The sequence below is a fragment of the Ambystoma mexicanum genome, chromosome 11 (genome assembly GCF_040938575.1).
Source record: "Ambystoma mexicanum isolate Mex_15411 chromosome 11, UKY_AmexF1_1, whole genome shotgun sequence".
NCBI lineage: Eukaryota > Metazoa > Chordata > Amphibia > Caudata > Ambystomatidae > Ambystoma > Ambystoma mexicanum.
In genome coordinates, this window is record NC_090934.1 from 628,832,305 (window position 1) to 628,976,483 (window position 144,179).

Sequence of the window (144,179 nt, forward strand, 5' to 3'; positions counted from 1 at the left end):
TGAGGCAGCAGGAGGAGGAGAGGCAGTGGGCATGTGATGCAGCAATAGCCAGGTCCAGGGCTGAGGTGGAATAGAGGTTGGTGCGAGCGTGTCTGCCATCCCGGGGGAATCTTGCAGGGCAGCAGAGGAGGTAGAATCTCAGATGAGGGATGCCCTGTAAGTCTTCCAGGAAACAATGTATGCCCACGACAGTGGTGGAGGGGAAAATCGGCCTTGATGGAGGCATTGTCAGAGATCACAATGGACTAGCCTGCTTTCTCATATACATAGTTCATTAGTTGTAGGTTTACTTTTTTATAATTTATTTTTTTCCAGGACAATTATTCCATATGCACCTTTTTTTTGGCCATGTTCTCCGATTGAGTATGTCCTATGGCTGTCACTCCCTAAGCATACCACTAATATTCATGACTATATTCTGGAAGGAGACTTGGCCTTACTGTGCCTTACAGTGTCATAGCTAAATGAAGCTAGTGGCCCACTGATTGAACTGGTCATCCCAGATGGCTACATCATCTTCTGTCAGAATCGCCTTTCTGGGTTGGGGGTAGCTATTAAAGCAAAAAATCACCTTAATCTCTTTCAATCACCTTGATCCTTCAAGGATTGTGAGGTTTTGCATCTCAAACTGACACCGTCAACAAATAGTTGCATTAACTTTGTCCTGATTTATATACCTCCAGCTGAAACACCTAATTTTGATAAATATTTTTTGCACCTTCTCAATAAACTACAAGGATCCAACTGTTCCACCTTGCTAGTTGAGATTTCAACCGTTGGCGTAATGATGTCAGCGACCAGCAAGCAACCATCCTAGAAAAGGTGTTAAATTACCTCAACTTCCATGTCCTTAATAGTGTGCCCACTCATATTAGGGGTCACACCCTTCACTTGGTTGTAGTAATTAATCTTGAAGTTAAGATGATAGACACTCTCCCTTGCATCTGGTCCGACCATTATTCTGTCTCCTTTACAATTCTTACTGCTGGCCCATCTCCTAAACCACTGACCCCTCAGAAAATTGTTATAAACCAGAACATTAAGAATATTACACAGCTGGACCTGAAAGAATGCCTTGACAGCATCATGTCGGCCACATCAGATCTGAACACTCCTTCTATTCTTACTGACACCTTTAATAACCTTATGCTCTCCATGCTGAATCATGTTGTGCTGGTTAGGAGCAAACTGGTTAGACATTATCCATCTCACCAGAAATGGTTCACACAGTATCTGTGCAAATGAAAATTCAGAAACATCAGGCAGAGACCAAATGACATAAATGCCATTCAGTAGACAACAAGGCCCAGTGGAAGATCTTAGACAAAGACTACAGGATAGCTATTAATAAAGCTTTTTATAACATACAAATAGAGGAAACAAACAACAGTTCTGAAAAATCTTTTCAAATTGTGAAGTCTTTAGAGAAGCCAAGTACTCTTTCCTTTAGAATAGATCTAAAAGACCAAGTCTGTGCTGATATACAGACTGCCTTCCAAGCCAAGGTGGACAAGGCATGGGACAAAATCAGAGCTTAACTTTCGGCTGATAAACATCTCCCTTTCTGTCCTCCTTCTGTTCCTTTCATCAATAAATCAGAGCATATCTTTAGCTTCGCTCCTCTTTCTCTTGCTGACATGATGGTCACCCTCTCGACTATGCGCCCCTCCCAGTGTTCAGATATTACACTGTTACCCCTAATTTTTTCTTGGACTACAAGGATATTTTTGCACCCTTTTTGATAAGATTTGTCAACTCCTCATTTTCCAATAATCAAGTCCCCGATTCCATAAGGAAAGCCATCTTCAACTGTCTGGTTAAAAACAGGACTGGACCTAAGTGACCCTGGTAATCTGCGCCCCATCTCCAACTGTCATTATCTCCTCAAGGTGCTTGATCAATGTGCTACTAACCAACTGCAAGCCTTTGTGAAGAAGTCTAACATCCTGCATCCCAGACAGTATGGCTTTAGGATCCTCTGCGGTACCGAGACTGCTCTTTTAGATCTGCAGATGCACATGATGAGAATGTTGGATGGGGGTCGCTCTGGCATGCTGGTACTGATATGATATGGCATTTATAATGCACCTACACACAAGTGTTTCTTCTGGATTTGTCAGCAGCTTTTGACCATGACCAACTTCTGTTCGCCTTAGAGAAACATGGTCACTGCACTCCTGACTCAATTCTATGGGTGAGATCATTTCTCCAGAATCGTACCTCTGGAGTTTGTTGGGGTGAGGCCACTTCTCCGTCTTCACCAATCTCCTGAGGGGTTCCTCAGGGAGCATGTATGTACCCCCCTACTTTTCAACCTTTATATTCAAGCTTTTTGTTACCTGTTGGATGAGTTTGGAGTATACTTCTTGAACTATGCTGATGACACCCAGTTAGTTCTTGAGTTATCAGGAGATTATGCCAAGGACACTGTCCTTCTTCAGACCATCTATCTGTAACGCTCACCTGATTCCCGTAGAGGCGCCGGTCTTGACTGGGCGTATACAGTATCTTCAAAGGTGATGTGTAACACACGGCTGGCTCTTTGGGCTGGACCTCTGTGCACTGTATGTTTGACTCGAAGGGTAAGATGTCTGCAGATAGAAAATATGGGATTAATGAACTGGGTTATTGAATGTCTCTCTCTTCTTCCCTTTCTCTTCTCCTGTAGAACCCCGAAGGTTAACGCTCTCACATTAGGTAAGTGAATGCCGTGCTCTCCATCTGCCTCGGGGCAGGGTGCTGTAACCAGTTTCTTCACTGGATAAGGGGAGCAGGCCTCTTGACTTCAGAGGACTGCTGTCCGTCGTTTACTGCACGAACGGTAAGTTTCGAGTAATTCTAATGTCTTTAAAGTCTTTAGTAATGATGTCTCTTGTTTTGCAGGGTTCCGGCGATGGTGGATGACGGGCTGAAGTGAGTTGAAGATGGAGCCCGTGTGATGAATAGAAGCGCCTGGAAGCACGTAAGTAAGCGCTTGTTGCCTGCTTCACGATGCGCTCTAACTGTCTTTATTTTGCAGGTACAAGTTCGGAGCGGCTGCAGGGTGCCGGAATACCCACTGGGTTAGATGTGGAAAGGAGTAATGGCACGTGAGTATTAAAGTTCCCCAATGTCTTTAAATGCACCTTGTTTTGTCTTTCAGATGCGGGATGCAGCGCCGAAGGCCTCCGGAGCGTGCAAAGAGTTGGTAAGCTTTTGTCTTTCAGATGCCGGAATGCAGAGTGAAGACCTCCGGAGCGCACGAAGAGTAGGTAAGCCTTTGTCTTTCAGAATGCAGCGCGAGGCGTTGGTGACAGCTGATGGCCCAGGTAAGTGAAGAGCTGTCACTGAAGACCGTAATGCTAACCTGTTCTTTCTTGTCTTTATAGGTGTTGCTGAAGACTGGATTCAGGATGGTAAGCCTTTTTCCTTAGGCCGAGGATCAGATGCAGAAGACACGATGAGCGTTCTGCTGCAGAGGATGCAGAATAACGCAAAGCAAGATTCATCCATCGGGTGTGGTTTAAATAGCCTCATGTAGTGCTTAGGTGTCTCCTTCCACAGCCACGCCTAGGTAAGAAAAGAGTTCCTGCTTTCCAGAAGAGTTCCAGTGTTCTGAACCTAGGGAGTGGCTCCTGCCCCACCCAACAGGAAAAGTAGTTCCAAACAGAAGAGGATCAGAGGCTCAACTGGCAGGCAAGTAAGCAGCATGGTCTGCTGCAGGTAAGTCCACCCAAGCATTATGAGCCCGGCGCTTCCAGCGCTGGGACTGGGCATATTTATGAGCCTGGTGCCACTGGCGCCAGGACTGGGTCCAAAAGGTCCCAATTGGGACTGGTTGGCACTCGGAACCTGGGTTATGAATCTGCTTCCAAGGGAGTTGGGAAAACCCTGACCTTTTGGAAGCAGAGATCATGACAGTACCCCCCTCAAGGCCCCTCCCAAACCGGGCTTCTCCGGGGGTTTTGGCTTGTCAGGAAATGTTCGGTGAAATCTTTTGATTAGGCGAGGAGCGTGGACATATTCAGCAGGTTCCCAGGATCTCTCTTGGGGGCCGTAGCCTTTCCAGTCAATTAGGTAAAATAGTTTAGATTTGGAGATCTTGGAGTCCAGAATGCTTTTGACTTCAAACTCGAGTTCCCCATCAACTAGGATAGGTTTTGGAGATTTATTTAGTCGGGTTTGAGGTTGCACGGGTTTTAATAGAGAGACGTGGAAGACCGGATGTATCTTCATGTGCGGGGGCAAGTCCAACTTGACCGCTACTGGGTTTACTATGGTAGTTATGGAATAGGGACCAAGGTATCTTGGGTTGAATGTGCGTGGCCCTTTTAGAGGTAGATATTTGGTGGATAACCAGACTTGATCCCCTACTCGATATTGAGGGGCTTCCTTCCGATGTTGATCTGCTCCTCTCTTGTATTGTTCTTTAGCCCTTTGAAGGTGAGAAACAGCTTCCTTAAAGGCTTGGGTGATTGTAGAATGCAGGTAGTCTACTGCTGGTGTTTCAAGATCTTGGAGGGGATCCAACTCCGAGGTTCGAGGGTGACTGCCGTACAAAAGAAAAAACGAGGTTTTCCCAGTTCCCGAATGGACAGAGTTATTGTAGGCATATTCGGCTATCCAAAGGATGTCTTTCCAAGTTTTTTCAGTTTGTTGCAGCATGCAGCGTAAATACTGTTCCAGATTTTGATTGGTCCTCTCGGTTTGTCCGTCGGTCTGAGGGTGGTGACTGGTCGATAGTCTCACATCAATTTGAGCCGACCGACAGCAACTTCGCCAAAAATGAGAAATAAATTGACTACCTCGATCCGAAATTAGAACCGAAGGAAAACCGTGCAGTCGGACGATGTTTTCGAGAAATTCTCGGGCCAGAGTTGCTGCTGTTGGCAAGCCTTTGAGCGGAATGAAATGCGCCATCTTGGAGAATAAGTCCACGATTATTAGAATCGTATTGGATCCGGAGCATGGAGGTAGATTGGTGATGAAGTCCATAGAAAGCGTATGCCAAGGGTGAGGTGGGGTGTCAATAGGGCGTAAGAGGCCTGCTGGTCTTTCCTTTTGACTCTTGTTTTGGGCGCATACTCCACAGGACATTATAAAGTCTCTGATATATTTTTTCCAAGACAGCCACCAGAAGTAGCGCTTGATCTTTTCTGAGGTCTTGGCTATACCGGGATGTCCTTCCATTAAAGAATCGTGATAACAAGAGATTACTTCTTTCTGTAAATCTGTGCTGGGTAGGTATAATCGTTCTTGGAAATACAATAAGTTGTCCTTTACTGCAAAGTCCTTTCCTTGCAGATGCCAATTCTGTATGTCTGCTGGAGTTACAAGTTGCCTGGCTTTATCCTTAACTTCCTCTATGGATTGTGTGGCGATTACACCCAGAATTCTTTGTTCGGGAATGATTGGTACAGGTTTAGGGTTGATCAAGTGTTCTTCCACTCCCATCCGAGAAAGGGCATAAGCTTTACCATTTTTTGTACCAAGTCGATAGGTAATTATGAAGTCAAACTCGGCAAAGAATAATGCCCAACGGAGTTATCTAGAGGATTGGGCTTTTGCGGTTTTCAAATATTGCAGGTTTCGGTGATCCGTAATCACAGTAACGGTGTGTCGGGCCCCCAGCAGATAATGCCGCCAAGCCTTGAAGGCAGACTTGATAGCCAGAAGTTCCTTGTCAGTAATCGTGTAATTGATTTCAGGAGGCGAGAATTTGCGGGCCCAAAATGCCACGGGATGCAACTGATTGGTTACCGGGTCCTTTTGTGATAAAACTGCCCCCATGGCAAGGCTTGAAGCATCAGTTTCCACGATGTAGGGGAGTTCGGGGCGAGGGTGTTTTAAGATTGGTGCAGAGATAAATTTAGTCTTCAAATCCTGGAAAGCTTGTTCCGCCTCGGTAGACCATTCAAAACGTTTGTTTTTCTTTAACAAGGCAGTGATGGGCTGGACTATTCGAGAGAATTTGGGCATAATTTTACAAAGGTAGCGGGCGCCCCTCTCTCGCAAGAACAGACATGATAACCTGTTCAGTGGTTATTAACCACTTGAGAGTTCGCAGCCACTGCTTTTACTCACTGTGCCTTTCACAGATGGGTAATATCCATTTGCATATCAGTCTTTGTCCTGCCCAGGGGCAGTCCAGCACCGAAATACAATGGCAATTCCAATCTGAACGAGAGTACCACCAGCAACCCCATACACGTGTTTCACCCTTGTTGGGGATCATCAGTGAGGTGAAGCTGATGCCTCTCTAAGCACAGTGAGAGGGAGACCACGTCTGGTTGCCCCCAGGAGACCTAGGGTTACCAATCCCAGGTTCCTTAAAAAATAGTTTTACAAAGGTAGCGGGCGCCCCTCTCTCGCAAGAACAGACATGATAACCTGTTCAGTGGTTATTAACCACTTGAGAGTTCGCAGCCACTGCTTTTACTCACTGTGCCTTTCACAGATGGGTAATATCCATTTGCATATCAGTCTTTGTCCTGCCCAGGGGCAGTCCAGCACCGAAATACAATGGCAATTCCAATCTGAACGAGAGTACCACCAGCAACCCCATACACGTGTTTCACCCTTGTTGGGGATCATCAGTGAGGTGAAGCTGATGCCTCTCTAAGCACAGTGAGAGGGAGACCACGTCTGGTTGCCCCCAGGAGACCTAGGGTTACCAATCCCAGGTTCCTTAAAAAATAGTTTTACAAAGGTAGCGGGCGCCCCTCTCTCGCAAGAACAGACATGATAACCTGTTCAGTGGTTATTAACCACTTGAGAGTTCGCAGCCACTGCTTTTACTCACTGTGCCTTTCACAGATGGGTAATATCCATTTGCATATCAGTCTTTGTCCTGCCCAGGAGCAGTCCAGCACCGAAATACAATGGCAATTCCAATCTGAACGAGAGTACCACCAGCAACCCCATACACGTGTTTCACCCTTGTTGGGGATCATCAGTGAGGTGAAGCTGATGCCTCTCTAAGCACAGTGAGAGGGAGACCACGTCTGGTTGCCCCCAGGAGACCTAGGGTTACCAATCCCAGGTTCCTTAAAAAATAGTTTTACAAAGGTAGCGGGCGCCCCTCTCTCGCAAGAACAGACATGATAACCTGTTCAGTGGTTATTAACCACTTGAGAGTTCGCAGCCACTGCTTTTACTCACTGTGCCTTTCACAGATGGGTAATATCCATTTGCATATCAGTCTTTTTCCTGCCCAGGGGCAGTCCAGCACCGAAATACAATGGCAATTCCAATCTGAACGAGAGTACCACCAGCAACCCCATACACGTGTTTCACCCTTGTTGGGGATCATCAGTGAGGTGAAGCTGATGCCTCTCTAAGCACAGTGAGAGGGAGACCACGTCTGGTTGCCCCCAGGAGACCTAGGGTTACCAATCCCAGGTTCCTTAAAAAATAGTTTTACAAAGGTAGCGGGCGCCCCTCTCTCGCAAGAACAGACATGATAACCTGTTTAGTGGTTATTAACCACTTGAGAGTTCGCAGCCACTGCTTTTACTCACTGTGCCTTTCACAGATGGGTAATATCCATTTGCATATCAGTCTTTGTCCTGCCCAGGGGCAGTCCAGCACCGAAATACAATGGCAATTCCAATCTGAACGAGAGTACCACCAGCAACCCCATACACGTGTTTCACCCTTGTTGGGGATCATCAGTGAGGTGAAGCTGATGCCTCTCTAAGCACAGTGAGAGGGAGACCACGTCTGGTTGCCCCCAGGAGACCTAGGGTTACCAATCCCAGGTTCCTTAAAAAATAGTTTTACAAAGGTAGCGGGCGCCCCTCTCTCGCAAGAACAGACATGATAACCTGTTCAGTGGTTATTAACCACTTGAGAGTTCGCAGCCACTGCTTTTACTCACTGTGCCTTTCACAGATGGGTAATATCCATTTGCATATCAGTCTTTGTCCTGCCCAGGGGCAGTCCAGCACCGAAATACAATGGCAATTCCAATCTGAACGAGAGTACCACCAGCAACCCCATACACGTGTTTCACCCTTGTTGGGGATCATCAGTGAGGTGAAGCTGATGCCTCTCTAAGCACAGTGAGAGGGAGACCACGTCTGGTTGCCCCCAGGAGACCTAGGGTTACCAATCCCAGGTTCCTTAAAAAATAGTTTTACAAAGGTAGCGGGCGCCCCTCTCTCGCAAGAACAGACATGATAACCTGTTCAGTGGTTATTAACCACTTGAGAGTTCGCAGCCACTGCTTTTACTCACTGTGCCTTTCACAGATGGGTAATATCCATTTGCATATCAGTCTTTGTCCTGCCCAGGGGCAGTCCAGCACCGAAATACAATGGCAATTCCAATCTGAACGAGAGTACCACCAGCAACCCCATACACGTGTTTCACCCTTGTTGGGGATCATCAGTGAGGTGAAGCTGATGCCTCTCTAAGCACAGTGAGAGGGAGACCACGTCTGGTTGCCCCCAGGAGACCTAGGGTTACCAATCCCAGGTTCCTTAAAAAATAGTTTTACAAAGGTAGCGGGCGCCCCTCTCTCGCAAGAACAGACATGATAACCTGTTCAGTGGTTATTAACCACTTGAGAGTTCGCAGCCACTGCTTTTACTCACTACCTTTGTAAACCAAATTTCAAGGAACCTGGGATTGGTAACCCTAGGCCCCCTGGGGCAACCAGACGTGGTCTCCCTCTCACTGTGCTTAGAGAGGCATCAGCTTCACCTCACTGATGATCCCCAACAAGGGTGAAACACGTGTATGGGGTTGCTGGTGGTACTCTCGTTCAGGTTGGAATTGCCATTGCATTTCGGTGCTGGACTGCCCCTGGGCAGGACAAAGACTGATATGCAAATGGATATTTCCCATCTGTGAAAGGCACAGTGAGAAAAAGCAGTGGCTGCGAACTCTCAAGTGGTTAATAACCACTGAACAGGTTATCACGCCTTGTTCTATCGAGAGAGGGGCGCCCGCTACCTTTGTAAACCAAATTAAAAGGAACCTGGGATTGGTAACCCTAGGTCTCCTGGGGGCAACCAGACGTGGTCTCCCTCTCACTGTGCTTAGAGAGGCATCAGCTTCACCTCACTGATGATCCCCAACAAGGGTGAAACACGTGTATGGGGTTGCTGGTGGTACTCTCGTTCAGGTTGGAATTGCCATTGCATTTCTGTGCTGGACTGCCCCTGGGCAGGACAAAGACTGATATGCAAATGGATATTTCCCATCTGTGAAAAGCACAGTGAGAAAAAGCAGTGGCTGCGAACTCTCAAGTGGTTAATAACCACTGAACAGGTTATCACGCCTTGTTCTATCGAGAGAGGGGCGCCCGCTACCTTTGTAAACTAAACAGAATTTGGGGATAAACCTGCGGTAAAAGTGAGCGAAGCCTAACATGCTTTGCACACCTTTTACGGAGGATGGTGATGGCCATTTGAGAACTGCATCGACCTTCTTTGAATCCATACGCACTCCGCCAGGTGATAATATGAATCCCAAGAATTCAACTTCAGTCACGTTGAAAACACATTTTTCTAACTTAGCGAAAAGTTTGTGTTGACGCAATCTTTCAAGGACCATTTTCACGTGTTTCCGATGTTCAGATTCCGATGAAGAATAAACGAGGATGTCGTCAATGTAAACAACAACACACACATCTATGAGCTCTCTGAGGACATCGTTCATAAAATATTGAAAGGCGGCCGGGGCATTACAAAGTCCGAAGGGCATGACCTGATATTCAAATAGCCCATACTTGGTGCGGAAGGCCGTCTTCCATTCATCGCCCTCTTTTACTCGTACCAAGTGGTAAGCTCCTCTAAGATCCAGCTTTGTATATATGCATGCTTTTCTGACTTGGTCCAGGAGTTCAGGGATCAAAGGTAACGGATATCTATTCTTAACGGTGATCTGGTTCAGGGAGCGATAATCTATACAAGTTCTAAGGTCTCCATCCTTTTTTGGAACGAAGAACAAAGCTGAAGAAGCAGGGGACTTGGAAGGACGAATAAACCCATTTGCCAGGTATTGATCCAGGTATTGTCGAAGGTGAAGGTTCTCAGGCTCGGTGAGGGCATAAATTCTACTACAAGGAGGAGTAGATCCAGGTATCAGGTCTATCTGGCAGTCATAAGACCTATGAGGAGGTAGAGAGTTAGCCTGATCCTTCCGGAAAACATCTTGGTATTCTAGGTATTCGGGAGGTAACTGGGGAGTCTCTGAAGATATTGCTGCCAGTGCAACACCAGGTGGAGGGTGACAAGTAGAGACACATTCTGGAAACTGGACCGTTCTTGCTCGCCAATCGATCAGAGGATTGTGTTTCTCTAACCAAGGTATTCCTAGAATAATCTGAAACTGAGGGGCCTTGATCACATCGAACACGATCTTCTCATGGTGTCCATCTTGACTTATTAGCGTCACTTCTTGAGTGGTATGCGTTACTGGCCCGGAGGCTATCTCCGTACCATCCACCGTAGTAATGACGTCCTTTACAGCCTTGGGACAAAGAGTAAGATTCATCCTCAAAACCATTTCATGATCCACATAATTGCCGATGGCACCGCTGTCGACGTAAGCTTCAATTGCATGTAATCGATCCGGATTATCAGGGCTAATGAGGACCATAGGTATCACGAAATGCGAGGTCACGGAACTGGTTTTCACGCTCGGCAAGAGGACCTCTATTCTTGTCGGGCGAGGTCGTTTCCCTGCTCAGAGTTTGTAACTTTGGTAACTGCAGCTCCTACTGCCTTCTTAGCAGGTTTCACCGGACAGTCTCGAAGAAAGTGCCCTGAGTTTCCGCAATAGAGGCATAATTGCAACTGTTTTCTCCTTTCCCGCTCCTTTTGTGTTAGAGGACCTTTCAGACCCCCTATTTGCATGGGTTCCCCGGAGTCTACTCCTTTGGAAGGAGTTGGCGGTTTGGAAAATACTCGAGCATCAAACTTGGAACGATCGGCCTTCCTGTTCTGCAGTCTGTGATCTATTTGAACGACTAAGTCTATATAGTCCGAACAATCTTGTGGGGGATTCACTACTTGGGCTAACACATCTTTGAGCTCTCCACGTAGACCTCTATAAAACAGCGTAATCCTTTTGTCCTCAGGCCATTGAGTTTCCACTATCAGTCTGTTGAAAGACGCAATATAAGCCAAAAGGTCTTGATTACCTTGTCGCAACGAAAGAAGCTCATTGTCCAAGGCCTGCCCCTGTGAATGTCTTGCGAACAGTTTTTCCATACTGAGCTGAAAAGCTTGAAAATCATGGAGGACCGGATCATCTTGATTTACTAGAGGGATCGACCAGTCTGCCGCATTGCCACTAAGGTACGAAAGCACGAAAGCTACTTTAGCTTGATCAGTTGGAAAGGCTGCTGGCCGGCATAAGAAATGCAACCGGCACTGATTGATAAATACTGCAAACCTCTTTGGGTCACCAGAAAATCGTTCGGGCGGAGCCAGAGGTACATTCCCAAGTAGGTTGATCTGCACTGGATTCATAGAGGATGTAGACGGAAGATTTCCCCCAGATGCGGGTAACGGGGTCTGTCCGGCTTGTGACTGTAGCAATTGTCTAGCGAGATCATCTGTTCGCTCCTTGGAAATAATCAGTTCCCTTCTTAGAGCGTTCGTTTCCTGACGGGCTGCATGCACTTCTGCCCTTAGTTCCCCAAGTAACTGGGCTAGTTGGTCGGTATCCGAGGTTTCCATAGCGCCTGGACGGGAGTTTTGTGGTAGGCTTTGCATTCTGTAACGCTCACCTGATTCCCGTAGAGGCGCCGGTCTTGACTGGGCGTATACAGTATCCTCAAAGGTGATGTGTAACACACGGCTGGCTCTTTGGGCTGGACCTCTGTGCACTGTATGTTTGACTCGAAGGGTAAGATGTCTGCAGATAGAAAATATGGGATTAATGAACTGGGTTATTGAATGTCTCTCTCTTCTTCCCTTTCTCTTCTCCTGTAGAACCCCGAAGGTTAACGCTCTCACCTTAGGTAAGTGAACGCCGTGCTCTCCATCTGCCTCGGGGCAGGGTGCTGTAACCAGTTTCTTCACTGGATAAGGGGAGCAGGCCTCTTGACTTCAGAGGACTGCTGTCCGTCGTTTACTGCACGAACGGTAAGTTTCGAGTAATTCTAATGTCTTTAAAGTCTTTAGTAATGATGTCTCTTGTTTTGCAGGGTTCCGGCGATGGTGGATGACGGGCTGAAGTGAGTTGAAGATGGAGCCCGTGTGATGAATAGAAGCGCCTGGAAGCACGTAAGTAAGCGCTTGTTGCCTGCTTCACGATGCGCTCTAACAGTCTTTTTATTTTGCAGGTACAAGTTCGGAGCGGCTGCCGGAATACCCACTGGGTTAGATGTGGAAAGGAGTAATGGCACGTGAGTATTAAAGTTCCCCAATGTCTTTAAATGCACCTTGTTTTGTCTTTCAGATGCGGGATGCAGCGCCGAAGGCTCCGGAGCGTGCAAAGAGTTGGTAAGCTTTTGTCTTTCAGATGCCGGAATGCAGAGTGAAGACCTCCGGAGCGCACGAAAAGTAGGTAAGCCTTTGTCTTTCAGAATGCAGCGCGAGGCGTTGGTGACAGCCGATGGCCCAGGTAAGTGAAGAGCTGTCACTGAAGACCGTTATGCTAACCTGTTCTTTCTTGTCTTTATAGGTGTTGCTGAAGACTGGATTCAGGATGGTAAGCCTTTTTCCTTAGGCCCAGGATCAGATGCAGAAGACACGATGAGCGTTCTGCTGCAGAGGATGCAGAATAACGCAAAGCAAGATTCATCCATCGGGTGTGGTTTAAATAGCCTCATGTAGTGCTTAGGTGTCTCCTTCCACAGCCACGCCTAGGTAAGAAAAGAGTTCCTGCTTTCCAGAAGAGTTCCAGTGTTCTGAACCTAGGGAGTGGCTCCTGCCCCACCCAACAGGAAAAGTAGTTCCAAACAGAAGAGGATCAGAGGCTCAACTGGCAGGCAAGTAAGCAGCATGGTCTGCTGCAGGTAAGTCCACCCAAGCATTATGAGCCCGGCGCTTCCAGCGCTGGGACTGGGCATATTTATGAGCCTGGTGCCACTGGCGCCAGGACTGGGTCCAAAAGGTCCCAATTGGGACTGGTTGGCACTCGGAACCTGGGTTATGAATCTGCTTCCAAGGGAGTTGGGAAAACCCTGACCTTTTGGAAGCAGAGATCATGACACTATCTTCACGTTGAGACCTGGATGAGTAACAACTGGATGTGTTCGAATGGCAATAAGACTGAGCTGATAGTTTTTGGCACTAGGCATGCGTGAGCTAAACTAGACCCCAGCTACTGATCATTCTCCATTCACAGATGTCCGATTCCAGCCTCACAGCGTGTTAAAACTCGGGGCTTCTATCTTGATCCTCTGCTTATTGCAGATACTCACATCAACCAGACAGTAAAGGATGGTTCTTACTACCTTAGGCTGCTGAGAAAACTGTGTCCCTTTCTGTCAGCATCTAGTTGCTCCTCAGTGGCCAGTGCGGTTGTGATGTCCAGATTGGACTATGGCAATGCATTTTTGATTGGGGCCAATAAGAGAAACATCCTTGCCCTCCAGACTCTTCAAAATGATGCAGGACTAGGACGAGTGCAGAGTTGTGGGAGCCACCTTGGGTTCATGACTTGAGGGACAGGTAGGCGGGGGGGATTGGGTTGAGGGCAGGCAACTGGGTGCCAACTTGGGTTTAGAGGTAGGGGCACAGGTCTGTGTTTGGACAGGGACAACAGCAGACTTGTGGGTGATCCTTTCAGTTAGGGGGCAATGGCACAGTTTAGTGTTGGCATGCAGATACTGCTTTCAGTTAGGGGGCCAGTGTGCAGTTTAGTGGGGGTATGCGGATGCTGCCTTAAGTTAGGGGACTGAGGTGCGGTTTAATGCGATACTGAGCTGCTGCCTTTAAGTTAGGGTGGCCGCTGTAAGTGGGTAATGATGATTACTGGTGAGCAATCCTTGATTACTGTTTTCTGTTGGTCCAACGCAAATGTTGTGCAACATCACTTTGTTCTGTCTGTAAATGGGGGCTTGTTGGGGGCATTTCGGGTGCCACTCGTAATACTTTGCACTGCAGGTTTCTGCGCATATTTAATTCCATGTATATGCTCCCAGCGCTATTCTTTTCTTCTGTGCAATGTTCGTTCTCGCGCTAACTACTTTAAGTGGACTCCGCGATTTCTTTGTAAAATAGGCGCATGCATGGCCCTCATTACGAGGGCATACCGGCAACCTCGTTTTACCATTTCCACCGCCCAATATCCCGGTAATTCCGGGATATTAGGGGCGGCGACTGAACGGTAAGTTCCCATTCCCGTGGAGTCCAGTAAGACCCCACGAGAATGGGATCACTGAAGCACCAGCAACGTTGTTATTGGTGCTGGTGCTTCGGTGATTTAGCTGCTGGTATGGTCCTGGACTACGGGCAGGTCAGGCCTGCCGGGAGTTCACAGCCCGTACCAGCAGACTCGGAGTGAGCCTCTCTGGAAAAGGTGCTGGTAACGTGACATGCTCCTCCTGTAGCTTCACCAATCTTTGTGGCAGGGTTGACAAGTGTTCCACTCTGGTGCTCAACCCTGTATGGATTTGATCATGTCTTGAAATTTCGTTTTCTGCGTATAATTAGAGCTGCTTACTTTTTTTTACGAGTTTGCACTAATTTATTTAACACATTTCAGTGTAAAAAAACCGATAATGTATTATGCTTACATCAAAGACACAATATGATTTGGTTTTGTTTTTTATTGTGGAAAGGGAGATAACAAAGCAGTTGTATTTTAGCTGGCATGGTTACCTGAGCAATTGTATTTTTACCACACACAGAACCTTCACATATGCCATTTACTTAACAACTTATATCTAAGTGTTTGGGTAAGCAAAACCTTATCTTGACATTTAAAAGTGTTTTTTGATTTATCCGATGTCAAACAGCAAGCAAAAAGCTATATCTTATCACGGTGCGGGCAGGGTGACCTCTTGCCATTTCCGAGTTGCTATAGTTTTCTACCTACAAAGAAATAAACTGCCATATCTCTTTGGGAAACATATCTGTATGTCACATTTACAGGGGATTCATTATTTTCGGTGGCTGGGTTAAAGCGTGTGATGAGATGTGATGTTTGACTTCAAACACTGGTGCTGTGGCTCCTTCGTACTGGTACTGTACACCGAGCGCATACTCTGCAATCACTGTAGACGCTATTTTACACTGGCGCCCTATAATGCAGCCCTGAGAGGTTATTTCTTTGCGCCGTATTTATTGTCTTTGTCCTTTTACATATCGCGGGCCTAGCTTCAGCCTGCAGCTATTATTCAGTCTCATGTTAGAGTTTTCCATTAGAATGCATATTTTTGTGAAATGGGTTTCACTTTTCTTTGCCTCGCTGTACACAACATATTTGTGAAGAATAAACCGTCCTGAAAAACTCTGGTAACAACACGTAGGAGATTTGATTGATTCTGCGACCAGGCCTACATTTGAATATTTCATGGTATGCCAAAAGACATTCCTTCTTTTGAATACAAATGTACGTTACGGTTTTAGACATGGCAAGGTGTTTTTCTACAAAATCTATTCCATTTCCTGTCAGTAATCTGCACAGAAGCTTGTAATGTGATAGAAAGATTTAAATATAATCTTTTCCTGAGCTGCAATTTAATTTTTTTCAGACAAGAGAATGTGAAGTAAGCACGTGGGTGCAGAAGGCAAAATACAAAGCCCTCTCTGACTGGCAGGGTCGGAAAGGCACATACAATGCTTATAAACTAAACCGCCACACCTTTTTCACATTCATCGTTCAACTGATAATATATTTCTCGTAAAAAGTCAGCGTTAAAATATTTAGCAGGGTTGGCCACGGGGCTCTTCTGATCCACCTCGTGTTTATGTGTTGCTTTCATGCTGGTGTTAAACATTCTTTTACATAAGATTTTTCCTAAGTATTAGGATTGGGCATAATACACATTTTGTGCTTGGAGGTTGCAATCAGTGCTGGTAGCCTGGAATATCTCGAAAGTAACAATTCTGAATAATATACACATTTGCATTATCTCACTTGATTTTATGCATTCCTGTATTATGGAATCGGAGCAAGTGGAAATTGCTGTGCTGGCAACAGTATGATCTATTATAGTTACTGATGGGCATCAGTAGCATTCTGCTAGAGGAGTGTTCAGTTGTAATTTCGATTTAGTCAGTAGACCTTCAGTTTATGTAGTTACCTGAGTTTATGTAGTTACCTGAATTTAACATTCATAGTTGTAGACATGCTAGAGGCAAGTCAGTGGGGTTATGGCAATTATGGATATGTTATGTAATTTGGCATTTGTATAGCGCCTACTGCCATTGGTATGGACCGAATCACTCTGAGGATGAACGCCCCTTCGAAGATCGTAGTTTGAGTTGAGGAGTAGAGAGAGGAGTGGTAAAATGCATGAGTGCATTTATAGCGTGATCTAAGGGAGGTAGGTAATGGCCAGGTAACTAACAACAGCCCATATTATAAGGTGTTGGTCTAGTGATGTGTCGAATTGTCTAGAGAATCGAGAGAGTCATATGTGAACAACTGGATCGAATTTTGTGTGGGACTTGGCTGTATTCTATTATTGGTGGGACTTGGGCCGAGGGTGATAAACGTTTATGATAGGGTGTAGTGAAACAGTGTGAATGTCTAATGTGTGCGGCTAAGTGAACAGCTGGAAAGACCGACTGTGGTACTCAATTGTCCTCCGTGGGGTGCAGTGTGCAAATGTCAGCAGAATACAGCAGTCAGGAGATCCACAGTGGCAAATCTAACTTTGGATTTATTCTGTGAAAAAACACAAGTGTGGCAAAAATATGAATGGTGGCGAGATTTAAGTAGCAATCTAATTAGGGGCACAAGTCAGGCAAGATGCCAGTGTGGCACATGCAAACAATGGCAAGATTAAAGCATCAATCTAAAATGGGAAACATGGTACTTCAAACGCAATTGTGGCAAAATACAAACAGTGGCTAGATTACAGCAGCAATCTAAAATGTGAAACCTAGTCCCGCAAAATGCGAGTGTGGCAAAATACAAACAGTGGCTAGATTAAAGCTGTAATCTAAAATAGGAAACCTAGTACTGCAAAAGCAAGAGTGGATAAATACCATTCGTACCCGTCGAGGGTCAATCAGAATGTAACAAACAACATTATCCGACACAGAATCCCTCACCTTCATATCCCCGGCAGGGAGCTGTGGCAGCCCCTCAGCCAATGAGGAGGCTCAGAACAAGGTAATCCCTGCTCTGAGCCACTACATGGCTGGAGGCTGCCATCCTACCCCGCAGGGGATTCAGGCAAGTGTTTTCTCCCCTGACCACCCACCCCCCAAACAATCCCCTCCTACCCCTCCCAACCCCACTTACCTTCCTTTTGCTCCATTTTCAAGAGCGAATGCGCTGGGAACACTTCTGTCCCCAGTGCGCCCACTCCTGATGGCCGCCATGGATAGGGAAAATTGAGGTTTTTTTTGGGCCTGTAACTATGGGCCCTGAGGCATTACCTGGCTCCGTAATGCCCCCTGGCTCTGGAGCTTATTGCTTAAATAGTGGCTAGATTAAAGCAGCAATCCAAATAGCAAAATATAATAGTGGCAAGATTCAATGAAGATGTTCTTTAACTCAAAGAGGCGTTAGATGAATAGTTGGCATTGGGCTGGAAACTGAAAACAGGGATTGTAGGCAGCCACAGGAAGACATCTCTTGCCTGTGCCCTTCACCGGCTGCATGGGCAAGGCTGCCCTAAGCATTCCTCCCAAGAGGCCAAGGTTTCTGGGTCATATGACCCTGGCGAAACATCAATCAGGTGTTAGGGGCCGGCAAGGGGCAGACTAGATGCAGGCTGGAGAGTAAATGGAGATTGGGCTTGGCGTGCCCAACGCTCAGAGGTGGATGGGGGCATCAAGAGTGTGGAAAATGGAAAAAGGGCTTAAGGCCTGGGTGGAAGTGCTTTAAGCCGGGTTACTCTTCCTAGGTCACGTGACCCTAAGGAAACACCAATCTGGTGTTTGGGGCAGGCAGAGGGTGGACTAGAGGAGAGCTGGAGAACAAATGGAGGTTGGGCCTTGCGTGCCCAATGCAGATGCGCTCAGAGATGGATGGGGGCATGGAGAGAGTGGAAAATGGAAAAACAGCCACGTCCCGGGTGCAAGTACCCAACTAACTCTTTAAAATGGATGATGGACGATTAAGCAATCTCCTTCACGCAGGGAGCTCCGTGAGAGTTTTCCCTGTCTTTCAGCTGGGTTATTCTTCCTGGGTCATGTGACCCTAGCGAAACACTAATCCACTTTTAGTGGAAGGCACGAGGAGGACTAGAGGATGGCCAGAGGGTAATGGAGGTTGGGCCTGGTGTGCCCAACGTGCATGCGCTCGGAGGTGGATGGAGGCAGGGAGAGGGTAGAAAATGGAAAAAGGGCATAAGGCCTGGGTGCAAGTAAGCAACTTACTCTGTAAATGGAAATGAACGATTAAGGGAACTCCTTTGTCGAGGATGCTGAGAGAGAGGATTCCCTGACTTGCGGCCGGGTTACTCTTCAGGGTCACTTGACCCTAGGGAAACACAAATCTGGTGTTAGGGGCAAGCAGGGGTTGGACTAGAGGAGAGCCGGTGGGGAAATGGAGTTTGGGAATGGCGTGAAAAAGAAAAAAGGACCTAAAACTCGGGTGCAAGTGCACACCTTACTCAGTCAACAGACAATGAGGGGTCCTCCTTCGTGCAGGGAACTACAAGAGAGGCATTCCCTGAGGTGCGGCCGGGTGACTCTTCCTGGGTCATGTGACCCTGGGGAAACACCAATCTGTTGTTCGGGATGGGAAGTGGGAGGACTAGAAGAGGGGCGCAGCGGAAATGACGGTTGGACCTGGCGTGCCCAATGCAGATGCACTGGGATGTGGATGGGGGCACAGAGACAGTGGAAAATGGAAAACTGACCTAAGGCCTAGGTGCAAGTACACAACTTACTCTGTCAATAGATGATTAGGCGACCTCCTTCGTGCAGGGAGCTGCAAGAACTAATATTCTGCACTAACCACTGGATGGCGACCTATGCTAGGCATGTGAAGCTATGGGGCCAGATCTAAACTGAAGTAAGAAATGGTATGCAGCATCAATGTGGGGAACTGGAAGCCTGGCACCTTGGCTAATACCGTTAACCCACTGCTTCAAGGTCGCAAAGACATCAAAAATGGACTGTGCACAACAGAACAAGACTGCAAACCTACCTTCCTATGGAATGTGCTGTAGCAGATTTGACGATCTAACAAAGGATCAATCACACCACGTGGAGAACAGTGGCATTTGATGCTCTTACGATAAGAAAGCTTGTGGCATACTATTCCAAAAAGTCCATCTTTTGTGGTTCCCATTCCCTAATAGAACCATTGAACCATTACAAATTGGTTCTATCCAAAATAAGCAACAATATCTGCACATTTCTATAAAGGACACTGACTGCAGAGACAGGGATTCCCAAGATTGCGGCCAGGTTCATCTTCCTGAGTCATATGACCCTGGGGAAACACAAATCAGATGTTAGGGACAGGCAGGGGAGGTCTAGAGGAGCGCCAAGGGGGAAATGGTGTTTGGGCCTGGCGTGCCCATTGCAGATGCACTCAGAGGTGAATGCGGCATGAGAGTGTGGAAAATTGATACAGGGCCTAAGGCCCGGGTGCATGTGCCCACCTTACTTTGTAAATGGATGATGAAGCAACCTACTTTGTGCAGGGAGCTGCAAGAGAGGGATTCCCCAGCTTGAGGCTGGGTAACTCTTCCTGGCTCATGTGACCCTAGGACAACAGCAATCCGGTGTTAGGGGTGGGCAGTAAGATGATTAAAAGAGGGCCACAGGGGAATTGGAGGTTGGGCCTGGCATGCCCAATATGTATGCACCCGTAGGTGGATTCGGGCACAACGAGGGTGGAAAATAGAAAATGGCCTAAAATCCAGGTGTAAGTACACAACTTACTCTGTGAACAAATGATGAGGTGACCTCTTTCACGCAAGGAGCTGTGAGAGCTAATATTGTCCACCAAAGACTAAATGGCAACCTATGCTAGGCATGTGGACCTATGGAGACAGAACTATATAAACTGAAGTAAGAAATGGTGTGCTGCATTAATATGGGGAACTGGGATCTGGCAGCTTGCCTAGTAGTGTTAATCCCCTGCTTCCAGGTCACAAATACAGAAAAAAAGACTTTGCCAAGCTGAAAAAGACTGCCAATTTAATTTCCTGTGGAATGTGCTGTAGCAGATTTTACAATCTAACGAAGGATCAATCACACCGCCTGGAGAATAATAGAATTGGATGCTCCTAAGACAAGAATGCTTGTGGAATCCTCTTCCAAAAAGTCCATCTTTTGTAGTTTCCATTCCCTAACAATACCACTGAACCACTGCAAATTGCTTCTTACCCAAAATAAAGCAATAGCTGCAATTTTTTATTAAGAACACTGACCACAGAACCCCAAAAATTGAATTCTGTCCTAACAGTCATTTTATGAGACCCTACTCTATTTGCACCTCCCCCTTATTTTTGAGGGTTTCATTTACTTTGGTGGTCAGAGGGACTTCTGCTTAAGTGCCACTGCCACATCCTTTTTTCTATACTTAAGTTATATCATATTGGGTAACCCATAATATGCCCTGTCCCATGAGTTCCCCTCAAGCACCCTATTCCTGCCTTAGGGTGATTTACTCAAGCTATATTTGTTTTAGGGTGTAGGCTGGTGGCAGCTACTATTTATTTTTAGCTTCTCCAGGGGTGTAAGCATATTTGCTGCATTTGTAACGCACTGTGCCTATATGGTAGCCAGTGGGGTACTAATGGGTCTTTAAATCCTCTTGCCATTTTGTTTTCGGGCATTTTTTGTTTAGGGAAATCACGAGGAAGGCCTTAAAAGATTGCTATTCTGGTAATATGGACTCTCTGTGATCCCAAGAGGGCACTCCCCATGGTGGTTTGGACTGGTTTAGACGATTGACTGTTAGTGTGCAGGCCCCGGCATGCTTCCTGTGGGGGTGGGCGTGAGCATTTGGTGGTTTAAGACCAACATGATTGGCTGGCCACCTAAACCTTAGTTTTAAATCCCTTAATGGGATTGGTGTGCTGGCAGAAGCCAGCCCCTGTGGCTTACTAAATAATCGTGGAAAACCTATTCCAGAGCTCAGTGCTGCAGGATATTTGGAGGATACAATACACATGCACAGCAACTGAACTGTAAATATTGTGATTCCCCATGTGCAAACAACATTTGTGCATGTGCAAAGCTTCCATCATACTGCCCCTGCAGAGAATGATGAACTACTCATTTTGGGTGGAAAGCACCTTAAATTCATTGCCAATGAGCAGAAAGAACATTCGAGTTCCTACATTTATATTATGGGATTATGTAGCAGAGATTGATCTAGGTTAACTGGTATGATTGCAAAACAGTTAATTGGCATAAGTCTTGTAATGTTTTTTGTACTTTGAAAGTAGCATTAATATGATGGTAGCAAAAAGGAAAACAGACATATGGTTTTGGTGGATGAAGCATCTTTGTAAGATCTTGTCAATATTCTTCAGGACGGCAAAAGGTAATACTGAAAATCTGGTGAAAATTCAAAACAATTTCAATGATCCCCCTAGAAATCTATTCTGAATCTGATGCAAGTGGGTCGATGAAGGTCTATGTAAAAAACAGTGCTGCTTTTTCTCTTGTTTCAGCACTTTTAGCTTTTAGAGTGTTACATGTTGGGTAAAAGTACACATTACTGTTGGAAGGCGACACCAGATTAGATCAAGTTTGCACCAGTACTAAAATGAGAGCAAATACATTCACCACCACACTTAATGATTGGTTGGGAGGTAAAGGAGCAAATATGTTACATAAAGATTTTTTGGCAAGCATGGAGGCTGTGCTTACTTTTGCAATAATACAACAATAATGCAACAAAATGATTCACAAATCTTTTCAGGCTACTGTACCCTCGCATACAGAGGATCGTGCTTTTGATACTATCTCATGATACTGCTTTACAGATTCTAAGAGAAAGTCTACATTTTCATGGAATGCTCAAGGTTTGTGCTCTTTTACCGGTAGTATGAGGGGTCAAGATTACTTAATCGAAAGTGACATTTGTACGCTACAAGGAACCTCGATGACTGAGACATAATATCTTGATGGATATCTTGATGGATATCAGATCTTCCAGAGACTTGCAAAAAAATAAAGTTGTGTGGCCATCTGGTCAATTGACAATGTAATTGCTGTTATGAACTTGGATATAAATCCAAATTTGGTAACAAATATTGTTAATTAACATATATAAGCCTCCTGGTAATACTCAAACTATAGTGATTGCAGCAGGGGTGGAGGTGCTAATTGACAAATGGCTTATTGCTAACCCTTTCAGGACATTTTATAATTATGGGAGATCTCAATTATCATTGTTTACCCGATTATGAGGAGCCTTTTGTCTTTGAGCAGTACACTCTAAACAATAATCGACATAACATTTATAGCCATGATGTCATCAGAAGAAGAATTGTAATGTGGAAGATCAGACTCAATTTATAGTTGCCCATGATCTTATCTAACCAATTAAACAGTGCTATGCTGAAGAGACTATGCCCTTTACTTGGTTTAACAGTAATTCCCAATCTTGGATCGACTATGTATCGACTATGTATTAATCCATAATGGTATGTTTGAGTACATGTCCCAATTCAGACAGACAGCTTTTGAAATGAGTGATTATGTAATAATTCAGTTCTCCTTAGAATGTATTAATATCTCTGTTTTCACTAATCTTGCCTTCAAAAATTACTCAAACATTGATAGGCTACATGCTGATAACATTAAGGCCTATGATGAAACTTTAAACATTGTTTTTGAATATGTAACAGCAATGTAGAGGAAACTCAGCTATTTCAAAACCAACACATATAGGGTCAATGAGGCTCTCATTGCTACAAAGAAAAAAACAATTGGATATACAGATTAAAGAAATAAAATACCTTCTTGTTTATCTACTGAAATAAAACATGTGATTATGCTAATTTAGACTAGATATAAAAACTGGATTAGTGTCCATAAAGGAACACTAGCTACTGTGCAATGGCATACTGTGTTTAATGTCGTGTGCTCCACCAGCTTTAGAACATTCTGTTATATTATAAAAAAATCATTCCATTTCCATTCTTGCATATAGAGGAATTGTATCAGGTTCACTTGTCTGATTCTGCCATGGGTATTAAATATGAAAATATATTGAAATTCACGGTTGAGGATGTCGAGTGTGCCGTAATAAAACTTAAGTCTTCTATAGCCCTCCGGACTGATGGTTTTGCTAACATCTTAATTAGGGACCCACACCCAGAAATGGGCCTTAATATTGTATAAAATGTTCAAATCTATCATGGAGCCTGGAGTTAACCCTTCTAGCTGGAGGAAGTTGATCTTAATCCCATTTTTAGAAAAGCCTGTGACGGTATGTACATTATCAACTTCTAGGAAAGCTAGACTCCACTGCTAAGATTTTCTTGACATGGTAAACAAGTGGATAGAGAAAGATAGGATCCTTGGTTGCCAACAGACTGGTTTCCTAAAAGGCTCTGGTACATTGGCCAATGTGTGGGTTTTAAGTTACTTATGAGAGACACATTGATAACTAAGGGCATGACATTATATGTATGCTTTGTAGATTATTCTGGAGCATTCAACACCATCAACCGTGACATTCTCTGGATTGGGGTTTGAATCCGCTAATACCTAAATTTATTAAACTGTTATATACTGATATGTTGGTCCAAATGAGGTTAAATCGGGACGGGACACTTAGTAAGGCTATTGAGACCAATCATGGCTTAAAGCAAGGCTGCACACTAGCCCCCACTCTTTCTAACTTATTTGTTGCTGTTCTTAAAGTTGCATTAAGTAAATGTAGAAATGTCCCTCCATCTGTGTGTTATTTTCCAACCAAATGGCTGCCTTACCTGATGACACCATTATCATGGAACAAAACAGCAATTTTTCTTCTTCAGCACAGCCTATATGCTTTACAACAAAACATTTATTGGAATCATGATGTCATTAACTAGTAGAAAAGTAAATTCATGATAGAGCTGGTAAAACTAAGTGTAGCAAGTTTGCATGGAAGCTGAATAATGAAGTCATAGAAGTGGTTACAAAATACCTGTTTCTGGGAGTGACCATCTCAGATAAATTTCCTGCTGGTTCTCTAACAAGCGATGTAAGTAACAAGGTTTGCATGAAATTCAATGTTATTAAAAATGTTGTTTCCCACTGTGGCAGCTATTCTTTGGAAGGGCTTGTGCACATTTATATAGCAAAAATTCTGCCTTGTGCACATTAGGACATGGAGATATTTACTAACAAGGAAACACTTTGTTAGCCAAGCTGGAGGCCATGTTATGGCGTTCAACACTGTGGGCCTCATTACGAGGTGGGTGGTAAGGGATTACCGGCACCAGTAAGGGCACCGGAGCTGGTAATCCCTTACCGCCATACTACGAGGTCCCTTAGCGGGTCCCTTCGTTAACGCCTGGTTTTACCAGGCATTATGGAAGGGACCCGTTAAGGGACTTTAGAGCTAATAATGGTACCGCAATTTGCGGTACCGTTATTAGCACCTTCCCATTGAGTCCTATGGGGGCTGAAATGGGAATGGGGAATGGCTTTTTCAATGGGGACTTACCGGTCCTCCAAAGGTTGGAGTAGACCGGTAAGTCCCTATTGAACGGGACCGGACATGGTACCGGTATTGGAGGTAGTCATGGTGCTAATAGCGCCATGACTACCCCCAACCTCGTAATGATGCCCTGTGCCTCTCTAAATCCATGCCTATAGAAGCAGTTAATTGCAAATTACACCTAACATCTCCCTTTAACCTGAAAGAAAATAGCCAGTTGTAATATATTAACACAAAAACTCTCTGAAAAGGACAATGCCTCATCTACATGCGCTCATTATTTAGATAAGATGAGTTTGGAGCATCCACATACATCTTTAAAGGTTTGGATGCTTGAGGTAAAAACTTTCTTGGCAGATATTGGTTATTCTATGGTGGACCCATTGACTTTGGCCCTTGCTTTAAAAAAACGATTAAAAAGAAAGTTCTTACCTGGGATCAGAACATATTTTAATCTTTTTTTGAAGACTACCTTCTTTAACTATGTGAAACAAGGTTTTCTTATTAATGCCCCTTTTTGTTACATCAAAATGATTCATAATGCTAAAGTGAGGTGGTTTATTTTACAACTCTGATTAGCACAATTGCCTACTTTTGACGACTTAGGAGCTTGGTCAGGTACACAATGGCATGAGTGTGTGTGCCATATCTGCAATACAGAAGTTGAGACAACCCGACATCTCCTAACTAACTGTGAAAAGCTAAGTGAATTGTATGAGAAGGGTTACAAGGGTTTCTTGAATATTAAGTACCTTTTTAGTGATCAGGCTTGGTCTTACATATATTCTGGTGAAAATGTAAAGCAGAATTTTAATATGTTTTATATATGGAAACATTTGCTAAAGATAATTCATGATAATGTATGCAATTTGCTATTGCCTATGTTATGTGTGTGTGTGAGTGTGTGTGTTTTTAAATCTAGGACAAGTTGATCCTTTCTATTTACATTTTGGCACAGTTCAATATATTCTATCAAAGGAGTTCTATGTGTGTTGGACATATTGTATTTGTAAAATGAGTGAACTTTTTGATGTATTTATATATATGCTGTTCAGATTGTATTTTGTCAGTGTTATAAGGTTATATCTTTTTTAACCACTAACACTTTAATAAAAATAAAAATAAATTAGTCAAGGTATTATTTCTGCAGTGAAGGTACCGCTGTTCCACTTCATCAGAACAATGGAACGTGGGAGGTACCATAAAAACAGCTCCATTCAACCGCTCCCCAAGAATAACACTCTTCAAACTATCTCTGTCATAATTTTCAATTTTAAGTAGTAGTTATCTTCATATACTATTTTGTCAATGTCTAACAACAGTACTTGAACCTTGTATCCCTGAATCAGCCCTCACACCCTACATAAGGCCAGGTGCACTAAATACTGTACCACCCCTGGTAATAGTTCTTGTGGTAAAAACAATTTGGGAATGACTGTTGCATGGGGGAATCAATGAACAAACAAAACAAGGTCCACTCAATTGCTCTCTTTACACTGTCCTCATGTGGTGGTACCACAAGTTGTCATCTGCATGATGATGTACATCCTTAGATCTACCTAAAATAACACTTGGGTTAGACATTTCCATCCTAATTCTAATCAGAGAGACACTACTATTCACTGGTACATTTGCAATGTTAATCTAATTAATGGACCCACCCCTAGAAAGAAACCATATGAATTTGACCACCAAGAAAGATACAGACTTAAGACAGAAGAGAAGAATAATATAAGTCATGTAGTTCAAAGTATTTCCACTAGTCTTTGGAGGCTGTGCAGAAGCTTTAACCCTTTAAGTGCCATGGGTATTCCCCCCCCAGTGCCAGGGCCTTTTTTGGTGATTTCGGCATGTGGGCAATCAATGGCTTGTAACACTTTTGTTACATGAGATATCTCGTCCAAATTCAGCTCCTTTTTTTCCCACATGTAGGCAGTCGTAACGCCATCCAGGAATCCTATGTTGCTGTAGGGTGTGAGAGAAAATAAGTAAAAAGGGCGAAAATGTTGTTTTTTTTCTTCAAAAAATGCCAATAAAATGATGTACAAAGAAGCCTGTGGTTTTTTCCTTGTAAGAGCTAGGAACAAATGGTTTGCTGTGCTGAATTCCCCAATTTCCTGGCTTTCAAGAACAGGTTGAGTGGAAACGAAAACAAATATTTTGATGTGGTTATCAACTGTTTTGTGAGAGGTAGGCGATTTTGGCCATTTTTGCCAATTGGACATGCATGGACATGCATGGACAGAATGGAAGAAAAGGGTAGGAAAGCAGAATTGGAGGACAGAAGGCATATATTTCTGAGTTACAAGTTTAGGAAGGCGTGATTTGCGTAGGTCAGGCAACAACTAGGTAGGGGAAAATGCCATAGATTGGGGGGAAAAGCGGGAAAATGATAAAAAAAAAGGTAGGTGTTGGACATGGTTGGCTTGGTAAAGCAATGGCTTCTATGAATTTTGAGAAAAGCAATGCTCTGCTACATTCCCACGACTCTTGCAGTTAGGAAAGCACACATTTTTGGTAGTGTTTTACAAAACAAGCAATACCACAAGCCAAACACTGAGCCATGGTACTCAGGAGTTTTATGCTCACGGCCTGAACAGACGCACTTAGCATGTGTACATCGGAAAAACCAATGTGGTGAGGAATGGCAAGCATCCATTTTTTGAAAGAGCACAGGCAGACCTTTTCAAGGGTAGGTGACTTGTGCAAGTTACAAAAGTGTATAGTGCCTAAAGCAGCGACTAAATGTAGGTCACATTTGGGAAAGGAAAGGGTTGTGTGACAAAGGGCACAAGCAAATGGGTAAAACGTTATGAAAACCACGCAAACACAACAAATGTTATACCTTCCTGCATTCCCACAGGTGTTCCGATGAAAATGGTACTTCATATGTGTGGGTGCACCTACCTGGGCACCAAGGGGAAAGCCTAAAACACAAGTAACCCCAAGTCTGTTTTCACACCTGAATTTCAGACTTTCTCCAGACAAGCGCAACATACAGATATGGGCCTCGGGTGTCCAAGCCACCAAGGAAAGCAGGGAACCCTATGCATTTCCAAAAACAAGACATCAGTGGGATCCGCAGAGGTATGATTCGCGCAAATCGGCCCAGAATTTATTACCCAGACACTCCTGCAAAGTCCGAAATGTGGAAAAAAAAACGCATTTTCCGCACATTTCACTCGGCGCACCCATCGAAACACGCCGCCAACAACAAATGACCTACCGTCCTGTATTCCCACAGGTGTCCTGATGAAAACGGTACATTACATGTGTGGGTGCACCTACCTGGGCGCCAAGGGGAAAGCCTAAAACACAGGTAACCCCAAGTCTGTTTCGACACCTGAATTTGACACATTCTCCAGACAAGCACAACATACAGATATGGGCCTCGGGTGTCCAAGCCACCAAGGAAAACAGGGAACCCCATGCATTTCTGAAAAGAGAACACCCGTGGGAATCCGCAGAGGTATGATTTGCGCTAATCGGCCCAGAATTTATTACCCAGACACTCCTGCAAAGTCCAAAATGTAGGAAAAAAAATGCATTTTTCGCACATTTCACTTGGCGCACCCATCGAAACACACCGCCAACAACACATGGCCTACCGTCCCACGTTCCCACAGGTGTCCCGATGAAAACGGTACCTCACATGTGTGGGTGCACCTACCTGGGCGCCAAGGGGAAAGCCTAAAACAAAGGTAACCCCTAGTCTGTTTCGACACCTGAATTTGACACTTTCTCCAGACAAGCACAACATACAGATTTGGGCCTAGGGTGTCGAAGCCAGCAAGGAAAACAGGGAACCCCATGCATTTCCCAAAAGAGAACACCCGTGGGAATCCACACATGGCCAAATTAGAGGGGCGGCCCATCTCATGTAGCCCTCCCCAGGGGCAGATAAGGGGGGATGTCCGGCACTCCTCCCTGGGCTCAGCCGTACGTTCCTAGGAGCAGATATCTGGTCTCAGGGAGGGCTGCATGACATGGCACCCACTCCATTGCTGCTGGGGGGGGTCAACGCCCCATCCCATTAGAACATTCCCAGACCCTAAAAAGTGATCCACCATTTTTTCCTTTGGTAACCCAACTCCCCTTGGTGCAGAGAGGCACATTGATGTACACCCCCCTCCATTTGGTTTGGGGGGGAGAGGGCCCCCAAAAATGGTGGGCCAGGCCCCCCAGTAGGTGGGGCAGTAAGGTTTGGGCACCCCGGCACCAGATATGCACACCAATGTGCCCCTCTGCGCCAAAGCAACTTTTGTAAACAAAGAAAAAAATGGAATAGGTACACTACACTTTAGGGCTGGCTGAGGGGTGCCCTAAACCACCAGGAAATTTTCTAAAGTACTGGGGGGTGACCCTCTACCCCCCACACCAAATGCAGGGGGGGCATCTCATTCAGCCCTCCCTGGGGGCAGATGCCCTTTCCTAGGAGCAGATATATGCCCCCAGGCAGGGCTACAAGGGGTGCCCCCATATCCCCTTTGGGTGAGGGGGAGAGGGCCACCCCCCTTTCTGTGAAATATATCCCTGGTGGCTATTGGCCCTCCCAATCCCACCCAAAATTCCCTTTAGTAATTATTATTTATTTATTTATTTGTTTTTTTGCCCCCTTCCCTGGGGGCAGATAATCAGCCATCTGCCCCCAGGGAGGCCCTAACCTGCAGGCCCCATCCCCTTTCCAACGACACCTCCCACGATCTCCGGCTTGAAATACAGCCGGAGATCGAGGGGGAGAAAGGTGAACACTCACCTTCTATTTTCACCGCAGCAGCCCGAAATGGCTGCTGTGGTGAAAATTACTTTCAGTTTCACGCCGACGTGCATTACGCATGCTGATGTGAAACTGAAGGTAATCCAGCCCCCTGGCAGTGAGGGGGGATCTCCCCCTCACATAGCCTGGGGTTTGGATTACTGTTTTGTGTGAACCCTGCCCCGGAGGGATCACACAAAACAAGGTGCCAAAAAGGACGAGCTATCTCATCCTTGGCACTGTGCATGCACTTCCAAGGACGAGATATCTCATCCTTGGCACTTAAGGGGTTACTATCCAACCAACCATATGGACATATTGTGTTTAAAAAGGTTAAAGTAATGTAATTCTTCTTATTATTCTCCCTCCTAGTTCCTCCTGCGGTTGGGGAGGGTGGGCTGATGTGTATCCATGGCTTCTTGCCAATTTTTTATTTTACATTTACATTTATAAAGTGCTCACACAGCCCGCAGGCATCGGGGCGCTGTTACAGGAATTGTTTGTTTTTCTAAGTCGTGTAATTGTGTTTTGTTTTTTTCTTAGTTAAGTATTTATAACGCGCTTAAACACCCAGAGGTTTCTAAGCGCGGACCCGGGGATCGAACCTGTTGTTGCATTGTGTCGTCTTGCTTCCAAGACACGCACGCTGCCGCTGAGTTATCCTCCTGGGACAATGACTTTTACAGCATACGGTCCTATGTGGTCCTGTGCTCTATCCACTTGTGCACAACGTTCTGTAATGAAACATGATAGCCTGGGAAGGGCTGTGGTGGCTGTAGCTGTGATGACTCTTGTTGATGCAGAAATGTGCTGGTCATGGGCAGAGCATTCTTTCATTAGTGCTGTCCAGTCTGGTGAGGTATAAACCTGACAGACTTGTTTAGTACCCTAAAATACCCCCCAATTCATCACCTAAAAGTTCTGCAAAATTATGTGCACCAGAGGCTGTGCACGCCAGTGTGAGGGGTGTATGCAGCGTCCTACCAGTGAAAATCTCATGTGGTGTAAGCTGATGATAAGAACCAGACTGATTTCTTAGTGCGAACAAGGGCAGTGGCAGATTGTGTATCTATCTCCTGTGCAAAGTATCACATCATTTGGCAAATCTTAGTTTCAATAATCCATTTAGGCACTCCACTAACCTATTGGCATGGAGTTGTAAATTGATCACTGGTTGTGCTTTATGCCCAATAAATAGGAGATCTCTTTAACTATCTAATTAAAGAAGAAAGCCCTATTGTCTGATCTCAGGACATCACACATTCCCCATGTGGGTGAATACTTCACATGCTATAAATGTGATAGCCGACTTGGTATTTTGGTGAACACACGGACCTACTTCAAGCTATCGGCAGAATGGGCACACAACAACAATCAGATAATGAAAGTTACTTCACTGATTGTCAATTTAGTCGATGTGCAAGTGCCAAAAAAGACCGAGACAGGCAGGTCAATGTGGCTTTCTGGGTCCTGAGTGTGTAACCCATTGTGTACATTTTGCATGTGATGCAATTGTATTTGAAAGCCTCCACATGTTCTTGAAGGTAAGGAATGAACCACTCTTCCTGTAAATCCACCGCATTGTACTGCTTGGTTGTGTGTGCAGGGAAGTGCAACTGCTCAAGGGCAACTGTAACCAATGCTTGGATCATAACTGGTTTCCCTAACAGGTTCTGTCTCCATGTTAGATATGTGGGGGAGAATGAACACCCTACTCTCTCTTTTTCCATAACCCTTTCTTTGTGTCAAAGGGATTGCAGAGTAAGAACTGTGAGTTCTACTTGCTGTAATATTACCTCAGGTGATACTGTGGCATTGCTATTGTCTGGGTATGCACATTCTTTTGATGCTGTGTCTGCTGCACTTTTCCCTTAAGCAATTGGGTCTGTATTGTTTGTGTGGGATGTGCACCTAACAACTGCCATTGCTGTAGGGAGTGGTAATGCATCAATTAACCTGGAGAATAGACCTGCACGCTGCACAGGCATGCTATCTGATTTTATTAAACCTCTCCTACCTATGCAATCTGGATAGACCTCAATGTGCTGTAAAGGTGACATATGATGAGTTTGAGTAAATGGCTGTAGGACACACCTGGGATAGTTCTAATTCACTTATTAGTTATACAAGCTCTGCTTCCTGTGCTGAGTAGAGTGCATGCAGTCAATCTTTTGCAAACACATGGTAGTCTCCTGATTCAAGACTCACTACTGGTGCCCACGGTGCCTTTGTCCCCTGTTCTGATCAATCCTTGACAAAACCATCAATGAAGAATATTTTCCCTTCTGTGAGTGAATCTTCTCTAACGTGGATAGTGCCATATGTAATATGTTGCACAATCATGCACTATATTGTCTAGCTTTACAGGTTCTGCAATGAATGTTGCTGGATTGACAGTGTAGCACTTGACAATGTGAATGGAGGGGTTGGGTAAAATGACCTCATACCATGAAGCTCGGTGTGTGGTGAGAGTAGACTTTGGTTTCTCTAATATTGCAAACACTGCATGCTCTACATGGAGAGTGACGGGCATCCCATAGAGATGGTGGATGGTTTCTGTTTTGTGAAAGCAGTGGCTGCTAGAGCCTGCTCACATGCGAAGTGTCCCTGCATGACTTGGTCAAGGAGCCCACTGTAATAAGCCAAAGGGTGTATGTCCCATGGATGTTTATTGGGTGAGGACAGCCATCATCACTTTTCTATTTGAATGTGAGCACATGAAGAATTATTTTTTGTAATTTGATGTTGCTAAAACTAGTGCATTGCTGATCTCATTTTTGAGCTCCTGAAATTATTGGATCATCTCATCTGTCCAGACAATGGGCCCCTTCACTTTCTCTGCTTCCTTCAACCCTTGCAATAAGGGTTTGGTATAAGTAGAATAGTCAAATATCGATGCTCGACAATAGTTAGATAACCCTCGGAACTGTCACATCTGTTTCACTGTGGTTGGCTGTGGTGTGTGGTGTACAGCTGCTGCCCTTTCTGGTGTTATTATTTTCCCTGCCAATGATATGATCTGTCCTAGTTACACAACCTCTTGGTGGCAATACTGCAGTTTTTCTTTGTGTACCTTGCAACGCTTTCCTGCTAATAAGGTCAGTAGTTTTATTAAGTCCCTTGTCCATTGTTCTTCTGATGGGCTGCCGACAAGAAGTTCATCTGCATACTGAATGACTGTGCTCTGTACTTGTTTCCTGAGTCCATTTGCAATACTAGGGGGTTCACAGTACTATTGTGGCAACCAAGTATGTTGGAATCTCTAGCACCCAAAAGTAAATGCTTTGACGTGCTGGGAGTCAGGGCGTGATGGGATGGATACAAATGCATTCTTGAGATCTACTACAGTCAAGTGAGTGGCTTCTTATTTTATTTATTGTGTTTGACCTACACAAGTAAGCTTTTCACAAATAAAAATACAAAATCAAATTCAACATACAAAGGTCATAAAACAGTAATATAACATTTCATCATTAGTAGAGTGCCATTATATCCAACTCACAATGAACAACTTTTTTTTTCTTTATGTGACTTCTTCCCTTGAAGGTCCAAGGTCTCTTCATTAGATTATCCTCCAGAAAACAGATAAAAAAGCATACAGTGTCAAAATCAGTTTGAGTGGCTTCCGTGGGGATGTTACAAGGGATAGTAACTGGTTTGGGGACCACTGGGAATTATACCTCTGCAATGTTAATTAATGGGCTGAGGTCCAGAACCATCCTCCAAGATTACCATTTCACTTTTTTGACAGAGTACATAGCTGTGTTACATGGTGATTCTGATGGCTGGATTATGCACAGCTGCCATAAAGCTACAATAGTGTCATTAATCCCCTCATCTGCCTCTTTTGGCATGGGATACTGCTTTACCCGGGGCAGCACTGCACATGATTTCAATTTGATGCAAACCCCCCCTATGCCCTTCAACAGCGCTACATTGTGGGTGCTGCTTGTCCATAAATCACTGGCACCTTCTCTAAATCTCTGTGCATGTGTGATGGTAATGTATTGGCAAGGAGTATGGTGTGGTGTACTTTGGAGTGCTCTACAATTATCTGGCAAGGTGTAGACATTTCTAATATCATTTCTCCCTCATCCTCTGTGCTTTCAAACAGCCACTCATCGGACACATCCCTCAATTGCTGCATTGCGTCAAAGCATAGAACTGTGTGGCATTCAAAATCTTCGTAAAAACCGCACAAGATTACAATGTCTGTCTTGGTGGTCAATGCTTTCAAATATATCTTGATTATCATTCCTGGTACCCTTTCCTGGGGCCAGTTGATCTCAATAGAAACCTGGCAGGTATGAGCCAAACTGTGTCCTTAATCATTGGCACCCCGCCTAACACAATTGTTACCACACAAAGGAACACGTCTAGATGTATGTGCTGTGTGGTGTTGTGACTGCAGAGTGCTTGTATTAGTGCTACAACCCTAGCATGGTATGTGCCTGCGGTGAAACACACTATACCCTCTTTTGTGAATGAGATGGTCATGTTCAGCTTGCCCATGATGTCCCTGCCTAGGAAGTTGACTGGGGTGTATTGTGAATACAATAAAGTTGCTGACACTTCCTGTGTACCTATAGTAATGGGTAAGTCTTTGGTGAATGGAACCAATACAATAGCCCCAGAAATTACTTGCATGTTCATTATTTTGTCCAACAAAAGGAAACCTCCCTTCCCTAATACAGGACTTGGTAGTCCCTGTGTCAACCAGAAAGGAACATTTTTGATCTCCTATCTTCACTCCCACTCAGGGTTCCTCATCCGGGTCGGAAGTTACTGATTGTACTGGGCACGACAGAGGTCCATGTGGGCTGTCCTATTGTGGTTGACCGTATGCACCTGGGAGCAGGAAGAGATTGGTCCCAAACATTTGTGCTCCTGTGTAGTGAGTTATTGTCCCATGTGGCAAAGGGTTCTTATCCCACAGCTGAGCAGGCAACAGCTGCATATATGACTGAATGAGATTTGGTGTTGGGTATTTTACTGGCTGTGGGTGAATGGGGTTGGGGGCATATGGGGGAAACTGGTGCTGCAGGAATTAGGATTGTTGGTAAAAGGTGGTGTTATACCCTAGGACTTTAGGGTGGTGGGGCGTGGTCGGTCTACTTCTGCCTTACCATTCAAAATGGCCTGTCCTTCCACAGGACAAACACTGCCTCTCACATCTGGATCTCATTCCCCCCTCAGCCTCTCTGAAACTCCGTCTTTCCTCCTGGAAACCTCACATTTCCCCTCTACTGTCTATCATCCCTTCTGGATTTCCCTGTATGGGGCTCTGTTCAGGTTGCCCTTTCATGGTGTTAGCCAGTTTTTCTGCACTAGCTTTGCTTCTGCCATTTGTGTTTGTTCTGTCCTATCCTTCTCCTTCTCTTTCTCCTGTTTCTGCCTGCAATAATATATTAAGTATGCCTGTATCTCAGGCCATCCCTTTGCTTCGATCCTGACCACCTTATTCACATCTGCTTGTACCTCTTGCATAATTTGTGATAGAAAATGGCAATATTTTAACCCAACATTTCTTGTTTCTGCTGGATATAGAGTACAGGTCCTCCTCTACCTTCATCGTGCGAGTCAAGATAGAATTTTTATCAGGTCTGTCGAGGTACCTGGCTCTCAAAACATTCCTTATTTGTGCTTGACAGTTGTTAAACAGGGCACCATTGTGGGTTGTATTGTTCAATGGCAATCCCCAAAACCCTTCACTTTTCTATATCTCATCAGCCTGCTATCCTAACAGGGACGCACACAAACTCTTTATATCTCCTACATCTAACGTACTTCCTGCAGTGTATTTCTCTAGGCCATAAATCCACTTGCCAGCTCCCGTGATGAGGGAGGGCAAGGTGCACATTAAGTTGTCCCTGTGCATGTGGGGCCAAGGTACATAATGAGATCTTCCCGGTCCATTCTGCAGCAACAAGAAATGTGTTTCTCAATTTTTATATTGCAATACTTTCCCTCACTTCTTACCCTTGCCTAAGGCCATTCCACCAAGCCATGGTCTAAGCCTGTCAACCCATGGTGTTATTTATTGTTATGTTATTTTACCATCATTTGTAACATGCATAGTCGCCCAAGGGCATCATGGTACAACGGACACAGGCAGCAGAGAAGTTAAGGACCTAAACCAGTAACGCTTTCAGAGATGATGGAATTGAAGATGGTTCTCCACCTGCCTAAGAGCAACAGGAAGATTATTCCAAATTCTGGCCACTGCTACTGAAAACGCACGCCCACCTATTCTGGTCTGACAAAACTGGGGAATGGTTACTAGAAGTGCAGTTGCAGAGCAGAGGGCTCGAGAGGGCACGTAGGGCTGTAATATGTCCTGAAGATATTCCATGCCTATTTGACGGGGACTTAATAGCGATCCTTTTAGTCAACGGTAACCAGTGTAGGTAGCGAAGCACCGGGCTGCTATGTGACCCATAAGGGGTAGAAAAGGCTACATTAGCAGCTCGATTTTGAAGGGGCTGCAGCAGGTGGATAAGGCCAAGAGGCTGGGCCAAATACAGTTCATTGCAGTAGTCATTATGACTCACTACAATGACGACTATGACCCGAGGGCTAAGATGAATAGGTAGGTATGGAAGTACTCCGCAAAGTACCCAGAGTTGAAAGTGCCCTAATTCACATACAGCATTCACCTGGGTGGACATGGAGAGTGAGGCTGAAATGTACAACCCAAGGTCTTGACTACTGCCACTGGAGAAGGACAAACACAGAAAGCAGTGGGCCATAAAGAGTAAGACCAGGAAACCGAGTCAGAAGAGGAGCCCACCACAAGTATCTCAGTCTTGTCCCCATTTATTTTCAGTCAATTGTTCATCCAGCCCTTCATGGCTAGTAGGCACCCACATAGCCGAGAGGACACACACCAGCCTGGTCAAGATCTAAACGGACCAGAATCTGGGTGTCATTGGCATATGCATAGCATCGAAAACTGTGCGAGCGAATGAGACAAATCAATGGCTGAACATGGATGTACAATAGTATAGGGGACAGAGCCGAGCCCTGAGGGACTCCACAGAAAAGAGAAGAAAAATAGTAGCAGAATGGAGGTAAAGAAAGAAATTAGCCCCTCTCATACAGGAATGATGAGAACCATGCCAGGACTGGATCGCTGAGGCCTGCTGCCCCCATGCGGGACAAGATTCTCTTTCATTTTCTGCAAAAAACTAGTTTCACTTTTTTTCTTTTCACATTGATAATTTAAGTAGAACACAATTTGTTAGTTGATGTGTGATTTTTAAATATCAGGCTTGAACACTTTTGTTTTTTTTCTGATATGTTTTATTTAATGATGCTACAAAATATATTATAGTCTTGATGTGTTTTTATGAATTGGTGTAGTAAAGAATTTTTCATTAATGTAACATTGTGTGAGTTTATAATGTTAATACTAACTAGAAAATAACTGTTGAATTTGTAAATTGAATAATTCGATAGGGGGTTCGCATTCTCAAGTGCACCTGTTTAGGGGCCAACCACCTTGGAACTTTGACTCTTTAGAGTGTAGTGTAGAGGTGACAGGACTCCATAGTTTAAATTGTTGCCCCCATGCGGGATACCGGGGGGTGATCGACAGTGTCGAAGGCCGCCAATAGATCAAGTAATATCACGGTCCCCCATCCAACCCGGTCAAACAGCATGGTAAGATTGTCAACCACAAACACCAGTACACTCTCAGTTCAACGTCCTGGATGGAAAACTGATTGAAAGGAGTCAAAAAGAGAACAAGATTTTCAGGAAAGAGAACAGTAATGGTGAGATCAGAGATTCCAGTGGTTTCATAAAGAAGGGAGTGAGATGGGACAATAGTTAGCCAAAACAGAAGCGTCCAGTGAGGGCTTTTTCAACAGGGGATAACCATTGTTCCGGGACCTCTGTCTCCCACCAACCGTCATTGTCCTCTAATTCTCGGTAAGTATATACTGAGTCATAGCCTACAATGTGGTTGTGCTCGTTCACATCTTGTGGACCCCCGTAGCCTCCCTTAAAATTGTTGTTTTGTCTTTTGCTGTTATCTGAGGATCTTCGATAGCTTTACTATCAATCTTAAAAAGAGTCTGTTTCACCCTTTATTTTATTTATTTATTTAATTGTTTTTTTATAAAGTGCCTAATACCATAGCCAAATTTGGTTTCTAAGCGTGGATCCAGGATTGGAACCTTTGTTGCTCTGCGTGGTCTTGTTTCCAAGACATGTTGCCCCTGTACTATCCTCCGTTCACCCTCCATTTGTCCGTGCCTATTGACACACACCTCCCCTCCCCTTGCCCTACACAGGCTGCTCTGCATTTGCCAGCTCATCCTTTGCCTTCTGTAATGCTTCTTCTAATTGTCGGTGAACCTTATTTTCAATTTCTAAAATCGCTGGGTCTCTGGATTTCCCTAACATTTCCTTTTTGTCTTCGGTTGGCAGTGAGGACCAGGGATTAGTGTATCCTACATCAGGCTGTAGGGGGTAGGTACCATACGATGGTGGGGCGGTGCCCTCGTTGTTCACATAATTGGATCCCTCTTTACCATTCCCGCAGACATTCCTCTGCAAACATTTTCGATATATTAAGTATGCTCTGCCTATTTTTCAATTGCTTACCTTTATATGTTGACAACACATATGTGTCCATATGTTCTAATACATTTTTATCGTACATACCCTCTTTGGGCCATGGTTCAAACAGTTTACATACTGTCCCCTGAAACCATTCTTTGTGATACTTTAAAACCTTTTCCTTAAAGTGTGGAAATGCTTTACACATATGCTGCAATGTAGTATCAATAATAACACAAGGTTCCAACCTCACTAATAAAAAAAATCCACAGACTCTGGAAAAACAGTGTCTTATTTCCAAAACTCACAACACACTAATAAACAGTCACAATGCACCAAAACCCTAGAACACCTTCACTTATGCAATTGTCAAAAACATGCTAACCTAAAAACACCTCTATGCGCACAACTTGCTAACAATACTCAAACCAAATACCTCTACTGGTACAACTATTAATAGTACCTGCAATAAAAACCCATTTGTGATGTAGATCCTTCCTCTGCCTCCTTTCCTCAAGCTGAGGGTACTCAAACCTCCTCAAATTCCCTAGACTTCTAGAAATGAGGGATAACCTATCATTACTTCACAGAACCAATCCTTTATATATAGCGCTGCGATTCCCCATTTTAAGAGGAGTTTCCCACCATTAATTCATTAATTTTCATCACTTTATGACTTCATCTTTCCCCACTTCAGGGGAAATTCACCTAAACACTTGATTAATACTCATGCAATATTGTATAACGTTGTCTTTCCTCATCTAGAGGAACTTTCCCCTGCTATTCAATCAACTCATAAACAATAGCAATTCACACACAATAATAAAACAAAAAACTAAAATGTCAAAAACACTGTTTCACACAAAATGTGCACTCACTGTGTGTCCTCTAAGTCCCCCTGATGCTGCGCGCCCTTTAACTCGCTGCACAGCCTGGCCTAGCATCTCGAATCACAAGATCAGACAGACATTTAGAGAACACGCATCTGGTCACCTACTCTGTTTGTGTGCAGACAAACTGCTCCCCAAAAGGACATGTGGTGGGGGCCCTGGTGCCGCGGGGGGCACTGGAGATCACATTGGCAGGTCACCAGCAGTGTGACTCCAAATAAATCCAGGAAACAATAATGAGGTGCACAAATTGCAGAAAGACTGTTCTTTAAAGTATGCAATTATTGGCCAGGAGATCAATCAGTTTCAACTGACCAAAAGGCTGAGGACTCTCGACCTGCATACATTGGACCACCATTTTTTTTAGACAAAACACACACAATTACTATATATTCTAGACATTAAGTTAATGCAAATCCCTGTTCTCCTAATGGCTCTTGCCATTTACAAACCTAAGATCGACATACATTACCCAACTCTATTGATTAGTACAGTACACACGACATTCCAAATATATTCTTCTGCAACAACCTAATAGGGAAATTAGTTAAAGTGAAATCAGCACCTCGTGGCAACATTATTAGATACACTAATATCCTTTCCAATGACACCAGACACTTTGGCACCCTAGACCATTCCCAGATCTTGCAGGTTCATCACTGTGAAACATATTTTTGCAACTTCCACATTGGTACATGATGCTGCCCCATCACACAGATAGGCCACGGATAGAAACTGTTGATTTGCAGAACGTTCATCTTGCTTGGCAGAGGGAGATGCTTATAGAAAAAGCATGTCACAGAGGTCCCACTTTTGAGAAGTAATTTCTTGTATTATGTGTACTACCATGCCACTCTGCTCCACACTCAGCAGTCCCTGGACTTCTCTAGAGGTCAGTAGATCCAAATCCAACTTCAGTATTTTGACAGTACCTCAAACCGAGGCCTAGTTAATGCCAGAACATGTCCTTTGCAACTTATTGATATGATATGACATGATATGATGTCATTTATAATGCGCCTGTACACAAGTGTTTCCATCTGACTAATTCTAAAGACGTACATCGTTATTCTGTTCAATTTCCTTGCGAAACACTTCATGAGAAAGGATAACATAAGCTTAATCTCTAAATCAAAGGCTAATATGATTAATGTTTGCACTTCCTTGTGATCCAGCTGCATACTTGGCAAGTTAAATTGTTCTTTTGGATGCAGCATAAATGAGGCCTAATCAAAAATGGCGGCAACATTAAAACTACATGGCAACAATACCAACACTAAAATGGCACAAATGTTCACATTTTTAGTATTCCCGCAGCCTATATTTCCCTTTACGTTTAGGACATTGCATTTGTATATTAACACAGGTGTTACTCAATTATGCCTGCACCCTCATCTTGCAATATATGAAAAGACCTTTCTATAATGATCTCACGTTAAAAAGACCAATTTTATTTTACCTTTTTTCCTTTGGTCGAACATCCGCCATTGAAACCTGCCTTTCTTTTTTATGCCCTTTTTTTACAATTTGGGGTGTTTCAACCCCCAATCGACTATTGCTCTGCCCCCACCCACCACTCTCTCCTATGCTATCAACTTATAATTGGGTGTTTTGGCCCCAGAACCTCCTTCCATTAGCCCCCCGGCCCATCCCTCCACACTCAAAAGTCCCTAAACCAAAACACATACATACACAAAACAGAAACACCAACACACACACACTTACCTGTTCTCCTCTGCCTCAGTTTCCGGTACGCGTTGAGCCTGTAAACCCCTGCGCACACTTGTGTGTGGCAGAGGCGTGACAGTTCCTTTTAGAAAGACCGCTTTTTGCGGTTATGGGCGGTCTTCCTAAATCATTTTTTTATGACAATTTCTTCTCTTAGTACCCTTGCAACGTCTCTGAAATGTGGGCAGATTTGTTATTGGTCAAAGTCTATTTTTAAAATATTGATAAACCAGATGCAATCACTTATTACAGAAGAAGCAACTATACTCCTGGTCTGTGGCAGGAGATTGAATTGGGTATGTCCTGATTTGAGTGACGCAGAGACTTTACTTGATATTTGGTTTGTAGGAGAATTGTCTCCATACACAACGAGTATGCTCACCTTTTATGCTACTGGCTATAGTGTTGGCAAAATATATACATATCTGGGGTTATTGAAGCTAAATAGGACAAAGCATTGGGAAATACTAGGCACATGAGTCTGTTCTCTTCAAAACATATTGTATCTTTGCATCGCCTCATATATATTCAAATTACATCCACTTTGATGAAAGTCGAAACGAAGAAAGTGTCCATTGCTGCATGCTTTAAATATTTTACCAATTCAGCGAGCGCTATGTGCAAGCTGTTGACTTGGAATTGCTTTCTGCCAATTTTTATGTAAAAGGGTATCTTGGAATAGTTCAAATATTTTGTAGCGGAACATATGTTTGTGAGGTTGTCTACAATCGTACAATGTTTCTTTCTTAGCATGTGTTTCACTCCCGTCTTTTTCAACACTATAAAGACATGGGTTTCAACATGTCTTCATGAAAATATGTGTCCTGTTTTCTTATTGGTTAGACAACAACACCCACATTGTTTCAATCCATTAATTTGTGAAAAGGTAAGACAAGTACACAAAGCACTGAATACATGAATATTAAGAGTTCAGTCTTGAAATAAATACTGTCAAGAAATGAGAAGGATTAAGTAGAGATACAAAAATGGTCTTCAAGGCCACAAAGCAAATTTGCTGAATACCAGAAGATGCTGAGTCTACTCTTTGAGAAAAAATATATCACATCCGTGGAGTTTGCTAAATCGTGTTAGGAAGATTAATGTTATTGCCTTGTCTAACCCTATGTGTACATCTATCTGTGTAAAACATGTTACTGACTTACATACAACTCTGCTCACTTGTCTTTTTCTCCGGGAGCTACATGGACAGGCATATGCAAACGGCTTACTCTTCAAATTTTAGACTGGTGTTTGCAATAATATATGTACATTCTTGAATGGCTGGATGTTTAACATTTTGTAATGTCATGCAGAGAAATAGGGGGGAGTTATTGCATTTTCAGCCTGCCTTAATTATTCTTCTTTTTTTAAATTAAGTTGATCGGTGTAGGTGTAGAAGTTGGCCTATTTGGTAAAAACAGGTGGTTTGCTCATGGACATCATTTTGGTTTCGCCAGTTGTCAAGGGTGTGACCCCTGATGACACCCTTGGCCTTATACTACTGCTTATATCAGCTCCCCACTCTATTCCTTAACCATACCCTTAATTCTAACCTAAAGCATTAGCCTAACACTGATGGCAAAACTAATCCTATCTCTTAGTTTGGTTCTAACACTGAAAAAAGTATGTACTGTACCTTGATCATTACCCTAGCCATGCTTGTGACTATAACACTAATCTTAGACCCAACCCATCCCCACTTATTCTGAAATGTACCTTGTCTTTACAGAGGGACCACTCCTGTAGCCCGCTTCTTTTCTTACCATTATTATTCCTGATACCTCAACACACATAACCCTTTCATTAACTCTAAGCATGAACTAAAGAAGAAGTACATGTCTCAAGAAGTGAATGTAGAAATAGCGAGTGTAGAAGAAGTTGCTTGGTTGATGTAAAGTGTGGATACCCAGCTGAGGTGATGTTGGGATTCAAATTGATTTAAATATCATCCTAGACGGATAAACGTACAGTGTTCATTCCTCTGATTTCTAAAAAGCCGAGTTGTGGGTCTTGCACTATGTTGTTGGACTTAGCATAGATAGATTTCAAGGATTGTAGCTGGGCATAGTTTGCTATTGTTGAGAATTTGTTTAATATAGGCATTCCCCAAAGGTTTCTGAACAGTTTGGATTTCCAATTACAAGTTCATAAGTGGATGGTAGAAATGAGCTGAAGTGTCCCCACTAAGGAGATGCTTGCATATATCCTGAAGGGATCTAAGGCCAGCCTGTTTTCTTGATTGGCTTTGCACTTGCTCTTGAGGTAGATGAGCCTTGCTGTTGATCGGGGTTTCTTTGTGCATATTTGTGTTGCTGTAGCATTGAGAAGCTTCTAGGACTTGGTGAATGTCATATTACATTTTTCTGAAGAGAATTGAGATGTCTTTCCATAGTTTCTCAGAAGGCTGTGATGAATCAGGGGTATTCATCCCTTCTCCCCAGGGAGCCACCCCCGTTGAGGCTAGGGATGGGAGACCACTCTGCAAGACCCTCACTAGAGGTATGGGTAAGTGGGACCTCACTGTGAATGACTCCCCCTTATGGGACAAGGTCTCTAATTTCAGAAGGAACTCTTTAGACCACCCACCATATCTGCATTATGGGACTGCCTTCCATAAAGAATATCTCTTTAAGAAGAGATCTGTCAATAACTGGGATGAGTGCATCACAAGTCAAAGAGGGTATGGTGCACAGGGTAAGCCTCCTGGTGGAATCAAGCCTTGAAGAGGAGGTCCAGAAGGAAGCAGCGGAACCTGTGACTGTTCTAAAAGTGAACAACGTCAGCTTAAGATGCTGGAACCCAGCAAAGCAAATAACAGGGAAGCCATTGTGAGGATATGGTGAGAAAACCTGTCCAATGTGATGGCGTGAAACCATCATCCCACGGAGGGGATGATGGTTTCAACACAACACCAACACCAAGACCATTGCATCAAGGAGTGATGACAGCTGCCACCCACCACCATTCCTCAACTGCAGAAGCTGACAGAGACCTGATGAACCAAATATTGGAGAAACATCAAGCAGGTTACTTGAGTGGGTACCAAGCCCTGTAAAGTCACTCTGTACAAACAGAGGTACAGCGGTGAACAGGAGAGGAAGGAGGCCACCTGGGCAATCTATTGTAAAGAGAGGATTATGAAAGGCCTGAAGGTGACACTCAAACAGTAAAAACAAATAAGTTGATATATGAGGAACAAATAAAGCGCTTGACAACCAAGACTCTGTGGGAAACAGAGGAAAGGTGGAAATGAACACCCTGGGAAGAGGGGAAACAACCACAGGAGCCCAGCATTGAATGGTGGGGAAGTCACTCCATATACAAGCGTAGGACGAATTATGATTTGAATAAAAAGAGAAATAAATGAGTAGAGAAAACCCTAGAGAGGGGGATTCATAACACAGATACAATCTTACAAAACCCAAGAAGGGTAGAATGTCAAGAGCATGAGAAACCCGAAAGAAAAGTAAATACTGTGATAAAGTATTTTCAGGAGAATCATTATAGGCATAACACTAAAAAGAGTAAAAGACTGATGAACAGTTCAGATGAGCTACACGTGTTCATGAAGGAATCTCCAAGAGAGTGTCAGCTTAGATGATCAGTATAATGAACATATTTCTAAAACAGTGAAATGTTGTTTATTGATAAAATAAGGACCAAGATAAATACCCTGAGTGAAAACCACACCCAAGAAGGCACACAGGCAAGAGATGAGAGACATTCTGTTGGCCAATTATATGTGTTAATATTAGTGGCAGGGTCAGGTAAAGTTAGGTTCTGGATGGAGTACATTTACTTTGGACTTCCTGATGACAGACCAGCACCTTTAGCTACTTTAGTAAGGCAGGGTAACCCCTCTACCAACTGGAAGAGATAGGCCTTTTCTTCATAATTTCATGTTCAACTCCTTCTGCCACATATTGTCAGGGGTGGAATGTGAAAGTCATGATAGAGTCAGACCTATGAAAAAAATGTTATGGCAACACTCTTTGATAAGCTCCAACTCTTAGGACATTGGGGTATAAAACTATAACTGTGAGGGTACACAAAATCTAATAGTCCAGAATGTAAAGCATTCACTTCCAAACTCCCTAAGTACTCCGATGAGGAGGAAGAAGTGGGGAGCATCACTTCATAAATCTCCTCTTCCTTGACAAACCCAGATTTAAAAATGAGTATGCATCCCTTCTAGAGCGAATCATAGATCACCATATCCAGGCTGATGAATGTCTTCAAGAACACTTCCATCAACTAAGTGCAGGTCCCACTCACAGAATAGTTCCCGGGGTGTACTCCAATCATATCATGAGGTGGAAGATTTGGTGGCATTCTTTAAAAAATTCCAACCAAATAGCTGCCTGATTTAAAAAGGGTAACAGTTAAAAAATGTGTTGTATTGCACCATTGCTAAAGGGAGAAATATAAGGATCATACTCAAATGTTAATCCCCATTGGAATAACCCCTTTTCCAAAATAAAAGCCCTTTTAGAATGGGTGGGACAGACCAAAACTTTTCATAGGTTAACATTTCAGGTCCTTCAATTAATTAATGAAAGACCCCTTGAATTAGCAAACCGTCACAAAAGAAATCCTATCCAATTGCTGGCAAGAAAAACCCTGCGAGAGGTTTTGGAAGCACTGGCCTTAGAGCAGTTCATAAGTGCCCTACCCTCATCCATCCAGTAAATTATACTACAACAACCTAAAACCTCCCTGGAGACAGCCATCCAAACTGCTCAGGCCCATTCAGAGGCCTCAAAATATCTTAAAAATACAAGTAAACTGGTAAAGCCAAAAATAGCATTTATAACATGCCCAAGGTTCCTACGCCACGAGAAAACCCTTAGACTCGACAGAATGAGTTTGTGTGAAGTTCCCACCAAGGAAAAAAAAACTATAAGAACCCCGTCTGTGCCCGTAACCAAATACTGACAGCCCACAAGAACAGAAACAGCTAATAAAAACCACCCTTTTTGGTTCCTCCCATCTTTTTCTCTCATGGAAAAAAACAGTTTTCCCGGTTCTGTCATAAAAACATTGTTGACAAACCTATGGAAATGGACAGGATAGTGGCAAAACAGTGCAACAGGGAACATGGGGAAGTATAGGAAGACCCAAATTAGGCTGAAGTCTGCTATTGTGCCTCACAGCCTTTCAGACACATGAAACTGTCCAAATAAATGAAATGTGGGACAATGCCCTTAATGATTCAGAAAGCTGTCAAACAGCCATATGGGCTGCCCTAATGTATCCTGAAGAACTCCAGAGGGACCAAGCCACCCAGATAAAGTGTGTCCACGGGCACGCTGAAATCTAATCCAAAGTTTGAGGACAATCTATAACTATGAGAAAAGCTGTGGTACCTGGGCTTCCCAAGGAAGTAATCACTGATACTGTCTTCCTGACTTTTCGGGATTTTTAAGTTCTCCTTCAATCCAGAGTAATTGAGAGATGTATTCTCCTCTGGTATTTTAGGAAACCTGGATTGACCTTCGAGACAGACACATCTGGAAATGTGGAAAGACTCTCTCCAACTGAGAACAATTCTCTGAGAACCACTTTTTCAAATCTCTGGAAGAAGACCACTCAACCAAACATAGACAATGGGAGAATGTATCCTCAACCCAGAGATGGGGAAGCTAAATGCTTAAGGGGAAGGATATGTGGCAAATCAAAGATATTCACCCCTTCTCCCCATGGGAGAGCTACCCCTTTGAGGCTTGGGAGGGGAGCCCACTCCGCAAGACCCTGTCAGATTGATATACAGACCTGGCCTTTGAGAACCATGAAGTAAGCACACCAGTGTAGGGAAAGGAAGGAAGTCCCAACTTAAATGTATAAGACCCCATCCCTATCTCACCTAGGTGTATAAGTGAATCCAGAATTTAGGTGGATTCAGGTGGCAGTTCTTTTAAACTGAAGATATACAGGAATGGGTGTGAAAATAAATTAGAAGGTGAGCATTTGAGTTCCATTGTTCCCTGCTCTTGAACTCCCCTGGGAAGAATCTGATTACCTGTTATCCCTCCTTGAATGGAAGACTGCACAGCACTGTTTCAGCAGCACAGTGCTCACCCCTTTCATAGAAGAAAGGAGAAGGGGATCATAATAGTGCACTCACTCAAAGTTGGATGGCTGCAAGGAATCCAATGTTATGTTATATCTGCAATTGCAGGAATGGTTCTTGGACCTAATTACACGGTTTCTCTAGAACTGTGTGATGACACAGAATACAAGTCCAGAAGGTTACAGCACAGAAAACACATTACACCTCAAGCGCACACGTTCTGTGTCTAGAACATTAATAAACGTACCATCAAAGGCTAAATACCTAGAAGTTTGCTGTATCTGATATTATCTGAGGCCTGCGTTGAATTCTGTGCTGCAATCAAATGAAAGCAGACCTCCCGTTCCTGGACGGTGATTGCAGCGGTTCTCTGCGGTGATCTGACATGGAGGTTTGAAAGACAAGAATGTTCCAATGCGCTGATGCTAAAATTGGCATCAGGGTATCACTTCCGGGATGCACTCTGCAGTGAGTAAGGTTAGGAAATCAGAGCGCCATTATTGAGAGGGGGTTGTGCTCATCGCGGGCCGTATCTTCGGGTACCATGAGGTTGCCAGAGCCTCCATGGTAATGGATAGGGTCTGGAAGTAGTAACCTCAGGGACAGGTATGGAATGACTGGTAGACCCTCCGTAGGGGTGGGAGTGACTCCCTCACTGGGAACTCCCACACTGGGAACGACTCCCCCTTAGGGGCCAAGGACTCTCATTCCCATGAGGAACTCTCTAGACTACCCACCAAATCAGCCTACATGGCACTAAAGAATATCTCTTAAAGAAGAGATCTGTATATAACTGGGACAAGTTAATCACAAGAGAAAGAGTATGGTGTGCAGGGGAAGCCCCCTGAAATAATTATGCCTTGGGGATGTGGACCATGAGGAAGCTGCTGAGCTCATGACAGTTCAAAAAGCGAAGTATGCCAATTTAAGGTGCCGGAGGCCCAACAAAGCAGTCAGCGTGGAAGCCGTTGTGAGGCCAGGGTGAGAAAAACTGTCCAACATGGTAGCGTGACAAGGATCGGCTGTATTTGTGAGAGTTTTCGGCACTAGTACTGCCATACATGCACTTGTGATATGGCTGTAATTACGCTTTGAGTTGTTAGTGCTACTAGCGCCGGCTGTAGTAGTGCCGGCTGTAATAGCACCGGTATGTTTTGTGACCGGTGGTATTTGCGCTGACTCATAATCTGGCAGAGCAGCATTGGCAGAGCTAAATCTGTTACTGCCAAATTTAAAGGCTAAAGCCCAACCCCTGATGATTCCCAATCTAGGGTACCGAGATAAAAACCATGAGAGAAAGCCGCAGCCAAGAAGGCACAAAGGGAAACAACAAGGTTATGAGAGACATTCTTTTCACTGACTTTAGTTGTTTGTATTAGTGGCAGGGTCAGGTAGAGCTGGGTTTAGGACTGAGGACATTTACTTTGGCCTTCCCGATGACAGACAGACACCTATAGTTACTTTAGTAAGGCAGTGAAATCTCTCTAGCAATAGAGAGGAATAGGCCTTTTCTTTATAATTTAATTAAAGGAAATTCAACATGTGTGTTTCCAACTCCTTCATCCGACCTGCGACAGGGCGTACAGTTTCTCTCTGAAGATGCAGTGCTTCTCAATTCCTTGATGATTGTGAACATTTAGTTGTGTGGGATTCTTACTGGACTGTTGCATTCAGTGTAATGCAGATTCTTGGTCTCTAGGATTGCTGCTTTGTAGTGCTAGGTTTTTTGCCGGTTTGTTGTTTTGGTGCCAAGGGGTCAGTGTTACCTCCATGGATGTTCTAGAGTCCAGTATGTTTTCCTCAAGCTTTGCAGATGTGGGCTAAAAACACGTTGTTGCTTCTTTATTTCACATAACTACTAAACTCATTAAGTATAGCAAGTGCTCTTTTTCCACCACAGGGTTGTTTACTGAGTTCAAAAGCCTTGTGATGAAAGAGGGAATGCATGTGTAGGAGTGTACATAAACAGGAATGTTAGGTTGGTCTGATGGTTTATTTATAGGTTAATATTGAGTGATTATTTTTGTCTCTGATGTCTGTAGGTGGGGGTGGTGAGATCCAGAGATGCTAAGTGTGCCATGGCTATTGCTAGCACTCTCATTCATTCTTGGTTTGCATCTAGAAATATAAAAGTGGATGTGATAGCATTATGTGCTTGTAATAATCTGCTAGCCAAGTTTCCATAAGGAAACCATATGTTGGTTCATCCTGCATTGCAAATGTTGAACATGTCACAAGATACTTTGTTGTACACTGTGGAGTCTGATTTAAATGGGGTTTGTCATTGTGCACTACATTTACTATCTGAGTTTCTCTTACTATCTGTTTTTCGTTTGATTGTTTGAGCTTGTGTCTGCGGGATCCTCCTTCAATGTCATGGATTCCTAATTGAATATTGAATGTTTGGTTTGGGTTCATAAGAGGGATCCTGTTTTAATGATGCATTTGGTTGCCAATCCTTAGGGACAATGGGTATTTTCTGTTTTGGAGGTCATCTTTGTGTCCTGAGGTCCATGTTAGTTATGCTGTGTGTCACTTCCAGCTGATGCACAGTGAGAATTACATTTGAAGTTCTTCCATGCCCTGATCTTGACCTGGTTGGTGAGTGAGTCTTTCATCACTTTTAGTTCTTTTTGGTTAAAACGTCGTTTTCTGATCAGTGATCACTTGGTATCCTTTGCAATGTAAGTTGGGCATGTCTGTAAATTGAGAGGTTGTGCAAGATGTAAAACATATTTCGTCATCCTGCTGGTAGCAACCTCACATCTCTGTGTGGGTCTCGGGTTAGGTTCTTGGTTGTGTAACTCTGGACATCTGTGGCAAATGTTGTTTACTGCTGTATCGGGTGTTCGATAATTCCCTCCCATTTCAGTTTCCTTGATGAGGCATTTTAGAAAAGATCATACTTAGTGCGACAAATCTTAAATAGTAACAAGTTGGGTTACACATAGTTAATACTGCTGAGGGTCTTTGCTTAGTTCACCTTTGTGAAGGTTGCAGTGTCACTCTACAGTCCCGAAGCTGTGTGAAAATCTCAGTTATTAAGTCCATGCCATAGGAATATTCACTGGTTAATCTGGCAAGTTTGGAATAAGGTACTAAGTGAGGCAAGCCATTGATGTGGGACAGAATCAGAAGCAAACTACCACGAGCAGTGTATAGTTGGGCAGAATTAAGTACAGTGCTGCAATGATTGGACTAAGGCAAGCAGAGAACGAGAGACCATGGGGAAATAAGACAGATCTAGGAATAAGAGAGGTGTACATAGATGCCCAAACATTGGAACTGTGCAGCAAACCATTAAACTAGGGCAGCCCTACATCAAACGACAGTGAACAAACAATTGCTAGAGTGAGCTACCAATTATTTTAGGTCAACCAATGAGCAAATTACAGTAACACCATAATCCTAGCATAAACACTGACTTATGTAATGCAGGCATACAGTGCATACATTGAAAAAAAACTATTGAAGAAGGGCAAATGTGTGCAAAATACCTTGTGCTGACACTTAATACAGACATTTTGATTGGAGCTCTCAATTAATAAAATGTGCAGCGTAATAGAGCTAAGGCAGTCAGAAGCAACATACATTCAGAAACCAGCAGGTTCAACAATGGAGTACATTATTGTCTAAATCTAAATATCAAACATTTAAATTAAATCAGCCAAGGTGCAGGGGGTTACAATTAACACAAAGGGAAACAACGTATCTAGGATTGTCAGCGAACATTATAGTGTGGGCTAAACAATTAGCAATATATAGTTTGGCCAGAATTTGATCTTGGCCTTCGTAGGAGGAAAGCACATTGAGGCAGCAGTTAGTCTAACGTGTAAATAATTAATATATTGCAACCAAGGAGGCTTTTTACAGTGGTTTGGCAACTGTTACACTAGCCAGCAATCAATATATGGCTGTCAAAGCAGTATACACTGGGGCCTACTAATCCCCCACTGATAACCCCTAATACTAATAATGTGATATGATATGATGTGGCATTTATAACGCACCGGTACACAACATATGGCATGTGATTGAATTTAGTGTCACAATGGAGCAAAAAGCAGTATTACAACTATTGATTAATGGCAACCAAGGATCAAGTAAATCGAGTGTTATTTGTTCAAGTGGGTAAACAAGTTAATTTCATTTTAGGAAAAATGGGTACAAAATGTGTTGTTGTTTAAACTCAATACAGCATACAAACAATAGTATTAGGTAAATCAAGGATCAAAAAACAGTGGAACACATATTCTAGGGCAACTAAATGCATATGTGCCATAGGCAATTCATACAATGCGATAAACAGTCTGGTGAGGACCAGCTTCAAAGCCTTGTGGAAGGAAACATTAATACTGTGATTAATACTGTGTGCAAATTGGTCATATAGGTAAGGTCATTGCAGCATTGCTGCTTTCTGCTCTGAACAGCAACCCCCCACTCCTCTGCACTTCTATTACTGCACTTGCATGAGATGAATGACACAAGGGGCCTCATTACGAGTTTGGAGGCAGCCATGCCCTTAATAAGGGCATGGCTGCCTCCAAACTCGGGTCCGGGTCCCCTGAATGGGGAAATAACGGGCCATTCCGACCTTGGAGGGCCCGGTATTTCCCTTTTCTGGGAACCCGGATCTTCCCAATTCCCATTCGAGCCCTCATAGGGCTCAATGGGAATAGGAAGGGAGATAACAACGGGCCCATTATTAATGGGCCCGTTGTTAGCTCCCTGGTCCCCTCGCGGGACCCGCTATGGACGTCTGGTTAAACCAGACGTCCACAGCGGGTCCTGCAGGGGAACCTCGTAATAGGGTGGAATGGGTTAAACCCATTCCACCAGCCGCGTTATGAGGCACAAGGTCTCGTAGGACCGTTTTTGATTTTCTTCTTCCCTGCCCCCCACATGTTGTCTTGTTGCACCTTGAAACAGCATTTGCTTCGTAGGCGCATCATAAATACCCAATAAATAAAATAAAATGAGTCTGCAGCCTACTGCCCCCCAAATGTTTTGGACTTAACCTCCTAATACTCTTCGTAATTGACTATTATGTATAGAGTTAAAGGAACATGCAGTCCAAAACGTCTGGAGAGTCAAAGGATGTATGCCCTTGATTTAGGTCATCAAAATCATAGGGTTTATGGATTAAACTAGGACGACAGGGACCTCAATATTGTGCTACCGACAATGCAGTTAGGGCAGCCAATGGGCAAGCCACAGAGCAGTGACATTGAATACAGTAGGTGACATGTATTAAATGGCACCTAGAGAGAAAAATACAGTGATCTAAATGAGTAATACTATGGGAGACACAAATGAATCTAGGGCAAACATGTAGCAAATCATATGGGCACACATTTACACAAGTCTGAAAACGAGAAAGTACTGTAAGGTGAAATTGAGCAAGCAGATAATTGATTGGGTAAATCAGGGAGCAAGCACAGTAGGGCAGTTAATGGAGGGACCGAGCGGCCTAAATACAGTGGTGCTGAGACGAGTTCAGTGTGAGAACAAATAATCTCCAGCATCCAAATACAATAGGGAATCACTTAATACAGTGATATTGAGTTAAACTTGAGCATCTAGGGAACAATATGCAGTGGGGCAAACAAATGTATCTTATGAGAAAAAAAAAAACATTGATCAAAGTCAATTACATAGGAAAATATAGTGCAGTGAACATTTGAAAAGAGTAGACACATAATTAGTTACAGTCAGAAAAGGAGCACATCATAGTGGGACAATTAATCTAGGGCAGCTAGGGATATAAATACAATGGTGTTGACACTTAGTACATTTGGGATTCAATTACTCTAGTGTAACACATTGCAAGATGCAAGAAACATTGGGGAAACTATTAATACAGTGGGTAACAGCTCATCTAGTTGAGACAAAGAGCAACGTAGAGTGAGCCAAACGATTATTATGGGATAAGAAAGAAACAAAATGTCAGCGGGTATTCATTGTCCCTTATCTGACTGAGGCTCCTGCTACTGTTTCAGTATGTTGACAGGAGCAGGGCTTGAAATACATGGCAAACAAGCAAACAGGCATGCTTTCTTTCGCTCTGTGGGCAATATTTTCCTGGAAACCTCAGGTTAGTGTGGAGCTCCATGTCACGTGACCCACAGGAGAGACTATTAGTGAGCACAAAAGTTGAAAAGAGAGGTAAGGGTGTAAAGGGCGAGAATAAGGCTTGAAACGACACAGAGCTTGCAGGAAATATTTTTGACTCAGTGGAAGAGAACATAATATTTGCAAGACAGTATTTCTCCTATTTATGTGAAGCAGAAATTGAGCTTTATTACAGGCAATGCTATTTACTCATTAGCAGGGATTAAAGATACTTACTGCAGGACTCTTCTTCCACTTAGCTGAAATGGAAATACACGACACTATTGCAGTTTGGGATTCTGAGGTAGGTTGGTTCCTGGTAAGGTCATATGACCCGACAGGTGATCCATCAGTGCATGGAAGATGCCAGAACAAAGGCAGAGAGGGAATGAGGGCAGGGGAACGAGATGATGAGGCCTAACAAATCAAAGACTTTTCAGATTTCTTGGTAGGTAGATAATGGGCTGGTATTAGGTGTAGGAATGGGGCATTTTAAGAGTAAATATTTTAATATGGTTGCATTTCTTACGTTTCTACTTTTTAATCATTTTTTAAATGTTTCGAGTCCTGGCACATGACGTTGCACCACATTTGGCCTGATTTACAAAAGCCTTTTTCAATGGGAACATCCCATTAAAAAAGACTTTGTAAATCAGGCCCTTTGTCTCCACAACATGTCTTTCTAAAATAGTATAACTTGGATAGAAGTGCAAACATATGTTTTATTTTCTGTGGCACTCATATATATAAATCACATTTGAGCAGTGGGTTAAATATTGACGCTTCCCTGTAGAAATGGTATACTCATTTTTGGCACCAAGATGTTCTCATTGACGTTTTCTAAATAGGAGGTAAAGGAACGACTCTAATTAATATAATTTTGCCTGCACCCTGCCACAGTGTTTATGCTTGGCTGCAGCTAAATAGAAATGTGCAGTTTGAACAAATACCTGGCTTGTAAAAAGAGTTGACATTTAAGTTGCTGACAAAAGAGAGGACACTGTGATATAATGTTGGTATGATCCAAAATCCGGGATGTATGAATCATTGTTAGTTGCTGCACAAGCTAAACTAGGGGTTACTCATTTGAAAGCGAGGGGTATTGCAACTTTATAATTAACACACATTTAAAAGCAGTGTCATTAAATGTAATTATTATGAATATAAGGTAATCGTGGCTCACAAGTGGGTGTGCTGTGAGTGTGAGAACAGACAATTCAGCCTGCAGTACGAACTGCATAAATGGTCGTTTTAAATGGTTGGGTTGGTAAAAAAAGAAAGTTTTACAGCTCAGCGTATGCCACAAATGGCATCCTGACCCCATATTTGGGGAAACAAAGTAGTCCATTCACACTGACCCGAATCACTGGTAGGTGATTGTAGCAGTGGTTCTAGGCGGTAAAGTGATTTAGCCAGGGTCAAATAATGTGGTCAAGCAGAGAAGCAGACACTCGAGGTGTGGCCCAACATATAACGTGTTTGTATAGTGCACACCTAAGAGATGGAACAATCATTCTGACCTAGAACCAGGTCATAAGCGAAGTCCACCTGACAATATATTAGTCTTATTTTGTTAAACGTGTTACGGAGAAAACTCTCAACAACAGACAATGCATATCTGCCAAAATATTAGAAGGTATTACTTAGATTAAAACAAAATACATATTATGATGGTTTCCATGGTACCATGTCAAATGCAAAGAATGGGAAACATTTAAAGCAGTCAGTCAGAAGATGGTTATTTCGGACCATGTATATGAAACATATAAAACAATACAACCTACATTGCACAGTTGTAATAAATTAGATAGAATTACATTGAATCCATACAGCAAAATAAATATTTGTAACAGCATCGTCTCGATTAATGATTAGTATCATAAAAACATAGAAAAACCTAAGGCAGCAACTGGTCATACTCCAAAGTGCATAGTGCATTGCAAACCATATATCTAGGTAATTTGTACAAGAGCAATAACTGCCCCATTTCGAACAGATAGACATTAACATGCTAACCCTATTTACGCATTGGTTGAAGGTACTTGAAACTCTGCTAATGCGCAACGTTCTTCATTACCAATTGCCAACGTGCCCAGGCTCTGTGTAAATATGTCACAACAGAGAAAACCTTCACTTCTATGCCAGATCTGTAAGGGTGCATCATAGCTTCAGTGGTGTTCCTTTCAAGTTCAGGGAATATAGGTTTAAGGAAACGTTTCCTTATATTCTCATAGGAAGGTCAAAGGAGCAGGAATAGGACGTGCAGGTCTCTCTTGGTTTTATGATCCCATTTATGCACCCGTTTCATCAGTGGGAGAGTACTCAGTCTAGATTTGATGTACAGAGCTCTTTGGAATTTCGGCCTCAGTACATCTAAGTATCATTCGAAATATCATTCGAAGCCAAACATCAAAATGCCTCAGTACGTGGTTAATGTCAAGGAGTTATGCATCTTGTTCACGGGTGTATTCTCAGCAGCAGATTGGTATTTGAGTGCTAGATAACGAATCCATCTGCTCTAGATTGTTCCCAAAAGCCTCCAAGCCAATCTGGATAAGTTGTTTTCTGATATACTGGTACCACACTATTGTACTACCTGGATCCTGTGATAGGAGATCCCATAGGCTGCACTACATTTTTTAAGATGAGGGGAGCTCCATATCTATGCCCAGTGAAGTAGGGGGTTCTCTTTAATCAGATAATCGCTGCTTTTCAGATTTGTTTCAATGAAAAGGGCAGTATTTGGAAGCTATGGTCCAGACCAAGGATCTTTTTTTAGGAATCCATTCTCTAACATAGATAAGTCTTTGCAGTTGGTCTGACCCCATAATTCTGAACCATACACAGCAGCCTGCTGGGCCTAGCCCATTTATGCCTCTAGAGCTGCGGTCTTCAAACCTGGAGCTGGCCCCTCAACATGGCCAAAGATGTATGGGGAGGCAGACTCTTTCAAAAGGGAATACTATGACTGTTTTCTATATAAATAAGGATTAAGGTGACCGCTTTAATAGAAAATGTAATCTGTAGAACATCTGCTTATGTTTTAAAGAGCCTTGGGCCTGCTGGACATAATTTTGGCCACACGGGGGTGGGAGGGCAAGAAATAATATTTTTACTCAAGGAAGGGCTTGGTAGAACATATTGAAGACCACTGCTCTAGAGATAGCTCCATTGCCATATGCCTCAGCAAAGGCAGCTATTTCCACTGTATCTGCCAAGTGTAATCCCAGCCATCTCTATTTGCTGTTTCCAGAGACCATTTTCACATACCTTCATACCCTCATGCTTCAGTAATCATAGGAATGAACTTTGCCTGTTTTTGCTCCTCATAGAGTATGGAGATTTTTGGTCACTTCTTTCTGGCCACTGAAAAAGCCGTATTCTTGGTCTTAGTTCCATTTATTTTCAGGCCATTTTCTATACACAAAGTGTGAAACAGACTAAATTGTTTTACAGCCCAGTTTCAATGAGGGACATAAGCACAGCATCATCATTGCAAATAAGAGCATGGGGTACCTATCGTTGCCCAGCATTGGGGCATCTGTGGGAGTGGTAAGCATGAGGTCAATGATTCCATGTATACATTTATAAATATACAGAAAGGTTTAGGGGCTAGGACACATCCTTGCCAGACTCCTTTTTCAATGTTGAAGGGTCGTTTTACTCCCCTCTTATTTTCCATCTAACTGTAGCTTCATTTCTTTCATGCAGAAATGTAATTGCCGAAAGCAAGGAATGAGGAATGTTTAGTCTAACTAATTTCTCCCACGTCTTCCTTCTTGGAACACTATCAAAAGCTTTCTCGAAATCAACAAAAATGCAGAAGAGCTTCATTTTTCTGAGTACAACATATTTCTCTAGTAGTACATATAGCCTCAGGCACTGGTCCACCATACTTATTCCAGGTTGAAACCCTGCTTGCAAGTGATTGATGGCATCTATTTCACCCACCCAATTCTCCAAGTGACCAAGGACTACTCTTACAAAGAACTTACCTCCTGCGTCTAAAAAGGAGATTGTAGTTAGAGGGGTCTTCTTGCCCCCCTTTTTGAATATGGGATATCACGGCCATTGTCAGCCCCTGGAAGATCCTGTTTTTGCAAATAGACTCTTGTTTCACAGTGGAGATCCTTACAAAATTCACCTTGACATACCAGAGCCAATAATTTGCCAAAATCTGGCACTAACTTTATTTTTGATAGCTTCTAGCATAGCCTCGCAGCAGGATAATGCATAATCCCCCGTTCTCCTTTTTAACAGGTCATTGTATGCAGCTCTTACTGCATAGAGTGGGGCTCTTTCTGTGTTTTTTTACATTCTTAGCACAGTGAATGACTTGTTGCTTGGCCACTCTACATTCTGTATTGTACCATGGAGATTTTTCCCCCATTGTTTTATTTAACTCCTTTGATGCATGTGTGAAAAAGGGGCAAATAGTTTCCATTGTTGTGTTTCAAGAATTCACAATTGCTTTGTATGAGGTAACAGGGTTCGTAAACTCGCCCCCAAGCGATGGTAGGAGTGTGGAACATACTTTAGGGCACCGGTGCCAGCACAACCTGTAGATTTACACATGCGTGAGACACATAATAATAACCTGTTCTCTTCCCTCTTCTTTTGTTCCTTTTGTGGCTTCCTCCTCGCGCTCATAACCTTCTATGCACGGACCTGCTTTGGCACGTTTACAGTGCATTAGACGATCTCTCTACTATCAAGCTGGCTAACACATATCGTAATCGCCGGTTGCCGCTCTCGACTCCCGTTCCCCCGTAGCCTGTTTGGGACTTCTATCCAGGTAAGACCAAGGTGGTCACTACATTTGATATCCTGTTCCCACACTATTATTTTATTTCACTACATGCTGCTTGCGATTTCTTACCTTACAGCATGAAGTTCACACATGTTTGAAGTCGTCCTCCATTTTGGAATTCTTTTGACAACGGCTTGGAGCATCGCACTCCTTCCTACATTTTACTGACTCTGGTCTGGCAGTCAACGTGAAACTTTGCACACTGTGATCCAGTCTTGAAGAAAGAGGACCACAGCCACACATGTTAAGTTGTCTACCATGGGTGTTTCTGATGTTTGCCATGACTTAGCTGATACTTATATGCATACCCTTTCCAGAGATTTTCATCTCTTGATGCTAGAAAACACAGGCAGCCCTAAAATTGCAGGCAAAACACTGCACCCATCGGGGCAATATATGTGGTCCTCCTGTGGGACCAACCTTGTAACCAACAGACATTTCTCCCTTTTTCCTGTATTTGTCCGCCTGTGTCACCTTGGCAGACCATCCTGTTATAAACCTCCAAGACTGTAAAACAAGGAAGTGTACTGTTCATATTTAATCATTTGCTTCGTCCAAAATGTACAGAATAATAATTACACCAATGTGTTTGATTATGGTTTAGGTAATTCCTCCATGGACCACTATTGAAGTAGGGTTATTCAGGCTATCTACAGATAGCATTCATTGACCCCTTGTTTAGTAATTTGAGTTCCAAAGACAGCGTGGAACAGCAGTTTTTTTTTTTTAAATATGGTCCATTTGAATTCCATGTATGTCTATTGATCATAATGTATTCTCCATTTCCATATTGCAGATTTAATGCTTGAAATGTGCAGCAAAATATTTATCGTTTATGTATATACTCATATGTGATATTTTCTTCCTTAGCACTTCTCTAACAACCAGTTTTGATCTTGCAGAATTCCTTTTCAGCACTGGGACTCTTGCTCCTTTCACAATTGATCTGTCCATTCCTTCTCCCTTCGTGGGTGACTACAGTATACCTTAACACTGTATACCCATACCTATGACACAAGGTGTAATATTATTTAGCATTGACGTTTACTATTTAGGCTTATATATTTCGTAATGTTTATGAAACATCTTTACTCAATGCATAGAAACTTTCAGCAAAAGCACATTTTACTTTTCTTGAATACCTACCACTGGTCTGTGTGTTTTTTCTGGCATCAAAACAATTTAGTTTGATTAAATCAATGCTTAAATTACTGGTTGATACAGAAAGGTTTTGAATCATTAACTAGTTTGGTATTAACTTGCAGCAGCAGTCTCCCTTTTAATTTTAAGTACCAGTAATGCCCATTCTGCTGCTTGTCCACTCGGGCACCCAAACTTTCCTTGTTTTGACTCCACATAAATTGGTCTGTGGAGATCTGTCGGACTATAACATTTTAGGAGAGATAATAAGTATTTCTCTATCCTTAAGAACTATAATTACTATAGGATAAAGGAAATAATCTCAAATGAAGACCATAATGGTCCCCAGCAACACTGCCCATAAGGAGCTACATGCTGCAATAGTAAAAAAAAAATGTTATGGAGGAAAAATAGAATCCATAGGACAGGTAGAAATCAAAGAATATAGTTCCAAAAGACAGAGTCGATAAGAATGAATGAGTGGAAAAAGGCTCCACTCATTCAGGATTAAGGAAAAAGGTCCAGAAGTCCAGCCAAAAAGCGCTGGCAGTCTCATTAAGAGATGGGATAAAGCATAACATTGATAAATCTCCCTAAAACATGCCTGTACACATGTGTTTCCAGGCGCCACAAGACAAGGAAGGAGAAAAGGGAAGAGAGGACAACAATCCTACTAGGCCTTGTGTCATTCGGATCTTTCAAGTGTGACACAAAAATGCAATGGGGAAAGGGAGAGGGGGAATTACGAGGGAGAGGGAAGGGGAAAAAGCAGTCAAGGCACCAAGTTCTGAGTAAGTGCAGCCACGGCAGAGCAGCTCTGGGCATGTGCATGGAAGGCAGGGGACTTTAGGAGTAACAGTTACAGCACCTATGTGCCAAGTAGGTCCATAAGCAGTGCAGGAAGACTGGTCATGGAGGTGCCTGGTACCCTTTGAGACTCTGTGGGTACCAGGCAACCAGACAGGGTAGGCGGACTGGAAGGTTAGCAAGGAAGAGGGAGAGAGAAGGCAGAAGAGAAAAACAAGGCCGTGTGCAGCTTCCGGAACTTCAGGTGGTCAGGCTGAAGTTTGAGAGTTTGCAGGGAGGCCGGACACTTGCAGAAGAAAGAGACTTACCCCCCACTCTCAGCCCAGAGAAATGTCTGACCCTAAGAGAGTTTGAGGTAGCTGAACAGAGGGTTCTAGAATGAAGGCAGAGAGAGTTGGATATAGTGTAGGCCCCGGCCCCAGAAAGGTTTGTGGATGATGTAGAGGGTCTTGAACTTGATCCTTGCAGCCACCGGGAGCCAGTGGAGAGATTTCAGGGTTGGAGAGATAAGGTCCCTTGTCTTGAGGCCAATGATAAGTCTTGCAGTCCTGTTCCGGATTAGTTGAAGGGGGCAAAGAGTAGAGTTAGGCCGATTGAGAAATAGGTTGTTGCAATAGTTCAGCCTGGAGTGAACCAGAGCTCTGGAGACAGTGAGCGTCTGGGGGAGTTGAGAAAAGTTAGAATACCTCTGAGGAGGTGCAGCTGTAAGTGAGCTTTCATGGCAAGGTCCATGATGTGAGGAGAGAAGGAGAGAGTGAAGTTGAAGATGCCTTTGAGGAGGGTGAGGGTAGAAGGCCCAAGGAGGGCAGCCATGGTGCGAGAGCAAAAGCAGAGCAGGGGACCCAATGAGCCGAATTTCAGTCTTACTGTCATTGGAGGCACACCATTTCTGAATCACAGATAAACAGTTAGGAATGAGTGAGGAAGGAGAGGAGGATGAGGGAATCTTGAAAGAGAGCTGTGTGTCATCCTCATAACACTGGAAGTTAGAAGAGAATGTGGAAATCAGGTGGGCCAAAGGGTGAGAGGATAGAGCTCCGGGAGAGACCACAAGTGGAGTGAGAGGTGGTGGAGAGAACGGACCCAAGTTGGAGCTGGGAGAGTCGGTCCTAGTGGAAGGAGGTCAGCCACGTCCCAGCCTGATCCGTGATGCACAGGTTCTCACAGAGTTGATTAATCAGGATGGGGTGATTGACCATATCAAAGAAAGAGGAAAGGTCAAGGAGGATGACGACAACCCGGAGAGATGGTGTCAAGGTTAGAGAGCAGATCTTCAATTGTGTTCAGAAGAGCAGTTTCTGTGCCTCTGGCTGCTCAGAAGCCAGACTGATGGTCATGTAGACAACCAACATATTCAATTTGGAGGGTTAGCTGGGAGATGACCACCTTTTCCAGGAGCTGGCCCAGGAAAGGGGTAATGGAGATCGGGCGATAGTTTGCCTGACTGGATGGATTGGCAGAAGGCCTTTTTCGAAGGGGGTCCACACGGAAATGCTTGAGGAGAGAGGGTAAAGATCCAGTGGTGAAAGAAGGATTACAGAAATCGGCCAAGGGTGGAACGAGGGTAGCAATGTGGTCCTGGAAGAGCAGGGGAGCACCTTTTGGAAGACACTTTCATAGATTGGACTTGTCTAGAAACATCTTCAGGTGTTATCAGAGAGAGGGAGGACAGAAGAAAACAACATCAGGTGTTATCAGAGAGAGGGCGGACAGAAGAAGCAGAGGGGGGGGCAAAGGGGTCCTGAGAGAGGAAGAGGGAGAGTAAGAGGAAGAGGAATGTGAGGACAGGAGAAGCCGAGCAGAGGGCCTGAAAGTGAACAGGAGAGGAGGAGGCCAGCTCCTTGCAGATTTTAAAGAGCTTGGCCATGTGGACACTCGCTTCATAGGCCGAATGACTGAGAATGAAGGAGGCAGTGCTGTGGTGGGATTTTCCTGGGGGACAGGAAGCTACAATTGGTCAGTCCAAGAGAGAGGACTAGTGAGATAGTTAGAGAGGGGGATGTCTGAGGAGATGAGGAGATGAGAACATCCAAGGTGTACCCCTCAAAGTGTGTCGGACCAGAGGGTAGAATGGAAAGGGAGAGAGTTGCAAAGGTTGCGGAAGAGCCAAGAAGAAGAGTCAGAGGCATCCAGGTTGATGCGGCGACCCAGGTCTCCTGGAAACAAATTCTATCTGAGGATATAATTAATTGTGTTCCACTGACTTATCTAAGAAAACAAACTGAGAATTAAAAAAAAAAATACCCTGGTCCTAATGTACAAAACCATTTTTTGTGGCATGGTGCCATTGTAAAACACGTTTGTAAATCAGGTCATATACTTCAACACACTCAGTGAGCTGCTGACATTTTCTATTAGCAAAATAATTCCCAATTAGCCACAGAGTCTGTTCTTAGGTTAAATGGCATAAACACCTTTTTCTTGGAAATCTTAAATAAGTATTATATTTTCACATTTACTGGTGACATGTGGAAGAACAGCAAAGGTCAGCTGGGGTGAGTTTCTGTTCACTGCCTTTCACATTCATGTTTACATTAGTTACCAAATGTGTCAAATGTTTTGACGCTCCAGGTACTCATGTAGTACAATATTTGTGAAGTATCAACATTTGGGTCTGGATTCCACCTGATCCCAATTTTAACAAGTATTCAATGCCAAAGAAAACTACCACAACACAATTTGCAAATGATAGAAAATTATTCTTGTTCTGCATTCAAGCAGCAATGAACATAAAATATGAGAGCAGAGAACATAATGCAATTCACACATGAAAAACCAAACCAGACAACTCAATCCGTTCCAGTTTGCAAACAAAAAATATTTTGTTGAAAAAAAAAGGAACTCCCCTATGTCATGTTATTAAAAGCTAGAACGTCCTCGATAAAGTGAGAAGACCACACTCGAGCACAAGGGGTTGTGGCTTAAAGAGCAGAGAGAAACCCAGTGTGGAAATAGTGTGGGTGACTCTAAAAGTGGTCACATAGGGTATAGAACAGAATGGAGGACAGATTGTATCAAACTTGCTCTGTCAGGCATGCGTAATCAAAGCAAAACCATGGAACCGTGATAGGTACACAAATGTGTTGTTAACATTTTTCATACTCGAAACAGAGGGTTGCACTCATTCATTTTGCTATTCAAAATTAGAGAAAATGAAGTAAAGGATGAACGGGTAAAAACTTGTATAACCCTTATTTCAACAAACAAATTGCTTGCAATCCAAACAAAGCAAATCAGTTAGAGATTTGTTGCTGCAAATGTATCCTACTAACATTATTTATGCACAAGAGTTGTGCTTTGCATTTTTAAACATTCATGGTTGGAACCAATTTTTCACACATTTTTCAGTCTGTTATTTCTGATTCATGTAAAAAGTCAATGCCAATTCTGTTTTTGGAGGGGAAAACCCCCATTGGGTCTGCCTACACGGGCAGGGGAGAAAAAGGAGTGCACATGTGGACTGTGATGAAGCCTAGTGGCCTATCCCAAACCAGTAGTTTCACAAAATGCACCCTGGCTGAAAACGCGTTTCAGTGGCTGGTTCAATCCAGTATGGCCTCTTTCATCAAGGCAGAGTTGAAAGAACCTATGAGAAAAAAGAGGGATTAAGTAATTGTTAGTGTGGGCTTTGTGTTAATGGTAGCACATGAATACAAAAGAAATTCACTAAGAGACAATAGCATTCCAATTCTGGTTACGGGCAAATACTAAAAGACCCCACTTAGGCATAACATAATTCTTACAGTGAGGGGAGGAATCTTAGAACCTAAAGGTTTTTTGCATGCTCGCACCCACGGAACTGCCCGGGCTGCAGTGGCGCACTCAGTATATCCACCGTCGTGGAGAACCATCTATTGTGACAGCTTTTTAAATATAAGTGTGTTCATGAACCTGCACCCCCATCCACATAAAGGGTAAAAAATAAACACAGACATGTGTGATTAATGTTTGTGAACTCTCTTGTTGTTTCTAGAGTCAGACAAACAGAGGGGTTAAAAAATCCTGTTTGGTGTCATAACCGAAGTGGGGAGAAATGAAATGTCCTGGCAGCTTTGGGGTGTCCCCAGGGTGCGTGGGTGATCTGGGTCCAGTTATACATCATTCATCATGGCACTATGGTCAAAAACACTCTCTGTGGGGATTACAAGCAGACAAAAGGCCACAATTAGGCTCATTGTCATTTAAAAGCAGATGCTCCTGTTAGCTCACATAGGAGAGTGCACAATAGAGCATATTCCCATTCATCCGTGCAAAATATTTTACACGTTCCCCTTTTCCATTAGTTACCAGACTTAAGGTGCAGAGACAGAGGGAGATATCACAGGGACCAACCATTGTGGCGCCGTCTTTTACCAGCATTGCCACTCATTAACTCAGCCTCTATCTATTACAGTTACAGAGCTAGAAGAAGCAAAGATTAGTGCTTGTTGCAAGCATAAGTTTAACATTAGCAGATAGATTTGCAAATTCTCCCAAGGAAAGAGAGTAACTGTAGATCAGTCTAATTGAGTATTCGATTCCCCTCCAGGGAGCACCTAAAACCGTACAATATATAGGGACTTGGTATTCACTAACAAAAAAAGAAGGATGAACAGTCAGAGGTTAGGGGACCCTTAACCTCTTTAGAGTAATTTGAAAAAATATTAAGCAAACCGTTATGCCTCAGGTACAGGGCATCACCTGTAAAGAATGCCTTCTGGTTAGGTGTAGTCCATTCCAAAGTCCTCTGCTGTGTGGTGGAGGCAGCAGGCTTTCAAGACAGAGGAGATCTCTGTCCCCTAAGCATCCTTAGGAAACAGTTGGGGTGACTGATGCTGGACTACGACCTCTCTCAACTGGCTGCACTCGAACCAGCCTTCTGTTCATTGGAGTTGAAGGATCCCGTGTAGGTGCCCACCACACTCAAATCAGAGGGAGTGCAGAACAGAAAAGGCTCATCCAGTCCCTGGAGACTCAGGATTGGTCTCTCAGCAACACAAAAGTCAAGAAACATCTTTGGACTCTGGTGCCTACATTGTAACCACCTGTGAGCTACACTGACCTGTAATTCGCCTGCCTGTCCAAAGGTTCTTCATTTCATGTGTCATTGCTGCTTGGTGCACACTACCTATTGGAGCCAGTCGACCAACTCACCAACTGGATGCTAAATCACTGCCCCAGAAAGCTCCTAGAAAGCTGGATCGATGCAGTTGAACCCCGAAAGACAAGAATAGGTTACTCTGATGAGACCCTGTCCCACTGGTCCACCTATGTTATATGTTATGTTATATGAATGTATACAGCGCTCATCCACCTAAGTGCATCTTGGCGCTAGTATACTCAAAACAAAGCTGAAGTCACTATTCTAACCACTAAAACAGAAATGTTTTCATTGCTTGTCTAAATTCATAGTGATTCTGGGTATACCTAAGAGAAAGGGCACCGCATTCTATAGTTTGACTGCAGCAATAGAGAATGCTTGACCACTCACCTTGCATAGCTGGTATTTAGGGACTATAATTGGGCAAGCATTACTACAGTGGAAAGGGCACCCTAGAAGATAGGGAACAAACATATATTGTAGATATCAGCCCATGGGTGATAGTAAGCCCGATAAACCAAGCAGAGGGACTTAAACTCAATCCTCTTGGCCACCGACAACCAGTGAAAAGTTTAAAGCACTGGTGTAATGTGAAATACATAGGGGATGTTAGTGGTAATACGAACAGACAGATTTTGCAATAGCTGCAGCCGGTGCATAAGGTAAATAGTCTGAGCTAGAAACAATGTGTTGCAATAATCAATATGACTCATAACTAGTGCAGCAACTACCTGCGGCTGCAAGGGACTAAGCAAACAAGGTAACACCTTGAAGAGAATCTTTAAATGAAAGTGGCCGACATACACACAGCACTGACCTGAGTGGCCATGGAGAGTGATGCAGATAAGTAGACACCCACATTCCTAACCACTGTCACTGGAATAGGAGAGTCACTCAGCACAGGTGACCAAGGAGAAGAAGTCTAGAAAGAAGAAATAGAAGGTTACTCAACCACCAGAACATCTGTCTTGTCCCCATTAAGCTTAAGCCAATTGATGTCCATCCACCCATTCACGGCTGCCAAGCAATAACATAGGCACAACCACATTTCAGCTTGGTTAAGATCTAAACATACCACAATCTGAGTGTCGTTGGCATAGGAATAGCAACAGAGGCCGTAGCAGCTGATGAGACAGACAAGAGGCTGTATATAGATGTTGAATAGCATAGGGGAGAAGGTGGACACTTGAGGAACAACACAAGAAAAGCATGCAAGAAGAAGAAAATGGAGTTAGAGAAAAGGATTGGACCCTGTCAGCCAAAAAGGATTCAACCACAACAGTACTGGACAAGAGAGACCGACCAAGGCCTGGCGGGAAAGCAGGATGGAGTGGTCCATGGTTTCAAAAGCAGCTGATAGATCTAATAGTATCAAGGCTCCCACTCCACCCTGGTCAACCAGCCTGGGCAGGATGTCAACTACTGAGACCAGGACACTCTCAGTGCCACATCCAGGTCAGAACCCAGACTGAAATGGGTCCAAGAAGCAAGAAGATTTAATAAAGGAGCAAAGAAGAGGAGATACTAGAGACTCCCATAATTTAATGAGGAAAGGAAGAAGAGAGATAGGATGAAAATAAGCCAAGATAGAGGAATCCAGTGTTGGCTTTTTTTTAAGAAGGGGAATAAGAATGGCCTGTTTCAGTTTGGCTGGGATAAAGCCAGATGATTGGCAGGAGAAATTGACTACATGCCCCACCTAGGTGACTATATTAGGCATAATGTCTTTAAGTACACCCTGAGGAATGGGGTCTGTGGGCGCAGCAGACTTCAATTATCTGACTAGCCAGATGAATGTTGTTGCATATATTTGCAATTTTGGAAACAAACATATTGTAAAGGGACTTGCAGAGTGTTTGAGGATGGAGCAACTCTGGGAGAGATTTGAGCACGTAGAGAGAGCAATTTGATGACTGCAAATAGTTCTCGGGCTAATTTAAAGCAGTCTCAACTTTATTTGTAAAGAAGGCCTGCTTAGCATCACGTCTAGCTATATGATATTGCTTGGAAGATGACGAAATGTCAGCTAATCATTAGATCCATACGATAGATGCTGTGTATGTTCTGTGTGTCGCGTGAGAGAGCTTTTAGATCCTCATGGAATCATGGCTCAGAGGACCAGTTAGGAGGTCTAACAGGTTTAAGCAGTGCAGCAGAGTCAGCTATAAAGTTAAACGTCTGAGAAAGAAATTATAAGTCTGCAGTTGGAACGCTACTACATCCGTTGTTAGTCAGACATACAAAGGAATTGACCTCTACTGAGCACCAATTGCACCACCATTACAGCTTGGATATGTGATTTAGTTTGAGGGTACAGGAGCCGCATCAGAAAGAGAACTATGCAGTGATCAGACCAAAGAACTTGCATCACAGGGGAGACAAATATAAATGAGTCAGCTGAGAAGATGTAATCTTTGATATTGCCTAATACATGAGTGGGCTCCTGAACAGCCCGAATTAAACCTATATCCAGCACAGACTCGAACAACTGAGCTGATGCAGGGGGTTGGAGTAAATTAAAATGAGTATTAAAATCACCTAACACTACTAAATTAGAGAATCTAGCTTGCAGTGTTGCCACAAGTTCTAAAAAAGAATTAAAAAACATGAGCCTGAGCTCGGAGGATGATAAACAATAAGAACATGTGTGGAGAAAGAGGCAGACATCACAAAACACACCAAAAAAGCTCAATTTTAATATTGAAAGTCAGAGGATTTATTGCTAAAGAGAGGTGAGATTTGAAAATAATATCTACCCTCCCTGGGTGATCAGAGACCCGATCTAGATGGATAATGTCATACTTTTCGGGGGGAGCCTGCACCAGACAAGGACCGGATGAGTCTCCAAGCCATGTTTTGGTTGGACACAAAACATCAGGATTACGTTCATCAATGAACTCATGAATTAACCAAGCATGAGCACCCAGATAGTGAACATTAATTCAGAATGTTCTATATGAGAACATTCCACTATTCTCCTTAATTAAACTAGCTGAATTAGCAGGTACTAGAGTGTCAGGAAGAATTCCACCTGGAGGTGCAAGATTTAAAATATCTATCCATGAAAACTGGTGTGCAGCAGAGAGTATAAATCAATACTGGCCGTCCTTAGCCCAGACAAGCTCAGACGCTCGTAACTATGGCACAACTTCGTTGAAATGCACTAATTTCCACTGCGCTCGTCCAATGTGCTGCTGGGACATCATCTCACTGAAAAGGCACATATTATTCCAATAGCCAATCAGGTCAAGCTGCCAATAGGCATTGAGGAAAGATTGACCAAAGTCAGTGGATGTCGGCAAGAAATAAAAATAAGCAATAACTGAACTCAAGCCTCAGTTAGTTATGAGGCCAAGCATCCTGAGCCAGTGAATTCTGGTGATACAAGAAACAAATAAATAAAAGAATAACTAACATAAATAATTTAAAAATAAAATCCAAACTCAGCACGAATGCATGTATGCAGCGCCCAGTCACTCGCTACGGCACAGAAGAAAGCCCGGATCCAAAAACGAATGTAAGGCGTGATGTAAATAAAAATGAAAGGAAGAAGTAAAAACAAAATAACTATTGGGGGCCAACTGCCGTACCTGGTATCTGGTATATCGCACTTATGCGATGATAGTGACTTTATGGTGCCATTTGTGAACATTGACATGGTACCCATTATGTTCCTGAACACCTATGCTCATCTACCCACAAAGCCGTTCTTCAAAGGTCTTCATTGTTCTGTGTTTCCTTTACAAGCCTGGTTTTTGCTAGTGTTCAAAATAGCTGATAGCATGTTATTGTTGGAGTAAACAATCAGTCAGCACCAGCGCTTCTAAGCCGGTTTGTGCCTGGAGGCAATTTAAACAGAAACACTTGCATCAATCGAGGTTAGAACGCTATTTTACATTTCATTTTACTAAAACTTTTCTTCTTGATATTTCGTTTTACTTGCTGCTGCTTTTTAATGAAATGCTGCTACATTTTAATCTTCTTACCAGCGTACTTGTGTTAGATACTTCTGTTTTAAAAAAAAAACATATTTGCTTTTTTAATTCTATTTTAGGAGCTTACCATCCTAATCTCATTAATTGCACCTCTTATGAATTGATTTAGAATCCATTATTCATTGTGTGTGAAGTAGGCAAACTACATTTCCCAGAATATTTGTAATCCCTTCACCCCTTCTTAGACATTATCCGGTGCGTCTAAGCCGGTTTGTGCAGGTTTATGTACGGTGTGGGTGCAGTTTACAGATATTCCTTAGGATCTTAAAAACCCTAACCATGCCAGATAATAGTATGTCTCACAGTGCTTTAATCATGAAAATTCAGCATAATCGTTAGGCCAGGCTGGAAGCCTTGGAACAAGATAGTGTACACGAGGTCCCATTGCTGACACCCCACTACAGATGAACATAAACAATGACAAACCATTAACAAACACAGAGGGAATTCCTAACATAGAGAACCAATGAGAGAGCATTGTCCTTAAGACAATGCTGTTAAATACTTGATCAATGATATGTCTTGCTGCAAAAGTGTCTGACTATACTAAGGTTGCTAAATTGGACCTTGCTATAATGAGGGAAACTTGGTTAGAGGAAGCCAATCTGCACTCTGTTCAATTAGCCAAACCCCTAGGACATAAGGCTCTGCATATAGACCAAATGGGGCAGAGGGTAGGGCTGAGGCTATAACCTTCAGGGAATGTCTTAACATCTTTCTTTCTAGCTCCCCCGTATTTGATGCCTGTGAGGCCATGTTGGTGAAACTCACCCTGAATTCCACATTTATACTTAGCATCCTCATTCTTTACCGTCCTCCTATTGCCACTCCTCTCTTTGAAGCGAAACTACTGGCATTTTTTGGATCCCACACTAAGACTCAAGCTCCGTTATTAGCCCTTGGAGACTTTAACTTATGAGCATCTGACCCTGAGGATCGGAAAGCTAATACTTTGTCAAAAATTCTTAACAGTATCAGATTAAAACAATAGGTAAATGTGCTAACTCACTAAGGGGGTAACATCTTAGATTGGATACTATCTAGAAACCAAGCTATCCCCCCACTGGATGTTCAAACTTACTGTTGGTCTGATCATTACACCATACAGTTTGATATTGGGACAACACATTAAGCACAAGGGTACATGCAATTCCTAAACCAACCCTCCTGAGAAGTACCCGTAATGTACCCTTAACGCCAAACCAATTATAAACCAATGGTTTACTCAGGAAGTTAGAGCAGCCAGAAATCTTAAGTGCATGTCAGAGAGAAGTTGGAGGAAAATCCCTCAGAATTATCCCTTAAAATATAAAAGGAGGCAGCCAAAAGCTATCAAAGAACCATTCTTAAAGCCAAAAAAGATAAATTAAAGGAACGGATCATGGGCGCAAAACCTAGCTCCAGAGAGTTGTGCCAATTCTGAATGAACTGAAGGGCATAGGTTCTGACTCCTCTGTGACTATTGATGATGCTTGGTGTCAGAAAATTCATGATGGGTTCACTAAGAAAATCAGCCAACACCAGACAGGTATCTTAGGCGACACACACAATACACTAGTCTTAGCAAGCAAGTTAAAACCGGTCAACATCAAGGGAGATGTTACTGTTGACATGTTCACCTTTCACTCAGTAACAGTTGGCGAAGTCTCAGAAATCGCGGCCAAAATGAAACCCACGCCTTGCAAAGGAGACATTCTCCTGACCTCATATTTTAAAGAATACTTCTCCACTATAGGCCCATCGGTCGTAACATTCATCAATCGATCCTTCCAGGAAGGATCCATTCTGGACTGCATCAAAGAGGGATGGATCTCCCCTCTGCTAAAAAAAGGAGAATCTAATTCGAAATGACCCAGCCAATTACAGGCCTACCATACTTGTTGAAGGTCATAGATAAATTGCATGCATTCAGTATGCCACCTTTGTAGAATTGAGGGTAATCCTAGCCACAGGCCAATCAGGTATTAGGAAAAAGCATGGAACTGAAAGAGCACTGGTGGATGTTGAGTAAAACATAGCCAACATTATAGATAAAGGTGGGATGGCCATGCTGTTACTGCTAGACCTATCTGCTGTCTTTGTCCTGGTGAACCATGACATAATGACAGATAGGCTAGGTAACTTAGGCAACTGTTCAGAACTTGCTGTGACCTGGTTTAAGTCCTTTCTGACCAAGTCCAACTCAGTTGTGGCTTTTCACAGGGTTCCTGTTTGTAGACACTGCTGTAAAACATTTATTCTAAACCGCTGTTTGATCTTCTGGACAGCTTAGGAATTAAGTTCACAAGTTATGCAGACAACAACCAGATAATTCTGGAGTTAACTGGAACCAATGAGGAAGACTTATCAACCGTCATGGAGGTCTTTGTTGCCATAAAAAAATGGATGATGGAGAACTCACTCGCACTGAACAACAGCAAGACCAAAGTCCTGATTCTGGGCACAGATGCGAAGCAGAAAAAGTTGGATGCCCAATACAAAGCATTCATTGTTGGAGGCATTATGATACCAGTCTCCAACCACATGAAAACCCTGCGGACCATTTTTTACCCAAATATTAACATTAATATAAGCACCTAAGCTCCACATGTGCCTCTGGCAGATATGTTCACACTTGTTAGGAGGAAATAGAGGATTAATTGAAGCAGCCACTATCAACACTAGGCGTGACTATTGTAAAGGGCTGTTGGTCGGAACTTCACAAAATAATATAAATAGACTTCAGAGCATCAGAATGGTGCAGTCTAAGCCATATGCGGCATGAAGCGCCGAGGCCATATTACTCCCACATGCAGGGAGCTGCATTGGCTCCCTGTGCGCGAGAAAATTAATTTCAAAGCATTGACACTGGTTTATAAATGCTTGGCTTGTGATGCCCCTTCTGACCTTAGTTCACTGATCAGGAGTCTGCCTTTTCGACACACTATGCGATGCAATAAAGAGGCATTACTGATACAGCCACGTTTCCCCTTGGAAATGTTTGGAGGCTCCAGCTTCAACTCATGGGCTCAGAAGGTCTGCAATGCCTTACCACAGCCACTCGGGCAACTTCCATCAGTGGCATAATTTAAGAAAGCACTGTTTGATGGGGGAGGAGACTAGGAAGATTGAAGTAACCATATCCTCTTGTGCTATCTTTGTGTTCCATGTTTGTATGTTTTGTGAGTGCCCTGAGGCCTGCGGGCATGTTGGTGGTATACAAAAACCCAATAGAATAGAAAATAACCTATTTTTATAGACCCTTGATTGGACATTCTTTTATTTTTAAACCATTGTTCTTAAATTGTTTGGGTTTCTGCTGTCATCATATCACATCACTTGTGAAGATATAAACTGCCCTTGGCCTCCGAAATAAACTAATTTGAAGGGTGTATATCTTTCAGGCTGTGCCAGTTTCACTTTTCTGATTGGAATCATGGGTGGTTTAGTAGTAGTGTGTAGCTGAGTAGACTGTTTAGTCACTACATATCCCTGTACTCCTGATGAGCAGCAATAATTTCATCACATCACCTGAACAGCTTATTCTCTTAATTGAATTGTTTGTTCCACAATACTAGATCATCCGAAAGAAGAAGAACTGATATTGAATATAAGCAAGCACCTTCCTGGTGTAGCAAAAACAAAATGATGCGTGGGAAGAGCTATTAGAATCATCAACTTCCAATGAGCAAATAATAATTTGGAATTAAGTTCCGCACAGTATTAAAAACAGAATACCTCTTTGTTGGTAATAATTGTGCAGTATCATGGACGTATGTTTGTTAATATTATAATTATTATTATTTTGTTTGTATTGTGCATTTAGTTAAGTTTCAAAACCTGAAGCACATATGTTTATCACATTTAAAACAAAAATAGAAAAATATGATTACAAAATGTCTCCTTTAAAAACATACATGCTAAGAATATGAAAACAGCATAGAAATAACTATTCCATTTCATGAATAAACAAGCAATGGGATTTTCTTAATTATCTCATAAAAATACTTTTGTAAAATGGATTATGGGGTGTCTTTGTTAGCCAAAGGAAATTTGTCTTTCACGATCTTCCATATTGAAAAAGCAGCCGCAGTAATGACGACTGATTGAGCCCCATAAAATGTAGACCAGAATTGGTCACTTTGTATGCTTTCAATTTCTGTAACAAAGCCCCTGTATCCCTTAGAGTAGCACTGGGACAGTACAGGGAAATCCATAAGAATATGTTGACTTGTTTCAACATTAGTTGAACAAAGGCTACATAACTGTTTTGTCTGAAATAGAATAATAATAATTGTAATTATTATTATTATTTGTATTGTTATATGGTTGTTTAAAAAGTTAACCTTACACAATAACAAACTACTTTAAAATCCATAGTATGATCATTACCATAACATAGCAAATCACTTTCAAAACTGAATAATACATCTAAGCAATTTTTTTAAATAAATCAAACATTATAAATCCTAATATCCTACTAGTTGTAATTGATTTCAATATCAAAGGTTAAGAACAGCCTAAAGTGAATAAGAAAACCTACAATTCACACCAATATAAAAGCTCAAAGATAATTCTTGTGAAATTATTGCAATTCCTCATTCCTTTTTCACACATTATATATGATCACAAGTTAATATTCAATCACCGTCTAATCACAGATAGTCCAATGTGATTAAGACATTTCAGCATTGCCATAGTTAAAAAAGTGTCATGACCACCTGTTAGCCTTTCATAGAATTCTTACGAGGTTAATTATAATGTATTATTGCATACTCTCCCAAATAGCAAAAGCCTAATGTTTTGTAATGCTGGGCAGTGAATCACTACCTGTTCCATTGATTAGATACTTTGCTTAATATTACAAAAGACACAAACCATTGACATGCTATTGACTTTTGAGTGTAATGTCTGAAATGTATCCGTTGGGAGCAAATTCAGTCTAAAACATAGGAATTGGTTTCTACAATAGGAGTTGGGATTTTTTAGATAAAATGAAAGAGTTCCCAATGGTTTCTCACAGTTGGACAAACTATTTTATAATTTATGAGACTGCATTTCCCCAATAGTCTTAATCCAGTCTCCCCCAAACAATGTTTTTTTTGTTCGGTCAGGATTTGAAACCAGCACATATGAGGATTGGTTACTATCCTTAAGGATTGATTCAGAAAAGTTATTAAAATATGTCACCATGCCTGAAGAACCAGCATCCATAATTAGTTTCAAATCTGCATATAAACTCTCAGTCAGGGGAGCTAGTGCATTTCTATGAATTTAGAGAACCTTCTATTTATTCCAACTCCCCAGAGAAACCAATCCCAGCTCATATCTTAAAACAGATACTGGTAAGCAGTTTTGCAATCTTAATGCTTTGTTCCAAACTTTAGTTTCTATCCTATCCCAGTCTTTCCACCTACACAAATCACTGATCTCTTGTCCATATGATAAAATTGAAACAACGTTCATCTTGTAAAATTCAAAAAGGGACACTATTGAAAACATGCAATATTGAATCCTTATCTTCCACATTTGCTTAGCCAGCTGTATCACCATGTTTAATAATCATATTATTATATGGCTTCTGTTTGGAACGGCATCCAGGTCAAACCAAAGTAGGTAACATGTACTACTGGCATTAATTCAAACTTGTCAATCTTCCAGGTATATCAATATTTTTTCCAATTCCTTAAAAAGCAGATGATATTATTTTTACTTTCATTAAAATCCAACTCATTCAGACTAGCAAACATTTAATAGCATTCAAAAGACGTTTGAGGCCAACTTGCTTATGGTCCATAAGAACCACGTCCTCTGCATATGTTAGAAAACATTTAAGGTGGAGATTCTTGGAGGGCAAAAGAGGAATGAACTAAATAAGCCTCCAAATCTTACAGGTAAAAATAAACAAGCAGGGAGCGATGACGCAGCCCTGTCTTAGACCTCTATAAATGGGGAATTGTTCGGTTAGGGAACAACACATGTTCAACCTTACCAGTAGAAAGTTGTCCTGATACAAGTATCTTAGCATAACCAATTGGGAATCGGGCAATGTCCAATCTTTTAACCTCAACCACAGTAAGGCTCTATTAATTGTATGAAAGGTCTGTGAAAAATCCACTGATGTGACATATAAAAGCAATTAGTTATCGCCCCTTGCTTTCTCTTGGAGACAGCACATTACAAACCCATTGAGAATGATACCTGAATGTTTTCCTGAAACCTGCCTGAAATTGCTGTAGGTGCCAAAGACACAGAGCCCAGGTCTCCAATTCATTTAAAAGAATGGAGGCAAACATGTTGATTTCAACATCTGAAAGAGTGATTGGTCGATAATGTTTAGGTATAGCCTGGTCTCCTTTCCTATAAATAGGTTTAAAAATAGACTGTTTCCAGGATGGTGGACAGGATATAGAGGCCTTCAGTTTTGAGAAAAGCAGGCACAACATATTTGCTCATAGAGCAACATCATTCTTCAGAATGTAATTACTAAGGCCATTGGGGGTCTGGGTGCATAAGAGTTGTAAGACATCTTTAGAAGGTATTCAATGCCTATAATATCAAAGCTGAAGCCCCATTTACAATCAAGGTTCTGCAAGACAATGTTCTGCTCTGATTTCCTATACAGATTTCAAAAGTGTAATTCCCAAAGGCCTTCAGTAACGGGATTACATTGTAGTGATTGTTGGCTATGAAATAACTTATTGATAAGGGCCCAAAAGTTGTGTGAGATTTTTACAACAACTCCACGCTACCTCTGTTCAACCTCATTCTGTAATTGTACATCCCGATAGTCCTTCACCCAATTTGTATATGATTGTTTTAGTTGTTTTAACATTTTGGGGATAGTCACCAACCATCCCTCTAGATTTAGCCAACATTCTAAGGTCTTGTCAACGGGTGTGATTCCTGTTTTCCAAAACAGGAACAAAATAAAGCCTAACTAGTTTCAGAGCTTTATTTATTGAGCTATGGAATGTATCATTATCCAGCAAGAAACAGGAGAAGTTATTTGGATTAACATTATGCATTTTTGCATCTAGAGTTGTATCTAAAAAGGAAGATTTAACTTGGTTGTTGATTGTTTCACACTCTTAATCTTCCTTTCTAATCTGTGACCTTTGTGATGAACAATCACCTCATGGTGACCAAAACAGGAGCATCCACTAATGAATAGTGCCATTAGACTCGACAACATTAAACTGATTACACATATCAAAGAAAAGAGAGCCAGGTAGTCAACACACAAAGTTGTATAACTACTTTTCCAAGTATTCTGGCAATACATCCACCTCAATACTCTCATTTTCTAATTCAAAATTCAAAATTTCAAAGATGTCATGCCATTTCATACCATATTTATTGCTGTTCTTTTTTATCCGTAACTTCTTTGAATTCTAACAGAAAAACCCAACCTTATTCTGTATGCACTGTGCATTAAGGTCACCCGTGACCATGATGTTGCACCCGGCATCTTCACTCCTAAAAGCCTCAACACACGTCAACCAGATCCAAATGGGAAGAAGAGGAGTTCCAATACAAATTCAATATCAAAATAGAAAAAGGAAAAATCATCTTTTTCAAAATATATTTTACGACCAGCAATCCATAAATAGTATCTGATACAACTTCACACATTTCTAGAGCTGTATTTTATATTGCAGCACATAATCCACTAGACGGATGGCCCCTTGCCACAGAAGTGGCGAGTTGCTAAATTATCTTATACCCATCCGTGGCAATGCAGGTGGTCAACCATACCTCTTGCAACAAAATAATAGTATTATTCAAAAAGATTTTTTGAATATTGTTGCTGGCCAAAAAAACCATTGCTGCCCCTCCTGCTCTGACTCACTAGGGCAATACTATCAGTTCTCAATACTCTGTTAAAGACCCATCCCTCTCTTAACCAACATTCTAAAGTCAGAAAGAAGGCTTTTTGGTAGCCATAAACAGTCATCCTGGAGATTTTTTGGGTGTCAAGAACAGCCGCCCGAAGACCCTTTGGTTTATGCAGGGTTAATACCCACGTTTACAGCATTCCTTCACTTCTACCAACATGTTGTCTCAAAGATACTTGCAGCATTCTATTTCTCAAGATGCTCTGAATACCAGCATTTCTGTTTCCGGTCTCTGCTCTTCATGTGATTGCAACATAGACTGATTCCTCGCATCCCAATGCACGCTCTCCCAGGAATGTGTTCTTTGTGTAATCCCTCTCTTCTGCCTTATTCTTGAACTCTGCCTCTATGCTGCTCCTCCCTTCTTGCCTCTCCGTGGGTCATCTCTGTGCAACGTTCAGTGCTCCTGCCTGTTTGTTTCCTTAATGCCTCTCCATGGGTTATCTCTGTGCTATAGTCAGCACGCCCGTCTGTTTGTTTACTTTTTTTTGGAAATTACCTTCCTTGTACACCTCTACCTTGCTTCATTTGTTTCCTTCTGCTTTGGGAGCCTTACCGGCAATTCCATTTCCTCTGTATATGTTTTCCAGCCTTGGGAATTTCCCTTTCATTCAGTTGCAAAGACACAGCAACATTGGGATTGGAATACAGTCCTTTTACTTTGCCTTAGATTTGGGATTCCACATTTCTACACCAGCTGTTGGATCCATCTTGCTTTCCAAGAAACATCAGGATTTTTCCCTCTATCAGAGGGTTTTTCCTGAGATTACCTGGCGGTCTCTCCAGGGGTTAATCTGCCAGTGAATTGTCTGAATAGGCAGGGTGGCTTCAGGAGAGGCACCTCCTTATCTCCAAGACTCCAGGACAAGATGGAAATCCCGACAACCCCCTCTCCTGCTCCATCCTCATGGCAAAAACATCAGGTGAGCCACTCACTAGAGGAACCTGACATTGCGATATCTATTGTTTCAGACCATAATTATTATCAAGTATACAATCATAGACCATTTGTCTCCAAGATTGTAGCTCAACCAGCAGCATTATAACTAATATTCTGGAAGAGAAGCTGTCTGTTCTAAAAGCATCTATCAACTAAACAAGATCTATGTCCTTAGATGGCAGGAGATGCAGACACAGTATTTCATGAAAGAGTTCAAGTATATCAGAGTGGTTCAATACACATCACCCTCGGCATGTACAATGAGTTCTAGCATGAACTTTAATGGAATTTCTCTACTCAAATAAACCCTACTGTCTGGCTCATTACACCTAGCTATCTATATTGTGGGCAAATTAGTGGTCGTAGGGACATGGTCACCCTCCGTTGGATTCCGAAACATATCAGTGAACGTTTCTGTTTGAGAAACCCTTTTTGATGTCTCTTTACTTAAATGGATTGGGGCCAACTGAGAGATGGAGGGAAAAAGAAGAGATGATGAGGTCGCTACTAACAATATGTTGGCATTCGTTTGAGTCATTTCATCTTTTTCACCCAATTGAAACTCTGTGAATTAGCATGGTTTCAGAACAGGATGGATTAAGAACCTGTGAGATAAATCATCATCCTTAGCCAGTTCTGCAGCTTCTTCTGTTAGATGAAGCTTATGTAAGAACGTTCTTGAGTTCGATTTATTTGCCTTAGATTTCCTACCATTTTTGTATTTTCTCAAGGCCCTCCACACACCCAGAGGAGGCAGTGAAACACACAATGGTTACATAGCTTCCAAACATTCGGGACAGGTTCCAACTAAATTGCTTTTTGGTTCTCGCATAAAAAGGTCCAGTCATTCCAAATTTATTTTTATATCACTTAACTGAACTGTATGCTCAGATAATTGCATTTTAATAATATCGTATAGGGAAACAAACAAACTAAGCACCATATGAGATAAAGGGGGCTGTTAGTTTTACGTTATGTTGTAAATAGCACAGGGTCTGATGTAAACCTTGCTGTGGAGCGGACGTGCTGGAGGAAAGTGCGTCACTACCAATAGTTGAATGATGCCCTGTCAGAAAGGATGGCTTAGCACCCAGATAGGTCAAGCTATCAAGGCACCGCCCAGCATTTCTGTTGTCGAGGGATTTGCTTAAGGGTAACTCTCCTTGTTGTTTATCTGATAGGTCTAATTCCTAGAATGCTGCATTTGTTAATGAAATTACTTTCCTCCTGAGAACGCACGCTAGCTTTTGCATTAGGGAAATTTTTCTCTTTAATCTTCTTTTGAATAGTAGGGGCTTTTGCAGTGTATTGGAGAGAGAAATAGATTGTACATTAGTTTCACCCCTTAGGATTGTGTGAGAGTCAGGACTAGAAGTACCACTTTGGGCTTTGTCCCTGGTCAAAGCCAGAGACATCATTTCACCAAAATGCCAGAGGTAGCGGAAGTGACATCACACGATCCTTGTCCCCTGATGACATCACAGGAAGTGATGTAATTTGACCCCATCCCAAAGTGATATCGCTGGAAGCAATGGAACACGACCTTTCACCCATTGACAAAACAAAAAGTGGCATCACATAGCATTGTACACTACAAAAAATATGGTTACAATATCACTATAATGTAATGTACATCTCATACAAGAATGGATCGCCATATGTATCGTTAAGATCAGTGTGTATAGGCCCATATTACCAAATTACTGTGAATGCAAGCAGACGTCCATGACCAAATGATAATGATGTGTTATTATATAGAACTTACACTTAAGCGCTTTATATAGAAAAAATATACACACAATATCACCCAACCTGTGTTGATACTCATTTATCAACCTCAGAAGGATTAAAGGCTGAGTTGAGGCGTTTAAGAACAGACTAAATCAGTGACTCACCCCCTGAAGTGTGCATGAAATAAACCTTTAATGAGTCTAGCAATTATTGTATAGAATTCCAGAGAGACACATTGATTGGTATTCCTATTCTTTCTTATTTAGGGTCAGTGCTAAAAGTGTTAGATTTGTGGCACTCCTGTTCTTATTTTTTTAAGGGGCCTGAACAAGAAAGCAAGCCACTCCAACAATAAAGAGCCACACGGTGCTGGCCACAGTCCAGGAGCTTGCATTACAAAAATAAAATAATCAAATTTCTTTTTTTTTCTTTTTTTTTTTAGAGGTCGCAAGGGAGACCACAGGGGTCACAAGGGAGACCTCAGAGGTCGCAGTTGCGATCTCTGGCGACCCCTAAATGAAGTCCCTGGTCAAAGCTGTTTCTTCCAGCAGTAATCATTGTGAAGTGTTAACAAAATCATGAGCCCCTGCGGACACTAGAGGTGAATTATAAGCGTCTACCAACGCTGCAATGTTCCCATGCGTATTATGACTGGAGCCTGTTAGCGCTGAATAAGAATGCAGTCTAGGAATGCCACTTTGAGCTTTATCCCTGACCAGAGCCATGTCAGTTGCCAATGATTCATGAGACGTGGTAGCAAGCTATTGATATAGTGTAGGGGTTATTGATCTATCACAGGAACTGAGGTTAAATTAAAGGCGTCTACCAGCACCAAAGACTTCCATGATTTTTCTGACTTGAACTAAATGCTAGAAACAACTCTTCAGCCATTGCTTCTTCGTTCAAGTGAGCCGGTGTGCGCACAATCAACACTCTTGTTGAATCTTGGGTTACTTGAAGGGTTGTAATCCCATCTTGGGAAACTGCACTTCCTGATGGATTGTATGTGATTTTATCGACCCATATTTCAGAGTGGTCCATGTCATCGCAACTATAATACCGAAAAATATTTTTAAAAAAAATTTGGGGGGCCCCAAACCTCCCATTTTTCTACCCTTATAACGCCACCTCAAGCCCATCCGGACTCATTTTAACCCCTTCCCCCACTACCTCGTATATATTTAATTAATATTTTGGGTATTTTTCGGTAATATGTACCTCAGTCAATTGTACCTCTTTGTTTTGTTTTCGGTAAAATGATGAATATTAAGTTTAGCCACGCCCAAAGAAACCCACTGGGTATGGTGACAATGAGCCCCACTAATAATCCCTGTTAAAAGATATAAAAACGTACAGAGCCAGTACACATGGCTTATCCTCGATACCCTTAGAGTCACAAGCTGGACCTCTCAATCTGCCATCTGCAGACTCCCGACTGCTGCTGACACTTCGTGAGCACTTTGCGCAAGCCGCCCATATTTAAATCCTGAAGGGCAGGTCTTATTGCACACACACAGCACACCAATGGAAAGCATAGTTCACAGATCACCAGCAAAAATGCTGAGCACCACACAGAGAGAATAGACTGCTGACTGCAGCTAACACTTCCTCCACATTATTATCATTCAGCCTTTGTAAGGACTAGTGAGAGTTCTTCACCTGAAGATATGCAAGTAGTATCTGAGTGCCTGCTCTAGACAGGGTGGCCAAAGGAATGCCACTCACAGTTTCAGCAGAGGAGACATTGGATTCAAGATCCAAGCTAAAGCTGATTCAAGTGCATGATTTTTTTTTTTTCAAACATCACCATAAAACATGGAGGCTATTAAAAACCAATAGGCTCCATAGACCATATAATATTCCCTGTGAACTTCGTAGTGCTAAGATGAGCATTTGGGTACTACCCTTATAGAGAATTTGGGTACTCCTCATGGCATTCTCCTTAACGCAGATTTCTGGATGGGGCACTGCCAAGGTGCTGGAAAGTGGTTTTGTTGTGCTAATTGTTAAGAGGGATAGTAAGCGTCATTAACCCATATCTCATTGTGAATACAATATTGAACTTTGTACGTTTCAATTTCAAAGTTTAATCATGCAGAACCTCGGATGCACCCCAGGTTAAGAAGATACACACATATCTCACTAGCTGTTTGCTCACTGGACTGGCCACAGGTGGCAGCACATATCAGCTTTAAGGTCCAGTGTGTGATACACTATGATGCTGTTACTGTTTCTGTTCCTAAGCAACAAGAAACGAGATACCTCATGATGGCAATAGTTTATGCTCAGAACGTGACTTTAGCATAACAGTTTCCAATAACTTAATGGGACTCTTGTCCACTTTTCTCTACAACTCGGAGCTTTCCAATTGAGTGCATGCAGAAAATGTATAATGCAACATCCGCTACAACTATATGTGGAAGGGATGGTGGAATGGCTAAAGATGTAATGGAAGTACAAGAGAATAATTGAATTAAGCAGCTGTCAGGAGTACTTTGCCCATTCCCCACATTTGGCATACACACTTGGGAATCTCATACTTGTTGGACATACTAAAAATACATCTTTTGGTTTAGAGTATGGCACGATTATGAGTCAGAACAATCATGCACAATGAGGTCGTTAATAACATATCTTTGCTTGGGTACATCAATAGTAAACTTTATAATTTAGGTCGATGACAGTGGCATTCAAATTCTCGTTCCATTCCAAATATTCACAAGAGATCGCTTCATACTTTTGACATCTGTGAGAAGTTATGTTCCAAATAAGATTTAGATAGCAACCTATATTTAAAAACAATGCACCATGGAAATAGAAATGTGTTTGTTGCTCACATCAATAAGAACCAAATACCTCTTTCCCTAATGTTCTTTAATTTATACAAGATGCTGCTACATTATCGCCATATATACTAAAATGTTCCCTTTCCTTTTAATGTGTGATGTTCCTAAAGAAAGCACCACTTAATACTTCATTAAGCCCTGTCTAGATATATCGCCATCCGTGACATCACTTAACCTAAACCTATTGATGAGAACCAATTTTGTCCTCCATGATCCTTTATTATTATTCATTTCTTGATCATTTGCCATGTTTCCTAACTTGTATGGCTTTTTCTAATTTTGCGGAGGTCATCTGTCCCCCCTCTTTGTTCCTAAATATCTGTGGTCTGAGACTGAGTTCACCAAATACTCTCACCACTTTTCCACTATGTCACACAGTTATCTATAATACTTTGTTTTTGCTACAATAGTAGAAACCTTTGGTCTCTACCAGAAATGTCTCATTGGACTCTTGCTCTCTACATGCCACTATGGATGCATCCTCATTCAAATGGTGCATTTCCCAAAACACTCTATCCCTAATTCACTAAACAAATCATCATGTTTAGGTTTTGTCATCCAATCCTTTCCTCAAACACCAGCCGGTCCAATAGCACAGCGAGTAGAGTGCTCATTTTGACATCTGTGCAGAGCCTGCTGAAGCAGGTTCAAATCCCGGCAGGGCCAAACTCAGCCTTTCATCCTTCCGAGGTCGATAAATGAGCACTACACGCTGTGGGTAAGAATAAGCAACACTCAGAAGCCTGAGGGTTTGTAGCACTATATAAGGGCTAAATTAATTAATTGGTAATTGCCTGTTACAAATATACCAACAATTCATCATAATGCACTCTCCTCCAGAGACTGCTAATTTCTCACTAAACAAAAGTACATATATAGTCTTATAGTTTCACCACATAATTTAGTCAACATCTTATACCTTAAAAAATACCTTCTGTAATTGTTTAAACACTGTCTCAGCGTGGCTTGCAACTTCAACTAGCCACTTTTCCTTAACTTCCAAAAACATCAATGCTTTCACATATGCTTCTCTCTCATCTGTTAAATTAGCCATCACTTATTGTCATGTCTTTCTCATATACAGTTCTAAACCACATTTCATTTAAAAGACTGTTTGCTGCAAACATAGCTTATCTCAGCTTACTGCGTAGGTTATAAAAACACAACACTGTACATTCTCTAACAGGGTGCACAGTCTTATCTTGGCACTCTATCAACTACACACATCAATTTCCTTTTTAAAGGATATATTTTAATCCCCACATTCCTTATGTGGTACGATTCTCCTTATTTATAACTTTTAAACTCTAAAAGCCTGTGTTGACAGAAAACATGCTGCACTGAGCTGCAAAAGAAAACACAATTTTTTTCAAATCCTTGTCAGCCTTATTTGCTGCTCGTTTCTATCAAAATAGATGTGGTTTTTCAGCCTTATGGGGTTCATTAGGTAAATTAACCTGTCTAGTTTTGGCAAATACAAGAAGTAACTCTGTATTTAATGGATTTTGTTTTTTTTTTAAGGTTGAAAGTGAATAATTTTTTTCCGAACTTTTCTTCATTTTATAACTTTATATTGTATTTTTCAAACATTTAAGGAACGCGCCCCTATACATTATAGTCCATAGTTCATATTCATGTGATATTTTCTCGATAATTGAGCATTTAAGTTTTCTGGATCGATGCCAATTCTTTCTGAAAACTCAATAAAATGCATTTTTATTCAATAAAATAAATGCATTCTCTGCACTACTTCAATATGTATGCACAAATGTACAGTGCACAAACTACAACACATAAAACAAGACAGACAAACAAACACACTCGGCTGGCCACATATATTTTCCTCTACTGTCTTTTCTCTAAGACAAGTCTTGCCCTCTAAAATACCCCATACAGTGTTCTAAGTCTGTCTTTAACCAGACCCATCGTCTATGCTTCCACTATGGATTTCTCCTGGTATATTCTTTAAAATGCAGGCCAGTGCGTATTGTATTATCGTGGCCTCTTACACAATACCTTTTACTTGCTTGGCCACACTCAAGTCAAGTTCTCAATAATTCAATTACTTGGCCTCTCATAAGTCAATTGATCAATATATACAATACTCATATTCTCAAGTTATGTTCACCCCACCTTCCCGTTAAATCCTAAGCTACTAAAAATAAACAATGATTTTTCTCCCAAAAATTCAAAGGTGGGTTCCTATAATTGATCAAAATTGTTTCTTGAAAGGCCGTCAACAGTTAATACCAAAAAAAGTTCTTAGAGGGGTTCCCTACGAGTGCTACCATTGTTTCTGAAAGCTGTGCAAACATGAACTCAAAAAAAAAAATCTTCTAAGAGTGGTCTCCTGAAGTGATTTTAAAGCTTGTATTCAGAATATTTTTTCCTAAAATGTGTCTACTGAAAATGATTTTTAAACATTTTTTTTAAAGACCCCTGAAAAATTACCTAATTTAAATATTTTGGAAGATTTCCGAAAAAAGAACTTTAATTTTGTTCTCGGAAAACTGCCAAAAAATTACCCTCTCCAACCCCTAGGTGCCAAGGTGCACACCCATGCTACTAGGTCTGGGGTATACCTTCCTTTAATGAGGTGTGAGCATCTGCAGTTTGCCCCCACCATCCCTTCTCCCAGACCCTCAAAACATGCATGTACCTTTACGTCCAGAGTAAGTCCAGATTCTTTGGGCTTGAAGACAAATCATCCTAAGCCTCCTGGCAATGGCTCACCAAAATGTAAAGATTGTCCCAACACCATCTCTCTCTGGGCCACGGCACTCCTGGATGAAGAAGGAAACTCTGAGGCACATCATGAAGCTGAAGCAGGTTTTTGAAAAATACAAGTTCTTTTATTTTCTTCCAGGCAGGACACAGCATACAGGAAGGACAACACAGGAACTCTGATAAAATCACTAGGCTCACTTTCCTTATATACACTCTAGGAAGGTGAGGTAATGGCCCGATCATAAGAACAACCCCTTTCCTGCCTGTGATTCTTTGACTTACATGGCATGATATGGCATGATATATGTGCAATCCCTCTTCCTACATGTTATTTGTTGGCCTATCTGCCACTCAGAAGAAGTTTAAAAAGGTTTATATTCACTCATTCCCCCACCATTGTCCCCTGTATGAACTTTCATTAAATAAAAAAATTCCACTGGTGTCATCATGACTCACAGCAATCCATCATCTTAGGAATTGCCTGACCTATCACAAAATGGTGGATCACCCTATTTCTGGTCATATTTTGATAACTGGTCTGATTCGAATTTAGTTTTTTTAATTAATATATTCTTTGCATATACTACTTAACAAGCCTTCTATCATTCAAAACATTCTGACCTCATAAAATAAATCGTCCTTCAAAAGCGCTTTTCTGCAAAGCACTATAATTCAAATGTCTGCAACATTTGAAGTCATTGATCACACCAAATAAGTTATTACATTTGGTTTGAGGTGGAGGGGGTCTATCACCACTCCATTCAGTTTGAGGGGGCTATAACCTTCTAGACACTCTTTTATGTGATTGCCACGGCTCCGTGGCAGGCAGTTACCCAGAATACAAAGCATGCAACCTTGATGGTTTCGGCATTGAATAAAGATTTCACGGCAATAAAACATCACTGATTGTTTGCAATATGTTATGCCAAGCCATACAGTCACGGACACAGAGCAGAGAAAATCATGTGCTTCCCATAAAGTGATCTCTTACATACATACTAACATGCCCCATCCTTCAGGAGATACTAGTCCAGTTTTGACATTATGAGAGCTGTGGTCCTGAATTTCCGCAATTGTAAACTCAGATCTAAAATTACCATAATGCGAAGTTAAAACCTAGACTGGACCAATATCTACCATATGGAATGGGGCATATTTCCTTGTATGTTCTGATATTATGATTTCCTGACCCATTGTGTCAGGACGGCTAGGCCAAACACACTGGATGCAATCAGTGATCTTCTCTCACTGTGAAATCTTCCTTTCAATTGTCTTTGTACCTGATTTGCAGTTCTTAAAATACAATGCTAAACAAGTGGTGTTTCATGCACACAAATCATATTTTGAACAGAACATGTAGGTCAATTGAGATGCTATATTACGCTATATGGCATTTGTAAAATGCCTACTGTCATTGGAGGACTGTGGTCCGAGATGCAATATTTTAAGGAGGATTGCAGAATGTGTGCATGAATTTCTAGCCAGCACCAAGGTAGGTAGAGGCTGGCTAAATCCCTGATAACAACCCATGGAGATCTGGATAGTGGATGGGTGCTGTGATAGACTGTCAGGAGTGGTCAAGAAGACTGTTTATGTGAACAGCTGGACTGAATGTTTTAGTGTACTCAGCTGCATTCTATTGGAAATGGTGATGTGTGTTGTGAAGTCGAGAATTGAGTATTGCAGATGTATGGGGGTGGGTGGCTGTGCCCTGGGTGGGATACACCTATGTTCCACTGTGATGGAGTGGTACATGTACCAGTGAATCTAAGCTGATATCTAGAAAATGTTCACAGCGTTACCTCAGAACTCACCAGTTAAAATTACAAAAGTAGTCAAAAAGCAGTGTACACAAGCCAAGAAGTAACACAACTTTAATCTGGCCCGGATATAATTAGCATCAATCGCTTTGCAACATTAAAATGACTCCCCACAAGAAGCTGATTAGCGAAATCATATCATACCTCTGTAGAAGGGCATACATTATCTTCTATGATTGGATCCCACAACCCTTAGCAGACCATGCTTATTCTCCCATTGGGATGTCACAATCCAACCCGCAATTCCCAGATCATAGTGCCAATTCATTGAAACATTTAAAATGACCAGCGTTTTGTATTCAACTGGCACGGTCATCTCATCTACGTTCTAATGAGAAAGACTTCTACCATGACACTGGTAAAGCTTTGAACCAAAAACAAGTTACTGTATTAATGTTGTACATTAGAAACTCTTCAACCATCTTCCCAGGCAGAGATGTACTCAGGGGCAATTTTAAACTGCCCTGGGTTTACTGAAACTGTCAGTAGATCAGGCTTCATAAATTAATATGCTGTTATTATCTAAGTTTCTTTAACATGAAATAGTGTTGTTTAGGGCATTCTACAGACTAGTTCAAATTACTGTGTAGCTAACAAGGAAGGCCTCTTTCCTTTTAGTGGGCTAATCCCACAGTTGGTAAGTTTGCACCTTTTTACTATGCTGAACTTGCATTTTTACCACATTACCATGGGTTTATGCAGATTGCAATATAAGGCTTGTCTGTAATCCTTTCCATGTTGGCTAGGTACCACTTTGTTGTCCCCTCAGGTGACTTATCAGTGCCCCTGCCTTCCTGTTTGAGGGGGATAAATCACCCAGGAGGTGGACTAGGTCAGTCAGGATGCAGAAGGGAAGAACACAGTCTTGAGAACCTTCCAGGAAGTGAATTGAATCGAGTTCCGGATAGTGGGAGCTTGGACTGAGAAAGAGGACTCCCCTATTCTGGTTCAGTTTGTGACAGGGATGGCGAGGAGCAGAGCGGAGCCCGATCTTAGTTTTCCAGTGGGACTGTAGGGTGTGAGTTTGTGTTTTGCAGATATTCTGGTCCTGTTTTGTGCATTTGGTGGATGATGCATATTGCCTTGAAGGTGGATCATTGCCGGATATGCAGCCCGTGAAGGACACAGCGGGTGGGTGTGAAGTGTTCTCTAGGGACTATGGCAAGAAGAAACAATGTTGCAGTGATTTGTATGCATTGGAGTTTTCTAAATTGCGATGTGGGTGGCCCCAAGTATAGGGTGTTAGCATGGTCTAAGAGTGAGAGGACAATAGCCACGTCAACAATGACTCTATGTGGGAAGATCAGGTAGGGGAAGATGAATCAGAGAATGCATAAGTGTAGGTAGCAGGTTTTTGTCACTGAGATGATGTGGTGTGATAGTGTCAGATCTGAACCTGTAGTGCATCCAAAGATCTTTATTGTGTAGGAGGTTGAGAGGTATGGGCCTAGTGAGTGTGGCCATGGGGTGGGATGGGGGAAGAGGGTATTGTTCCCACCTATCATGATCTCAGTTTTTCTAGGGTTGAGAAGGAGGTGGTTAGTAGTCATCCAGTGGCCGATTTCTGTGAGACCTGATGCAAGGTTGGGGTCGAAGGAGGAAGGGCCCTATGGGATCGTGAAGACAATTTTGGTGCCAACTGTGTAGTTGTAGCAAGACAGGCTGTGAGAGTGGATGAGAGTGGAGAGGGGGTTCAGGTTGAAGAGCAGTGGGGAGAGATAGGCACCCTTTGGCACGTGTAACAGGGCAGGGAGTCGAGGAGAAGTGAGGCATTGTATTATTTGGGATCTGTTGGACAGGAAGGAGTTAATCCACGTCAGAGCTGTGTCTCTGATGTTGCGACAGTGGAGTTTGTCCATGAGGGTGTGGTGGTCAATGGTGTCAAAGGATGTTAAGTGATCAAGACAAATTAGTGCGGCACAACATTCCAAATCCGGAGGTTCTTTTGAGATCATCCCAGATGAAAACTAAGCACGATTCCGTTGCTTGTAGGGGTCTTAGGTCATATTAGGTGGGGTCAAGAAGGAGTTTGTTGGGCTACATTGGGGCTAAATACTAACTACATTTGGGCTATAGATGGGTTTCCTTTTGTGACAATGGTAATTTGGGAAGAGGTGATGCCATTCACAATTGCCAAACACCTACACTTTCAAGTTCATAGAGACATTACGGCATTTGCATGGACCTTAATCCTTCATTTCAGTGAATGATGTTTTGGCACAGTATCCAAAGCCCCCAGCAGAGCATATCACAAGATAGTCTAACAGGCCATACATGCCTTCTGCTGGCCAACTCACCCTACTTGTTCAAATGATCCCTTCTACATTGAAAATTAGCACACATTCATTGTTTATTGAAGTCCTATGGGAAGGAGTGCGCCAAATGTTGTTTTGCCGGGTCGCAGCCAGAGCTAAGGCCAGCTCATCATCCATTTAAGTATTATCTTACTGAACCCATGCTGATCTGTTCCCTTTACAACATCAAGTCAGTGAGTCAATATATAGTGACAGCCCTTACAGGGTCTCTCATTGCACATTAAATGTTTAACTGACATTCCTTGGAGAGGTGAAAATATGTGAAACCTTTACACACAACATTCTATTTGGTCCAAGAGCGAGTTGCCATGTGCTTGACAGGAAAGACCTGGTGCAGCAGATCGAGTGTATTGACTGTTGCCAATGGATGTGCAATTCTCTAGTACTCAGGATGCAATTTCATCTGCATGAATGTGCTTCCTCACCATACCCCTAGCACACATTTTCCTGGTAAACTGTACCTTGCCGTTGAATCTTCATGCACACAGCCACCAGCTGAACTCACAAATTCACTTTTATGGATGCCGCAGAATGTGAGTGTTTCTACACTTCTGTATAACCAGGGATATTTAGTGGAGAAACCACCCTTTTGAATTTGGCCCTTTTTCAACCATCACAAGGCACATTATAGGTTCAATGACATTATCTGCATTTTCATTGACAATGCTGGGTAGTGGATCAGTGCTGAACCATCCACCGGAAGGCAGATTCAATACCTAACTCTTATGTCTGCTGTAGAATTGTGTGGACAATCTTTGTTTTGTCCACATAAAGGTGTTTGGGTGCTTTCCTGGCATTCTGTTGAATTTCTGCACAGGTAGATCCATCACTATGCACAGGCATGCATACAAGAATGTAGGCAACAGAGGGCCAACAAGGTGTATTTAGCCTTAAACCCTATGCATATTCAATCAATGACAACCAAACAACACCCCAGGAATCCAAATGATCCTCCCCAGCCACAACCATAGTTCCATCACCAGTGTCAGACCCGTGTGTGGGTTCAAGGGCCAGTGTGGCAAATCATCTGTCTGCCGGGGACCAGAAAGTGCAGAGAAAACGGAATGTGCATTTCCTAGACAGTTTTATTCATATCCACACTTGTTAGAATGAGGATGTCTGTTGACAAAAAAAACTAGACCTGCATTATTCTCAAAGAGATTGATGGCAACTGAGGAACCTCTTCATTCAATCATCAATGTTTCAGACTATTAATTAGAGGGATTTAAACATTTCCAAGGAATAGAAGGGCAGTTGTGGATTTGAGCTGAAAAACACCCCGGATCAGAAGGCAAGATATCTCAAGCAGATAACAGCCATTTCTACCTGAGCTCTCACTTGGACCTTTGAAGATAGCCTGGAGCCGTGTCTTAAGAATACTCAGCATGATTAAAGTTGGCAATCTGGCCAAGTTTGGAAACAGTTCATGTTTGCATCAGAGATCTCCAAATTCATGAAAGATGTTGAAGAGCGTTGGATTGGCAAATAGTTCTAGAAATCAAAATGGTTCACTTTCCCGGTTACAGAGCTTCAAAGTGCACCAATCAAGAACCTCTCTGAAAAGGACCAACTGCCTGGGGACTTACTTTATTTTATTTATATTGCGCTCTGAGGACCGACCCAGAGGCTTCAGGGTGCAACAAATAAACATAGACAAACATGTCAACAGACAGAGAACCAAGGCCAGAGAACTACAATAATGAGAAAGGCAGGGACAGAGAAGATTGTGGAAAATGCCCTATTTGAATACATATAGAAGTAAATTAAGCTAATGTGTGCAAGGTGCTACACCCAATTGCTCTGTGGCTTTGCTGTATCCATTTTAATCCAATATACTTGAGAAATGTAGAGCTTCAATGCCAGGGGCTGGGGTGTAATTTCAAATCACATGTTCCCCATAATGTCACACCCATAGCTACAGTCACACAATATTTGTGCCCAAAGCATTGTGTTGATGCCAAAATGTGTGATGAAAAAGAATGGTCCTTGCCCCCATGTGTTTTCCTCCCTTTCTGTCCATATCGGGCAGTATATCTGCCTCTTCAATGGGTGCACAAATGCTCACCTTTTAGCCACTTTGTACGTTGACTTTGCACGGCAAAAACACAAGTTGCACTGTTCCATGAATCAGGCTCTTTGTTGGCAGTGCAAAGTCACTTTACACCAATGAAAAGTACTTTGCACCGTGCAAAATATTCCATGAATCACCACCTGATTCACAGAGTGTTTTCAATGAGATTGCGCCATTATAAAACGATTCTATGAATCATACCCTTAATGTAGAACAATGTCAGTATTTCAGAAACGTTGCACCAGAGCAGGTGCAATTGTGCATGGCAGTACTGAGGCATAGATTTCGATAGTGGAAACAACCTTTTCTTTCAATACCTTTGCAACTTGATCCCTTGTTCTAATTTGGGAACGGTATTAGCACAATGGCACAGTTTGTACTGGTATAAAAATGTATTTAAAGAATATATGTTTCCTAGGAGGGCAATTGTTCCCACAATGATTGTACCTTGGACAGTTCTACCTGCACTGTGAAAACGTTTCTGCCCCTAATGTTTCAGAAAGAATGTGGCTGCTTAAACCAAATTGCTAGTGCAAAAATAATTCTGTCATCTAATTTACCATTTTAGCAGATGTTTTAGGTTTTTTTTGGACATATTTGAACCGGTTGAAGTCAGCCTACATAGTGGTCCTTTCAGACTTGATCGTTAAGAGATGTATCTGCCCAGTGATAAGAAACACAGATGCACCTAGTAACAGAAAGAAACTTCAGCTTATTTCATATTTTGAGATGTCTACAAAAAGCAAGTGAATCATGGATGTACTTGATAAACTCACAATGCTTCCTCGCCCTCGAATTGGATTACAAAATATGGGTACCAAGTGGCACAGTTTATGTTAGACGTCTAGTTTTCAGGTGGCAATGCCTACATATTCACCACTGGAGATCATTATAATGTATATGCTTTGGACACCCAGAATAACACGTTTTTATTTTCCATAGAAAACTCCAAAATATCCTCAAATCTTCTGTAAGGAGATTTACAATCTAGCATTTCCCATAGTTTCACCCTGTTCGCTTTGAGTAACTATGTCATCTTTTGGTTTCTAGAGTCAGGTCACATACTGCTATTTTTCATCATTGCATCAATGTCTAAGTAACACAGCAATGGTTAAACACAGTGCCATTTCGAATATCCCATTGCTGCAGTTCATGTAACCAGATGGTATCAGAATTTAAATGCCTATTATATCCGAGAAAACGCGTTTTTCCCCGGCATCGACCTTTTCATTATCCTGCCATTTAATTGTCTGGTGTTTCCATCTATTCAACATAGACTTTTTGAATCCGCACAGACATGAACGTTCCTATGACCTGAAAATACAAATGCAAGGAGTTTTAAAGATGTATGGTGCACACTTAATGTTTGCAGATGTCACCTTATCTCAGAAATTGTTATTCGTATCCAATGTTTCCTAAGGATTTAACAGGGAACAAAAGGTGACATTGACATTCCTTTGCACATTCTTCATGTGCAATGAGAATTTACAATTGGCATTTGAAAAATGCATTTTAAATGAAATTCTATCGACACGAGCGTGGTTTGAAAGAACATTTTAGTACAAAAATGACTAATGATTTTAAATATAAAAATATCAAGTTACCAATGCCTGGGAATGATATACTATGTGGGGAATATTGTCTTGTGCCGGGTACTGTACCAGGTGATAACACCTTTGTGACTGAGTTTGTAACACCGAGGGAAGAGAAGAGAGGGCCTTTAACGGTGACAGCAGGGCATTACTGCAATTAAAGCTCTCCACTGTGACATTGCCATTAGCTACACTTCTAATGTTTCGTCATAGCTTTATTTTGGTTTGCTTTGAATAAAGCTTGAGCGGGAAGCACAGTTATTTTTTTTTTTAGAGAGAGAAGACCAAAGGATGGATTAGGGTGAGGATTGGAAGAGGTGGCTGGTAAGTGTTTTTCAAATGTTTGCTTGTGGGCTAGGATAAAAGCAGGAGCAGCGGGGGTGCAGGAGCAGCCAACAGCTTGCTCATAACCGCTCTGATAAAGCTCATCATTTGCAGCTGAAGGATCTGGCCAATATGGATGCCCATAGTTTCTATTATAACCTACTGGATTGATGTGGCACTCCCTCATTGGCCAACATCCGAATCATATGAATGAGTATGGTTCGCAAAAACATTAAAGGCTTGGAAATTGGCAATACCTGGTGCTCCCGTGATAAAGGGGAACTCCATGCTGACAGCCTCTCTTCCTGCTGGTCTCCCAGCACAGTGCTCCTGTGAAAAGAGGGAGAACTGTGCCAACAGTCCAGCCGCCAACAGGGCTCTCTGTGTGGTGCTCCCAAGATGAGAGGGAGCACCATGCTGACATCCAACTGCTTGCATTGCACTCCCTCTTATCATGGGTGCACTGTGCTGACAGCACCACCTCACAAGAGTGAGCTGGGGTTAGTTTGGGACTGTGACAAGGAAGAGTGAGGTGGGGTAGTTGTGGACTGTGATAAGGAATGATGAGGTAGTGATAGTGGAGGACTGTGACAAGGTCGATGGGTGTGGTGGTAAAGGTAAAATCACCATTGAGTACTGGGATGAAGAGGGATGTGAAGCTAAAGGTAAGATAACTATTCAGTACTGGGACGAGGAAGAGGAATGTAGGGGTTCTGATAGGATTATGAATTAGGTACTGTGATGAAGAAGAGGGGGGTGAGATAATTAGAGTTCCTCCCTGTTAACCTCAGGAGAAAATCGAAATCTTCAATGTTAAGTCATGTGAACAGTTTTTCCATTCAAAACAAAGTTATATAAAACAAGCAAAAGCTTCCAATAATATGTTTATCCCTTGTATTTCAATATAATTAAGCATATATAAGCTTTTTAAGCAAATGTATCACTGCAAAGACCAATAGCCCCTAATATTTCCCTCCCATCCATCTTAAGTTAATTTAGGAATTCATCACTGTGATTGATTTTTTATATGTAAAACATGGATTGCTTCCTAAAACAACGTGAACTATTCCTCTTCCCGTAACTAGCAATCACAGCGATTGCCACATCCCATGTGTTAAATTTTTGAAGTATTTACTCTTTTTTTTGGGCACTCAAAACTAATCGAGATTGTTTAAATAAAAGGAAAGCTACACAAACATGTTGCAAATCATCCTTTCTTATCCTGCCCACATATTCCCTTCACTCAAAACGACCCTACTTACACCTCATCTATCATTTTAGGGCAGTTTCCAAAAGCGAATCAAGATCTTGAATCTTGTATTGCCTAATGTAGGATTTTCCAGAAATGAAAAGCCTTGGCACCATTCCGTCCAGCTGTTTGGGCTGTGGATTTGAGCAAAAATGTGATATTCACCTATGGGAAAAAGAATAGAAAAGTAAAAAACACACACTTGTTTTACCCTTTATATTTTCTGAATCTTAACAAGGATTTTCATGAAACTTTCCATGTTTGGAGGGTCCAGGCAGCACATTTTATTAGTAAATTGTTGTTTCCTACTGGTCCATCCTATGAATCAAAAGTTAGTAGACTTAGAAGGTTCACATTTCCAATGGTTGTGGATGATGGTTTGATCTTAACTCTTTAAATGTAGGTTGACTGGGGCATGGCATAGTTAAGGTTACATTGAAGTCTCTATGGAGTTTCAGAAAATTACTTTTCTCAATAACCTTTGAACCATTGCATGGAAAAATCTGGAAATATGCCAAAATAATACGTCAAAGCAGTCCCCTATGCATACAACAGTTCATAATTATACATTAACTGCTTCTTAGTTTAAAAACAGGTTTTGAACAGCTTTTAAGATGGGGTTTTCCCATAGAAAAAAAAGGCCAATATATCTCACAACTGGCCTATTTAATTGTCCCAATTTTTGGCATGTGTCTAGATTATATCAGAAATTGGTGCACTGAAAACATTTTTGAAAATCGACAATCAATTTTGAGATAATGACATTTTAATATGCATCTATACATGACATTCTCAGTGAAAAAAACGATTTTCTTTAAAAAATACAAAAAGTGTATGAACTGTTAAGAAACACACCACACGTGATATGATAAATCACCTGGCAACCATACACACTTCAAGACATTCTTGACACACTAACAATGTGAGATTCATCAATATATGACACATGCACAATAACAATAACATGTCATAATTAAAATAAATGAATAGCGTATGGCAACTATGCAAACCACACACAAACCATATGCATACACTCTAACTGCATACACATTACAGCAACAACGCATGCCGAAACTGCATACATAGTACAACACACAGTAAAGCAACAAACTGCAGGAAACCTTATTAAAAACACACACAACATATGCACACACTGCCACTATGTACACATTACAACAGACAATACACAACATATATCAAACCAAAACACACAGTAAAGCAACAAAATGCAAGCAACATTGTTATGAACACATGTGACATATGCACACACCCCCACTGCCTATAGACATACACCATAACTGTGTCCAACTCCAACTCTCGTCATGTCAAGCGTTTCTCTAAGCAGTGTGCTGGCACACATTCTCTTTCCCCGGCTGGCTCCTTCCTCTGGAACAGCCCTCCTTCCTCTCTGTCTTGAGTGAGCTGTCCTTAAATTCCAACAGCTCCTCAAGACCTTCCTCTTCACCTCCTCCTTCCCCCTCTATCTCCCATGCTAAACCCCACAGTCTCTGAGATTGGTAGCATGGGCTCTTATGTCTCCTCCTGGATCCTGGCCTTGTGTCCAATCGCCCTCAGCCTCTGCCCGCCCCCAGCACTTGCCTTGGCACCCACTGGCCTGTGCTGTCCTCGGCACTTATTACACTGGCAAGTGACCACTCTTCTCCTTGTGATCTCTTCCTGGCACTTACCTGTTGTTTGCACCTGCTCTATGGCACTTCCCCCTCTGTGGAACCACTAGCACTTACCACCTTCACACGCCCCTTCTCTCTCTCTGAATTTGAATACCGTGAATGCTCACAAGGCCTAGTAGGACCGCCTATGTCTCTGTTCATCATTGTTATTTTATTTCCATCTGTTTCCACTGTTCCCTTCCCTTTGGCCTGTGGGCTCTTTCAAACACAATATCTTGATGTATATAAATAAAAATAAAATAAATACACAGTACAAAAACAGCACATAACATATAACAAATGATACACAAGCTATTTGTACACAACACAACTGCATAATGTGTGGAAGGGAAGGTAACTTTCAAACGCCCTCCTCTTCATTCCCTTCCCCTCACGCACTCTATGCTCGCCCCATTGCTGACTACGTGCCTCAGGCCTGCAGTTCTCCCATGGAGCCACACACAGTTAGCCAGCTACTCCCCCCCCACCTCCTCCCCTCTGGTGTCCCTGCAGCTGCCCTGTTCTCACAGAAGACTGGGCTACAACCTAAACACTATATCTCTCGCCTTCCTCCTTACATCACTGTCCTGCAAATGACCGGGCTAGAGCCTGGTCCTGGAAAAAACCATTTGTCTCCACCTATCTGCCTCAACACTTGCAGACCCTGCCCATAAGACATACAACCCACACAACCCCTTACCTCATACCCTTTTGATGTGGCAGATGCATTCCCCACGACAATGTGCCAGCCTGCATCACCCACAATGCTAATCCCATCTGAGACAATACATTCCCTTCTGTGTTTACATGTGATCAAGCCATCCCTATGAGATATAACAGACCAACCAATAAATGATACACCAAACAAATTGAAATTAATATGATATTTTAACCCACATGCTCCTGTTCCATGATGTAGATTAATTGTTTTTTAGTACTGTGTATACTCGCAAATGTGTTGAGATGCTAGGAGACTCATGTGTGCAATATAAAAGGTGCAGCCTATGTACATAGAGCAATTCTGTAGCACAGAGACCATGGTATATATGAAGATGTAGCCCACAACGTAATCAGACCCTCCTTTTTATTTGTTATAAATGAAGTCACAGAAGACATGCTCAAACCCCATCCCAATGGTTTACTTATAATTCCACTAATCGAATTGGGCCAAACTTGAAGAGTCAAAGGGCCTTCTCTCGCCTCTCCAGCAGCGCCACGCACGACAAGCACAAAGCCCCCACCTTTTTCCTCCTTATGATAGTGCTGCAGCCAAAGGCCCATGTCTCACTGATTCCTTAATGCAACAAATGTATCCTTTCATCCTTCCACTGGGCCCGCACAGAGTGTCCATCCCCATGCCCCCTGACACAAGATGACCCCCATACCTTTCCCCTTTCAGGGGCACAAGACAAATGTATGTATATACAACTTGTGAAATATAAGATTCTCCCCCCAACTATCATGATGTCAATGATTATTTTTATGGGTGTCTTTTATTGTATACTTTCAAGTGGTGTTTAGATTAGATAGTTACCATCAATCACCTTATCCAGAGCCATATAACCTTCACCTCACACTGACCAGCACGTGATGTCCGCCTTCCCGCCAAGCAACTATCTAATCATCTGGAGGCGGTGCCTACAAAGCTATACTGGATCTGCGGCTCCTCCAACGAAATGTAATTTCTGTACCTTATACAATATTTGTCATTAATGATGCAGTAACCCATTTTAAAGTGATGTCATAGTAATGATGGGCTGAGCGCTCTCTGAGTTTGCAGAGTCCTCTGCTTGCCCTATTTTGGTTTTAGATAAACTTTACCTTTAACTTCACCCGCACTTGGTCTTGGTCTCATTCCGTCCCCTGGTGTGTCCATTATTGACTCACTTTGAGGAGTTTTGAATTGTATTTTGGGGGACTGCTCACTTTCAATACACAGTAAAACACACAGTAAAGCAACAAAATGCAGGTGACACTTTTGAAAACACACACAACATATGGGCACAACACTACTACGTGCGCATTACAACATACACTACACACCATATATAAAACCATACCACACAGTAAAGCTTGGGGACATCAACATTAATCCAACATCTTGTTTGTTTTCATTGGGATGAAGTGGATGAATCCTATAGGAAGGCTCATGTAAAACATACAGTAAAAGCACATGGAGCAAGATCAGCACTGCAGTATTTGTCATCTGTGCCAAGGACTTTGAACATGATAACAAGCTATTTTCCAACATCTAACACCATCTCAGTCCATCTTGCCTACACCTGATCTTTCAAATTGTATTTTGATGTGCAAAACCTGTTACAGCTTGATCAGATTAGGAGGTGGGACCCTAGATGGTTTGAGCAAGGATCTTTCAGAACATGCAGCCAATTGCAAACCCTAGGTATATTTTTAAGTGTCATGTTTTAAACCTATTGTTTGTTATAGGTATTTCATTATAGCCACAATTATAAATGTAAACACTTTAAAAAATTAAGTAAATATGGAAACAACGTTTTTTAAGAACAGGTTTATTTGGGGGAATGTGGTTGAACAACTTTTTACACTGTTTTAATTAGCCCAATTGTCTGTAGTATTAATGTCAATTGTTTATGGAATACCAAAACACTTTAAATTCAAGGAAAAAAAACTTTAGTTGCAGGAATGTGAAAGTGAGCAGTAAATTGTAACAAAACCTTTGAAATACAAGGAAAACACTTTAGTTGCAGGGAGGTTATGTTGAGAACTTAAAGCAACAAAACTTGTGAAATTCAGCTAACACCACCTTAACTCTGAACCCCCTGTTGAGCAGTCTATGACCACAATGATGACATTACAGATCACATCACTGATGATATCACTAATTACATGTTGTATTAGAACACTGATGACATTAGATATCACACCACATCATATCACATGCCATCATATTTGACAACACTAATTCCATTGTATATAACTGATTATATCAATAATAGAATTACACATAACATCATTTATAAGTTAACTCATGAAAACTTTGATTACCTTAATAACAATTTAAGCCAAGGACTTGGCCCTGACAACGGCTGGGGTCACTGGCCAGCACTAAAGGCCATAGCTAGTCATCGGTTAGTGTTGAAAAATAACAATTTGGATGGTTAAAAGCCATGCCTCGTAGCCCATCACTGTTTTAAAATATACAGTAGGCAACAGTGAAAACTGTAGTCAGTGGTCATGGCTAAATCCTTAGCTAGTGCCCATTAATATGTTAGAATATACAGTATGCACAGCCAAAGTCTGTGGCCACTGGCTGGTATTCTGTTATGGACCATGGCTAATGGTCCGTTAGTGTATATAATATACAGTGGGCACAGCCAAAGGCCATAACTAGTTGCTGGTTAGTGTTCAGTAATCCACAGTGAGCATGGCTGAAGGCAACCACGTATCGCATTTTTTTATTTAAAAATGTACAGTGGACATGGCCAAAAGATGTACAAACTGCCATGTGCGAAAGATGCACAAACTGTACAAAAGGCCATGGCTAATGGCCCATTTATACGTTAAAATATATAGTGGGCACAGTTAAAGATTGCGGCCACTGGCCAGTGTTGTGCTAAAGTCCATGGCTTGTGCTTGATCAGTGTATATAATATACAGTTGACACGGTTGAAAGCTGTACGCACTGGTAAGGGCCAAAATCTATGGTTGGTAGCCTGTTAGTGTTTTAAAATATTCAGTGCACATGGGTGAAGGTTGTGACCACTGTCCATAATTAAAGGCCATGACTAGTACCCTTTCATGCATTAAAATATATTGGGACATGCACACTGACCATGGCTGAAGGCCATGATTAATGGCAGTTACTGTTGTAACGTAATTAGTAATGTCATCAGTGATGTGATCTCTGATGTCATCATTGTGGTCACAGGCTGTGCAACAGGGGGCGCAAAGGTAAGGTGGCTTTAGCTGAATTTCACTGGTTTTGGTGCATTAAGGTCCCTGCAACTAATGTTTTTTCCTTGAATATATTAGTTAAGGTGAGTTAGATTCCCATAGGAACCCCTCAAAATTCTATTGTTAACCTTTCATTGGAATGATGGATTTGACTGAAATTTCAAAGGTGATTAAACACCTGCACCCCCCCACCCACTGAAAAGTTTCGTAAAGATCTGTTAAGAAATGAGAAAGTTATTAAGTGTCAAAAACGATCTTGTTTGCCAAAAGTTCAGCCTACTTGCCACTCATTTTCCCATAGAAAAACAAGGTCAGTTTTAGCTAAAGCGCACAGCCCATACTGTTGGACGGATTTGGACCACATCCAAAACAACTTGGGCACAAAGCATTGACTCACGATCCATTCATGGTTTGGGGTTATTCTGTGCAGTAGTTATTTAAATATTTGACAGAGAATGGGGTGCCCCTTCTCAAAAACAGATTGAGATATCTCTGGGATTTACCAGAAACCAGGGGTTTTTAGAAATAAAACAACTGCCATTTTGTGTTTCTCTTGATATGAGTGATGTCCGCAGCTATAGTCGAGGATATGGGAAAATTAAATGAAGGAAAAAGGCTATTTCCAGGTCTAAAATATGCAAATACCATCAGGCTGGAGGTGGGGGTGGAAATTTGACAGTTGGAGGGGTATAGTGGCTGGGTTTGCAACACATTGCTTTCTCCGTAGCCAACATCTGAAAGCAAACTATGTCACAGAAACAGCATCTGTTGTGGGGACAAGGGAGAGGGCAGGGAAGGTGAGGAGCCAATCTGGGGGGTGGGGGGAGCTGGCACAGATGAGGTGGGTACTTGGGGGTAGGAAAGAATTTTATTTTGTGGCAGTTTAGGTATAGTGACAATGGTGAAAAACCACCACTGGCCATGTGGTATAAAACCTGAAGTGAGCCCCCTTTTTAACACATTTTTGTAGCCGTGGTTATGATAAAAGTCAATGAACTGTGAGTATACTAAAAAAACGTGTTTTGTTTATTTTATTGTATATGCATATTTATATGTCCTACGTTGTCCTTGAAAGGAATGTTTTAGGGTTCAATGAGAGTAGTATTTTAGCAAATCTGGAGTACTGTTTTAATTTTTTGAAGGAACACCACATTTCCTTCATCAGTTAGGTATACTTTGTCATCTCTATAAAAATTGGCCATGTAGAACTGTATGTTGTTGTTCGAAATCCATAATTGGTTGAGGTCAGTCATGCATGCTGAAACTGCTTTATTAACATTTATCTGGGATTTCTCAATTTTACCATTAAATCTGGTGGTCCATCTCAATTTTTGCCTGAGTCAGATTGGAAAAGATAAAGATGGTGTGAGGAAATTGTAGCATTAGTTTTCCCATGTCTTGTTTCATCATTAAAGTAAAGGACACACCTCATACATTCCCCAAATCATTGCCTCCACAATGAATTAGTATGACATCTGGCTGCCCTGTACTACTCCCACTTAGCAATTTTGAAAAAACTTGGAGCCAAAGCATCCCCTGCAATCCAAACCATGGTTCATGTTAATATTTAGTTTCCCACAAAAGCCAGCAACTAAAACAGCCAACTGTTTCCAATTAGCCACACAGTTTTAAAACCAGACACGATAATTGCAGTCTTTCTCGTTTCCAGGAACATTATTCCTAGTTAGAATTTTCTGATAGATTGGATGAACAGCGTGTGTTTGATGTGTTTTTTTTTAGTTTTTGATTGGTTGATGGTAGTGTCGTGCTTATCCACGGCTATGCAGCAGCCACGCTGTGTGCAGCATCACCCGCGGATAAATGTGGCACTGGGTTGCAGCCGCGGCTATATTTTGGTAAATGGTACATTGTGTACTTGTAGCCACATCTATTAAAAAGCACATGTGTAGGCTGGGTGGGGAGGAAAAAGAATTCTGTGAGTTGTATTGTTTGTTATTGGTTGTTGTTATTGTTCTATTTGTGTAGCTCTTTGTGATTGGTTGTAGTGAAAATGTGTCATTCATTTAAGTAGTTTTATTGGTATATAATCCTCTTTTTTTGATATACATTTTGGAAAGTGCACAAGCCAACATTTTCTGCAGTTGTGTCTTTTTGATTCCAGAACTCTGACTGTGCACATGAGAGGAGTTTGTCTGATATGAAAGTAAGTGTTAATGAATATTTACATGTTTGAAAGTTCATTTGCAGTGTTCATTATGTTAGTTATATCAATTACTGCTATGAGACGGACATTTTTATTATATATATTTTTTTAATCTGTTGTGATTGTGTGGCAAGTATTTTTTTATGTATTTGTTTACTTTCATGGAACTACACAATTAGATGTGTCAGTCAATGGCGTTTATATGTAGGCATTTCGTTTTTGTATTCATGTGAGTGAGGTTGAAGGTTTATTTGAAGGTTTATTTGATTGTATGTGTTGTAATTTTAAGGCAATTTCAGCTTTGCAGAACTCTTAGTTGTTTTGAGCTTCTGTGAGGTAGTACCATTGCTGGTATTTTGAAAGTTCATTTTAGTCATTTTCTATTTGTGTATTGTGTTTTAGCTGTATCGTTCTCATCAACCCAGTGTATTTGCACCAGATGTTGGACAGTTATCTTCTGTGAAATGTCAATCTATATTCAAAAAATAGTGGTACTGGAGATGGGAGCAGCACATTTGTAGACAGTTTATGAAAAGCCTTCTTTTTGTACCTCTCTGGCATTTCTGATGATTCTTGAATTGGTGTGCTGCAGGTTTCAAGTTTCTGTATGTTGGTGGCAGCGCCATTAACGCATGATGTTTGATGCTGCACAAACACTGCTCACAACTAGCAAGTTGGATTATTTTCCCAATTATTATTATGCGGAAAGAGATCAACAGTGTTGTATTCACACATTTTGTATTTTATATAGTGCATGTTATGCACTGCATACAAGATATGAGTGTCATAAACATGTGTGTATTAAATTGTGTGTTCTTAAAGTGTGTGTGTTTTCTAACTGATTATGTTTTCTTTTTTTCAGACAGAAGGACTGATATATTATGTATACATTTATTAAAAAAGGCAGTCACCAAAACAGACAACTGTCTCCGATCAGTATACATTTATTTAAATCGTAGTTTTTGCGAATAGCCGTGGCTATAAGCAAACAAACATTTATAGGTTTTTCTATAACCGCGTGTATAAAAAGCAAATGCATAGGTGCATTGATGCTTTCCATCTTTTTATTGGTTGTGTCCATAGTTGCAGCTATATTCATACATTTTCTGTGAAATAATCATATTGTTACGTGGATGATATAGCACATCATTTTATCTGTGTGTGTTATTTTGTGTGCTTAGGCATTTTCTTGTCTTATTTGAAGTTTTGAAGGTTGGCTTAGTTTGGTTTTTAGTTTGTAGAAAATGTACAAGTAAGCTTTGTAGCCGCAGTGAATTTCTGTGGTTGCTAGTGATGCCGGGCAGGGTTTTGAATGTGTTTCGGTGCTTCTAAATGGCTGGTGTTCATTTTGTAAATATGTACTTCTTTGAGGTAGGATGCAGTTAATATATGTCAGCCATTTTATTGGTTTTCTTAGTTTTGATTTTGGAAAGTTAAAACTCCACATTTTGTCTACTCCTCTCGTTTTAACTGCGGACTCACACTGTGCAGTTCATGCTACCTTTGATAAAATATGATTGGCATTCATCAGTTGTTTGTCATTGTTTTGTTAAAAGTATTATTTGATAATATGTTGACAATGGGGCTCTTGTTTTTTTAGTTTTTTTACTGTATTTCTTAACAATGAAGTGGTCCTGCTGTATATGGAGAAAATGGGTGGGAATATTTGTTGGACGTTGTTTTTTAGGAAAGGAAATGCATTTCAGTGATGTGCATGCTATAGAATCAATAAGTATACTTCCTGCACTCAAAATAAAAGAATGATCACAGAGCAGTAACAATGTGATTTTATCTACAATGCTTTTATAATCACTTATGGTGTGTGTTAAAGTGCTTTGTGGGGTGAAATGTAAATGTGTGTGTTTTAAAAAGATTTTTGTTTGCTCGTGTGAGCTGATTTGAAGATGTGTGTGCTTTAAAAAAGATTTTGTTTGCTGAAGTGTGCTACTGTGTGGTTGTCTATAAGAGAAAATGCATTATCTTCATGTGTTTATTGTTTTGTGAAACCAAGTGTTTAAATTCATCAAAAATATATATGTGTGATTTGTTATTTGTAAATATGTATTCATAAAGAATATAGGAATAATATTTGTTTTGCAAACTGCTATTATGTAAAATAGAAATGGAATGTATTGTCTGCTGCAAATTGCCCTAATAAATGCAGGTACAGTATGTGCTTAGCAATCCAATTTTAGTTGACATGATTAGTACTCATGAATGTGATAAATATATTTGACCATGCACACTTACCATGTCTAAAGGCTATCCTTAATGCCGGTTACTTTTGTATTCCAGTGATTTGCTGTGTTAAGTTCTCACCTTAACGTCCCTGCAACTAAAGATGTTTCCTTGAAAAAAAAAAAAATATATATATATATATATATATACATATATATGGATATATAGATATATATATATATAACTAGACCTCTTGTCAGGATCCTGAAATAAAGAAAAGCTGGATGCAGAGAAAGACAGTGAACGTCTTATTCTAACATTTGATAGACAAGCACCAACCATCAGACGGATTCTACAAAAACACTGGAATATTTATATATTTTTGGAATATTTTTTTGGTAGATGTTGATCTGTCTAACAGTCTGACAGTCTGAAGAACAACCCAGAGATAAGTTTTAGCAGAAATAGATCTCTCAAAGATACACTAGTTCAGAGTTTTATGACCAACGAAGAAGAAAGTCATCAAACAAGTAGGCTCACACAATAAAAGAATGTTTTTTTTCAAATGCACACAATGCAATATTTGCAAATATGCCAAGAACTGTGGAACATTTAAACATCCCATCACATGGCATACTATTCCTATATTGGAAAAAATTACATGTGAAACAGAGTATGTCTTATATGTCCTCATATGTGCCTGAAACAAAGCGGAATCCAACAACATGTACAAGCCATCCTGCACAGCAATGTCAATTATCCTATGGCCAAACATGTTTTCCGAATGCCATAATAACAACATGGAAAGCTGTGGTTTCTTTGGGATCCATAACATTAAAATTGGTCCCAGGGGAGGAGATAGAGAATGTTGCAGCAAAAAGAAACTTGTTGTATTCTTGACTTTGAGAACAAACAGCCACATGGTCATAATTTCGAGGAAGAACTTTGTACATTTTTGGGGCAATGAAATGACACTTACTGGTTTGTTCAGTGTCTGCACTATCACTTCTGAGGTCCTCCCAATTACCATTTAGTAGCTACATTTATACTTTTTCATCATCCATCTCACTGCTAGTAGATAGATGTGCAATGACTCTTTGTATTTTAATTGTTTAGTTTTAATCTGGTTCAAAGTCTACAAATATAGTACCGTTTCAATTTTTAGTTCTTGACTGTTATTAAACAAAAGCATGTGGTCTAGATATGTCAGTAAAGGAAAAAGGGGGAGCCAAACAGGTGATGTCATCAGTGATGTTATCAATTACATTTCTGATGTCATCTTTGAAGTCCTGGGTGTTAGTCTTATCAGTGCACAGTGGCGCGAGTTATGGTTGCTTAGCTTACCATAACTGGCGAATTTCGGTTTTACTTTGAACCATAACGTCCCTTTAACAAAGTTTTTTACTTGATTTGATAGGTTTTTAGTAGCGCAACTTAACCATAACGTCCCTTTAACAACGTTTTTTTACTGAATTTTATAGGTTTTTAGAGGTGCAACTTAACCATAATATCCCTGACTTTATATATATGTAACATAGAATAAACTGAACCCCCAGCTAGAGATTTTGATGTCCACGGACTGTGCGAATGTCCGCAGATGGACGCGGACAACAGCAACACTCCACAAAAACTCAGGGGTATCTTAAATTGTTATATCATGCCATATGAAGACTGCACAAGTTGAACAACCAACACACAAACACATTATATGTAGTAATAAATAAGAAGTAGAACCTATATATATATATAACACATCAACCATCCATTTAAATACCATATATACTAAAATGGAATATACCAAAACAAGAAAGATATGCTTCTAACATAATTACCTCACAGAAACTGCACAACTAGGAGCAACAGCAGACCTATAGAACAGTGAGAAGACAACTTACCACAATCTAGTAACTAAACTTCTTTTTTCTTATATATTTCTAAAATGTCTATGTTAGATAAAATACAATTAATATATATATTTTTTTTCCTCACAGAAATTACAAATACATTAGAATGGCTTGAGGAGAATGTCCCACATGGTGAAATGTCTGAAGATAGTGAAACTAATGGTAGACACTTGTCTATATAACCAAATTAATAAGCATTACTCTGTGTGCACTTAATATATATACATATATATTTTTTTAACAGAACATACAAACATTGAAAACAATACAAAACAAGATATTTTAGAACAAACTCTCCAGCGCATGGAAGACAAAATGAACAAGCTCATGACAAATGTCCACCTTTTGAAAGATTTTGTGGAGGACCATATAAAAGAAAAAATTAGATACCATTGTGTAACATGTACCTGCCCCCCCTCTCTATATCCCAGTCAATTATCCCCAAACCCTCCCCACATAGAAAAATGTTTTGATGAGACTTCCATCCATTCATCTTCTCCTGTCCATCCTTTTGAAAACCCCAATTCCCCTGTGTTTGTGTCAGTTTCTGCTTCCCCTTCTCTATCATAAATTGTACATATATATATATATATAATATAATGAAAACTAAATGTTATGTGTGTGTTAATTTACTCCTTTGAGCTTTTATTTTAAAAAAACAGTTTTGGTGTCCGCGAACAACACGGATGTCTGGAATATTCATAAATAAACAAAATAGGGGTGTCCTGAGGACACTATGTCTGTCTGTATTATTTGCAGGCAAGTTGAAACTGTTCTAAGAACACACGCGATGTCGTGAAATGTTCATAAATAAACAAAATGGGGATTTCCTGAGGACGCTATGACTGTACGTATTGTTTGTAGGCAATTTGAAACTGTTCTAAGAACAACCGCCTGTCCGTAACTGTTTGTTTCACTTGTGTCGCACTTTTAATTAGTTTGAGGACCCGAACACTGTCCGTAAAACAACAATGCGCATAATCAAAACAGTTCCTCTGCATTTGGTGTCCTGCGGACACCCGTTCCATTTGCGGACATGTTTGTGTTGCCATCATGTGACCGCGCCCACGCTAAGCGTGTGTTCTGATTGCGGACACTATTCGTGTCCCCGAACAATTTAAAAGTACCTTTTCAGGCAATCTACAATATTTTATAATAAATCACCCTAGCACATGTCCCAGACAATGATCCTGGTTTTCTACATACTTTTTGGGACTTTTTTAGCCTTTTTTTGGTGTTCGATCTGTCCGCGGATAGCGCTGGTGTCCGCGAAGCACGCACCAGCACCCCTATAAAAGGCCACACCCCAGAGCTCATCCTCATGGTGTTTCTGGCTACCTGACCGAACACTGTACTTTGGCTGCCAATCTTCCTGATTTTTCAGAAACCTGATGGCAGCCATGGATCCTCTGCTTCCACCTGGTGCTACATCTGCCTCAGCACCACCCCACCCCCTCCACCACCACCACCTCCTCAAGGGCCTGAAGAGGAAAACAGGAGGGAGGATGTAGAGGAGGATGAAGAGGATGAAGAGGATGTCGTAGTGGAAGTCCCTACTACCAGCACTCGCCGTGACTCTTGGGTGTGGCGGTTATTTACCATTCATGGTAACGTACCCAAGGTGCGTGCGGACAAAGTCACCTGCAAAGAGTGCAAAATGGTGCTCACTCGCGGGAGGCTTGGTTCGTACAGCTTTGGTACGACAACTATGAAGCGACACCTAAGGTCGTTCCACGGTGGGGTCATTCGCAAGGTTGTACCTTGCGAGGAGCGTAGTAGGTTCACTTCCTCTACTACAGCCTCTGTTTCTGATCCTGTCACCACAAGGAACACTCCTGTGGGAGAGCGTATCCCTCCAGCTGCCTCACAGGCCATACACAATGCTGATGACCCTTACCTTTCGAGAGTCACAATTGTGTGTATGTACTGTGACACAGTACTCTGCAGGGGGGGGAGACTTTCTAGTGCTTTCGAGACTACGGTCTCAGAGCACGAGAAGACCTGCCCACTACCTAAGTAAGGCCCACCCACATCTTCCTCTATCTACCTGCTCTTTCTTATCCCCATGGTTGGTGTCCCCCCTTACCCTCCTTTCCCCTCCTCTCCTAGTGTGTCGTGTGTAAAAAAACAAAAAAAATATAAAACAACAAAAATAAAAAAAAGGCTCTTTTCAGAGCCGCCTTTCACACTTTAAAAATAGAAGTGGCAAATAAATGGAGCAGGGCCCTGTGTATTTTTTAGAAGTCCGCGGACAGTTCGCGGACATCTAAAATTTTGGGGTGCTGCCCTATCATAACCATTGCACTTTTTTCTGGGAGGAAGTGGTGGCTCTGAAAAGAGCCTTTTGGTGGTGTTTGTTTGTGTTTGAAAAACTTGAAATGGTCAACACCTACTGCAAAATGGATGGCTGTAATTCCAAAAAAGGTCACAATATTTTTTATAATTTCTCAGAAAAATCTGATTGCCAGCATCCGATAAAAAATTACTTGAGAATTTGGAAACATGTCCATGACCTTCCCAAGTCCTTCTTTCAGTGGAAATTGAAAGACATTCCAGACACATGTCCTAAACTATTCCCTCCACAATGAATTATCATTATGTCTGGATGATGCTCTGTCTCCAAAGTAGCACAGAGAGGTACCAAGTCCAACCACTTCATTCCACGCACTCCATGACAGTGCACTTCCACATTTCGGAATCCAAGATCTACAGCTATTCCACAGATTTCTGCCTGCACCTTCACCCAATGTATCCACAAATCTCCCAAAATCCATACAATCTGTTTTCTGAAACACACAGCCATAGCTATCTGTTCTTCTCTCAGGAAAAAGATTTTCTGACAAACTCGCTCCTGACACAACACACCCACTAAACTTTACTGACCAATCCCTTGCTCTGCTCATTCTCATTTGCATACTTCCCCACCCCTGTATGCAACACGCGATGTCCGCAGACTACCGCCATGTCCGCGGACATATCGTAACATGGACAGCCCTTCTACCATTTCCACTTCATTCTCTGTGCCATTCCCTGATTGGATACAGCTAAGCAGTCATACAACCATCCACCAATCAGATCCAAGACCTCTACATCTAACGCCATAATCATAGATCAGCACTTCAAATGTACTGTTAATCACTCTGAGTACAAGTGTCATATCATTGGAAAGCACCTACTACAAGAACAACTGTACAAGTCTCCAAGATTTCTACTTGCAGCTGCATGCATATCCATACGCATGAACACAAACTACAGGTATGCATATTTTCTGTATAGTACATGTACAATTCTTATAAAAGCATACAAACAGATTGACTGCCTTTTAACCTGTATAACCTATAAAATGAATTTACTGTAATTTTTCCCATCTGCTATAATCAACTGTCACTTCCAAACCTATCTGCTATTTAATTTCTTTTTACACACATTTGCAAAGCATGTTGAACTAACATATTTAAAGTAAAATATAAAGACTGCACATAGTAATACAAAATTGCATGCACACACTATGTTCGGATATCAAACAAGAATACTTCTACAAAAATATAAAAATCAATGTCTAAATTAACATCAGTGCTATAAACACACACAATTACTAAATGTTTTCCTTTACAATTGCAGTGAAGACCACTCTTCTGAAAAGCAGCAGCAGAATCTGAAGTACAAACAACAACTCAGAAGAAACCTGCTCATTCCACACAAGAAAGTAAATTAAAAACCACCATAATATTTTTACTGTTACTCAAACACACTATGGAGTTCATTCATGGTATTTCTGCGCCAAAAAACAGAGATTGTGCACCATTCTGCCCACAAATCGCCATTTGTTAAACAGGGATTCGCAGGCAGAATGGCACACACATCCCTGTTTTTCGGTGCACAGATGACATAACTCAGCCCCTAGAATGTTAGTATTGTAGAACACATTCTATACCATTAGATTTACTATTTGTGCTTCTCATCTCTACTAGCTTACTTTCTACTGTCATCTGAATCCCAGTATAGTAACACACAAATTCAAGAATAGCCATCCCAACTAATTGTAGTTGCCCAATGCACAATCACACACCATCACATATATCTTTACCATCATACTCAGACACTCATGCACACAGCACACATACATTGCAGAACAGCCCAACCCATACCTTCTTTATTTTTTTCAACAGACCCCAAAGAAAGCCTACCAAGAAGCAAGTCCGTAGAAAGCAACACAGAAGTAGAGCAAATGAAAATAGAAGTGTCCAAAATAAGCATCCATCTCTAGCAGAATTTGTACAAAAAGTTCAAACAAAACAGCTAATACAGTAATTTAGCGAAACAGACCTACTCGAAGAAATTGACTATAGTCAGAAAAAATATTTTGGAAGTGAAAGCCACTTACAAAATGCAATAGCTTTACAACAGACTAGCAACAATTCTATGCATGGCAACCTTCTACTAGACACATACAAAAAAGAAATACTGAAATTTAAAAGTACATCTGCTGAAGTACCAAACCATGTGTGTGTGTGTGTGTGATGCCGCAGAACTTTTTATAAAAGTAACACAAACACTGTAAACCTAACATACAACATAGAAGACAATGAAGATTCTAAATGGTGTGAATTAGCTTTCTACCTTATAACAGAAAACAAATATGAAATATCTGACCCTTAATACCCTTAATACTTTGCAGTGACTGCACTATAAATCTTGACAACAACCAAACTCTTTCAGGTGCTATCACAAATAATTTGGAATTATTCCCACTACCAAAACCCCTACAACAACTCAATTTATATGAGAGCATCATAATTCAAACAGTGCACCCCTTTCAAGCAATAATACGCCTTCAACCAAAAACAGCAAAATTACCTCCCTCTGAATTGGTGAAAGGCATTCATGGCAAAGTAGTCTATTTACTATTAGATCTAAAACAAAATGTGCACACTCTGGGAGTGCAACCTCCAATAGAGCAATCTTTAATTATCTTAGTAAATGGTGTACCTACAAAAGACAAAACAATTTGGCAACAACTGGTAGACTTACAAAAAGTTAGACAAGCCTTGCAATATCTAAAAAACAATAATGAATACTACAAAGTAATGACTATTGAAGAAAACTTGAAGGAAACCACTGAAATAATTCAAGAGTCACCAGAAACTGGTCAATTTGAGCTTCTAGATCCTGCTACAGTATCCAACATTTTAGACCATTATGCAATTCATCCATTGCACTCTAATGACACCATAGAAGATGCACTAGAAACGTACCAAATGCGACAAACGAAAGGATCACCAATCAGCATATGGGAAAAAAAGTATAGAAGCACATGCTTTTCCTTTACTCTTTCCTACTGGCAAAGGAGCAAGGTACGATGATACAAAACAAATTACACATGGTGTACAACATGAAAATAAAGAATGCACCTGCCAAAGTTACAAACCTATACTACTGTATGTCAGTGGTGAAGCTGGTTCAGGCAAAACATTCTTAATCAAAATCATCAGCAAGTTCCTTCACCAATTGACAAACAACAAACTGTCAGCTGTTGGCACTGCCCCCACAGGTTTAGCTGCCTACAACATAGGCAGTGTCACTTTACACCGATTACTACTCCTGCCAGTAGAACACCAAAACAAATGAGACTAAAACAAACTTTCTACAGAAGCTGCAATGGAAATGCGCAAAGTGGTAAAACAAATAAAGATGCTACTAATAGATGAACGTGCATGGTCTCCAACCTAATGTTGGGTTTGATTCACCTCAGATTACAAGAAGCACTCAAAACAAACTACGAAGAGCTGGAGGAAAACACATTATTGTTTTCGGAGATCTTCTTCAATTGACACCAGTGAAAGGTGAACCTATTTTTAAGACCTTAGGACACAAACTCTGCCGTAAAACTGTTGGGAGCATAGGAAATGTAAACCTTTGGCAACATTTCCAATACAGAGAATTAACAGAAAACATGCAGCAATCTGCAGATCTCACTTATGCCAACATCTTTTAAAGTATTAGAGATGGTATACTATCTCAAGAAGCACAAGCAATATTGAAAACCCGGCACATTCATGCACTTTTTGGCGATAATGCATGTGCTACTGATGTTATGGAACAATTAGCCCACAAAAATGTCAATTGTATGGCCTTAATGCCAACTCTTGCAAGCTGTTTCAAATTCAATAAAACAATGTTAAATAAATAAATGCAACCAATAATGGAAGTTAGCGCCACAGACAAACTAGACAGCTGGGTTAGAAAAAAATATTAAAATATCCTTAAATTGTAGAGTAATGCTTAAACGTAACCTTGACGTGGATCAAGGACTAGTTAATGGAGCACTGGGTCCAGTTCTCCGCTTTCAAACATACCCAAGTGACAACAACATTCAGTTTGTCGATATTCTCTTTGACAAACTTTCAGAAATGAAAAGGATAGGACGCTCAACAGCTCGATTTCTTCTCTTCAAAGACATGTATGTACGCAGAGAACAATTTCCTCTAACTCTTGCATACGCAGTCACCATTCATAAATCACAAGGTCTTACCCTAGACAATGCACTGATAGATATTGGTAACAGAGTCTTTAAAGAAGGCATGAGCTACGTAGCAGTATCACGCTTACGTACACTTGACGGTCTATTTCTAATCAACCTTGATGCAAGTAAAGTAAACACTGATATTCCTTGCATTTTAGAATACAATAGACTATGTTCACTATACACCCCCCATCTAAAAACATATCCTGTGCCACAAAAAGTAAAACATTGTAAAAGAATACTAATTCAAACAGAAATGCAACTGGATGTCACTGCAAATCCGCCAAAGAGAGTAAAAGAAGCTAATACTTCATCAATTACCACAGCCAAAGAAGAAGCTATTACTCAAAGTAACATACATTCCGAAAAAATTACTTAGACACAGACCTATCTGGTCCATTTAAATTTTTAAATATAACTAGTGTAAGTTGCTACGCAAATGTAGCAATGAATATTCTATTTCAATTGCCACCAATTGTTGATAACATTTACTTACACAGTACAGACCAATTGTGTTTGCAAATGTTAGTACTTCATAGAAACGCAAGAAACAATCCTGACAACATGCATACTGTTTATGGAATTAGACAAGAATTGGACTACTGTGCTGGAATGGTGAAATTCACTATAAACTCACAGGAAGATCCTCAAGCATTTCTAATGTACTTACTACAAGTACTGGAAAATAAAAACATACCTATCAATGAAATCTTCCAGATTTCATACATGTGGAAACATACATGCACTTTCTGCAACAATGTGACACAGGAACAAATCCCTAATGAGGGCTTTGTGTATGTATCCATACCTAATTGTGAATCCGTTCTATTTCAGCAATTTGTACAACCTGCAATTCGGATAATCGCTCCACCTTACTAATACAATATATAGTAAATACGTAATACTAATGCTTCTACGTAACAATGCAGATGGTACCCAAAACAACTGCAAGCTGACTGGATTCACTCATGGTCAAGTATCACTTGGTAAGAAAACCTTCACAGCAATAGGTACAATCTACCACACAGGAGCCACAACCAATGCAGGTCACTACACTGCATATATATATATATATAAAAAAAATGTGGCTGGTTTGAATGTAATGATAGTACCATTACTCTAGAGCAGAGATTACCAGCAAATCTTATAAATGCTTATTTAATCTTCTTAAAACTAAAATGTAATAACTAATCCTTACTTAAACATTCACAAAACTTCAATTAAAAAACTATAAACTGTTAGAATATGCCAACAAATATCTAACTGCCCCAAGATTCTACAACAACTAAACAGATAAATGAATACCACTAAATTATATAAAAAAATAAACAGTTAGAATGCACCAACTGGTATCTAACTGCCCCAAGATTTAGCAATAACAAACAGATAAATCAATACCACTACATTATAACAAAAAATAGACAGTTAGAATACATCAACTGGTATCTAACTGCCACAATATTTTACAATAACCAAACAGATAAATCAATACCACTACATTATAACAAAAACTAGACAGTTAGAATACGCCAACTGGTATCTAACTGCCCCAAGAGTTTGCAATAACCAAACAGATAAATCAATACCACTACATTATAACAAAAAATAGACAGTTAGAATATGCCAACAGGTATCTAACTGCCCCAAAAATATGCAACAAGCCAACACATAGAACATTAGCGAGAAACAATAAGTGAACACTGAAAACAAACAAACAGACTGTAGCATAAAAAAAAAAGTTTTTTTTTTAATCCGACATGGATTTTTTTTCCCACAGACCCAATGATTTTAGCAACAAATAGAAACTGAGCAAATTGCACGGTACACTTGTTTGAAATCTACTGCTAAATATGAGGGTCAAAATAAATAAAACATGTCTATTATTCAATGTTATAAGTCGTTACAAACTACCAATACTAACATGATCTTTTCTTTTATCACAGAAATTGACAAGGAATATATGTACTCCAGTTACCAAACTAAACAGTAAGTATATTATAATAAGTACAACCACCGCAGCATATCACACCCATAGAGGCTTATAACTTTGGTGCTTATAAATTTGGTCTTGGCCATGCACCTAAGACTCTAGGCCCTAGCCACAACCATCGCAGCATATCATACCCATAGTGACTTATAACTTCAGTGCTTATGAATTTGGTTTGGCCATGCACCCAAGACTCTAGGCCCTGGCCAAAACCACTACAGCATATCACACCCATAGTGGCTTATAAATTCAGTGCTTATAAATGTGGTCTTGGGTGCCAAAGTTACAAGCCACTTGGGCGCATGACCTACAGCCTACAGCCATGCACCCAATACTCTAGGCCCTGGCCACAACCACCGCAGCATATCACACCCATAGATCACACCAATAGAATGAAACATTTTAACTATGCCATATGGGCACTTTTTATGTCCGCGAACAATATGAGTGTTCTTAGAACAGTTTCAACTTGCCTACCAACAGTACGGACAGGTATAGTGTCCTTAGGTCATTCCCATTTCTTTTATTAACGAACATTTCAGGACACTGCGTGTGTTCTTAGAACAGTTTCAACTTGCTTATGAACAATACGGACAGGCATAGCGTCCTCAGGACACCCCCATTTTGTTTATTTACGAACATCCCAGGACACTTGATGTGTTCTTAGAACAGTTTCAACTTGCCTACGAACAATACAAACAGGCGTAGTGACCTCAGGACACCCCCATTTTGTTTATTTATGAAAATCCCAGGATACTTGATGTGTTCTTATAACAGATTCAACTTGCCTACAAACAGAACGGACAGGTATTGTATCCTCAGGACACCCCCATTTTGTTTATTTACGAACATTTCAGGACACCACCTGTGTTCTGAGAACAGTTTCAACTTGCCTACGAACAATACGGACAGGCATAGTGTCCTCAGGACACTCCCATTTTGTTTATTTACGAACATCCTAGAACACTTGATGTATTCTTAGAACAGTTTCGACTTGCATGCAAACTATACTGACAGGCACCGTTTCCTTAGGACACCCCATTTTCATTAACTACGGACATTTTCTTTGCAAGGAGTGCCCTGCGGACTCCATACTTACCTTGCCTGCTGCACTTCTCGCCCCTCCAGCACTGCGAGTGGAGCTCTTGCTGGACAACGGTTCGGCTTCCCGGAGGAGGCGAACTTCGTCACAGTCATGTGATGAATCACGTGACTCACATCCCGCATTTAGTGCCGGCCCAACCGTCCGAGCAGCGTGTGTCATTTTCTTTGAAAGGAGTGCCCTGTGGACTCCATACTTACCTTGCCTGCTGCACTTCTCGCCCCTCCAGCACTGCGAGCGGAGCTCTTGCTGGACAACGGTTCGGCTTCCCGGAGGAGGCAGACTTTGTCGCAGTCACGTGACGAATCACGTGACTCACAACCCGCATTTAGTGCCGGCCCAACCACCCTTGCGGCGTCAAGCCCTGGAGGCAGTAAGGGCTGGAGCCGCTGTTTTGCTGTTTGGCTGTGACCTGTGAGTAAATTGGTCCGGGGTCCAGAGCTGAAAACTCTTTTGCACTATCATCTCCAGTTCTCAGGGTTAGGGGTGGAGAGTCAGACTCTGGCAGCTCCATAAGCTGTTGGGCGTTCTCTAACCTGAGACTGAGTGCACCACCGGGTTTCACTGATGATTGAAGTTACTTCTAAATCATTTCACTTGACCTTGTTGGTATTGTCAGGATATTTGGCGTGTTAAAGCACAGAATACAGCACTACTGCACAGGTAGCATTTTTATGCAGCACCACTACATGGGTGTGGTGCATTGCTATATGTGTTGCCAGAGTAACATGGACACATAAGTAAAGACAGGCTATTCAGTCAAAAACGATTTTTACATATAAGATGCAAATCCATTTTTACAGTTAAAAGCACACATCTGCACATTCAAAATGCACACTATTTTTCACCTGAAATGCCTATGTTGCAAGAGACACATTTGAAAATTAATAACTAACCTTATTAACAACTAACCTGACTAATAAATCTTCATTTAACATAACCCACTAATAAAAATGTGTCTCCACTGCAGAATTAGGCCTACTATGAAAGTGAACTTTTAAACGCACATTCATTTTTTTTCTCTGCTGCTCTGTCCACATAACTACAGGAAGCAAAGAGCTCGAAGGAACAGGAAATCAGTTTGTTACAATTGCCACTGTAGAAGTGAGCCATTGTGTAGTGAGGGAGGAGATGACATGATTGATTCTGATTGGAGCAGCGTCATAGCAAGTATCATGCTAAAGGCTGTGATTAGAACTTTGCTGGAGAAGCTTGAGAAGAGGGGGAAGGCAGGCGACATCTGGCAAACCTGGGAGAAGGATCTCTTTCCTGGCTGGGGCATTCCTGCTGCAAAAGCTGAGAGTTCCAGGCAATAACCCCGGTTTGAGAACGGCAGACGCTTGTTCTCACTGGGGTTGATTTTCAAGGGAGCCAAATTCAGAAAGAGAATAGCCGGAGAAAACTCATGCTGAACAGATAAGGTAATTACAGAAGCGAGTGGGAGCTGTGCAAAAGTGTGCGAAACTGTTCAGTCAGTGTATTTGAGCGAGTCTCAGTCTCTTATCAGCATATTTAATGTTACCAATTGAATATATTCTCGCAGCTCTCTGTTCATTTTATCACAAATAATGTTGTACCATTTCATTTATTTCTGTAAAAAAAGTTAAGCTGTGTTTAAAAGAAATTTCTATAATACAAAAATATTTGAAAACAGATAGCTAGTGTGTATTATTTCACTCTTTCATTTTGCATGGGGAAAGGTTTAAACGTGGGTAGATTTTTAAACAGTGCAATTGTCATTTTAAAGCAGATGCGCATGATTCTATTCAGTATGGACAGTTGTGAGTGACTGTTTGTAGCATAGCCTGTTGGAGGTACATGAGTCAACGGGAAGGGAGACTCTCTAGACATAGTTCCCTACCGTATATAAGGTAGTGGCAATTACCACAAAAATACCACAATAGCCCATGGTGGCACACAACACTAACACTGAAAATGTGGTATCCCTAAAATGTAGGCCTGAGGTCTCTCTAGTGATCAAGAACAATCTAGATAAAAAACAAGGGATGTTGGATATTGGGGCCACAAATAAACCAACCAATATACCAACCAACCACGCAAACTACCGCACATATCATCTAAATAGGTCTGAATTCTGAAATAATGCAATGTATTATTGTCATGTGTGACCCAATATGAATATAGAGAGTAATTATTGCTAAAGGTATTTTGGCGGTAAGAAAATACCGCAAAGCCCCAAATATCCACAAAATACCCAACAGTATAAAGGACATTCTTAACACAAGTATATTTTATATCATATTTGTATTCACAATTTCCTATCTGCCGGGCATAGATCCATTTCTACCTACATTTTTAAATTTAAGAGTGCTTTTGGGGCAGTTTTAGATTTGCTTGATGCTGCTTCTTGTTTACAGTGCAATAATTGAGATATTAGTGTTTACTATCTCAAAGACTGTTTATATGCTTTTTTTTTTTAAATTGCTACATATTGAAACTCAGTCTTTGAGTTTAGTTTTCTCACTTTTATCCCTCAAGTCCCCCTACCTCCCTTTGGGTTTTTGTTCTGTCTGAATGACACGTAAGGGACTTCGAAGCCAGGCAGCTATAGAGGCTTCTCTTGTTTTTACTCCTTCTGCTACAGGAAATCTCCCTTCTGCTTCACCCGTCACTACCTTACCAGGGGATTCCATTTCTGCTGCCCTGGGTAATCCACTTCACGTATCAGTAGATGTTTCCCATGACTCCTCTCTCATACAATCTCTGGCCCAGGCCCAAATTCATGCCAGAGATAGGTCTGAGGTACTGAATGCTATGGGTATTATCCCACGTACACCAGCCTACAATAGTTGCATCTTTAATGGAAAACAAGACATTTCCATAGACACACAGGAAGAGCGTCTAGCAGCTACTATATCCTCTAATGTTGAGGAAGGCGGTAATCCACTCAGGGCTAGGGGCCATATGGATAACTCTAACAACAATATGGTTAACACTGTGCTTTCAACCCCTGTTCAATCACTTCCTAGGATGCCTATACTGCCTGTTATGGTGGATGACTCTGCATCCAATGCTACAGAATCATCGGTGGTTACTAAAGAGGTTGTTGATTGCTTCTTCCCCCTGTGGTTAATAGGAACTGTGTTATTCCCCCCATTAAATGTACGCCGGAGGTTTATTCCTCTGTCAGGGGTGTAAACCATGCCTCCTCTATTCATGTCAATCTTTCTGCCAATCTCGCTGGAATTCCCAATACTCCTACAGTGAAATCCATTGTGTTTAAAACTCCACTTAATAAATCTTCTAATCTCACCCCTAAAACAGAATCTAATTTGGGTACCCAAGGTAAACCTATCCAAGGGAAAAAAATCTCAATTTATTTTGGAAAGAGGACTGCAACTAGCACCCTTGTTAAATCTCTACATTCACTTCCAATAGTGGCCACATTGGATCATGCTCATCTAGTTGATGTAGCTAAGAAACTAGAGATTGAAGATCCCCTAGCTCAGGATATTGACGATATTAGCATAATAGAATGTGCTGATAAGGCAATTGCTGAGAGCCATCTGGGTCTCAACTCTAATAATACAAATAATGTCACCCAGCAAATTTGTGATGATTCCTATGTGGGCTCTCCCTCTGATCTCATCAATTTTATTGATGAGTATACAGAAAAACAAAATTGGTTGAGAGAAAGGGGTCTACTCCCAGACTTAAAAAAGGATCATGGCAGCGTGTCTATCCTGCATCATACTCTTAAAAAGGCGGATGATAGAATAAAACTTTCTCAACCTACTCCCTTTGCTCTGAACATGGTTTTGAGTTCCTTTGTGGGCCTGTATGATAACACATGGTCAGAGGTTAGATCACACTCTCTTCTTCTCTCTAAAATCTATTCCAGGTTAGAGGGCCTTGATAGATTTGAAGAGTTAGTTAAAATTATTAAAGAAGACCATCCTTTATTGCCTACACATGGCTCTGATCCCATCCTCTCTAGCCAGTCAACTGCTGATGCCCATCTGGTTAATAAAGTGCTCATTGAGAAAACGTCAAGTACACAAGGGGTAGTTCTAGCTATGGGTTCGGGTACCACTGTCCCCCGATGCTCGGATCAGAATATTTGTGATCATCCATCTATGATTCCTTCAATGACTTCTGAGGGTGTGCAAGAGGTTGTTGGCATGAAGGTAAAACTCCCTATCATTCACACAAAAGTCATTACGGAATTAATGGAGGAGAAAGTCCAAGAGGAGTCCTTCGGCCATCCTCTCAATTCTATTCCTCAGGGTCTTCCCCCCGTGGGGAGGACTCTAGAACTGGCCGATCCACTTAAGGGAGTCCACGTTGCCTCTTCTGCGGATTCTATATCCATTCCAACATCAGAGAATCCATTTGATCCTATTGACCTTACTAAAGAAATGATACATCAAAAAGGCTTTCTTTGCATAGGAAAAAAAAAACTAATCAGCAAATAAAGAAAACTAAAAATCAGAAGAATTTGAAAAATATTACTTCATATACTAATCATTTTTTTTTTAATTTATTTTTGGCAAATACTTCAGCTCCTACAACCCCTTCTCTCGTTTCCAAGGGGACTGGGAACCCTGTTGAATCAGTGGTTTCTGTGACCTCTATTCCTAATATGGTGTCCATTGCGGCCATAGTTAATTCACTTCCCATTATACCAGTTCTATCTAGCTCAACTGACGCTTTGGTAGATGGTTCTATCACCATTAATAATGTACCTCCAGTAGTGGGGCCTAATATTGAGGGAGTTGTGGACATTTCTGTCTCCAGCCCTCCGATAATAGTTTCAACTTCACTAGAGCTGATTTCTACCAACGCTTCAGTTGAATCAACCACCAATACTATTATCAAGCCGCAGGATTCCTCCCCAGCCGCGGAAACCCTAACTATGCCTTGTAACTCTATATCTGGGGTAGATCCGCTCCATCCAGCGACCACTTTCTCTCCGATTGCGGCAAACTTGGTTAATATTGATATGGTTAAACATCTATTCCAGGTGCTACTTGTTCCTAAAATTGCTAGTGTGGTAGTGCCTAATCCAATTATAACCCCTCCTCAGGATGGGGCTCCATCTCTTCCTTCTTTATCTTTGGACCCCCTTCTTTGTTCCGTTTCTGAGGGCCATCCTGCCAATACCGAGCCTACTATGAGGGATTGTGGTATGGAAGTTCGATCAGCGGGGGGTTCTTTTGCACCTAACTCTCCTAATTTAATTCATTCAAGCATGTCAAGTGTTGGCCCTGCTACAGGCCATGAAGGTGATTGTCCTGGGCCTGATTTCGCCCATTATAGTAAGTCTTTCAAATCCTGTGAAAGTTTCCCTGTGGGTCCAAACGTAATCCAAAATAGGACTATATTAAGGAGTGCAAGGGGCACTGATTTGGAGGTTGACTACTTAAGTCAGTTCACTAAACAGATCATTGATTCTCTACCTCAACCAGCAGAGGTGAAAGATCTTCTTGATATTTTGCAGCTTACCAGTCTCTGAGGTCAAGACATGCCAATTTGTCTTAACCGTGGTAATATTTAAAAGATGTTCATCAATTACCCTCGCTCTCACTCATCTCTAGCTACGATATGGATAGTATTTTTTTTCCTATTCAGGGTCGGGTAGATGTGAGTAATATCATTCTTAAATCAAGAGTGGTACTGGAACTGATTATGGTGCACAGGGAAGGGTTAATGCAGCTTGGTTTTGAAGCAAACCTACTAGACTCCACTCAGTTGATATATGGTATATCATCCGGAAAGAGCTCCACAGCCCCAACTGAGGCAATTTACGCCCAGATTTAATGGAAACTCTCGAAACTGGGCACAGGTTACAGCAGGTCTGTGGAAATGAGTATCATCCGATTCTATCAGAACTTCCTACTAAGGTTCTCCCTTTGACCAGCTTTGCGTTTCTATCCTGGAACTCCAGAGGTAATTCCCATCTCTTTACTAATTTGGACACTGTTACTATGATTAGGGCTTCACACTGTTTTTTTCTGCAGGAAACCTGGATGCTTTCAATTCCCGTTCTAGATGGATTTGATATCTTTTCTCAAAATGCTAAACCTAGTCTGGGAGGGAAGGCCTCTGGGGGCCTTCTTATAGGAATTAGAACCTCCTTTGGCTTTATGAATAAGGTTCTTCCGGACATGCCCTTTGGCATCTTGGCCCTGGAGGTGACTTCTCTTGATCTAACGGTTCGTCTCCTTTTGATTAATGTATATTGGCACAAGGGCATCTCTGCACTTGAGCCGTTTCTGCAAAGGCTTACGGATACGCTTCTTTCTTGGAGATCTCTGCACCCTGGGGGGAAATTGATTCTGGCTGGTGATCTTAACTCTGATTGCTCTATCTCTTCCGAATCCAAATATGATGACTTGAGATTGGCTATGGAGGATGACTCTCGCCTAGGCCTGAAATTTGTATGGGGTCGACTTTGAAATTTCGCTTTGGATTTGGTTGGTCTAATTTGTCTTAATGGCTATTATGATGCCACTAGCTCACCTTGCCCTACATGGCGCAGATCGTTGTCTACATCTACTTTAGACTATGTCTATGTAGATCATTCCCTGACTCCTCTTTCGTCTGAAGTCGAGGTCTTTTTCAACCCATGGAGTGACCATGGTATCCTGCGGGTTTAATTTCTCTTCCCTTTTCCCATGAAGTTTCTGCCCGTTGGGGGACCATGCCATCTCCTAACTGTGGGACAAGGGACAGGGGTACGTTGGACACCTACAAATATCAGTTTGCTTAACCGTAAACTGATCTCTTCCTTTAATCATACCTCTTTCTCTTGGAAATTAGCAGTTTTCAATAAGGTTCACTTCAACAGTTTTCTTAATGCTCTTCACAGCAGTATTCATGGCCTGCTTAGGAAGGGCGTTTTCAAAAAATCTCATCCTCATAGATTCGATCAAGAGCTGGCTAATGAAAAGGCCCTCACTCAGAAAATTATTAGAGGTGTACAAGCTCTAGATACTGAGTGGGTTGATAAAAAAATTAAAATTAAAGCCATCCGCCAAAAATATAAAAATTACTATAAGTCAAGAAAAGCCACTATGCTACAAAACGACGCAGAGCACATGCTTGTAGTACTAATAAAACAAGACCTGAGGGCATTCTGGGTTACTTTGGCCAGCCTAGATGATGTGGCGGAGGCCGATCAGTTGAATGCTATCCCAGAGGTTCAATGGGTAGAGCCTTACACTGAATTGTTTGATACAGGGGGAGAGGGATTAGAATTATGTCCTTTGGGGAAGAATGTGTCAAAGGATTCATGGAAGCCTGTAATTGATTCTGAGACAGTATTTGGACTTATTTCTAAAGCTAAGAAATCTAGGGCTCCGGGCCTAATGGCCTAACTAACAACACATTCAAAGCTGAACCAGGACTTTGGGCTAACCTCCTCTCCTTACTTTTCCAAGACGTTGTTAATTCTGGGAATGTACCCATTAGCTGGAAGACCGCTCACATTGTTCCCATTTTTAAAAGAGGTTTACGTACTTTGGTCAAAAATTACAGACCTATTTCTTTTATCGATGCGGACTGCAAGCTTTTTGCTTCTATTCTTCTTTCCCACCTTAACATCTGGATCAAGGAAAATCATATTCTCCCGAAATAACAAACAGGTTTCAGGCTGGGCCATTCAACTAATCTTAATGGCCTCATCATTACTGCCCTACAAAGTTCTACCTGGGGTAAATATGACGGTTCTCTCTATGTTGCTTCAATTGATCTGTCAATGCCTTTCGATTTGGTAATTAGGCCAAGACTCTGGGAAAAGTTAACCAAATGGGGTATTCCGGCTGGTCTTCTAACTCTTATCATGGCAATGTATGAGAACTCAGGTGTCCATATTAGGATCGATTTGGCAGGAACTCTTTCCAGAAGTATAAGGACCCGTATTGGGGTGAGACAGGGTTGCTCTTTAGCTCCCTGTCTTTTTATCCTTTATATGGCAGACGTGGGTGATTTTCTGGGAAATACAGGCATGGTGAGTGCTAAATTGGGGGATTTTAGGCTCTCATGGTTGGCATATGCCAATGATTTTCTTCTCTTTGATCACACCAAAGTTGGCTTGCAGAGGCTCATCTGCAAATTTGAAGAATATGCCATTCTTAATGGGCTGAAGATTAACCCGAGCAAAACCCGTGCCATGGTCCTCTCAAAGGGGAGAAAAGGGAATAACAAAGCATGGAAAATTGGTGGTGAAAATATCATCAGAGCACACAAAATCGTCTATCTGGGATTTCTTATTCTGGCCCAACCATCGGCGATTGAACTTAGACGATTTTTTAGACACAAACTGCTCCCGCTCATCTCCCAATCCATAAGATTAGACAATAAATACTGCATGTTCTCTTTCAAACCTGTAGTAGATTTTTACAAGGGTAAGGTCACCCCAAAGCTACTTTATGGAATGGAACTTCACTATTCGGCACTTTTGACTTTTTGGGACTCTCTCTAGGGTATCCATTGCAGGAAAATTTTGAAACTGCCGAATTCTATTCCAATAGTGGCCATAAGATATGAACTAGGGCTAGTTTCACTGCGAGCCAGGATTCTTTGGAGAGTCCTTACTCTGTTTTCAGCCCTGCTCTCTCCTAAACTTGATACCCTCTATGTTGACGTGGGTCATACGATTCTCTCTCAGGGACCTTTGGATCATAATCTATATCTTAATGCATTCAGTGATCACTGTGACAAGACCCTGTCAGATATTTCCACTGATAGGGACACTTTATTAACAAATCCCAATAAGGTTAAGGAGTGTTATTTAGTTATGACTGGAGCAATACAATTGAAAAACTGCATTCCTATCCCTCTCTCAGTGACCTTCAATTTGATCATAAGAAAAGAGGTTTGTTGTCTTTTATTCTGACTCAATTCCCTAATCGATATTACCGTTCACTTCTCCTCAAACTTAGATGGAATCTCCTTCCCACCAGGGAAGTTCTTCATAAAAGGAAGGAGTTTTCTGATTTAGACCCTATTTGTCACTTCTGTTAAACCTTGGGGGTGATTGAGTCCTCTCGGCATCTCTTTCTAGAATGCACTGCTTTGATAACTCTAAGGGACAAATATTTAGCTAGATTTAATACGATGGGTCAATTGGGGGCTGATAATTGTATCTGGTCACAGTGTCTTTCTATTACTAACATTAAGGATGGGCTTGCTGTGGCAGGTTTTATTAAAGCTTTAGATTTGTACGCCCCCTTTTATAATTATTCCTGTCTATTTGAAATTTTCAATTTCTGCTATCGCTTTGGTATAAGCTGTTTTTTAGTTATTTGAAGATATATTGGGTAGTTTATATTTCAAACTACTATGTTGAATTGTAATTGCACTGACTCTTTTAAAATGTGTTCCTTACTATTTGGAAATTGGATCTATGTTTTTAATGTATTACCTTAAAGAAAAAACACTGTATGTATATCCGAAATTTAGATGTAATAAATGTTTTCCTCTTCTTAAACTTCTTTGTAAATACAATTGAAAAACTGCATTCCTATCCCTCTCTCAGTGACCTTCAATTTGATCATAAGAAAAGAGGTTTGTTGTCTTTTATTCTGACTCAATTCCCTAATCGATATTACCGTTCACTTCTCCTCAAACTTAGGAAGGAAGGAGTTTTCGTAAACCATATACAATAAAAAAAATAAAAAAAGAAAAAATTTACTACGGACATTAAGGACAGCGCTGCTGTCCGTGGTCAGAACGAACACAACAGGGGTGCCTGCCACCTAAATAAATACAACATTTGACCCATCTCTTACTCCCCACCCTTCCCAAACAGTCTTACATGCTAACACACTTGATTAAAATGTATTTTTCCACCAAGATTCACCGCGCTGTCCGCGGATTGCCGCGGATACAAGATGGCGGGCGTGTCCAGAAAATCTGACGCACCACATACTCTCAACCACCCAACCAGTGAGCACGTCGAATGTCTGCGGACATGACGCGGATCGCCCAGCCAATCAGGAACCTGGGTCTCTGTCCGCAGAGCGGACATGGATATCACAATTTTTTTTGCCTTACGTTTTAGTCATTTTAAAAATAAAATACTGCACGGATTTACACCAAATTAACAAAAGCACGCTTTTGGGGCCAAGCCGCCGCCCCTTCCGCAAATTTGGTGTAAATTCATCCAGTGGTTTGGGCTGTAGGTGTGAGCAAAGTTTTTTCCCATCATGTCTATGGGAAAAACAGATGTTTTGGGACCCGACCCCCCTATAACTTTGCCCCCCCTTATCCAAACCTCACCAAACTTTGCAAAAAAAAATCAGAGTGGGCCATATACTTTTTTTTGCAAAGTTTGGTGAGGATTCGCTCAGGGGGAGCGAAGTTATGAGCCGCCTAAAAAGTGCTCTTCCCATGGAAACAGCAATTTAACCATAACTACACGGCCACTACCATGGGCATGATATATATATATATATATATATATATATATATATATATATATATATATATATATTCAGTGAAAAAACTTTGTTAAAGGGACGTTATGGTTAAGTTGCGCTACTAAAAACCTATGAAATTCAGTGAAAAAATCTTTGTTAAAGGGACGTTATGGTTAAGTTGCGCTACTAAAAACCTATGAAATTCAGTGAAAAAATGTTGGTAAAGGGACGTTAAAACCCTTGAAATTCGCCATTTATGGTAAGCTAAGCAACCATAACTCGCGCCACCACCGTGCACTGCTAAGACTAACACCCAGGACATCAAAGATGACATCACAAATGTCATTGATGACATCACTGTTGACATCACATGTCTGGCTCACTATTTTTTCTTTTGCTGACATATCTAGGCCACATGGTTTTCTTCAGTAACAGTCAGAAACTAAGAATTTTATTTTATTTGTAGACATATCCTTCTAGTAGGTTCTTACAGTAATTCCCTTAGAGTACAGTCACATCATATGAAACATATACATATGGGAAAACACAAGCTTGAAAGACAGCAATCCTTTTTGTGCATAAAGATAATCACTAGACTTATGAGCACTTTCTGATAGTTTTGTTGTTTTTTTTTTATTTTTGTATACATTGTACTCACACTACTTTCCTTGGGGTCCAATCACATCAAGTGATACATATACATAGGGTAAATAGCAGCTTTGAAACAGAGCAATCATTTATTTGCATGAAACTAATCAGTTAAGTTATGAATTGTTTCTGCTACTACTTGTGCTTTTTTGCTAACTGCACTTTCCCTGTATATACCCATATTGGTATGTGTTCTTGTGTCTTTGTGTTTTTGTGTTTTGTCTATAGTAATGCAATTATGTAATACATGGGTTTTATTAGCTACTTATTACATATTTCACAGTACTCAAAAATCTATTAAGAAAACAATTATCATTTCATTATTCAACATATTAACATTACGAATATCATACCTTCATCTTGTACGCTGCACACAATGTTATGTTTCTGTATGAGTAGTTTAGTATACTAGATAGAACCCCATAATAGGATGCTATTTATATCAATGCATCGTTCAATGCACTTATTAGGGTATATTTCTTGCAATGATTCTTGACACTTTTTTCGCAACATAATAAGAATCCCTTCTACACATATTTCATGAGAAGTACATACACATGTGATGTCATCTTTGATCATCAGTGATGTCATCAATGACATTTGTGATGTCATCTTTGATGTCCTGGGTGTTAGTCTTAGCAGTGCACGGTGGTGGCGCGAGTTATGGTTGCTTAGCTTACCATAACTGGCGAATTTCAAGGGTTTTTCGGTTTTACTTGGAACCATAACGTCCCTTTAACAAAGTTTTTTCACTGAATTGCATAGATTTTTAGAAGCGCAACTTAACCATAACATCCCTTTAACAAAGTTTTTTCACTGAATTTCATAGTTTTTTAGTAGCACAACTTAACAATAATGACTTTGACTTTATATACATGTCATATGGAACTGACTAGATCTCTTCTTATGAACGTGATGTCCGCAAACTTATTTAATGTTCGCGGACTTGTTCGGAGAACAGTACCACTATCTAAAAACTGTGGGGGGGGGGTGGTGGGGTATGTTTGATTGTTATATCATAATATAGGAACATTTAACAAATTCAAAAAGCAGCACACAAACACATTATATATAGTAATACAATAGAAATATAACCCATATATGTAACACACTAACCATTCATTTAAATACAATATGTTCTGAAATGGAATATACCACAAGAAGATAAATTGGCTTCCAACATAATTACCTCACAGACACAACAGAACTGAGAACAAGACCAGACCCACTGAATACATAGGACTTATTTTACCAAAAATAGTAAGTGTATTTCATTTTACTCATCTATTTATAAACTTTCTGTATTAGATTAAAAAATATATTATCTTTTTTTTTTTTCTCACAGAAATGTCTAGTACTCTGGAATGGCTAGAGGACAATTTCCCACATGAAGAAATGTCACGAGATAGTGAAAGTAATGGTAAACACTTTATAATATAAACCATTTATTTATTATTTTTTTATATACATTTAACATATATACTATTTTTTGTACAGAGCATACCAGAATAGAAAAAACTTCGGAAAACCCTGTTATGGATAACAGTCTTCACAATATAGAAGAAAAAATGGATGTATTGTTGGCTAATTTTAATAATTTAAAAACTTTTGTAGAAAATCATTTCAAACCAAAAACCTCATACCATTGCCCCACATGTACTTGTCCCTCCTCACCATATCCCAGTCAATTATCCCCAAACCCTCTACATAATCCAAAACGTTTTGATGAGATTTCCATCCCTTCTTCACCTAATACCAATCATGTTGAAACCCCAAGTTCTTCTGTTTTTGTTTCTCTTTCTGCCTCACCTTCTCTGTCATAAATTATTAATATATGTTAAATAAAGTTTAATTTTCATATTGTATTGTGAATAGTTTCCGTTTTTTTTTTAAAGCAATAAAAGTGTCCGCGGACAGTGCGAGTGTTCTGAAATGTTCATACATAAACGAAAATGGAGGTGTCCTGAAGAACACCACACCTGTTTGTACTGTTCGCTAGCAAGTTGAAACTGTTCTAAGAACACATGTGGTGTCCTGAAATGTTCGTAAAGAAACAAAAATTAAAGTGTTCTAAAGAACACTATATCTGTCCGTAATGTTCGCTATCAACTTAAAACTGTCCTAAGAACACAATTGGTGTCCTGACATGTTCGTAAATAAACGAAAATGATGTGTCCTGAACAACAGTACAACTGTTCGTAGTGTTCGCTAGCAATATGAAACTGTACTAAGAACACACGAGGTGTCCTGAATTGTTCGTAAACAAACAAAAATTAAAGTGTCCTAAAGAACACTATACCTGTCCGGTACTGTTCGCTAGCAAGTTCAAACTGTTCTAAGAATGCTATTGGTGTCCTGAAATGTTCGTACGTGAACGAAAATGGAGGTGTCCTGAAGAACACTATACCTGTGCGTAGTGTTCGCTACCCAATTGAAACTGTTCTAAGAACACATTTGTGTCCTGAAATGTTCGTACATAAACTAAATTATACGTGTCCTGAAGAACACTATTTCTGTGCTTACTGTTCGTTACCAAGTTTAAACTGTTCTAAGAACACACGCGGTGTCCTGAAATGTTCGTTTCACGTGTGACGCACTTTTAATTACTTCAGAACCCGAACAGTGTCCGTAGGACATCAATGCGCATGCGCTAACCAATCGCCGTGCACTTGGTTTCCTGCGGACAGGCGCTTCCTTCGCGGACTAGTTCGCAAACAGATCTAATGACCGCGCCCACGCTCATCGTGTGTCCTGAAATGCGGACACTATTCGTGTCCCCGAACAATTTAAAAGTACATTTTCAGTTAATCCATAATATTTTTCAATTAAATCTCACCATGGCACAAGTCCCACATAGCAATCTGGAGTTTCTATATACCTTTTGAAACTTTCCGATCCTTTTTTTGTGTTCGATCTATCCGCGGACAGTGCGCATGTCCGCGGACCGCGCACAAGCAGCCCTATAAAAGACCACGCCCAAGAGCTTATTCCCATTGTGTTTCTGGCACTTCTTCAGAACACAGTGATTTTTGCTGCCACCTGCAGACTACACCATCATCGAGATGGCATCCTTGGCTGCTGAACTGCCACTTGAGGCTGCACCTGCTTCAGCACCACCCCCACCCCCTCCACCACCACCACCTCCCCAAGGGCGTGAAGAGGGGAACAGGAGTGAGGATGTGGAGGAGGAAGAATAGGATGATGAGGATGAGGTAGAGGAAATCCCTACTACCCGCACTAAGCGTGAGTCTTGGGTGTGGCGGTTATTAACCATTCACGGGAATGGTCCTACGGCTCGTGCGAACCATGTTACCTGCAATGAGTGCAAAATGATACTCAGTCGCGGGAAGCACGGTAAGTACAGCTTTGGGACCACTACTATGAAGAGACACCTGAGGTCATTTCACTCTGGGGCTATTGGCAGGGTTGTACCTTGCCAAGAACGTAGCAGGTTGATTTCCTCTACTTCATCCTCTGTTTCTGATCCTGTCATCACAAGGACCACCTCTGTGGGACAGCGTCTTTCTCAAGCTGCCTCACAGGCCATACAGAATGCTGATGACCCTTACCTTTCGAGGGTCACAGTTGTATGTATGTACTGTGACACAGTACTCTTCAGGGGGGAGCAACTTCGGAGTGCTTTTGAGACTGTCGTCTCAGAGCACGAGAAGACCTGCTCACTACCCAAATAAAACCCACTCTACATCTTCCTCTGTCAGCTTGCCCTTTCTTATCCCTGTGGTTGGTGCCCCCCCTTTACCCTCCTCTCCTAGTGTGTCGTGTCTGAAAAACCAAAAAAAATACAAAATTACAAAAATCAAAAATAAATAAGGCTCTTTTCAGAGCTGCCTTTCCCAGTTAAAAAATAGAAGTGAAAATAAATGAAGCAGGGCTCTTTGTATTTTTTAGAAGTCCGCGGACAGTTCGCGAACATTAAAAAAATTGGGTTGCTACTCCATCACAAACATTGTAATTTTCTCTGGAAAGAAGTGGTGGCTCTGAAAAGAGCCTTTGGGTGGTGTTTGTAAGTCAAAATTGTAAATGCTTAACATCTACTTCAAAATCGTTGTTGTAATTCCAAAAAAGGTTGCAATGCATTTTGTACATTTCTCAGAAAAATCTGATTGCCAGCATAAGTAAGATGGACTCCATCTCTGCGAAAAATGTATGTACTACAAAACATAATATTTTCATTGTGAAAAGAAGACATGCCAAAATCTCTTAGAAAGCCACAAACAGCCTTATTAACATTGCGCCTTGCTTTTTCCATTTGGGGACCAAATGAAGAAGAACAAAGCCACATTTGTCTATGCGCAATCCGTGAAAATATCACTTGAGAATTAAATAACATGTCCATAACCTTCCTAAGTCCTTCTTTCATAGCAAATTGCAAAGAAATTCCAGTCACATGTCCTAAACTGTTCCCTCCACAATAAATTACAATTATGTCTGGATGTTGCTCTGTCTCCAAAGTAGCACAGAGAGGTAGCAAGTCCAACCACTTCATTCCACGTACTCCATGCCAGTGTACTTCCACATGTGGGAATCCAAGATCTACAGCTACTCCACAGCTTTCTGCATGCACCTTCAACCAATGTATCCACAAATCTCCTAAAATCCAAACAATCTGTTTTCTGAAAGAACACAGCCATAGCTATCTTTTGTTCTCTCAGCAAAAATAGTATCTGAGAAAATCTCTCCTGGCACAACACACCCACCAAACTTTCCTGACCAATCCCTTTCAGTGCTTATTCTCATTTGCATGACTTCTGAACCCAAAAATCCCCGGATGTAACTCCCGATGTCCGCGAACTACCGCCATGTCTGCGGACATATCGTAACATGAACAGCCCTTCTACCATTTCCACTACACTCTCTCTGCCATTCCCTCATTGGATGTACCTCAAAAATCACATGACCATGCACCAATCACATTCAAGACCTCTACATCTAACTGCATCATCATAGATCAGCACTGCAAATGTACTCTGAATCTCTCTGAGTACAAGTGTCATATCATTGGCAAGCAGCATCTACCAGAAATACTGTACAAGTCTTCAAGATTTCTACTTGCAGCTCCATGCATATCCATGTGCATGAACACAAACTTCAGGTATGCATATTTTCTGTATAGTAGATGAACACATTTCCAAACAGACTTTTACCTTGTAAAATATGTAAAATTAATTTACTGTACTTTTTTCAATTTCCTAAAATCAACTACCACTTATAAACCTTTATACTTTTTACTTTCTTTATACACACACACTCAAATCATGTTAAACTAACATTTTTTAAATGAAATATATAGACTACATATATTCAAACAAAATTGCATGCAAACACAATCTATGTTTATACCTTTATAAAAATACTTATACAATTTCATATTTTTTGTTTTTATTTATTTATTTACTTAATTACTTTAAATTAGACATGCCATTTAGGCGCTATTACCTAGAACAGTTTACTTACAGAAATAGTGGTATTCACTAATATATTACAAATTTCACAAGACATAGTAAAGATATTTTTTTTTGCTACAGTTAGTCATTCAATACAATTAGTTCAATAAGAACATATCATATGTACTGAACTGATGCAACGTATCTTATGTAAATAAATTAGTTTAATGTTTTTACAGAAGGCACTGATGATTTCAATTAAAAAAATCTATATCTCAATTAAAAACAGTGCTATATACAAACAAAGTTACTAATTTGAAGCTTTTACAATTGCAGTGAAGACCAGTTTCCTGAAAGGAAGCAGCCGAATTCGAAGAAGAAAGAAAAACTAAGAAGTTACCTGTTAATTTAAAAAAAAAGTAAGTAAAATATCACCATAATATTTGTATTATTAATCAAATATACTATAACATTAATACGAGCTATTTTGGTTTCTTAAAATAGAGATTTTGTTCCATTTTGTCCAAAAATTTCCATGTCTTAAACAGCGATTTACAGCCAGAATGCCCCACAAATTTCTATTTTTGGACACACAAATTAGCCAACTGAACCACTACAATTTTCATATTATAGAACAAACAACTGTTTTAATTGTATACATAAGATTTACTATTTGTACTTTTCCACACCACTAGCTTACTTTTTTTTGTCATCTGAACCCCAGTTTAGTAACACATAAATTCAAGAATACCTATCCCTACTAGTTTTAGTTCCCAATGCACAATCACACACCAATACATGTATCGTTATCATCTTACTCAAACACTTATGCACACAGCACACATACATTCCAGAACACCCCAACCCATATCTTCTTTATTTTTTTCAACAGACCCTAATGAATGCCTACCAAAAGTCAAGTCCGTAGAAAGCAACGCAAAAGCAGAGCAAATGAAAATAAAGTTGTCCAACATAAGCATCCATCTCTAGCAGAATTTGTAAAAAAAAATTGAAACAAAACAGCTAATACAATCATTTAGTGAAACACAAGAACTTTCAAGTACAACATTTTTGCTTCCTCTATCAAAATGTAAAACAAACCAAAAAACAATTAACAGAAAATCAGCTATCAGTACAGATAAAACTACTTCTTCAAATTTTAATTTAGTGCAAAGTAAGCATACCAAGAAAAGTATTTTAGCCAAAATATACCATCACAAAGTCCTTCAAAATCTTATAAAAACAGGAGAGAAATCAGGTTCAAAGCTTAAAACCTATCGTAGGAAATTAATCTTAGAAGCATTGATGGACAGTGCAATTCTTCTCAAAAGAAATGTATTTATTTTACTGTTAAACAAAATGAAACCACTAACAAAACTAATAACTAAATTACAAAAAAGACTTCTCAATAAGCGAAATGTCAACAGCAAGAACTTCTTAAGTATCTGCGGAGGTGAATGGAATCACACTACGAGCACAGAACCATATTTTAATGAAGAAGCGTACAAACAAAAGCAAACAAATACAATTGCCATAAATAGCAGTGGTCGAGGTTATGAAAAAGTGAATAATACCATAATGGAACAAGAAGTACTCCTTACAAAAATATGCCCTGAAAACTTAGAATTACTCCTCCATTCAACTGCATCAGAACGTCTAGTGTACAAATGGCCATGCAGGTCAATGTGTAACATTCCCAAACAATGTTTCAAATCTTTACGCCAATTCCTCAATAAATATGTAAAAAGCAAAGACAAAATCAAAATTAAATTACTGCAAAATATAGATACCTGTCCAGTGCGCAAGTACACAGGACTACAAGGACATTCATTGGCCTGCATTAGAGGACCTACCTGTAAAACCACTTTCCATGATATCAAAAGGATATCAACACATCATTCAACTATAAGAAATCTAGTCTATAAACTGTACTATGCTTAAAGTCCTGCTTTAGCACTAGCAAAGTTAAATAACATCCTTCTACATGGTACAGCAAAAGACCTACTTGAAGAAATTCACTATATCCATAAAAAATATTTTGGAAGTGAAAGCCATTTACAGAATGAAATAGCTTTAAACCAATTAAGCAACAATTCTAGACATGGCAACCTTTTGCTAAACACATACAAAAAAGAAATACTAAAATTTAAAAGTACATCAGCTGAAGTACCAAACCATGTATGTGTATGCTGCCGTAGAATTTTTTATAAAAGTAACACAAAAACTGTGGACCTATCATACAAAATAGAAGACAATGAAGATTCTAAATGGTTTGAATTAGCTCTCTACCTTGTAGCAGAAAACAAATATGAAATAACTGAGCCCTTAATACTTTGCAGTTATTGCACTACAAAACTTGACAACAACCAAACTCCTTCACGTTCTATCACAAATAATTTGGAATTATACCCAGTAACAAAACCTCTACAACAACTTAATTTATATGAGAGCATCATAATTCAAACAGTACACCCATTTCAAGCAATAATACGCCTTCAACCAAAAACAGCAAAATTACCTCCCTCTGAATTGGTAAAAGGCATTTGTGAAAAAGTAGTTTATTTACCATTAAATCTAAAAGAAAATGTGCATACTCTAGGAGTGCAACGTCCAATGCAGCAATCTTTAATTATATTAGTAAATGGAGTACCTACAAAAGACAAAAAAATATGGCAACAGCTGGTAGATTTATATAACGTTAGACAAGCCTTCCAATATCTTAAAGAGAATAATGAATATTACAAAGAAATTAATATTGAAGAAAACTTGAAAGATACAGCTGAAATAATTCAAGAAACACAAGAAGCTGGTCAATTTGAGCTACTAGATCCTGCTACAATATCAAATACTTTAGACCATTATACAATTCATCCTTTGCACTGTAATGACACCGTACAAGATGTACAGGAAACTTACCAAATGCGTCAAACAAAAGGATCGCCAATCAGTATATGGGAAAAAATTATAGAAGCACATGCTTTTCCTCTACTCTTTCCTACTGGCAAAGGAGGAAGGTACGATGATAGACCTATTCAAATATCAGCTTCAGAATACCGCTCATTACGGATGTATTCTGAAGATCCCAGATTTAGACAAAATGTGGAATACATATTCCACCTACTCTTTGAAAGTGAACTAGCAACTTTATGTTACGGAGTTGCACACATATTAAAATCAGGATCACACTTTCAAAATATGACAGCTACACAATTATTAGAGAAAGTGCAACAAAAGGATGAGGTTTTACAATCAAATATTACAAATCTATTAGCAAATATGCGTGGTAGTAAAGAGTACTGGTTTTGACGTCATGGAGATGTACGTTGTATGATCAGAAACCTTGGCCCACCCACTTGGTTTGTTACATTAAGTTGTGCAAATAAAAACAAAACAAACATAGATATTCTAACACCTGGAGAACTGTGTTCTTTGGATCCTGTTAATGTTTCAAGATATTTTCACCATCGCTTCATTGCTATGCTACATTTTATTTGTAATAAAACTGTTCCTATCCTTGGAGAAGTGCAACACTTCTTTTGGAGAAAAGAATACCAAGCCAGAGGAGCACCACATATCCATATGCTTTTATGGATTAAAGATGCTCCTAAATTTGGTCAAGACAGTGATGCCACTGTTTTACAGTTTATTGAAAAATATGTCACTTGTGAAATTCCATCAGAAGCCACAAATAGTGATCTTCGTGCACAAATGTTACAATTTCAAAGACACAAATGTGGAAAATATTGTCGTTGCAAATACAAAAAGAAAGGCAAATACTACACCAAATGCTGATTTGGTTTCCCTAGACCAGTTACAAATACAGGTCAAGTAAACAGCCTCATGTCTTCAGTTAGACATAGTGTTAAAGGTAAGTCACCAAAAAATACATATTACATAAAAAGAAAAGAAGAAGAAAAATATATCAATGATTATAATGCAATCATTGCCCACTTATGGAATGCAAACATAGATGTGCAGTACATTGCAGACAATTCTACTGCAGTTGCATGATATGTCACAGCATACTTAACTAAAGCAGAAAAGACAGAGCTCCAAGACCTCTGGAATGACCTGTCATCAGATAAAACAGTATTTCAGAAATTATACAGCTTGGGCATAAAAGTGCTCACCCATAGAGAATGTGGATCTTATGAAGCAGCTGATCGTTTAACTGGTACTTCATTGTATGGTAAATCTGAAAATATAGTATGGCTAAGTCTTGGTCCAGCTAAATCTAGAAAAAGAGTTCTAAAATCATATGAAGATATAGAAACAATAGCCAAACATGATCCCAACGGCCAAGACATTTTAAAAAACAATTTATTGGACAGATACTACCCAAACAGAAGTAATACTTTGGAAAACATGTGTCTATACCAAATAGCCCAAAACTACACATACAAAAATAATATGAAACCTGATTGAAAAAAAGGTAAATATAGAGTGACAGACTGTGAAGGCAGCTTAGTTAAACTCACTAAAGCAAATGTAATTAATCATATCAAATTGTCATTGAAGACTCCTCAACATAAAGAAGTATATTACATGTCCCTGCTGCAACTCTACAAATCATGGAGAAAAGAAGAACAATTACTAGCTAACTATGACTCATATGAGGATGCTTTCAAAGCAAATGAAAGCACTATAACTGATGTAAACTTTACACAGTACAAAACAATGTTGCACAATGAACAGCAACATGAAGAAGAACTCCAAGCCCAACTAGATAAGGACACTCCTGACAGTAGTCAACCTTCTGTAACAGGAAGCCAAGAACCACTGGGAGAACCACTAATAATAAATGAGGCAGAATTAGCTATGATAGAAGTAGAAAATACCATGTGTCAGTATGAAGATAAGGAAGACTTAACTATACTACAATCAAAACTAAACAATGAGCAAAGTAGCATTTTTCAAGAAGTAACAAAACAAATTGCACATGGTGTAAAACATGAAAATAAAGAATGATCCTGCCATAATTATAAACCTATACTACTGTACGTCAGTGGTGAAGCTGGTTCTGGCAAAACATTCCTAATCAAAATCATTAGTAAGTTCCTTCAACCATTGACAAACAACAAACTGTCAGCTGTTGTCACAGCCCCCACAGGTTTAGCTGCCTACAACATAGGTAATGTTACATTACACCGATTACCACTATTACCAGTAGAACACCAGAACAAATTAGACTATTACAAACTTTCTGCAGAAGCTGCAATGGAATTAAGCAGAGTATTGAAACAAATGAAAATGCTACTAATAGATGAAGTGAGCATGGTCTCCAACCTGATGTTAGCTTTGATTCACCTCAGAATACAAGAAGTACTCAAAACAGACTATGAAGAGCTCTTTGCAGGAAAACACATTATTGTTTTTGTAGATCTGCTTCAATTAACACCAGTAAAAGGTGAACCTATTTTTAAAACATTAGGGCACAAACTCTGCCGTAAAACTGTTGGCAGCATTGGAAATGTCAACCTTTGGCAACATTTCCAAAACAGAATTAACAGAAAACATGCCCCAATCTGCAGATCTAACTTATGCCAACATTTTAAAAAGTTTGAGAGTTGGTATACTTTCTAAAGGAGCAGAAGCAACATTGAAAACCCGGCACATTAATGCACTTTATGGCGATAATGTATGTGCTACAGATGTTATGGAACAATTAGCCCACAAAAATGTCAATTGTATGACCTTAATGCCAACTCTTGCAAGCTGTCTCAAATTCAATGAAATAATGTTAAGTAAAGAAATGGAACCAATAATGGAAATTAGCGCCACAGACAAACTAGATGTACATGGGATGACACTACCCATGTGTGACCAAGCCACAACAAGACTAAATAATTTAGAAAAATCAATCTCAAAAACAGCAGGCTTAGAAAAGATGTTAAAATTATCCTTAAATTGCAGAGTAATGCTTAAACGTAACCTTGACGTGGACCAAGGACTAGTTAATGGAGCACTGGGTACAGTTGTTGGCTTTCAAACATACCCACGTGACAACAAAATTCAGTTTGTCAATATACCCTTTGAAAAACTTTCAGAAGTAAAACGGATAGGACGCTCAACAGCTAGATTCCTTCTCTTCAAAGATATGTATGTACGCAGAGAACAATTTTCTCTAACTCTTGCATACGCAGTTACAATTCATAAATCACAAGGTCTTACCCTAGACAAAGCAATGATAGATATTGGTAACACAGTCTTTAAAGAAGGCATGAGCTACGTAGCACTATCACGCTTACGTACACTTGACGGTCTATTTCTAATCAACTTTGATGCAAGTAAAATAAATGCTGATATTCCTTGCATTTTAGAATACAATAGACTTCGCTCACTATACACCCCCCATCTAAACACATATTCAGTTCCACAAAAAGTAAAACGTTATAAAAGAAAAATAAATCAAACAGAAATGCAACAGGACGTCACTGCAAATCCTCCAAAGAGAGTAAAAGAAACTAATACTTCATCAAGTACCACAAACAAAAAAGAATCAATTAGAGAAAGTAAACCAGGTACTTCTTTAAAGAAGGAAGACAAACTCCAAAAAAAGCAGTTAGATACAGAACTTCCTGGACCATTTAAATTCTCAAATATAGTTGGTGTAAGTTGCTATGCAAATGTAGCAATGAATATTCTATTTCAATTACCACCAATTGTTGACAACATTTACTTACACAGTACAGACCCATTGTGTTTGCAAATGTTAGTACTTCACAGAAATGCAGCAAACAATCCTGACAACACATATAGTGTTTTTGGAATAAGACGACAATTGGACTACTGTGCTGGAATGGTGAAATTCACTATAAACTCACAGGAATATCCACAAGAATTTCTAATGTACTTACTACAAGTACTGGAAAACAAAAACATACCTATAAATGAAATCTTTCAGATTTCATACATGTGGAAACATACATGCACTCTCTGCAACAATGTGACACAAGAAGAAATCCCCAATGAATGCTTCATATATATATCAATACCAAATTGTGAATCCATTCCATTTCAGCAACTTGTACAAAATGCAAACCATGGTAGATTATGCTCTACCTGCAATTCAGATAATCGCTCCACGTTAGTAATACAAGCACATAGTAAATACGTAATACTGATGCTTCTACGTTACAATGCAGATGGTACCAAAAACAACTGCAAGCTGACTGGATTCACACATGGTCAAATATCACTTGGTAAGAAAACCTTCACAACAATAGGTATAATCTACCACGAAGGAGCCACAACCAATTCAGGGCACTACACTGCATATATAAAAAATAAATGTGGATGGTTTGAATGTAATGATAGTACCATTACTCTAAAGCAGAGATTACCAGCAAATCTTACAAACGCTTATTTGATGTTCTTAAAACCAAAATTTGATAAATAAACTGTATTTAAACCTTTAAATAAATGTGTGTTAAAAAATATAAACTGTTAGAATGCTCCAAAAGCTATCTAACTGCTCAAAGATTCTACAACAACTAATCAGATAAATGAATACCACTAAATTATACCAAAAAATACACAGTTAGAATACGCCAATTGGTATCTAACTGTCCCAAAATTATAAATTTGTGTTAAAATAATATAAACTGTTAGAATACTCCAAAAGCTATCTAACAGCTCAAAGATTCTACAACAACTAATCAGATAAATGAATACAACTAAATTAGGCCAAAAAATACACAGTTAGAATACGCCAATTGGTATCTAACTGTCCCAAAATTTAACAATATCCAAATAGATAAATCAAAACCACTAAAATATATTTAAAAAATAGACAGTTAGAATACGCCAATTGGTATCTAACTGCTCCAAAATGTTATAATATAACAACAAATTAAGAATCTGTTACTGCTCCAAAAAAAATACAACAAAGCAAAATATAAAGCATTAGCCAGAAACAACAAGTGAACACTGAAAACAAACAAACAAATAAACTATAGCATAACAGAAAAAGGTTTTTTTTAATCCATCATGGATTTTTTTTTCTCCCACAGACCCAATGATTTTAGCAACAAATACAGAAACTGAGCAAATTGCACAGTACTCTGATTTGTACTCTACTAAATATGAGGGTCGAAAAAAAATAAAAGTTTATTGCTTATACAATGTAATAAGTCATTACAAAATAATAATACTAACTTGCTATTTTCTTTTGTCACAGAAATGAAAAAGAAAAACATGGACTCCCATTAGTAGACCAAACAGTAAGTATACAATAATAAGGACAACCATAGCAGCATATCACATCCATAGTATCTAATACCTTTGTTCCTTATACATTTGTTTTTCACCCAAAGTTATAAGCAAATATGAATGTGATATGCTGCGGTGGTTGTTGCCAGGGCATAGAGTCTTGGGTGCATGGCCATTTGGCCATGCACTCAAGACTCTATGCCCTGGCAACAACCACCGCAGCATATCACATCCATAGAGTCAAACATTTCAACTAAGATCTATGGGAAACTTTTAATGTCCGCGAACAATGTGAGTGTTCTTAGAACACTTTGAACTTGCCAGCGAACAATACGGACACCGTTTTCAGGACACCCCCTACGAACATTTCAGAACAACGCGATAGTTCTTAGAACACTTTCAACTTAACAACGAACAATACGGACAGCGTCCTAAGGACACCCCCTACGAACATTCCAGGACACCGGGAGTGTTCTCAAAAATGTCTTCAGAACACCCCCATCTTGTTTATTTGCGAACATTTCAGGACACCGCGAGTGTTCTTAGGACACATTTAACTTGACAGAGAACAATACGGACAGCGTCCTCAGGACACCCCCTACGAACATTCCAGGACACCGGCAGTGTTCTTAGAAGCGTCTTCAGAACACCACCATCTTGTTTATTTGCGAACATTTCAGGACACCGCGAGTGTTCTTAGGACACATTCAACTTGACAGAGAACAATACGGACAGCGTCCTCAGGACAGCCCCTACGAATACTCCCCGGACACCGCAAGTGTTCTTAGAAGTGTCTTCAGAACACCCCCATTTTGTTTATTTGCGAACATTTCAGGACACCACGGGTGTTCTTAGAACACATTCAACTTGACAGAGAACAATACGGACAGCGTCCTCAGGACACCCCCTACGAACATTCCAGGACACCGGGAGTGTTCTTAGAAGCGTCTTCAGAACACCACCATCTTGTTTATTTGCGAACATTTCAGGACACCGCGAGTGTTCTTAGGACACATTCAACTTGACAAAGAACAATACAGACAGCCTCCTCAGGACACCCCCTACGAACACTCCCCGGACACCGCGAGTGTTCTTAGAAGCGTCTTCAGAACACCTCATTTTGTTTATTTGCGAACATTTCAGGACACCGCGAGTGTTCTTAGGACACATTCAACTTGACAGAGAACAATACAGACAGCGTCCTCAGGACACTCCCTACGAACACTCCCCGGACACCGCGAGTGTTCTTAGAAGCGTCTTCAGAACACCACCATCTTGTTTATTTGCGAACATTTCAGGACACCGCGAGTGTTCTTAGGACACATTCAACTTGACAGAGAACAATACGGACAGCGTCCTTAGGACACCCCCTACGAACACTCCCCGAACACTGCGAGTGTTCTTAGAAGTGTCTTCAGAACACCCCCATTTTGTTTATTTGCGAACATTTCAGAACACCGCGAGTGTTCTTAGGACACATACAACTTGACAGAGAACAATACGGACAGCGTCCTCAGGAAACCCCCTACGAACACTCCCCGGACACGGCGAGTGTTCTTAAAAGCGTCTTCAGAACATGCCCATTTTGTTTATTTGCGAACATTTCAGGACACCGCGGGTGTTCTTAGAACACATTCAACTTGACAGAGAACAATACGGACAGCGTCCTCAGGACACCCCCTACAAACATTCCAGGACACCGGGAGTGTTCTCAAAAACGTCTTCAGAACACCCCCATTTTGTTTATTTGTGAACATTTCAGGACAACGCGGGTGTTCTTAGAACACATTCAACTTGACAGAGAACAATACGGACAGCGTCCTCAGGACACCCCCCACGAACACTCCCCAGACACGGCGAGTGTTCTTAGAACAGTTTTACTTTGCTTGCGAACAAAACGGACACATATTGAGTCCTTAGAACACCCCCTAGTCAGTTTATTTAGAACATTTCAGAACACCCGTGATGTCCGCAAACAAATCGAACACAAAAAGAACGTCTAACACATAAAAAACACAAATTTCATCCTATCTCATACACTCCCACCCTCCCCAAACACTCCTACACACCAACACACTCTACAAAATACACATTTTGAACAAAGTTTCACCGCGCTGTCCGGGGAAATCCGCAAATCCAAGACGGCGGGTGCTACCGAAAAATCTGACGCGCTTCGCGCTCCACGCCGTCCAATCAGCGAACACGTTGCATGTCTGTGAACATCACGCAAGACGATTGGCCAATCAGAACACTGTCCGCGGAACGAACAGGGAAGTGTGTCCACGAACCGAACACAGATATCACTAATTTTGTTTTACCTACTTTTTGGTCATTTAAAAAAAAACTACTGGACGGATTTTCACCAAATTTGCAAAAGCACGCTTTCAGGACCAAGCCGCTGCTCCTGGTCCAAATTTGGTGAAAATCCGTCCAGCGGTTTGGGCTGTAGGCGCGAGCAAAATTTTTTTCCCATTCAGTCTATGGAGAGTGAGTATAATGTATACAAATATGAGCATATAGAGGGAAGGTAGAGTAATAAAAATAAAACTATGAGAAAATGCTGATAACCATAATGATTATCTTCATGCACAGAAAGGATTGCTCTCTTTCAAGCCTGTGTCTTCCGCTATGTATATGTTTCATATGATGTGACTTGACCCTAAGTCTACAAATATAGTACCTTTTCAATTTTTACTTCCTGACTGTTACTGAAGAAAACTATGTGGCTTCGATATGTCAGTAAAGGATAAAAAGGGAGAGCCAGCCATGTGATGCCATCAGTGATGTCATCAATGACATTTGTGATGTCATCTTTGATGTCCTGGGTGTTAGTGTTAGCAGTGCATGGTGGCGCGAGTTATGGTTGCTTATGTTACCATAACTGCCGAATTTCAGGGGTTTTTCGATTTTACTTTGAGCCATAACGTCCCTTTAACAAAGTTTTTTCACTGAATTTCATAGGTTTTTAGTAGCACAACTTAACCATAATATCCCTGACTTCATATACATGTAACATAAAACATACTAACCCCCTCGTAGTGATTTTCATGTCCGCGGACTACCGCCATGTCCGCGGACACATCGAAAATCTGAGCGTGGTCAATGTAAATTTAAATAGTGTGCCCCATTTCCCCTTTGAAGTTGGCTCTGAAAAGAGCCGTTTTTTTTTTACAGAGCTTGACAGACACCTGTTATTTTGTATTTTTTTTCTTTTTTTTTTCTTACTTTACTCCTAAAATCTTCACATAACCTTCTCCGAAGCAACCTTTACATTCCAAAATAAAAAGGCATTTCCCGTAAAAGATAAAGAAATGCCATCTTCTTTAAAATTAACAGCATTACTGGCATCAATATTCTCATTGTTACCGAAGAACATACCAGCTCTAAGCATGAAGGCACACATGCCTCGGTTGATGACACACCTAGCAATATTTTGCTGAGGACAAAAAACTGAACTATTGTCCCATATAGCCCTAAGTAGTAATCCAGAAAAAATTACTTTCGCATTTGGAAGGATCTTCATTACGGCTTGAACCAAGCGTTCCAAATCAGCCAACAAAGTAGGGGCACTGACGTTGCCCAAATGGAAAGCACCATAGTGCAAAACTACCACATGCGGACTGTTCATCGTGGCCACATCCTCACAAACTTGTACAATTCCCGGTACATTGCAATCAGGCACAGTGCTCCACACCACCTCCACTCCTTTCACATCAAAGTTCTTTGCAACATGCCTGCATTCAGCGTACTGCTGTAAACCATGCACAAACATATCTCCGAGCACCAACACCCTGACTTTCTCCACTTCTGCCATCTTCACCACACACAGTCTCTTTCAACACAAATCCACAACCTCGACATCTGATTGGCTGATCCGTACAGTCTTCTTTCCATGTTGGATTTCCTGGAAAAACCGAGATGTAGCACACCCT